The 144179-nt window shown below is 43.3% G+C and overlaps 1 protein-coding gene across 1 annotated transcript; it reads right to left on the bottom strand.

The window, feature by feature from the left end:
• Positions 1-25063: 25063 nt before the first annotated feature.
• Positions 25064-109694, bottom strand: LOC126412403 (endochitinase-like). Its single transcript, XM_050081987.1, has 11 exons — positions 109618-109694; positions 80369-80451; positions 74371-74540; positions 62756-62921; positions 58853-59075; positions 55404-55527; positions 47650-47847; positions 36943-37021; positions 33947-34158; positions 28564-28857; positions 25064-25298 (listed from the first exon to the last, which is right to left on the bottom strand). Exons 2-11 carry the CDS (start codon positions 80445-80447, stop codon positions 25161-25163), a joined length of 1683 nt encoding a protein of 560 aa, XP_049937944.1. The 5' UTR covers positions 80448-80451; positions 109618-109694; the 3' UTR covers positions 25064-25160.
• Between the last annotated feature and the right edge of the window lie 34485 nt (positions 109695-144179).

The raw sequence follows: 144179 nt of genomic DNA, 5'->3' as shown, positions 1-144179 counted from the left end.
ACGAGAGTGACCTGTCATTTTTTCAGAAATTTTCGTCTTCCAACATAAATAACCTGCTGCTAGAAGAGGAACAAATTCGTTACCAAACTCTGTACAGAATCGTATAGGTATCACATCATGTCTAGTAGCTTCTTCTTTATTGAGATTTTTTAGCGGATTTTCTATATAGCTGTCACTTTCATGTTTGTAAGAGTGTTGAGTGAAGAAATCGTAGTGCAATCTTTCTCATTGTATCAACCGCTGAAAACTTAATTTAGTATCGTGACCTTGTCACTCTCCTCTTCGGGACCAACAGGATCACTGAGTGATTGGATAAATGGTTTCATTGGTATACTAACAAAACGTAAACTACTTTATGCCAGATCAGTAGGTACAACTTTATTTTCAAATTCGTAGAACGCTTTACTCACAGCTCTTCTTATTCTCATTTTATCTTTGTTACATTTTCGATCCTCAACAAAGCTTTTCCTACGTTTTAATATGCAGTATACTTTTCGTTGCTTTCGGGGGACCTTTCTAACAGAGCTATTGAACCAGGGCGGGCCCTTCCCATCCTTCAGAACTTTATTTGACACATGCAAAAGTCCTGAATTTTATTAGTGATCTTCAGGTGTGCCTTAGAAGACTAAACGAGGCTTTCTATACTGCAATGTTTGTCAGTGTGCTGTACGCATTTTGGACATATCTCTCAAAATCGGCAGTAACGAGATTCTAACTCTATCCAGTAAGCGCCTTCGATGGTGAAACTGCGGAACTCAGCTGTCGGATGGGTTGCCGTTCGTAGTGTCTTTAGGCGCATTATGCCGGCCTCGCTGAGAGTGGAAATGACGGTATTCCAAGCGTTTTCTAACTGTTAGCCATTACCGCGGTTAACGAAGTTTTTCGCCGTACATACCATAACATATTCTATAATAATAGAACCCCACAAAGGTGTTGCTGTTGCTGTCTTATACCATTCTCTACTGAATGCCCCTTGGTGCTATATTTCTCGGCAATAGTTATTTTGGTGGTTGCATACAGTGACTGCGACAAAGTTATGGATTTTGCCGGCATACTTCTCTCCCCCTCCACCCCCCTCCCTTCCCCATTGGCTAGCTACTGACTTCCGCTGACAGTTGTCTGTTATTCTCTCGAGTAAAATATTGGTTTTCCCTGAACACAGATTTTAGGTGGACGAGATCCATGAGCAAACTATCCACTTATGCCTTTACTTCAGTTACAGACCACACAATTAAAGGGGCATTTTTTCGCTGTCAGTTATCTGTTACTCTCTCGAGTAAAATATTGGTTTTCCCTGAACACAGATTTTACGTGGAAGAGATCCATGAGCAAACTATCCACTTGTGCCTTTACTTCAGTTACAGACCACACAATTAAAGGGTCATATTTCGAAATGACGCAGTTGTCTCCCATTGCAATGCAGAAGTTTGAAATTTGGCTCGAAGTGCCTACAACCTTCCAGTGTGGCGCCCAGTTCGGCAAAGCCCTCTTTACCACCTACACGTCTTTGTTGGTCATTTTAAAAGTGTACATGTGCCCGCGCGACATGCATCCTTTCCGACACCCCTTAGATTTCGCATGCAGCCAACAGGCGCTAGTTCAGCGACTTGGGACCACTAAGACCAGGGGCATCGAAATGGTTGCCTGTCGCATCGGCGCCTAGGAATCAATAAAGTAATCATGTAACAGACGTACGGGTGGTAGCGAGGGTGTTGCCGAACTGGGGGATCGTAGAGGAACCCTTTGCCGTTTTAGTCACGCACCTGTCAATGTCACCATCATTGCTCCACTTACGCAGAACGTCAGGGTATGGCAAGCAACCATCGTTTCTTGTTACCAAAGCGAAATGGATATTCTTATCTACATCTACATCTACACGGATACTCTGAAAATCACACTTAAGTGCCTGACAGAGAGTTCATCGAACCACCCTCACAATAATTCTCTGTTATTGCACTCTCGAACAGCGCACGGACAAAACGAACACCTATATGTTCGCTTTCGAGCTCTGATTTCACTTATTTGATTATGATGATAGTTTCCCCATACGTAGGTCGGTGCCAACAAAATTTGGAGGAGAAAGTTGATGACTGAAATTTCGCAAGAAGATTCCGCCGCAACGAAAAACGCCGTTATTTTAGTGGTGTCCATCTCAAATTCTGTAACATGATATCATGTCAGTGACACTCTCTTCTCTATTTCGTGATAACACAAAACGTGCTGCTCTTCTTTGAACTTTCTCGTTGTACTTCGTCAAGGATCCCAGACCGCGCAGCCGTACTCCAAAAGAGGACGGACAAGCGTAGCGTAGGTAGTCTCTTTAGTAGATCTGTTACATTTTCCAAGTGTTCTGCCAATAAAACAATGTCTTTGGTTTACCTTCCACAGAACATTTTCTACGTGTTCCTTCCAATTTAAGTTGTTCGTAATTGTAATTCCTAGGTATGTAGTTGAATTTACGGCTTTTAGATTAGACTGATTCATCGTGTAACGGGATTTTAACGGGATCCTTTTACCACTCATGTGGATAACATCACACTTTTCATCATTTAGAGTCAATTGCCAATTTTCCCACCATTCAGATATATTTTCTAAATCGTTTTAAAATTTGTTCTGATGAGTTTACTAGACGATAAACGACAGCATCATCAGCAAACAACCTAAGACGGCTACTTAGATTGTCTCCTAACTCGTTGCCGGCAGCAGTGGCCGAGCGGTTCTAGGCGCTTCAGTCAGGAAATGCGCAACTGTTACGGTCGCAGGTTCGAATACTGCCTCGGGCATCGATGTGTGTGATGTTCTTAGGTTTGCTAGTTTAGGTAGTTCCAAGTTCTAGGGGACTGATGACCTCAGATGTTAAGTCCCATAGTGCTGAGAGCCAACCTAACTCGTTTATATAGATATGGAACAACGAGGGCCAATAAATACGTTGAGAAACGCCAGAAATCACTTCTGTTTTGCTCGATGACTTTCCGTCAATTACCATGAACTGCGACCTCTCTCGCAGACACATAAATGAGACGATATCCCATAAGTACGCAATTTCACTGCAAGCCGCTTGTGAGAGAGTGTCAAAAGCCTTTTGGAAATCTGGAAATACAGAATCAATTGGAGATCCCTTGTCAATAGCACTCAACACTTCGTTTGTGTAAAGAGCTAGTTGCCTTTGACAAAAACGACGTTTTCTAAATCCGTGTTGACTGTGTGTCAATAGACCGTTCTCTTCAAGGTAATTCAGGATGTTCAAACACAATCTACGTTCCAACATCCTACTGCATATCGACGTTTATGAAACGAGCCAGTAATTTATTGGTTTACTCCTACTACCTTTCTTAAATGCTGGCGTGACCTGTACAATTTTTGAGTCTTTGGGTACGGATATTTCGTCGAGCGAGCGGTTGTATATGATTGTTAAGTACGAATCTACTGCATCAGTATACTCTGAAATGAACCAAATTGCTATACAGTCTGGGCCAGAAGACTTGCTTTTGTTAAGTGATTTAAGTTGCTTCACTACACCGAGGTTATGAGTGAAGCTGAAATGTTGCTACAGTTATTTTAATTTATATTCACTGTGAGGCTACACATTCGAAGTATCGTCAATTTACCAAACAGTAGAGGACTTTTGGGTTGCTGTTTTTGAGGCTCTCTTCTCAAAGTCCTCCATTAAAATTGTTGACCGCCGACGTAGAAACAGGGTTTCATATGGCGACCGCTTCAGTCTGTTCGGAATATTTGTGGTTAAACAAAAGGAAAGTATAGGAAAGTCCATGTCAGAGTGCCAGTTGAGTTCACGCGAAATACCAAAAGGTAGGGTTTGGCAAGTACGAAGAGAAGCAGTAGAAACTCTCGTAGGGTGCAGGCGGGCATTATCTTGCTAAAATGTAAGCCTAGGATGGCTTGTCATGAAGGGCAACAAAACAGTGTGTATAAAATCGTCGACGAACCGTTCTGCTGTAAAGGTGCCACGAATTCCAACCAAATAGGTCCTGATACGAAAATAAACGGTGCCCCAGACCATTGCTCTTGGTACTCGGGCAGTATGCGCGGCGACAGTCAAGTTGGTATCCCACTGCTGTCTGGGGCTTCTCCAGACACGTCATCGCTGGTCATCGGGGTTCAGTTCCAAGCGGGACTCATCAGTGAAGACAATTCTAGTTAATTAGATTCCAGGCCGAATGTGCCCGACGTCATGCGGATCGGCTTAGTATAGACGTGAGTGACAGTCAGCATAAGGGGCGCCATGAGCTCAGCCCACTATCTGTAAGCCGCCTATAAATTATCCTTGTGGTCACTGAAACAGCACTTGCAAGTCACATCGATAACAGTGATGAACCAGGTCTCTTAGTGTCTGTCTGATGATTACTCGGTATTCACTTTCTGTTGTCTCTCTAGATCGACCACTTCCTTCTTGACGCAGTATTCTGTCATGGTTCACCCAACATCGTCGAATAATGGCATCGCATCTATTCAAATGTCGAGCGACTCGCTGATTACTGCAACCAGCTTATTTGAGCCCAACTACACGTCCACTCTCAAATGCTGACATTTGCGTAAATATATAGAAAAAACACCTCCTCATCTTACATGAAAACTACCACATTCAAAAAACCACAACAGAAAGGGAACAACTCATAAATGATCAGACCAACTTGGTAAAGCATACACTCTTTAAACTGATTGCCCACTTAATATCACATTAAATTTACACCTATAACCACATACCACCTCTTCCTCTCAGATTCTGCCCTACAATCACCTTCCAGGCCCATCCCCCCCCCCCCCCCCCTCCTAAAAAAACATTTGCAATTAAAGCCCCCTCCCCGTCTCCTCTCACAAATCTACCAAACATACAAGAAAATTTCACTAATTTACACTAACCCACACGCACACACACACAGAAAAGTAGTTTCACAGGTTGGCAACACTCATAACGTGAACGAAAACAACGAACAGAAATAAACACTGTTACTGTGCAGAGTTAGAAACACAGGTAACTTCAGCTTACACAAGTGAAGTGTAAATAGTGCAGCGCAAGAAAACCTGCCAAGTACATACGTGAATCGAAGTCTTTCGACGTCAACTGCTGCTAGCAAAGAGGCAAAAGGCAGAATACGTAAATAAACACTGTAAGTAATTTGCACACCAACTTCATAAACAAAACGCTGTTTTTAGCCTAAAACAACCAAAAATTAGCAACTTAAGTATCTAATTTGCAGAATAACGACGGACAATTAAGTTGCAGTAAGCTCAAGAGGAATAATCAATAGTATCTGATTCTAACAGCTGCTGCAGAAAATGCCCATGCAAATAAACGTATTAATAATTCGGGACTGCGCGTCTAAATGCGTGCAAGCTCTTGATAAGATCTTCAATGGGTACCTTTTCAGTTGAATAATGCTTTCTCGTGGGCCTTGCACAGAGCTGAGCGTTCGCGAAATGTGGCGGACAAGCCGACTAATGTGACGTCACAAGTTCTTTACGAAGCACGTGTTTCTCGTGGGGCCCGATTTTCGTAAAAAAACTGTGTGGTTTGCGACCCAGATAAAACCGACAACGACCGCTGGAGAGCGCTGAGAGTACAAATCGCATTAACCATCTCGTCCTGTGTGTCGACGGTGCTACACTATGTGATCAAAAGTATCTGGACACCCCCAAAAACATACGTTTTTGATATTAGGTGCATTTTGTTGCCATCTACTGCCAGGTACTCTACATCAGCGACCTCATTAGTCATTAGAAATCGTGAGAAAGCAAAATGGGGCGCTCTGTGCAGCTCACGGACTTCGAAAGTGCTCAGGTGATTGGGTGTCACTTGTGTCATACGTCTGTACGCGAGATTTAGACACTCCTAAACATACCTAGGTCCACTGTTTCCGATGTAATAGTGAAGTGGAAACGTGAAGGAACATGTACAGCACAAAAGCGTACAGGCCGACCTCGTCTGTTGACTGACAGAGACTGCCGACAGTTGAACAGGGTCGTAATGTGTAATAGGCAGACATCTATCCAGACCAGCACACAGGAATTCCACACTGCACCGGGATCCACTGCAAGTACTATGACAGTTAGGCAGAAGGTGACAAAACTTGGATTTCATGGTCGAGCGGCTGCTCATAAGCCATACATCACGTCGGTAAATGGCAAACGACGCCTCGATTGGTGTAAGGAGTGTAAACATTGGACGATTGAACAGTGGAAAAACGTTGTGTGGAGTGACAAATCACGGTACACAATGTGGCGATCCGATGGCAGGATGTGGGTGTGGCGAATGCCCGGTGAACGTCATCTGACAGCGTGTCTAGTGCCAACAGTAAAATTCGGAGGCGGTGGTGTTACGGTGTGGTCGTGTTTGTCATGGAGGGGGCTTGCACCCCTTGTTGTTTTGCGTGGCACAGCATAGGCCTATATTGATATTTTAAGCTTCTTCCTACCCACTGTCGAAGAGCATTTCGGGGCTGACATGTTTCAACACGATCGAGCACCTGTTTATAATGCACGGCCTATGGCGGAGTGGTTACACAATAACATTCCTGTAATGGACTAGCCTGCACAGAGTCCTGACCTGAATCCTATAGAAAACTTTTGGGGTGTTTGGAACGCTGACTTCGTGCCAGGCCTCACCGACCGACATCGATACCTCTCCTCAGTGCAGCACTCCGTGAAGAGTGGGTTACCATTCCCCAAGAAACCTTCCAGCACCTGATTGAACGTATGACTGCGAGAGTGGAAGCTGTCATCAAGGCTAAGGGTGGGCCTACTCCATACTGAATTCCAGCATTACCGATGGAGGGCGCCACGAACTTGTAAGTCATATTCAGCCTGGTGTCCGGATTCTTTTGACCACATAGTGTACCTCGTGAGATGTCGCATTTCCTTTCCGCGTAGATGTCGACGTTAGCTGCCTCGTCCAATGCGAGGACGGCTTAAAGGAAGAAACGAGACTGGGTCAATTGATGGCAGACTTTCAGCTCGTGCTGCGACGGGAGCAGGCTGGCAGGACGTGTTGCCGGGGCGCCGGCCGACCAGAGCGCGGAGGTTGGTGACCGCCGACCGTCGACCGCCGAATGCCCGCGACCGTCGCCAGGGTCAGTGCCGGACAACTAGTTCTGCGGGAGCAGGTCAGCGGCCTCGGCCCGCATACCGGCTACCGGTTTCTCTCGTGGCTGGCCGCGCGTCTTCTGCGCTGCAGCATCTGCATCTACTTGAAGTCCCCTCATTCCATCCTACACTGACTTAGCAAATGCCATGGGATAGTGGAGCACAGATGACGCAGGTGTTATTGCGTCGCACCACACTCCCCCTGTGCCAGCTGCAGTTGTATGGGAAATATTCTGAGAAGTGGCTGTGCAAGTGATTTGTGTAACATGAAAAGTCGTCGTGAGCTGAAGCCGTTCGAACGGGATATGTCGGTCGTTCCCCGACGGGTGGGAATTTCGGTTTCGGCAGTGGTGCAGGAATTTGGCTTCACACGTTCAGCAGTGTCCAGGGCGTATCGTGGATAGTTGAATGAGGGCGTCACAGTCCACAACAGACGAACTACCGGCCGTCCACCCATCCTCGATGACCGTGGCTGATGACATTTTAGATAGACCGTCAGTAGCATCAACGGCTTTCATTTGTCGCCAATAACCAGGAATGGACATTGGAACAATGACGTAACGTGATATGGTAGGACGAGCCACGATTTCAACTGCACCATTGCAATGGGAGGAACATGAATCGATGGATCCCGCCTGCCAAGAGGGTCAAGGCAGTGCTGTCTCTGCTACGGTCTGGGATGCATTTTCCTGGTACAGATTGGGCCCCCTAGATGTTCTGGAAGGGACTTTGAATAGTTCACGGCGGGACCATCTGTATCCTTTTTTGTCCTTGCAACATTCTGACTGTTCTGCCGAGATTCAAGATGATGACGCGACACCACACCGCTCCCACGCCGCCCGGGAATAGTTCCAGGAACATGCAAGGGAGGTACATAGACTGAAATGACCACCCCAGAGCCCAGATTTAAACAGACGATAATTGCCTACTACACTGCAAACGATTTGATGTCAGCTGCTTCCAGAGGAGTACCAGGGACTTGTAGACTCACTTCCATGGCGACTCACTGCAGTTTGCAGGACCAGATATTCCAAGCGATATTATGTCTATATCCCAGTGAGTGACGGAGGGTACATCGCACCAATATTTTCGATTGTCTTTCCTATTCCATTCGCGTACTGATCGACGGAAAAGTGAGCGTCTGAATACCTGTGTAGACACGTTAATGTCCCTTATTTTTCTCATAATCCCACACTGCCTGATAAAAGTATCCAGACACCTATAAGCCATTTCGCTGCTACATATGTGCTCTCTGCATTCGCCGGCCGCTGTGACCGAGCGGTTCTAGGCGCTTCAGTCCGGAAGCGCGCGGCTGGTACGGTCGCAGGTTCGAATCCTGCCTCGGGAATGGCTGTCTGTGATGTCCTTAGGTTAGTTAGGTTTAAGCAGTTCTAAGTCTAGGGCGCTGATGACCTCAGATGTTAAGTCCCATAGTGCTCAGAGCAATTTGAACCATTTTCTCTGCATTCCGTGCGGAGGGCGGCTTTTATTATGATTGTACTGCTCGCCAAATGCTGGTGCCTGTGTTGAGAGACGGGGCTCTGGCTGCTATGAAATACTTATGATCTGATTTTAAGAAAACAATTTGCTGAAAAAATTAGATTTCTCCACGTCTGACAGTCTCATATCTTCGCTCGATAACACACTGAATTTGTTTTCGTTATTCATCGTAGTTACTGTTCTGCATAAAATTAAGTAAATCATCGCACAAGAATTTTAAAAGACTTTGGAGAGATAAAAACGCGTTGCGTAAACATTGCAAATTTTGGAAATTGGTGGTAAGATCTTATGGGACCAAACTGCTGAGGTCATCGGTCCCTAAGCTTACACACTACCTAATCTAAACCTAAGTTACGCTAAGTACAACACACATACCCATGCACGAGGGAGGACTCGAACCACCGACGGAAGGAGCCGCGCGAATCGTGACGGGACCCCGCGCGGCTAAACTTTGCGTATGATTGATTTTATCTGATACATTGCAGTGAATAAAATGTAAATAAGATATCGAAATTTTATTCAAAATTAAGAGCAGGACATTATCTCATTTTTTTCTCGAGTTATTGGGTTATACATCCAACGGACGACCCAGTGCGACGTGCCCAGTTCCGTTCAAATGGTTCAAATGGCTCTGAGCACTATGGGACTTAACTTCTAAGATCATCACTCCCCTAGAACTTAGAACTACCTAAACCTAACTAACCTAAGGTCATCACACACATCCATGCCCGAGGCAGGATTAGAACCTGCACCGTAGCGGTCACGCGGTTCCAGACTGTAGCGCCTAGAACCGCTCGGCCACCCCAGCTCCGTCCATGCAGACTTACTAACTGCTATGAAATACTTATCATCCGATTTTAACAAAACTATTGGGCGAAAAAAATTTGAGTTTTACACATCTGACAGTCTGTTATATTTACAAGATAAAGAATTGAATTTCTTTTCGTTATCCATCATACTTTCTGCGCTGCATCAAATTAAGTAAGATACTGCATGACATTTTAAAGAGTTTACAGAGGTGAAAACGCATTGCGAAAACTTTGTGTGTATTTCATTTAACTTATACACTGCAGTGAATGAAATGTGGATCAGATGTCGGAATTTTATTTAAAATTTGCAGCAGAACGCTATCTCATTTCGTTCTCGAGTTATTGTGTTTTACTTCCGACAGACCGTCGCGAGCTACGTACCCATTCACACGCTTGCACATCGCGAATCATATGGTCAAAACAGTCGTCATATCTCATAAACGACTGAAGATTCGAAACGAGTTTTTTGAAAATGATAGCACGCAGTGAGGCACATATGTTGTATGAAAATTACTGGAAACATTTTTATTCATCGAGATATTGGAGTAACTAGTACGCAGCAGTGAGAAGTCGCCAGCTCACGATGCATACAGACGTCCAGAACAATGTAGGCAAACCCAGTGGCTCCCTCAGCACCCGGGGAACGGCATAAAAGGACGTGTATACACGTCCACAGCATCAAAGGGTTAAAATAGTTACTAGGCAGTAACACGGGGCGTAACAACCCTTCACCTTTATTACAGCTTGAACTCTGCTCGGGACACTTTCAGTAGTGTGTCTCAATTTTTGTGGAGGAACAGAAGCACATTCTTCAACCAGAACCGATACCAGAAAAGATAGTAATGTTGGACGGTAGAGTATGGAGCGAAGCTGATGTTCTATCTGATGTCAAAGGTCTTCCAGTGGCTTCTGGCCTGGGCTCTGTGTAGCCCAGCCCATTTCAGGAATGTCACTGTCCAGAAAGCATTGCCTCACAGATGCTGCTTTACTACAGAGATCATTGTCCTGCTGATACCATCACTGTCTCCGAACTATTCCTCTATTGTACGCAGTACAGAACGCTGAAAATGTGTTCATTTGGCGTTTTTATAAGCGCAGTAATGGGACCATGCCCTAGCCACTGAAGACACTCTCATACCACAACACCATCACATTTATGCTTCACTATTGGCACAGCACACAATGGCAGGTAACATTCACCAGGCTTTCGTCAGACTCAAACCCTTCCATCGGATAGCCGAATCAGTCATTTCCAGTCATTCACTATCTGGTGGCGTGGCTCTTTGTACCACGTCAAGCGCCGTTTAGCACAAGGATGTGTGGTTTACTGTTGCTGCTCGCCCATTGTACCCCTTCCTTTTAACTCCCTACACACTGTCATTGTGCTAGCTTGACTGCTGATAGCACTTTGGAACTCACTACTAATTTCTTCAGCTGGTTACACGCCACTTTCTACAACCACACTCCACAATGCTTGACGGGACATGTCCGTCATCACATGAGGTCTTCCTGATCTTGAAACCAAGATCAGGTTCCTTCACGTTTCCATTACACAACCAACCTACCAACAGTCGACTTTGGCAACTTTAGAAGGGCTGAAGGGTCGCTGATGTATTTGTCACTGAGGTGAAGTCTGATGACAAGTCCATGTTCGAAGTCACTTCTATCTCCTAACGGACCTGGTCTGCTATTACTGCTTCACTTCTGACAACACAATACTCCCCAGCTCATTTTATACTGGCGGATCTGCCTCTCGTGACATCTAGTGGTCAATTCCGCACTGAATGTGGGTGTCCGATACTTTTGGTTGCATAGTGTACTTGAATTATTCGCAAGCTGCTACACAGTGGACGGTGGAGAGTACATTGTAGATTTTCTGACTTATTCCGTTTGCATATGTAGCCAGACAAAAGTGAGTAGGTGTCCTAATCTCGTGAGCGCTACGCAATATGTAGGGTGTATTGTGTATTAAACTGGGGACCTAGAAACGATGGAGAGGCTTCGTCCCGCCGTAGCCCTCAGTGGTTCACAACCCCACAACAGGCCACAGCAGTCAACCCAGCACACCGAACCCAGGGTTATTGTGCAGTTCGGCACCCAGTGGACCTTCCCCCCCCCCTCCCTCCCCCCCCCCCCCCCCCACACACACACACTCCGGGAACGTCTCATAGCAGACGAATGCAACCCCAAATGTTTGCGTGGTGGAGTAATTATGTGTACATGTACGTGGAACCGGTGTTTGTGCAGAAATCGCCGACATAATGTAACTGAGGCGAAATAAGGGGAACCAGTCTGTATTCGCCGAGGTAGACGAAAAACCGCCTTAAAAACCATCCACAGGCTGGCCGGTACACCAGACCTCGACACTAATCCGCAGGGCGGAGTCGTGCCGGGGACCGGCAAGCCTTCCCGCTCGGGAAGTAGCGCGTTATGCTCGGTTTACACAAGCAAGTTATTGCAACAATTTACTTGCGCGGATGAACTTGCCGCACGATTTGCGAGTGTAAACATATCGCCAAATCGACTTGCGACCGTAGCAATTTATTGCGGAAGTGACTTGCTGCACGTTTTCCGCTTCCAGAGTGAACAACACGCAAGAAGTATCTCAAGTAACTTGCAGCTTTAAGGATTTATTTCTATTTCCTGCAAGTAGGAAGTGCAAGTTATAGTAAATATGTCGTCTGCATAACACTCATGTTGAACATTTTACTTAATGTGGTGACTTAATTTTATACAACCATCTTACTATTATATGCAAACAAATTTCAGAAATGGAGGAGAAACGGGAATGGATGAAGCAGGATACAGAACATTTTGTTGAAGCCGTGGAGAGTTACCCCGAAATATGGGACGTGCATAACCGGGACTTAAAGGATGGAGTGAAGAAGATGAGTGCATTAAGTGAAATCTCGTCGATATTCGACACATCTGTGAAAGAAGTACACAGAAAAAGTAACATAACTTGAAGACACAACCCCTTTGCCACCTGCATCCACTCGCTTGTAGTTTTAGGAGTCTAGAAAAAGAGGATGTGTAATTATTACGTGTTCTATTTAATTAGCTTGTCACTTTCTATTTTATGAGCATCAGAAAAAAAGACATTTTTATAAGCATATCGTTCTGTAAAATGCAGTTTATTTCAATAAAAATTTAATTTCATTGTCGTGTTTTCACATACCTTCAAATAATTTTCCCTTTTCAAGACGTCAGAAATGGCTCTACATACATGGGGTACGATCAGAGAAATCGTGCTGACGGTAATATGAAACAAGTACATTAGGGACTTGTATGAGTCTCCTACAAAGAAAAGATTACAGAATTCAAACGCCGGCCGAAGTGGCCGTGCGGTTAAAGGCGCTGCAGTCTGGAACCGCAAGACCGCTACGGTCGCAGGTTCGAATCCTGCCTCGGGCATGGATGTTTGTGATGTCCTTAGGTTAGTTAGGTTTAACAAGTTCTAAGTTCTAGGGGACTAATGACCTCAGCAGTTGAGTCCCATAGTGCTCAGAGCCATTTGAACCATTTTTTAGAATTCAAACTTTTTTTGGTTGTATGTTTCACATAAATAAATGAAATGCCTATTTTATTCGTAGCTCACCTGCAGCTATAAATCGTAGAGTGACTAGCAAACGTTCCTTTGCTGAAATAGCAGTACGGAAATTTGTGTCTCGTTTTGACATGACGGGCGCTATTAACGTCAACAAACACTCCAGATGATTTGAGAACATTCTGCAGAAGTTTTCAAAAGTATCCATGCTCTCGATACTAAGCTCTTGCAAAAGGTTATTGTAGGCATCATTCTGCGATCTTCTCATTATCCACTCTCTAACCCAAATACTTCTGTTTTTCTTTTTCACGTTTTTCATTACAATTACAAGAGCTGCAGCGTATCCCACCCGCCTACTTGTCATTTTATACTTCGGCTGACACTCGTAGTACTACTGAAAGCATATGTATTATGTAAACAGTATCAGCAAGTCGTTGACGCAAGTTTCTTACCAAAGAACTTGCGGAAGAATCTTGCCTAATTCTTGCGCTGCTGTGTAAACAAAGCTGCAAGCCGCTCGCAGTAACTTGCAGCAATAACTTCTGCAAGCGACTTGCTAGTGTAAACCCAGCTTTAGACCGCGCGGCTAGCCCGCCGGGCAAATGTGGGGTAGTGGCAGCAGAATGTAGTGCGCAATCTGGTGCGAACACAGGTCCTTTAAATAATGCAAAATGGTTTCTCAAGAACCACGTCGTCTTTGTTCCGAGCGTTCTGTATATGTTCTTCTAGAACTTCTATTACACTTATTTACGTCCTATACGATCCTGTCAGCGCATCTCTGACTTCGATGTTTCTTGGCAAGCATGTATGTAGCAAGAGTCTACATGGTAAGACTTCCAAACTCTGGAACAATGTTCTAGAACTGGTTCCACCTTTATCTTGTATACGATTTTTTAGAGGTGCGTCGTACTTTCGCAGAACCCTTCTCGCAATTCTTTGTCTTCCATGCGCCTTCTCTAGTACTGATTATATGTGATCATCCCATTTTATCCTCTCGCTGCTACAGATGTGCTCTCTGCATTATGTGCCGAGCGCGGCTTTGTCGTGGCAGTGAGTGAATTGCTCTGAGCACTATGGGACTTAACAGCTGAGGTCATCAGTCCCCTAGAACTTAGGACTACTTAAACCTAACTAACCTAAGGACATCACACACATCCATGCCCGAGGCAGGATTCGAACCTGCGACCGTAGCGGTCACGCGGTTCCAGACTGAAGCGCCTAGAACCGCTCGGCCACAACGGCCGGCTGTCGTGGCAGTATCGCTCTCCAAATTCTGATACCAGTGCTCAGGGAATACTTATCATACGATTTTAAAAGAACTATTCGCTGAAAAAAAATGATTTTTGCACATCCTCCAGTCTAATATCCTTGCACATTTTCGATCGATGAAGGACTCAATTTAGTTTCGTTATTCGTCATAGTTACTGCGCTGGGTTAAATTAAGTAAAACATTGCCCACTATTTTAAAGAGTTTGCACAGGTAAAAATATATTCCGTAAACTTTGCGTATGGCCGATTTTAGTTCATACATTGCAGTGTATGAAATGTAGATAAGATATAAATATTTTATTTAAAATTAAGAGCAGAACAATATCTCATTTCGTTCTCGAGTTATTTATTTTTATAAACAACTGACAGTGGCGTGCAGTGTGCCCAGTTCTGTCCATGAAGACTTGCTGGTTGCTATGAAATACTTAGCATTCGATTTCAAGAAAACTATTCCCTGAAAGATTTTGGTTTTTGCACATCTTACAGTCTAATATCTTTGCTCAATAAAGGACTGAATTTCTTATCGTTATACGTCATAATTACTGCACGGCATCAAATGAAGAAGAACACTGCACGACGCGCCGAATTCCGTCACTGCGAATCTGGGGAATTTTATGGTGATGATGATGTTGGTTTGTGGGGCGCTCAACATTGTGGTCATCAGCGCCCGTCTAAGTTCCAAATCTTTCCATTTCCAGTCTCGGCACTTCCCGAATGATGATGAGATAATGAGGACAACACAAACACCTACTCCCTAGGCAGAGAAAATCCCCGATCGGACCGGAATCGAATGCAGGACCCCGTGATCCAGAGACAGCAACGCTAGCTACTAGACCACGAGATGGACGGGCGGAATTGTATTGTCTTAACAATCGTCATATTTCATGAGCGGTTCAAGATATCAACACGAGTTCTTTTTTTTTCTTTCTTTTTTTCAAATGACAGACCGCAAAGAGGGCATATGTTGTTCGATAAATACTCGAAACTCTTTTATTCCCCGAGATAATGAAGTAACTCGTCCAGAGCAGTGAGAATTCGGCGGGCCAGGACGCATACAGACGTCATTAGGCACTGTAGGAAAACGCAAGAGCCTTACACTGTAGCTGTCATGCCTGAAACTTGTGTATCTATATTTTGTTTATTGACTTATTATGTTTTTATATCTTTTTCGTTATACAAACTTTTTCAGAACGTTGTATCCTCCACAATAACAAAGCAACTGAATGCAGCATGGATACCTCATATATATAGTTATTTAATGAATATTTTACTATTTTGCCAGTTGTTGTGGACTGACAAGACAGCCAGTCCACAGTGACGGGTAACCGAAAGGCACGCGTTTAACTCACGCAGGCTGGCGTGAGGTCTGAAACAGGATACGTAATGAATGCTACAAAGAAAAGTACGTAGCTGCTGGAATACTTAACTTTAATCCACAATTGGTGAACATTGGTCTTGTTACTGTACATGCTTCAATAGATACATAGCAAAGGATAACTGGCGCCTTGCTAGGTCGTAGCAATTGATTAGCTGAAGGCTATGCTACCTATCGTCTCGGCAAATGAGAGCGTAATTCTCAGTGAACCGTTCCTTGCAAAGTCGGCTGTACAACTGGGCGAGTGCTAGTAAGTCTCTCTAGACCTGCCGTGTGGCGGCGCTAGCTCTGCTATCACTGATAGTGGCGACACGCGGGTCCGACGTATACTAGCGGACCGCGGCCGATTTAAAAGCTACCACCTAGCAAGTGTGGTGTCTGGCGGTGACACCACACCAGTAACTTCATATATGATTACTATCGATATTAAAAAACTGTGGTAATTTAAGAAGTGGTCAGTTGCATGCATTAGCTGACACCACTATTGAAAAGAGTGCCAGAAGACGGTGCCATCAAGCAGACATAAATAGTTATTTAAATAATATGTAATATTTTATTCTCATTTAATCTGAGTGCACTTGTGCAAGAATGTTAAATTATTTATTAATGAACAGACATTTTTTTATATTTATTGTAAGTCGTCTGAGTGTGACCGAATGTTAATTTCTTTCTTTCAAAATGGTTCTGAGCACTTTGGGACTTAACTTCTAAGGTCATCAGTCCCTTAGAACTACTTAAACCTAACTAACCTAAGGACATCACACACATCCATGCCCGAGGCAGGATTCGAACCTGCGACCGTAGCGGTCGCGTGGTTCCAGACTGTAGCGCCTAGAACCGCTCGGCCACCCCGGCCGGCTATTTCTTTCTTTGAATATTGTTATAATATATTAGGTCAGTCCATAAAGGGAGAAAGCTGAGTCAAAATCATCTCTGTAGATCCTCTGAACGAAATGTTTTTGGTGCGGATGATGTTCAGCCAATGAGAATTAGACAGTGGCGGAACACTGCTGGAGACAAGTGGAGACAGGTACTTTTTGAATGGAGCACTCAGAGGAAAAATTCTGGACACTTTTACGTTTAATCTTGAAGAATGCAGACCCGTCTTTGGTAACGTGTGTTATTTGGTCGAAGGGCAATGAAGATCCGCTACAGTATTTTAACTCGTGAGATCCGAATGTACATTAGTGCAGAAGGTTTCTTTCCGCTTGCGTTACGCAACTAACAATAGACAGAGTATGAATTCTTGTTCGGTATCTCTCGTATGGTAACGTGTAAATTTGAATTATTTTGAGATGGCGAATATCTCGCGTATTGTGATCACGAAATTGACTTAGTTTTTCGTGCGTCTTGAATGACTGTTTAGCTTGGGGATTCTCCTACCATTCTCGTACTTTCACCGAGTCTTCTTTACTGCGCATGACGTGTCCGTACCATCTTAACCTGTTTTCTTGTAGTTTGTCTGAGATGGGTGCAACTGCAAGTCGCCGTCGAACGTCGATGTTTGTTGCATGGCCAAATCGGGTAAGCCCAAGGCACCATCGGAGCATATGCATTTCCATCACGTGGAGAGCCAGCTCATGCTTCGTTATCGTTGGCCAACACTGCGACCCATAAAGTGCGACTGGGCGTACCACAGTCCTGTAAAGGCACACGGCGATCACACAGGTCGGCGATCATCTGCCGCCATTTCATGCAGGCTGTGTTAATACGGCCACGGACATCCGGTAGAATTTCACATCACTGCATATGAATGAGCCAAGGTATTTGAATTGTCCCACTTCCTTCAGGTCTTCAACAGTGACTTTGGTGGTCCAATCAGTTTGAATACTACACTCTATGTATTCTGTCTTCTTGATATTCAGTCGGAGGCCAAATTTCCCAAGTCGTTGATTCCATTGCTGCATCTGTTCCTGGAGGTCTTCACGGCGTCCGCTTGCCTTTGAAACATCGTCAGCACATAGGAGTGACCAAGGGTGGGGTGACTGTAGTCGTACGTCACAGTGTCCATACAGGATAAGCAGTAGAGGTGGTAGTGCTAACCACGATGTACTCCGACATTGACAGTAAAAGGGGGCGATATTTTGACTGCACATTGTACATTGCTGGAGACATGTCGATACATTAGTTGGACCCATCGGAAGTAGGCTTCAGGGACACTCTGAGATCGGAATACATGCCAAATAACCTGATGTTGGACACGGTCGAAGGCCCTTTCCAGATCTATTCTTCTCTGGTGTCCTCTACATCAATTACTGACGTTAGAACAAAACGATTTTTATTAATTCTTCATTTCTCTTCTATTTAATATTTCTGTGTATTTTGTTAATTCGTAATGCTAGCCAATGCACACACTGTTTGACTGCAGGATCACAGTTACAGGTTATTATTTACAGCGAGGTAGCTGCCAGGCATGAAAGCAGATGTGTGCGGCACACCCTAAGACTTTATGAAACTATTATTTTAAACAGAGGCATGCATTTCCCAGTTACCTAAGATACGAATAACCAAAGGCAAAGTCACAACTGATTTGCTCGTATGGGGTGCTGGTTAAATAAGCTACTGCTCAGCAGAATATCCCTTAAGTAACGTCGCAATGTGACGATGAAAATGATCAATTAACTGGAGATACGGAGAGTTTAGCGTAAAGTGAAATAATTCCAAACCACTTCCATGCCTATTGCCTCATGGAAAGGTGGGCTATCTTACTGAAAGATATCATCCTTCTGACGGAAGACATTTATCATCTACGGTTACATACGACCTCCAAGGATAGATTTCTGGTCAAATCATCAAGAGCGCGTTACTAGTTTATAGATGGTTTTTGCAGAAACGTCTTCTCTTCACTTAAGGAGTGGACTTTATAGCCGTTTCTGTATTCAAAAAATCTACCTTTCCCTTGGGCTTCCTGTATCTCTCTTTCCTCTAGATCTATAGTCCGTTAAATGTCTGACTATCCTTTCTGCCCCCATTCTTTCAACGTGTTTCTTCCATTTTGTTATCCCGTATTCTATTCTTTCATTCATTGACAACGTATTTAATTTTTGATTGAAAACAGTCTCAATTGCAAAATTGTTTTTATTAATACCATTCACGGGTTTTGCCCTTGTGAGTCATCATCAGATTACGTAAAAATATTGTAGGATAAGCTTTATCCGTCAATTGCCGTTGAAGGGCATTAAATAAGAAAAAGAATAAGAAGCGTATGTATACAACACGCGGTCGTCAAATGTCTTATCAGACTCGTGAAAGAGCTTTACATGTACTAAAGCAGGTTCAGCAACCGCGTCGGTTTTCATTCAAAAATATTCATAAGCGGTTGCTGCATTAAGTAGCTAAAATGGGGTACAACCGATATGCATTTAATTCGTTCCTTATTTCTGAATCCTTTACTTGATCTCTCAGAGAACATTCCTTTACTTTTCTTAAAAATTTCATTTCAGCTGACCGCATCTTTTTTTTTTTTTTTGGTATTTCTTATTTACTGTCCAGTTCTCACTTAGGTATGTGAACATAAATATTTCCATTACTTTATAGAATTTTATCTCTGTTTCTTTTCTGATTTTATTGGCTAATGTTCTATGTATAATTTGAAACTTGTTTCGCTTGTTGGAGATGTCATTATCATATTGATCAAATGGATTCCAAGCCATCTAAAATACTAATAACTTATATAACATGTTAATCGCTGAGAGTGAGATAGCTGTTTAACTGATTTTGCACTCAGCATTATTTTAGAATGTACTGTATATTTTCCTCTAAAGGACATAACTTTCGTTTTATTTTCTGCTACTTTGGAGTTAAAAACTTTGCCTGTTAAGTCTGAGTGATGTGGAGCAAATTTAGATCATTCTCTTTCTTTTGTAAAATTGTTTGGTCATCAGCAAAGAGGAGTATTTACACGTGTGGTTCTTGGAATTAATTTTATTCCTGCCCGAACTTCTTGTTTCCAGTGTCTAACAATGTCATTAAATAAACTGCGTGAGGGACTGGACCCTTGTCACCCTCCTCTGTCAAATGCTATTGGTCCTGTTCTCTCTTTGACTGTATTAATCAAAATTTCGTAATACAAATACATATTTCTTATCAGTTGTATTAAATGTTTAGGATAACCCCGTCGTTCCATTACATTCCACAGCATATACTTTTTCACTCTATCGATGGCTTTCTCATGATTTGCAAATGCAATGTAAGTCTCCAGATTACGATCTCGTCGCTTTTCAGTTATCTGCCGCACTAGTGTAATATTGCGACAGCGTGATCATCCTATCTGAACCCACTTTGTTCCTTCAGTAAGAAAGCACCACCTATTCTTTTCAGTTTGTTATTGATTATTCTATAGAGTAGCACGAAAATATTAAGCCACGTTTACGCTAGTGAATGAACACTCACAGAATAATTCACTAGTGTTCAACACCATTTGCTTATACTTGCGTAGACTGGAGGAAACGGTAGACAATACGAGAGAATGAGCATCTCAGCACACTATGAAGGGTATATTAGATTTTTTTGGGGGGTGGGGGTGGGGGTGGGGGCGACTACAGTCGTCAGTCAGTGCAACACTAACCATAGTCGCGATGCACAACGGTGATATTCAAAAAGGACTTCTCTGCATGGTGAGCGCATTGTTGATAATGATGCCAGCAAATTAGCGTGTCCAAATTTTTACGCGACCGTGAAATTCGTGGTGGTTGTGAACATACCACTGAGTTGCCAGTCTACCCTTCCTTAACGTTGCTCCAAAACTTTACATCTGTTTCTATGGGCGATTTTTGGTGGCTGATCCCAGCAGTTGTGGTAAAATTTCTCTTTTTGACCCAACAAGCAGTTGTGACGTCCAGGTCCTTCCATTAGCAGCTTTCAGGCAGAAGACAGCCGAGCCATGCAATAGATTGAGGTACATCAATATTCACTTGTACACCAAACCAAGAAGAACGCATTCTGCAGGCTGTCAAAGCTATATCGGTGTAGTATATGATACGTCGTGCAGGACCACATGGGAAGTAATGCATAAGCTGATCCTGTAAGTATGTCACCAGCGCTTGGAATGCCTTTTGCCAGCAGTCACAATCACAGAAGAATTTTTACTCTATTTTATAAGCTGCAAATCCTTGTTTGTATATTCACTTCTGTTTACTCACAATGCACCATTTGGAGGACATGAAATAGCAAGTATTTGCAAACTGCGTGTCTAGAGCCATTAACATTTTCATTGCACAGTTTTGTATAACAGAAAATTATTCAGAATACTCTCGTGGATTTCTTACAATTTCTACCCCTGCAATTAAGAGAAGACGAATAGTTTATGCATGATACGATCGACGTTCGCCAGATCTCAATCATTTCGATCGCTGTCGTATGGATATGCTAATACAACTGGTTAATGCAGTGGATATTCTTAATGCAGAGTGCTTCGTCAACCTGACATGGGTATCTCCGAAGCTGTTTAACAACGTCGGTGGTTGTTTGAAAGTGTGTGGTAGTCCATACTCCGTCGACACCATGCGAAGTAGGAGACAAGTTTCCATTTTCACTGTAAGTCAATCGAAAATAGTGTGCACCAGTCGTCTAAGAAGTCTGCTGTGTCTATTCTTAACATTACACTAGATTCTGAGTTGTTTAAGTAGTGCAACATTTATCTAATTGTTTGTATACATTCTCCTAAAAACAAATTTGAATATATTAAGTAACTGATAGAGGTATATCAGAAGATATTTTCTGCCCTAAACAATTCTCAGACCATCATTTATCCACAACAAAATTATATTGACAGTTCATTAGTCATAATATAAAATACAGATAGAACTATATTATTGATGCTAATATTTGTGTAGATTTCAACAAATGCAGACTGCACTGAGGAATGACATCTATGAAGAATGATTCGTTACTGTAATAATGTTATTATACAGGGTGTTTCAGCTGCCCCTACCACAGGGTTTTATGCAACTCGCAACACTTCCAAATACCAGGTGCAATGTTGTCATATTCGTTCACTTGCTATATGCAAACTATTAGTCCTACAGAAAAAATGTACAGCACCTTTATCTAGGAAATTTAATGCAGTTAAATTTTGCACTGAGACATGTTTTTGGTAGAGGCCGTAGTTTTCCAATTATTCAAGGAAAACTCACAAAAATGACCTGCAAACTCGCTTTTGTACTCAAACTTTATTATTACGGTATGTTTTTTAATGTTTAAGTACCTCTACCTACATTTTCTTTCTTTTACAAGAGTTCACCAGCAGTTTTGTAGGTTTGTGGCTAGTAAAAGGGCAAAATGAAGTACATCTGCATTTATTTATCACATTTCCTTAAAATACTATCGTAAAAGGTGGATATATATTGTGATTTATGCCTTGCATATGTAAGATGCAACGACAGAAATGACGCAAATTTTTTGAAGATAGCACTCGAGTGTCAAATGTCTATGTGAGATGTTCTCGGGGATGGTACTCCATCGTGTGTGAAGCACATCTCCAGCCGTTGTTGGAATGGTACCTCCTCTAGCAGGACAGACATCTCGTTTGATAGGATCTGACAAATCCTTTCACCAGTCGACTTGTTTGGAAGCATGTAATCTTGTGTTAGTCTGTCGCCAATAATTCCTGCCCATACATTAACTGAAAATCGGCTCTGACGCCTTGATTCTTCATTGCCTGTGGTTTTGCATCAACCCACACTTTTTGGTCATGAGAAGTGACACTCCCATCTCGCTTGAAACCATGAAAAGTGACACTCCCACTAGCGTGAAACCAGCCTCGTCTATGAGTAGTATCCTCGTTGTGAAAAGTGGATCTTGACCACATCTTTGGAACAGCCATTGGCATAACTCTATTCCGGCATGCTGATATTGTGGCCCGCACGTTGTACATGAAATGGATGTAGCAACTGTTCAAGCACGATTTCCCATACTAGAGGATGAGTAACCTCGATAGACGCCGAAATTCTACGCACACAAGCTCCATAATCTTGTCTCACTCGTTTCAACACTCCTGCCTCTACAACAGGAGTACAGATGGTGCGAGGTCTGCCACGATCCGCCGCTGTTGGAGCTATGGAGCCGAGTCTGCTAGTCGCTAGAAAAGATGGCTGAATAATTATGCAGATAGTACCCTACATTCTGGGTATTTTTCAGCGTAAATAACACGGGCTCGACGGTTGCTTCCAATCGCCAGAACATCACAGAAGATTATCGCTGCCATTTCCCTCGTGGAATAATAGGTTTCCACTATCCTGGTAAGCGCAAAGATAAAACTACAACGTAAAAGCTTTTCAAAAACGTATCAAAACACAGACTGGTTCGATTATAGCTAATGTGCGCGCTGTACTTATCCAGAACTATGAATATGGGTTGCAGTAACAACACCAACAGATGTTTACTGCATGCTGTATCCACGGACAATAAAAGAACTACACTACTGGCCATTAAAATTGCTACACCACGAAGATGACGTGCTACAGACGCGAAATTTAACCGACAGGAAGAAGATGTTGTGATATGCAAATGATTAGCTTCTCAGAGCATTCACACAAGGTTGGCGCCGGTGGCGACACCTACAACGCGCTGACACGAGGAAAGCTTCCAACCGATTTCTCGTACACAAACAGCAGTTGACCGGCGTTGCCTGGTGAAACGTTGTTGTGATGCCTCGTGTAAGGAGGAGAAATGCGTACCATCACGTTTCCGACTTTGATAAAGATCGAATTGCACCCCATTGCGATTGCGGTTTATCGTATCGCGACATTGCTGCTCGCGATGGTCGAGATCCAATGACTGTTAGCAGAATGTGGAATCGGTGGGTTCGGGAGGGTAATTCGGAAAGCCGTTCTGGATCCGAACGGCCTCGTATCACTAGCAGTCGAGATGACAGGCATCTTATCCGCATGGCTGTAACGGATCGTGCAGCCACGTCTCGATCCCTGAGTCAAGAGATGGGGACGTTTGCAAGACAACAACCATCTGCACGAACAGTTCGACGACGTTTGCAGCAGCATAGCCTATCAGCTCGGAGACCATGGCTGCGGTTACGCTTGACGCTGCATCACAGACAGGAGCACCTGCGATGGTGTACTCAACGACGAACCTGGGTGCGCGAATGGCAAAACGTCATTTTTTCGTATGAATCCAGGTTCTGTTTACAGCATCATGATGGTCGCATCCGAGTTTGGCGACATCGCGGTGAACGCACATTGGAAGCGTGTATTCGTCATCGCCATACTGGCGTATCACCTGGCGTGATGTAATGGGGTGCCATTGGTTACACGTCTCGGTCACCTCTTGTTCGCATTGACGGCACCTTGAACAGTGGACGTTACAGTTCAGATTTGTTACGACCCGTGGCTCTACCCTTCATTCGATCCCTGCGAAACCCTACATTTCAGCAGGATAATGCACGACCGCATGTTGCAGGTCCTGTACGTGCCTTTCTGGATACAGAAAACGTTCGACTGCTGCCCTGGCCAGCACATTGTTCAGATCTCTCACCAATTGAAAACGTCTGGTCAATGGTGGCCGAACAACTGGCTCGTCTCAATACGCCAGTCACTACTCTTGATGAACTATGGTATCGTGTTGAAGCTGCATGGGCAGCTGTACCTGTACACGCTATCCAAGCTCCGTTTGACTCAATGCCCAGGCGTATCGAGGGCGTTATTACGGCCAGAGGTGGTTGTTCTGGGTACTGATTTCTCAGGATCTATGCACCCAAATTGCGTGAAAATGTAATCACATGTCAGTTCTAGTATAATATTTTGTGCAATGACTACCCGTTTATCATCTGCATTTCTTCTTGGTGTAGCAATTTTAATGGCCAGTAGTGTATTTGTCCTTATTTGTTTACTCCATTCTGTAAGTCTTTTGCAAACACCAAAGAGCTTGCAGTGGAAGAGATGTGTTTCACAGTAATAAAGTTGAACAAATGCTCATAGCTCTTACGGTATGGATTTTAGAGCCCACTTTTACTAGACTTCCTGTCTTGTTTCCGGTGTGTACTACCACTCCCCAAAATATAGAATCATTTATCTAACACTGAGTGTAAAGTGAACCAGAAGTAGTTGCCTATCATATTAATACTACTCATTATTTACTGTTAGTACACTTTACAAAGGAAGGCCACAGGGGCTACTTCCACACGTTAATCTATATCCTGATTCGTTACACACACATCAAGGCTCTCTTTCACGATGAGCTTTGTGGAATAGGATGTGGGACTCGACTGAATTAATGAGTAAGCGCTCACAAAAAAAGGAAGAAGAAAAAGAGTGCCAGCACATTGCCTAGCACGCAGAATTCAGCCTCCTTCCGTCCGCAACGTTCATCACGCCACTCTTAAATCCTGGCTACAGTGTCTTCTCTCAGTTCGCACCACATACCTCTGAAAGCGACACAGAAACCTCGGTGTTAGTTACCTTTCTTGCCTTTGAGATGGCTGTTCTGGATTAATAGAAAAAAAACAAGGCATTTGAAAAAGAAATGGTTTATTTGAGAGTGGTTTGGATGTGATACAGAAACTAGGGAGTAATAAGTTAGAGGTGAAGCTGTGACAGGTGCTTTTGAACTAGGAGTGCAGTTTGGCCATGGAGCAGTCTGTCCGGTGGACATCGTTGGGCCGGTCGCAGACGCGCAGCTGCGGGTTCCAGACGGTGCCCTCGTAGCAGCTGAACTCCACCGGCTTCCCGTACACGCACCGGTAGTACTGCAACACACACACACATACAGTGTCACACATACCAACGAAGTAAGCGGACAATTTACTAGCGTTCACGCAGAGTTCTCTGAGCGCTCAGAATTGAGGACCGAGGTACGAAAGAGAGTTTTTCCCATAAACAACCAAAAAATGAGCTTTTTTTATTGAACAGCTCATGCCGTTTACAGTTGTTAAAAATCTCTGTTAATTAATATCTCACACCTACCATCTTCGGCCATTATATTAAACCCCTAATGTTGAATTGCCGACACTCCAGTGCCAGATGAAGCCGTCCCACATCAAAAGATGGGTGGACTAGACACACTAGGCGATACATGGAAATGTGTCCTATCTCCATGTCACAATGAATCGATCTTCGCTGTCCAACACCATGCTCTCAGAATGAACATGTAAACTTCTACATGCCACATCGGAAGATGAGCCTGAAATGGCTCTATAACCAGTTCATGAAAAAGAAGTAACTCGTCGCAGCTAGCTATAGATAAATTTCATTTATTACACAGTCATCGCAATTTACAGAATCCATGATGGATAAGATTAATTAGATACAAAAATCAGAAGGAGAAGTTGAAAACTGCAATAATTCTTCGGCTTATGATCCATAGAAGGAAGCATAAGCGGCCAAAGCCTCTATTAGATAGGACATAACCACCTATGGCTAGCTAACGTACACCCACAAGCGACAACATCGACAAGCCCCTGCAAATCAACAATATTGACTGGATATACCAGCTGCTATTAAAGCCGATCAACAAGCTACAGCAGGGAAGTCTACAAGCTCGCACACTAACGCATAAACAAACCATCAACACTACCCTACACGGTGAATCCGATATATGACCTGTCGGACACAAGATGATGATGAACCTAAATTTTACAGGTATGCTGACGCCGACCGAGAAATCGACACCGGCACCCAGTATCAGCCGCTGAGCAACACCACCCCACAACATCAAGTGTATCAACCTGCATGATACCCACTACTAACTAAGCCTACTCTTGCATGACCTGTCGCAAGCAGTAAGAAAACCGCTTCTGCTCTTACGACCCGACCCAACTATCGAAGAGGTTTTTTTCCGTTGGCACTTTTTTTCCGTGTCCGTAACAGACTGGAAGCGTGTATTTCCGCTCCCGATGGTCATCTTGAACACAACCTGTGATGATCAGTTGTCTCGTCACTGGTCAGCAATCCACATAACTAGTGTATGTACTTATGTTTTTGTTGAATGTGCGCTACCACAAGTATTGTGCAAGTGTTGGTGTAGGAATTTTTCAAAAATGATATCTCGTAAACGTCTCGCACTAGCATCCTGCAAGAAACACCACTGATATTCTAATCAATCCTACGTTTAGTTTGTTAATGTCAATAGGCAATTTTCATTTAAACAGTGTATGTTTGCGCAAAAACACATTTTATAAGTGTTATTACAATCTGTTGATTGGCTAACAGTACGTGCCCCTGACTACCAGTCCGTTCTGTGAAAACCGCATTTTCCATTTCCGAAATGTTTGCGGGGCAAGTTTTAGGTGGTTCACCCTGTATAGGTTGAATTTGGTAAATGGGGACAAACTGCAGGAAACGTTCGCTGAAGGAATAAAAAGCAAAAAAGGTCATACGGACATCTGGCAGGAAATTCCTTCCAATGGAGATACACCCTCTTGTAGGTTCAGGTAAAGGATCTGTGACAGTGACTTCGATATCAGCACCTGACAGGTGACCCGTCAGATGACCGTGTGGAACATTCTTCGTGACAACTGCCACTATCCGCATCACAAAAAATTAGTCATTCCCTTAAAGGAGCACCGGCAATGACCGGTCGTGTTTGTTCGTGGCGCTGACCGCACCGTGAAATGAGTTTCGCAGTTTGTTCGGTGTATACGACATCTCTACAAGGAAAGGTGTCCACTCGCATGCACGTAACATGGCACAAGATCAGGGGTCGTATAAAGGTCCCAAATGAGAAGGGCCGAGCACAAGTGTCACGCTTTGCAATGGCAGTCGGTTTTAATTTCTGACATCGGTGAATGGAGGTCCATCTCAAACAGTTTCCGAGCAAACGTTGCAAAGAGAACTAAGTTAAATGTACATATGGAGTGCGGGTACCTCGCAAAGCGCCAGTTTTCACAGCCGCGCGTGTAGGTCTTAAACTTGACTCTACGGCGACGGCGTTGTCGCTGATTCGTCGCATAGGCCATGGGATTTCTGTCATCCATGGTGTTCACAGATGATGCTACATTCATGAGCGGCGGGACCGTCATCCTTCGCAGCACTCATCTGCGCCTGTGGAGAATCCCCATGGTACAGTGGCAGCGAACCATCAGCACCAGTTCAGCCTATTTATTGGGCGGGGATTATTGGCGACTTCCTCGTAGGGCCAGTCATCCGTCCACAGCGCATTACGGACGAGGCATAACTGCACTTCCTGCGGCTGATCCTGCCTCCCCTGATAGAAGGTGTATTCTTCCTGGTACGAAGAGTAATATGGCTAGTACTCGATAGTGCTCCAACTTATTGCTCTCTTGAGTGGGGGCTAAAACACTAACACATACGCAGCGCTCCCACTTGTATGGTGTGTTCTCACCGAAACCTATGCCGTCAAAGATCTTATCTACACCTTCAGGTGAGTGTAACTGCCTTGGAACACATTTCCAGCCATATGGCAATATGATCTTTTTCGCTCCCTGCCCTCTCAGGGATGGTTTCCTTCAGTTTGTACCCACTGAGCAAATTCACCCTGTAGGAAACTAGAGGCCAGTTGGCGTAGTACAGTTGATTCCGGCCATCTGGCCTTTCAAATTTAGCACATTTATCAGATGAACTTCCGAAAAGTTTCTACGCCAAAAATAACAAGCGTTATACCATGGCACTCACCTTAACAAGATCTTTTGAATGCCTTAACGAAGCTGTATCGTTCATTTAGAAAGCCATATTTGCTTCAATTACGCGTTGATGCGTGAGCTAAGAGGATTAAACATTCAACAAAATCTCATGCTCCCATACATACTATCGCTCGCCAAAGAGCGCGTTTCGATACCTTGAATCCATCATGAGGTAAAACTGTTATTCCATCTTATTTGACTCATTCTCCATACAACCACTGTCAGAGGACGTTGGGTGCAGGTTCTACTTTGAAATGAAGAGACTGGTACAGGAACAGAAATTTGGCTGGCTGCTCCGTGCCAGGCAGAACACCGATGACGGAAGCAAGTGTAAGAAGACAAGACAGCTGGTGGAGGGAATGGGATGACGCACCTTGCTGCAGTCGTGGTGCGGCACGAAGTCGCCGTCGCTGCAGTCGATGGCGGCCGGCGGCAGCTCATTGTCGTCGGGGGCAGCCGGAGGCGGCTGCGTGGACGGTCGGGAGGCGGTAGTGGTTCTCCTCGTCGTGGTCGTGCTGCTCGAGGAGGAGGGGGCGGCGGTGGTGGTCGGCGCGGGTCGGCGTGTGGTGCTCTGCGTGGAGGCGGCGGTCGGGCGGCGCGTCGTGGTGCTAGCGGGGGCGGCACCGGGCTTCTTGCCGTCGCAGGGGGGCGGCCGGTCCCAGTCGGGCTGCAAAAGGGGACTCGCTTAGAAGCGCGGAACGTGAGTTTCGCAACAACGGTCCGTCGGCAGACTACAAATTCATGTGTCTTCAGCTACCGCAACGATAACACAGCTCGACATGGGTTCTGTCGTTTGGAAAGTAAGTCGTGTTCTTCACTAACTTGCCAATCCTGAAAATGAAAATGATTTCAATTTTTTCCCCATCATCCTCAGTTGTCTCTGCACAGATACCCCTCCTTACAACTTACTACTGGCTTCGAACTCTACGTTATGCAGTGTAATTTAAATTCCAATCACATACTTGCAAGGTATAAGCGGCTCAGAGCTTTTAGCATTGATCCGCTACTGCTTCTCCAATATTACACAAAACTGAAGTCTTTAAATTCAACTAAATACTTAGGGATTACTATTACAATTAACCTACATTGGAACGGTCACATAGATAATGTTGTGGGTAGAGCAAACCAAAGACTGCGATTCATTGGCAGAACACTTAGAAGGTGCAACAGGTCTCCTAAAGAGACTGCTTACACCACTCTTGTCTGCCCTATTCTGGAGTATTGCTGTGCGTTGTGGGATCCGCATCAGGTGGAACTGACGGATGACATCGAAAAAGTTCAAAGAAGGGCGGCTCGTTTTGTATTATCGCGAAATAGGGGAGATAGTGCCACAGGCATGATACGCGAATTGGAATGGCAATCATTAAAACAAAGGAGTTTTTCTTTGCGACGGGATATTCTTATGAAATTTAAATCACCAGTTTTCTCCTCCGATTGCGGTAAAATTCTGTTGTTACCCAACTACATAGAGAGAAATGATCATCACGATAAAATAAGAGAAATCAAGGCTCGGAAAGAAAAATTTAAGTGCTCTTTTTTCCCGCGCGCCCTTTGAGAATGAAACGGTAGAGACACAGCATGAAGGTGGTTCATTGAATCCTCTGCCAGGCATAGTAGAGTAATCACGTAGATGTAGACGTAGATCTGGTTCCGCCTGAAGCCACACTAATTTTCATATAGCTTATCCTCAACTACTACTCGCACCCTACTTTCAGTAACACCTGGGAAGATTTTGTCCACAACTACAGAAATGTGGCAACATTGCGTTGTCTGTAGGTCAGTGAAATAGAGGGGGATAGTGAGATTCTAGGCTGACGTTCCGTTATCCCAGCAGAAATCGTCTAGTTAGTGCTACAGCTGGATTAAGGTGCTTACATGCATTGTTGTGAGTGGTTTTATTTCATTGAAGCCATGTTAAGAATATCAGGAAGGCAGCGTGTGAACAGCCTAGATACATTTCGTTGTATCTATGGAACCTACGTGATAAGTACAAGACGTCCACAAATAACACAGTTTGTGCAGAAATCATATTTTGCTTATTTCGGCATGGATCTCGGAGGTCAGAACAAGCCATTTGTTTGTCGATGATTTTTATTTCTTTATGACAAAACTGACGGGAAAACAAGAAGAAAAATGAACAAAATCTTGTATCCGAACTTAGATTCAGCTGTTAGACCTGTCTCTCATGGCCCAGGTCTGCCAATCTCTCTCCACCAACACCAACGATACTTTTGAATTCTCTGAACCAGTCAAGAAAGTAGTGAATATGATTATTCCGAGTGTGGCACCGATAGCAACCCAAAACCTCTTACTCAGACAGAGCTTAACAATTTGGTGAAAGACTTGGGACTCTCAAAAGAGGGACCTCAACCTCTCGGATCCCGTCTCAGTGAAAATAATTTACTTGCGCACGGTACACCACATTCAATGTACAGAAATGGTGATAAAGAGTTTAGGGAATTTTTTTGATGAAGGTGATTTAATGCTGTTTTCCAAAGACGTCGCCGGCTTAGTGACGAAAGTGGGATCTCAGAAGTATGAGAGTAAGCAATAGAGATTATTTATAGAGTCTTCAAAGCGAAGTCTGAAAGCAGTATTGTTACCTATTGGAGATGAGCTAGGATCCACTCCAATAGCGTACCACGAAAGTACTCCTTAAAAATGTAAAGTATGAAGAACCTCAATATCTTGTTGGGTCATTAGCATTGGAGTAGGAGAGAGTGTTTAGGCAAAACCTATCGCGCGATCAATGAACATTTGGTTGATCCAGAACACATTTTCCTGCCTCCACTGTACATCAAATGAGGACTGATGAAGCATCCTGTGAAAGCTCTGGACAGCACAGGAAGCTGTTAGCCTATTCCCAAATATTTCGGCTGCAAAATTGAGGGAAGGGATATTTATTGGACCAGGTGTACGTGAGCTGCTGTCTGATAAGCACTTTGAAAATAAGAGACAGAAACAAAATAACAAGCTTGGAGAAGTTTAAAAAATGTTGTGCGTCGTTTCCTTGACCAGAATAACAGCATGATTACAAGGAAATAGTGGAATATATGCTACAGTCATTTTAAACAGTTAGGATGCAAGGCTTCTCTAAAACTACATTTTCTAATGTCAGAACATTTGGCTGACACACCAGAGGAACATGGTGAACGTTTCCATCAGGAACTTAAAACTCTGGAACATCGCTATCAAGGTCATTGGAGAATAAAAATGATGTCTGGCTACGCTTGTGTATGATACGTGAAGATGAACTGACACACAAAAGGAAGGATATCGAGCGTTCATTCATGGGCAAACGTCCAACATAATGTATGCTTCTTCTAATTCATGTGCCTTTCAAGAGTATGTAATTGCATTCCAATTTCATTTGGTACAGACTTCGACGACGTTGATGATGGTGATGGTGCAAAGGCTGACGTGCTGTGGAGAAACTGGCTTTAGATTCATGATGAACGGGGTCGATTTAGTCAGAAGTTCATATTTTCGTGGAAACCACACACAATAAGTCAACACTTGTCGACCTAGGTAATTAACTGCGCTATAGTTGCGAAGTCTAGAGACTGCGTGAAATAATTTTGACAGACTGCTACCAGTTGCATTTACATTTATTTCGTGTTTAATTTAACATAACGTTAAAAGTTTATAGTATGATCTGCTCATCTTCAGACGTGTATACGTACATACACACGCGCGCGCACACACACACACACACACACACACACACACACACATACATACATAAGTTTCACTTCTCATTTTGTTTTTACATGAGGTTTACTACACTGTACTAGTACCTAACATCTCAATGTATATGTGATTCTTATAGAAGGTTTGTGCATGATACTCGCACAAAAATTATAAAGAGCTCGTTATCTTGTGTTTATATAGTGATGTTTGTAACCGGAATAATTTATCAATCACCGAAAGAAGAATACTTTCCAGATGCTCTAAGGTAATTTGAAGTAAAACTCTTCCCAATCACAACAATTGTGTTTGATAAATTGTTGCAATTCAGATTCAGAATTTCACACAGAAATACAATATGATCACAATAAAATTACAGATAATAGCACGGTATGCACTGTCACTAAATTTGTAGAAAATAACTAATTTAACTATGGACAGGTCCCCGAAGGACACGAGGGTTTTCTGTGATTGGACATAGCATTTCCTTCTGCTCTGTGATTGGAAAGATAGGAAATCAGAGGTAATGTATTTATGTATTTATGTAGCTCATACAAAAAAAGGGAGAGTGAGAAAGCAAAGGCCAGTGTAACATCAGATACAGGTAATTATTTCTTAGACTAAAGAATAATTTTGTAGCGAACCCCAATGTTGGCATTATTTTATGTAAATAATTTATCCCCAAAAATAAATTTGTACTCATCTTTGTTTTCAGATGCCACATCTGAAACCACACATGAAACAACAGAACAAATTATTTAAAGTATCAGACATATGCCACACAATGTAGAATGTTCGTCTGATTCAAACTGATTGAAATTAAACGCGACAAAGATTCAACTAACGCGGTATTCAAATAAATTAGAAATTACTTGTAAAAATTAGACTCTTCACGAAAGTAATTCTGTCAGACTTTTGGGATTACGTTTGGGAAGTAAATATCTATGATGGTCCACATACATTCACACTCCCTGGCAAATGAATCAGATAAGGTTGCATCTGCAGTGACAATACTGTATTTGGTTACTGACAGGGATACTTTCAGTGCACTACCACAGATATTTTGTATCTATTGTAGGGCATAGAATTATTGTTTGGAGGTAGCAGGCAGTCTAAATAGAATTCTGTCACTACAAAAAAGCTATGAAAAATATGTGTTGTGACCACTGTATATAAAGCTAAATATTTCGCATACTTGTATTCCATTATTAATTGTTTCTCTTCATAGAAAAAGCATATTTCGTTGCAGGAAACAATTTTCAATATTTGCAACATATTTACAAAGAGAGACTCTTGTCACTTCCACACAAACGGGTAGTCAGACTTCACATTACTTCCCCATGAAAATCTATAAAGAACTAAAAGGCAAAATATTTCGTAATATGAAATTAGTAGTTCCAAATGTCAAAGTTATTCTCAATCCTTTTGTAGAAATGTTATTATTCTGTGAAATGTTTTAGTTCTTCGTTGAAAAATGTAGAAAATTTTCGCTGGGGGCTGTAATCAATTAGTAATTTATGTTTTTAAGATTATACATAATTTGTTTCAGTTGTATTTCTGGTCTTTAAGGAAAATTTTGATGAGTCTCCTGTACATTAGTTCACTGATTTAAATTTGTGTGGAAATATGATAGTAAAACTGACTTTGGTGCTGAAGTCTCTGAAGTGTTTTACTCCTTCAGGTTTTTTTTTCTTTTTACTGTCCAGTCCTACTGCTGCTACGATATTATCACGCATAGCTGTAGAGAAAAATATAATTAATTTAAAATAAAATCTTCTGGGTAATCAAGCCTCTTCAAGCAACGTCTTGAAACAACCTCTTTAATATTAGACGTTTCCAACCCTCTGCTGGGATATTGTTCAGGAGCGTTTCGCTGTCCCCAGTTGATTCAACAAGCTGGGAACATCAGAAGACTCCTTACGAATATCCCAATAGTGGGATCAAGACGCCTAGTACTGAAGAAGAACTTTGACGCAGAAAATGACGCTTCGTGGTCACCCGCAAGATTCTACCTTCAATGACAACGCCTTGTAAGCCTGCAGTTACATGTAAAAATATGAACGACTTACCCTCTTGGTGGTGGAGTACTGAATGTCCGGCACGATGTAGTCCTTCATGTTGTTGTACATGACGGAGATGAGGGCGTCCTTTGGGCCACATACTCCACGGAAGTCGTCCATATCGATAGCCCACGTCATGGCGCCACCGTAGCCCTTCGCCTTGATGAAGTCCATCTTGATCTGTACACTCTTTGGATTCTCGAAGCCCACCCACTGAGTACCTGTGGCCAGGATATAGGTATAAAATCAGTGTCTCACAGTCCATCCAGATCGTTATAAACCTCTACTACCTATACAGTGGTGGATGCACCACTCACACATTTATTTGCTTATTCTCTTTCTCCCTCACATATACACACACGCGCGCACACACATGCACACACTAACACACACACACACACACACACACACACACACACACACACACACACACACAGTCACTTTAGAAGTGAATGAGCCGAGTGAGTAGCATTACAAAGTAACAATATACATAATTTGAATGAGTAAACTTGTAAGTTTTTTTTCTCATTGCAAGTGTGATGTGTTGTTCCACGAATGGTCGCTAGATGATATCATAATCAAGATGGAGCTGAGAAGGCTTTCTATGTGCTAGAATTTGTCAAAAGAAAGAGTGCAACGAATGTCCAACGAAAATTTGGGATGAAGTGCGGGAAAGCAGCACCAACCAGAAAGGCAATCTACAGTTGGCCTGTAATGTCGTTGAAACTGGTTTTTTCTGTGACAAGAAGAGAAGCAGTCGGCCAGATGTGAATTCAAATGACATTAAACGAGTGAGAGAAGCTTTCACAAGGAACCCGGCATAATCTCTACGTAGAGCTTCACGTGTGTTGGAAATGTCAACAACGACTGTGTGGTGTGTTACGCGTAAAAAATTAAACAGGAACCCATTTAGACTACAGCTAGTGCAGAAGTTATACCCTAAAGACAAGGACCAGAAATTCAAATTTTGCTGTAAATTGAAGGTTGAACACGATAGTTTTGTGACATCGATAATTTTTTCGGACGAGGCAACATTTCATACAAATGGGAAAGTAAACGGACACAATTGTAGGATTTGGGGATTAGAAAAACCGCATAACATTGTTGAGCACGAGTGGGATCCTCCGAATATCAATGTTTTTGCACCATGTCTCACAAGAAACTTTATGGGTCTTTCTTCTTTGAAGAATTGTTACTGGAGAGTGCTTCCTTCAGATGTTGCAGAACTGATTAACGCCATTGTTGCAAACAGAATCAGAGAACTTTGTCCTTCAGTTAGATGGTGCACCCGCATATTTTCACTGTGATGTTAGGGCGTATCTGAACACAGTGCTACCCAATCGTTGGCTTGCTCGTTGTGGGAACAACAGATGTATGCTAAAATGGCCTCCTACGTCCCGGATATTACCCCTTGTGATTTCTTTTTATTAGGTTATGTAAAGGACCTTGTTTATGTCACTCCTCTTCCAGATGATGTTGCGGAATTGAAATGGAGAACTGGACAAGCAACAGCCACAGTCTCAAAATACATATTGGCCCCGTGTGTGGCAAGAGTTAGATTATCGCATCGACGTTTGTAGGAGCATACATGGTTCCCACATGGAGTGCATGTGAAGCGAATGTTGTCAAAATCCGCCCGGAGTGGCCGAGCGCTTCTAGGCGCTTCAGTCCGGAACCGCGCAACCGCTACGGTCGCAGGTTCGAATCCTGCTTCGGGCATGGATGCGTGTGATGTCCTTAGGTTAGTTAGGTTTAAGTAGTTCTAAGTTCTAGGGGACTGATGACCTCAGAACTTAAGTCCCATAGTGCTCAGAGCCATTTTGTTGTTGTCAAAAACAATTTACAAGTTTACTCTTTCAAATTATGTGTAATATTACATTGTAATGCTATTCATTCGGATACAATAAAGTTTTTAAAATGTTCCTGGATTTTTGAAAAACACACACACACACACACAAAATCATACATTCACTTTTAGAAAAAAAAAAAGCAGTACGCCTTGAACAACTAGAGATAGCACGTTCATATTCACAGGGCATGTACGTTAATATGTTCTGCAGAAATGATCAGCATGTATCCTGTTGCCATAGACTCTGATAATTTGTTCCATGCGTCATGTTATCGACGCGAATAAGGCGCGAATGGCGAAGAGGACGCAGATCTGTCCTGCAATGCCATTCGCATGAGGTGTCGATCTTCTCAGGGGGTGTCTGCGACCTGACCCACCTCGTCGTGTTCTACGGCCTTCAGAGAACCATTCTGTACACACACCCCTTGCACTGCCGAAACACTTCGCCCCAGGCGTGCAACACACTTCCTGTGAATAAGAATGTCCTACTCTAGTCGTTCAAGATGTTCTGTTTCTTCTAAACATGAGCGTATTTTCATTACAGTAATAATAATTGGTAATAATTGTTTGTGTTCAACAGTAATTTTTGTCCTACACACAATTGCGACTGAATGCCATCAAATATTACTATAAAAACATAACAACCGCCTACCTTACGTGCATAATGGATAATATTAAATTTAATATTTTCTGGCCGAGCTGTTCTAGGCGCTACAGTCTGGAACCGCGCGACCGCTACGGTCGCAGGTTCGAATCCTCGCTCGGGCATGGATGTGTGTGATGTCCTTAGGGTAGTTAGGTTTAATTAGTGCTAAGTTCTAGGGGACCGATGACCTCAGAAGTTAAGTCCCATAGTGCTCAGAGCCATTTGAACAATTTTTTAATATTTTCATTAGTTTAAAGACATTAATTATGTTATGAATCGTGAGCACATTGCCTTCTCCCCTGCGTCAATTAATCAACTTGTGGTTTCCCAGGTGTAGGTAAACTATTCTGCGTGATTTCGAACCGGACATTTCGAAGCACCATTTTTAGGTGAACGCTGAAGTGATACTGAATTTTGACGCAAACATACAACTAGTAAACGCGTAATTCGTGATTAATGTTTGAATAAGACTTAAGCATTCCACTTGGTTGGTATGGAATCTATACTTACCTTTGTATGCGTATGGAACTTTCCCCGCTTCATCCCATTTCTCCGTCCATCCACCCACTTCTTGGATCTCGAGACATATCTGCAAGTCGCAAATCAGTAATTGAATTAACAACCGAGTTCCTCCCCTCCAGTAAAGTAAAAATTATTATTAAATGCATAAAACAAAAAATTTCCTTTTCTTTACTCTGAGGCCTTTAAGCCAGGATGTAGTTTTCCCAATTACATTGGTTATACTCCTACATAAACTAATCATTTTCAGATCCGTCATTTAGTATAGATCGTGAAGCTAGAATGTGTCATTAAATTTCATCCCGAGAAAGTTAAGCTGTTAGTTCATATGCAACTCTTCCTTCTGTCTGAATTTCCTCGGCACTCCCCACGCGCTTCAAGCGCCATGCCTGCTACTCTGCCGGTATCCTTAGTAGCGTCCTACTATACTCCATAGCACTACCGCTCTTTCTCTACTTATTGTTGTGTCCTCACTAACCATAATAGCATTCGCTATGAAAACATTCCCATTATTCTTAATATGTGGGAGGAATTTCGAAGGTAACACCGTCTTAAGAAACATTCGCTACTGCTAAAAATGGGTAACATCTTCTGGTCAGCTATGTGTAAATGGAGCAAAATAAATGTGAACAGCCATCTGAAGATGAACCAATAAGGGCTTTGTTTTCTAAAAAATGAAACAATTAACGTTGGCTGGTTGTTACCTTCACTTTTGGAAAGAAACGGCCTTTATTTAAATCGTTATTATTGCTACTACTGTGCTTATTGTAGCCAGTTTTTGGATTTAACAAAAAAAAATATTGGAGAAATTGCCTAAAAGCAGTGGAGATTGTTCTATTGCCCAACAAATATTCCGATGAGTCACAGCAAGGTAGCAAAATTATAAAGTAAGTGTTTAATTTTACATGGATACTATTTTTCTACAAGGTCCATGAGTAACATTTATTTCTTCAGTTCAGTTGGATAACAACGACAGTGACAATTCCAATCTAAATCTGTCTTCCTTCCAATCTAAATTTTACACTGCAACACCAGTTACGAGTTTCCTACAATAAGGTTAAAAGTGTCTAGTGCTAATAAAAGCAAATGAAAATACTCGTAGACGCATATAGAGGTTATTTTGTAACACATTCGGTCTAAGAAAAACTCCAAATGGCATAAGTAGAATCATTTATCTTTAATATCATTTACAGTATGTATTCGGATATGTGTTTTTTGTTATAAAAAGTTTATTCATTCTACTAGCACCTAAGATTACAAAACGTCCCTAATCGTTTTACTCTATTCTCCTCTACCTCTACGTAAATCTGCAGGAATATTCTTCTATGTCATTGACGGACATATCCCATGCGTTCAAATATTGTGGTGCCCCACTTTTTTATTCATCTGGTATGTGTTTTGGAAGTATTTCCTAACGAATGCTCTTAACATACCTATACCATTATATGGTCTTAAGAATGTTGAAAATCGTTTCTGTCGCGTATCGTTTCGATTCTTTTTTTTCTGATATTGATATTCTTGCCGAAAGTCTACATAAATCTATCTCCATTTTACGGTACAAACTCCCAAACCATTTGTGATAATGGTTCTAAAACTGTGTTAATTTTCTTTGTTTTAGTATTAATTCTTATGCGTTTATCAAAGACAAATCCCGTTGATAAATAAGTATTCTTCTTTCCAAAATTTACAATTTGATCTATTTTCTTGGTGTTACGTCCTATAATTTGCAATTTTCAGCTCTTTGATTACATAGCTTCAGTAGCTGCTACTGTTCCTATCCATCTTCCAAGGTATGTTCGCTTTTTGCACCAATTACCACATCATTATTTCGTTATTATCTTGTTTGCATTTACCTCAAAATTTTTATATTTCTGGAGCAAACATTTATCTTCAACGAATTGGTCAGTAGCGCACTGTAACGAATAAGTTACTGTATTACCATTTATTTTCAACTTTTACACTTTTACTATCCTATAGCGTTTTTTGTGAATCTTGCATATAGAGTGAAATGATTTAAATAAATTTGTAAATTAAGTTCAGATTTTGGTATACAGTTTTAATTTAGTGTTTGAATTACCATTATTAATGCTGGAATGATTTCCAGCGACTTTAAAGCTGCTCATAGCTTGCCTGAACGTGTACTTTAATCGGAATTTACCGTATATAAATACACACAGTGGTATATACAAAAAGTGGTATATTGTCTACAGTTATTTCTTATTGGCAAAAAGTGTGATGTATTGTTGATCCATCAACTCTAAGGCCTGCTGATATTTCAGCATGTGTATCTTGGTATTTTTGCGATAACGCATGTATAATAATTTCTTCCATAAAGTACAGGGGTGGACAAAAATATGAAAACATAAAAAACACGACACAATGTCATGCCTAATACGACTTAGGAAACCCGCTGGCAGTAACCCAGAGTAAACATGGGGACCATGAATACCACGATTTGGCTGCCGAAATCATCACGAAATCCGCACCATATTTCACTCTTGGGACGTAAGTTAGACCAGAAGTTGGAAACAGTATGAAACAGTCTGCTCCATAATCCAGGTTTTACGGCCTCAGCACCACGTTTTCCTGTTGTGGGCGTTTGTATCACTGATGAGTGGTTTTGGAATTCAGGTCGGCTCGCAGTTTTCAATTTATGGAGTCACTTCATGTTGTTTTGGTGCTGACAGAATTCGCGAGTGCGACATTCAGTTCTGCAGTGACTTCCGCAGCGGTAGCCCTCTTATATTTCGCCACATTCTCTTCAATAACTTTTTGCCACCATGACTCAATACGCACAATTGTCGGCGTTGATGGATGATATTTTTTGGCTTTCCTTGCATGTGCATAAACTTCCGAAATGGTACCATTAGAAGTATTTTGCGTACCTTGGTTATGGAAGTACCCACCATACGGCGTCAACAGTTTGCCTACGTTCAAGTATATTTAGCTTCCCCATAGTGCACTCACAGCTACACAGAATACTGTTATGACCACTTCTGCCACTTACAACGCATTTAAGACGTTTCACATATTTGCAACATGCAGACTTGGCTAGGACCTTCATTTATGTTCAAGCATTCATTTCTTGCGGTGTTTATATATTTTTATCCAACCCCTGTATGTTCACGGAGGTTACTGAGCTGTGTGCGTGGTTATATCGATTCCTGTGCTTGACAAAACTCGTTTCCTAGTGTTGCTTCGATAAGGCTCTCTTGATCCGAGCTTGGCCTGTCATGGATTTCAGCAAGCGCGCTGATCAGACGTGGTCCGCTGAGCTTTGGCGGTTCTAATAGAACGTCACGTGGTATCAAGGCTTGTACCTCGGATCCGCGTTTGTTCCTCATCGTGTCTGCACGGACGATGTTTACTTCGCGGGTGATCCTTCGCCTACTGGGGACTTGCTACTTCATCCTGGCTATGCGGTGACGGGTTGTGTTCTGGAGTTGGGCTTCGGGCGTATTACCGCTTCCTTGGTTGGCGGAAATGACCACATATACTGTCCATAATTTGCGTAGGGCCGGCTGCTGTGACCGAGCGGTTCTAGGCGCTTCAGTCCGGACCCGCACTGCTGCTACGGTCGCAGGTTCGAATCCTGCCTCGGGCATGGATATGTGTGATGTCCTCAGGTTAGTTAGGTTTACTTAGTTCTAAGTGTAGGGGGCTGATGACCTCAGATGTTAAGTCCCATAGTGCTCAGAGCCATTTGAACCATTTGCGTCGGCGTGATACAGGAACGATAGTTGCAACATTTTGTGACGTCGGTCAGGATTCGCGAAACCCCCTCCTTTTAAGGTCACCTCTGAGTGTCGTTTCTTTTTTTTTTCGGTAAGCGGATTCGGATCACTGTAATGGCCGTGTCTGGCCGATGCCTTTGTGTGGAGCAGTATTACGGAGATAACAATCTGTCTAAAACAAGTATTCATTTCACTGTAAGAGGGTAACAGTTTCAGGAGGTGTATGGATTTTCTAAATTTAAGTTTCAGTTTCTGTTGTGTCCTCTGTTTAAGTGCCTTTTTTATATTTATTTCCTTATCAGATAGTAGTGGGCCAAATGGACTCAGTTTTATACTCTCATGTTCCTGTTGTGATTGAGGTGCGGGGAAGGGGGGGGGGGGGGGGGGGGAGAGCTGCGTACCGACTGTCATTCGCTTGCTGTGTAAACTTACTTTTTACTGTGTGTGTATGTTTTCGAACTTGTCGAGCAACTGTCTGGGAGATCAGCCGCATTTCGAGCCGTTACTCTATTTGTCTAATTTATATGCTTGAGGCCGTAAGCTTGCTCGGCATTTCGTTCTCATAAAAGTGCTCGGTAAACCCCTCAGTCTGCTCCACAGGTGTGTACGTCATTCTCTGATTACGCACATTCTCGAAATAGGCTGTTTCACAGCCATGTACGTAGAGTTAAAAGTCAAAAGTCTGCGTCATAGACGCGTACATTGTTTTAAATTCATTGCCTCCCCTTGCTTGCTTCACAGCAACGAATGTAAAGTTACAAGAAATTTTGTCTGTATGATTGAAATTTGTTGAACCTTAAGTCTGCTTCTCAGACTTGAACATTTTTTTAAAATTCTGTATGTAGTTGATGTTTATTGACGCAAAAGAATTCTCCACAAACGTGTACATTATTCTAAATTTTCTGGTTTCTATGAACATGGAATTTCTTTTAGTTGCTTCACAGCAGTATGTGTAAAGCTTTAAAATTTTAATAATTTTCTCACCTTTTGGTATCCAGTGGTGCAAAAATCTGCTTCACAGACGTGTACATTGTTTCACATTCCTGCTTTCCCTGATTTCGCAAACTAGTGAGGTAACGATTGCTTCTGTTTGCTTTTCGGCTCTCTAAATACTTTTTTAAAAACTTTTTGGTATTTACTGATGCTACTGTGTGATCTGTACTCTGTCGGCATCACAGATGCAAATACGTAATTTTTTGAGTCAGCTGTTTGCCGTTGTGCAGTACAGTATCTGTTTGAAAATTTTTTAATAATTTTTTTTTATTTCTCAGAACCTAAAGATTTGTATTAAGCCTTCCCCTGAGTGGAGAACAATTATTACTTTCTTTAAAATTTAAATATCTCTCTCTGGGTTTGCCGCGGTGGCCGAGTGGTTGTAAGCGCTTCAGTCCGGAACCGCGCTACTGCTACGGTCGCAGGTTCGAATCCTGCTTCGGGCATGGATGTGTATGATGTCCTTAGGTTAGTTACGTTTAAGTAGTTCTAAGTTCTAAGGGAGTGATTACCCCAGATGTTAAGTCCCGTACTCAGATGGTTCAAATGGCTCTGAGCACTATGCGACTTAACTTCTGAGGTCATCAGTCGCCTAGAACTTAGAACCAATTAAACCTAACTAACCTAAGGACATCACGCACATCCATGCCCGAGGCAGGATTCGAACCTGCGACCGTAGCGGTCGCTCGGCTCCGGACTGTAGCGCCTAGAACCGCACGGACACTCCGGCCGGCAGTCCCTTACTGGTCATGGCCATTTGAACCATTTCTTTCTGAGACAAATCAATAAATAATTTTAGTTCGAAAGATTATTCTTTGCTTAGCACCTTACTAGACCCAGATTCTAGTTCACTTGCGGTTCAGTGGTTTTTAAATTAAAGGTCCGCGTTCTGCCCTAGACAGACTAATCACGCCTTACCGACCACCGTGTCGTCGTCTGCCAATAGCGTCATCAGATGTGGCTTAGAAAAGCATGTGGACAGCACAGTCCCGGACATTGTCGGATTTCTTGACGGTGGAACCGTTACTAATCGGTCGAGTGGCTCCTCTGTTGGCCTCACGAGGCTGAGTACGCCCCCTGTTAGTCCTCACACGAAAGAAAAACGACTGGCAGTACCAGGAATTGAAGCCGGGTGCCCCAGCATGGCAGTCGGCCACGCCGCCCACTCCGCTACGGAGGCAGCCTGTGCGCTACTCGACTGATTGTTACTCCCGGAGCCACTCTCTGCTACCGTTGAACTTGTGGGGAGTGATGATCTGCGAGTAGTAAGGTTCTGAGGGAAAATAAAATAAAATAAAATTGTTCATTGATTTGTCCCAGAGGGCGATTTTTAAATTTGAAAGCGAGTAATGAAATGAAATGTGGTGTCACGAGGGCCTCCCGTCGGGCAGACCGTTCGCCTGGTGCAAGTCTTTCGATTTGACGCCACTTCGGCGACTTGCGCGTCGATGGGGATGAAATGATGATGATTAAGACAACACAACACCCAGTCCCTGAGCGGAGACAATCTCCGACCCAGCCGGGAATCGAACCCGGGCCCTTAGGATTGACAGTTTGTCGCGCTGACCACTCAGCTATCGGGGGTGGACAAAGCGAGTAATATTTGCTCGCCGCATAGGCCAAGTTTTAAAACAAATCTTTAAGTTCTGAGAAATAGCTAAAAATTTATCACACATTTATTCAAAGCGATTCTGTAATACACATCAGCAAAATGCTGACATAAGAAATAATATATGTATGTCCGTGAAGCAGACAGAAGAGAGAACAGACCGTAGCACTAGTAAATACCAAGAATTTGAAAAAAAAATTAAATACGTAGCTGAAAAGGACGCAGAAGGAATTGTTATCTCACTAGTTTGTACAGAGAGGGAAAGCAGAAATGTGAAATAATGTACACGTCACTGAAGCAGATTTTCGCACCACTATATCTCACAAGATGAGTCAATTTCTACAGTTTTAAAGCGTTCCGTATGTGGCTGTGAAGCAGCTAAATAGAACTGTATATTCGCAGAAACCAGAATATTTAGAATAATGTATACGCCTGTGAAGCAGACCGAGGCGTTTAGCAAGCACTTTTATGAGTAACGAAATCCCAGGCGGTCTTAGCACCTCAAGCACGTAAATTAGGCGACTGCAGTAACGGCTGGAAGCGCGGCCGACGTTCCAGTCAGTTGCTTGACAAATTCTAAAACGTACACACAAAATACAAATTAAATTTAGACAACAAGTGCATGAAATCATTAAGCAGTCCCCCAATCACAACTGAAACAGGAGGGTATACAGCTGAGTCCATTTGATCCAGTAGTATCTGGTAAGAGAATAAATATAAAAGGTCATTTAAAGTGACGGGACAAGAAGACCGAAGCAACTGCGCAAATACCGATACTGCACACCAATAACTCTACATTCACGCCCAATACGTTTCCGCGAGAAAGTCAAATACCTCGGTGTCTGGCTGGACCGGAAATTACACTGGGGGGGGACCACATACAACACAGGACCAACCGAGCTAGCGCGAGGCTCAAACAGCTCTACCCTATGCTCAACAGGCGTAGCACACTGAACAGAAGGGTGTAGAGGTCCATGTACGTGACACTTATCCGACCCCTGATGTACGCAGCTCCTGTCTGGGGAAACGCTGCGCCTACACGCCTGCGCCGTCTGCAGTTCATACAAAACAAAGTAGTCAAAATCATAAGCAATGCTCCACGATGCACACGCATCGCGGACCTTCACCGGGAATACCGACTTGAGACTCTCACGGAGGTAATCCACAAACACACCACAAGACTATACAGAAACTCCAGACATTCGCAGAACCCGTTTATTCTGAATCTGGGGAACTACGACCACAACCATAGATGGAAAGATAAAAGACATACGTGTAAGGACCTAACATCTATGGCCAAGCACACGCAAACACAACGGCACAGGTGAGCCCCTGTTAATCAGACGCCATTACTGGATACCCAGCTGGAATACACTGCCGAATAACTGGCACCACGCAGGGAAGCCGTACCGTACACTGCATGCAGACAAGCTCCACACATCCCCCACACAGTGAGATGATCTATGGCCGATCTCCCACTACTATATAACGATCTTGATTGTTCCAGGAATGTAGCGGCTGCAGCAACTGGGGATACATCGCCATCGCTTGCCACGGTAATGATGCATGATACCTATACTAACAAATCCAACCTTGCATGAACTATCGCAGATAGTAAGCCACTACTGCTCTTACTACCCATCCCACTGTTGCAGAGGTTTTTTTTCCCACGGCACGAGCCTTGGCACTTTATTCCCTCTGCTCTTCAAATCGCTACCCTCACTCGCGTTTCGTCCATTATCTATCACCTGATGGACCGTGTTAACGCGTAGTCTTACCCAGACGCACGGATAACATCACAGCCCAGCATCCTGTGATCCACTTACTTGATAACTAACATGTTTGCGGTGGTGACAGCAGAACTTTTGGTTTGGTCACCACGTTGGTGCGGGCGTGGAGGGGCCCCATCTCTACACAACAGACAAAAAAGTTGAACTTAGGAAACACAAACGCTTTCGGAAACTGATACCCCCTTACAATCAAATAAGTACTTGTTTTAGAGCAATTCTTATCGACAGGCTGCTAATCCACAGAAAGGCATCGCCCATACACGGCCAGTACAACGGTCGGAATCTGTTTAATGTCAAAAAGCAAACGACTCTCAGAGATGACTGCACCGGGAGGGGCTATCGTCTCGTGAATCTTGCCCACAAAAATGTTTCTCACCTTCGTTTTTGTATCAGGCTGACGCAAATCATGGACAGCGTATGTGGCCACATCCTCCAGTCAAGGCAGCAGGAACATGCCTGAAGTCCAATTCCAGAATATGCATAATATTACCCATCAGAGCATAGCTGGGGTGAAGTTGCAACTACCCAGTAGGCGAACGCTCGGCCCGCGAAATAAATATCAACCGTACAGATACAATGAGCAATCACTACGGTTCCGAGGTACAAACCTCGATACCACGAGCCCTCTGTTCAAAACCAATCATCCTCTTTATTTATTTTATATATTTATTTTTTCATTTATCTACCAATTTCCGTAAAAAGTTACTACACGATTTTTTTAATCAATTTAGGGGGTACAAGTGCGACATATTAATTGTAAAATTACTACTGGGTTTCACAGTCATATATATACAGTGTGGTCAGAAAATGTCTGAAACGCTTGTAGGGATGTTGCACGGCAAGTTGTACTGAGATATGAATGTTACAAAAAAAAAGTCGATACGTTGCGCCGTTTCCGGGATATTTAGCATTGAAGTTAGCCAATCAGATCGTCGCGCGCGTAAATTCAAGTTTCAGCTAACGAGAGAAACCACTCGCTGGGCAACACCGCCCCTGGCAGGCCGCTTGAATGCGAGCGCGCGAAGCCCCGATTGGCTAAATTCTATGCTAAATAACTCGGAAACGGAGCAACGTATCGAATTTCTATCTTAACATTTATGTCTCAGTACAACCTGCCCTGTAACATCCCTACAAGCATTTCACACATTTTCTGACCACGTGTGTGTGGGGGGGGAGGGGGGGGGGTGTATGCGTAGTTGTGTGTATGGTATTTTCAAGGGTTACAGTGTTTTCCTTATACTTCATTATTATACATTTGTTATAGTCATTCTTATATTTTATTGCTTTTTTTTTCTTCTGGAAGATTTCGTGCTCTCCCTTGTATGATACCGTTCGTAGAAACATTCGAACCGGAGAAATTCCGAACACCACGAGCGTCTCCAGAAAGCAGGTTTGCCACAGTGACATTTCTTTGCATGAATCTCATTTGGCAAAGATACATCATTAACATTACTCAGGGTTTCATGCGCTAGCAATAATTTCGCGGCAAACCACGCATAACAGATCACTTTATCGAAAACTGGCGCTTACAAGTGATTATAAATCAAGATACACAAAAGAATTCCACCAAAAACGATTTGAAATAAATTCTCATTTATTTATTTATTTAAATTCATTCGTCAGTCATACTATTAGTAGACGATTAAGGACAGCGTTATTTCAATAAACACTAGAAAAACATTCGTGTAGTAATCTTCTACGGTCATTCCTAGAAAAATGAAAAATAATGACAGTAATCAGGTTTCGAAAAGAGGGGGCAAAATTATGGAGCCGTGACGCTAGCTACTGTACCACTGCTTCTGTTAAACCAATCGCTCGCTAAAAGGCAGATAAAATACCCCAAAAACTTTGAACGGTCGTTTTCCCAGAAATTGGTGAGTATAAATGGCTAAGCCGAGACACGCATTCGGTTATTTGGATTCTTCTTTCACCGACCGAAGTTTCTGGGAAGTCCTGTTATGGCACTTGCCCTTTTTTCCTCGTAAGCAACACTACGCAAAGAGTTTCCTCAAACACAGTAATCGATATAACCACGCGCATGACTCAGTTACTCATAGATTCGTATAATTTTTATAGTCTGCCACACTTTCTTATGAATTACCGTAATGTATTTCCCATAATAATCTTAGGGTTGAAGCTCTTTTCTTCCGTGTTTGCATTAACAATACGCATGTTTGTGGATAGGGTGCGCCTTTAGCAAATCACAAATTTGTTTTTTAAAAACAAATTTATGTTTTGCTAAAGGCGGACCCTACCCAAAAACATACGTATTCTATTTTCCCATCACTCGCTACATCCTCTTTGTTGAGGCAAGGGTCCGCAGCTCGTGGACGTGCGGTAGCGTTCTCGCTTCCCACGCCCGTGTTCCCGGGTTCGATTCCCGGCGGGGTCAGGGATTTTCTCTGCCTTGTGATGACTGGGTGTTGTGTGCTGTCCTTAGGTTAGTTAGGTTTAAGTAGTTCTAAGTTCTAGGGGACTGATGACCATAGATGTTAAGTCCCATAGTGCTCAGAGCCATTTGAACCCCATTTGAGACAAGGCGATGACCTGTGCGCCCATGTAGCATACGCACCTCGTAGTAGGCGAGGAAGCCCTTGGCCTGCGTGTAGTTGCCCGGCTTGCCGCCGCCGGCCTCCTTGTTGATGTACGTGCCGAGCTTGTAGTCCTTGTTGCCCGCGCTGAGCGTGAAGCTGCGACCGTAGAAGGGCACGCCCACCACCAACTTGTGTGCGGGGCAGCCCATGTCCTGCCACAGCTTCAGCCCGTCGTGCTGCAAAACACAAGCGGCGACGTCACGTCATTCCTGGACAGCTAACATAGTGTATTACAGACTAAGAAGGAAAGGCTGAAAGGTGGAAGGAATACACAGAGAGGCTATACGGAAGAGAGAAACTGGAAGACAACACTGTGTGAAGGAAAAGGAAGTTGACATATACCAAGGCGACACAAATCATGGGATATCTCCCAATATCGTGCCGATCGTCCTTTTGCCCAGCACAGTGAAGCAGCTGAACGTGGCATGGACTCAACAGGTCGCTGGAAGTCTCCTCCAGAAATATTGAGCGATGCTACATGTCATTGTTGTTGTGGTCTTCAGTCCAGAGACTGGTTTGCTGCAGCTCTCCATGCTACTCTATCCTGTGCAAGCTTCTTCATCTCCCAGTACCTACAGCAACCTACATCCTTCTGAATCTGTTTAGTGTATTCCTCTCTTGGTTCCCTCTACGATTTTTACCCTCCACGCTGAATTCCAAGACTAAATTGGTGATCCCTTGATGCCTCAGAATATGCCCTACCAACCGATCCCTTCTTCTAGTCAAGTTGTGCCACAAACTCCTCTTCTCCCCAGTTTTGTTCAATACCTCCTCATTAGTTATGTGATCTACCCATATAATCTTCAGCATTCTTCTGTAGCACCACATTTCGAAAGCTTCTATTCTCTTCTTGTCCAAACTATTTATCGTCCATGTTTCACTTCCATACATGGCTACACTCCATACAAATACTTTCAGAAACGACTTCCTCACACTTAAATCTATACTCGATGTCAACAAATTTCACTTCTTCAGAAACGCTTTCCTTGTCATTGCCGGTCTACATTTTATATCCTCTCTACTTCGACCATCATCAGTTATTTTTCTCCCCAAATAGCAAAACTCATTTACTTCTTTAAGCGTCTCAATTCCTAATCTAATTCCCACAACATCACCTGATTTAATTCGACTACATTCCAATATTCTCGTTTTGCTTTTGTTGATGTTCATTTTATATCCTCCTTTCAAGACACTATCCATTCCGTTCAACTACCCTTCCAAGTCCTTTGCTGTCTCTGACAGAATTACAATGTCATCGGCGAACCTCAAAGTTTTTATTTCTGCTACCTCTATAGTCGTCCATAATTGCGAAGGTGTTGCCGGTGCAAGATTTTGTGCACAAACTGACCTCTCAATTAACTCCGTTAAATGTTCGACAAGATTCATGTCTTGCGATCTGGGTGGCCTAATCATTCGCTCGAATTGTCGAGAATATTCTGACATGGTGCTGTGTCATCCATTAAAATTTCTTAGTTGTTTGGCAACATGATGTCCATGAATAGCTGCAAATTGTCTCCAAGTAGCCGAATATAACCATTTCTAGCCAGTGAGTAGTTCAGTTGGACCAGAGCACGCAGTCAGCCCACACCATTATGGAGCCATCACAAGCCTCCACAGTGCCTTGTTGACAGCCTGGGTCCATGGCATTGTGGGGTCTTTGCTACACTCGAACTCTATCATCAGCTCTTACCGACTGAAATTGGTACTCATCTGATCAGGTCCCGGTTTTCCAGTCGTCTAGGGTCCAATCGACATGGTCACGAGCCCAGGAAAGGCGCTGCAACTATATCGCGCTTTTAACGAAACCGCTCGCATCGGTCGTCTGCTGCCAGAGCTCATTAACCCATAATTTCGCCTCAGTGTCCTAACGGATACGTTCGTCGTACGTCCCGCATTGATTTCTGCTATTATTTCAAGCAGTGTTGCTTGTCTATTAGCACTGATAACTCTAAGGAAATGCCGCTGCTCTTGGTCATTAAGTGAAGTCCGTCGGCCACTTTGTTGTCTGTGGTGGAAGGTAATGTTGACATTTGGTATTCTCGGTACGCTCTTAACACTACTGATCTTGGAATACTGAACTCCTGATGATTTCCGAAATGGAATGTCCCATGTGTCTAGTTCCAACTACCATTCCGCGTTTGAAGTACATTAATTTCCGTCGTGCTGCCATAATCACGTCGCAAACTTTTTCACATGAGTCGGCTGAGTACAAATGACATCTCCGCCCTTTGATACCTTGTGTACGTGATACTACGGCCATCAGTTTTATATATGTTCGTGTCGCTATCCCATCACTCTTGTCACGTCAGTGAAAAGGACAGAAACAAAGATAACATTTTGAGAAGGAAGAGAAAGGTGATATAAATATGTTCTAAAATCTTATAATATATCACGAGCTCAAACGCAATGACGTATCTCGAACAGAATGACCTCCAAGCAGCGTGGATTTCAGAAACATTCGTCATGCCAACTCAATCCATGCTTTTCTCACGTGACAGCAATGAAGTCAGTTGGACTCAATGTGTTTTGATATTTGAAAAGTATTCGATTCTGTATCACACCTCAACTTATTATCGAAAGTACGATCCCATGGGGTATCGAGCGAAACTTATGACTCGATTGAGGATTCGTTAGTAGGGAGAACGGAGCATGTTATGTTGGACGAAGAATCATCGACAGAAGTAGAAGGCACTTCAGGCATGCTCCAGAAAAGTGTGTTGGGTCTCTTGCTGTTCATGTTCTTCGTTAATAATCCGCTAAATAACAGTCTGTTATTACGAATGTATTTTTTAAATAGTTTGTTTTTTAATAACAATAAAAATACTGTTTTATACCATTAAAATATATTTTTGTTCATTTCTACCTACTTTTGCCTAGTTTTCTACATAATTTCCGTATCTGTTCAATCATTTGTCATACTGCTCAACAAGTATTTGAATTATGACATCAAAGGAATCTGCCGGCTGTAAAGAAACCCAATCAATGACTGCAGTTTTCACTTCTTCGTCGTCTTTCAAACGCAGACCACCAACGAACTCCTTCAAGTCCCGAAACAAGTTCACGGTCTGGACTGTAAGTTGGATGATCTAATTGTTCCCACCTTATGCTTGTACAGAAATATGTGGCCTTGCATTGTCGTGAAGCAACATAAGACTGGAAGCCACTACACCATGCCGTCTGTTTTGTACGGTATGCTGGAGCTTTTTTCACTCGACAATCGAATTACAGATCGTATCTCACAATTGTCGGGTTACTTAGTTTTCTTAAACATTATAAGCTTCGACAACTCAGCACACAGACAGACAGTACAGCTGCAAATGGTGTCTAAACAGGCGCAAAGCATGCTGGGAGCCGTCGCGCGCACTGCACTCTTACTGTAATTCGCAAATGGGTCTTATCTAAGAAATACCCCTCGTAGTAACCCCACCATGTTTGCAATTATCTGTAATTAAATTCTCTCTGAAAAAATCTGCACAAATATTACCAGACATTGACAAGATTTCAGTGTGGTGCAAAGATCGGTTACTTGCTTTAAACGTTCAGAATTGTAGAGTTGTGTCCTCCAGTAATCGAAAACAGGTATCTTTTGACTACAACATCAATGAGCCACAGTTAGAATCAGGAAACTAATGCATATAACAGGGGTAACAATTTGTAGGTGTACGAAATGGAGAGATCACATAGTCGCAGTGCTAAGTAAAACAGGGGCCACACTTCGGTTCATACTAGGAAAACGCAATCTGTCTAGAAATGAGACTGCTTGCAGAACACTTCTGCGAACCACCCTAGAGGACTTAGCAAGTTTATGGCAACCATACCAGAAAGGACTATCAGGAGATACTCATCGTATACAAAGGGCAGCACAAATGGTAACAGATTTGTTTGACCTATGACAGAACGTCACACAGATGCAAAAAAAAACAAAAAAAAAAACAAAAAAAAAACAGAACAGACGAACACTTGAAGACTACCGCACCGAAAACCTTGAGAACTTAAAGGAAAAATTTGACAGATTACCGAAAGACTCCAGTCAAAACGAGGCACGTAGAGTAAATGACAGTCACTCGGAAATGTACTTGGGGCAACCAACCACGACAAAGCTGTTAGCAGGCATGCAGAATGTATGAGACATATGAAATACCCTCAGACTTCAAGCACAAAATATCCACAAAATAGTGAATATTTTATAGAGGATATTGGACATGTGGGTTTCGGAGGAAGGCTTTGCTTTGGGAAGGTGCACTCGTGGTGTGGTCTGCGAGTCATTTTGTCGACAGAAGGCAGTCAGTGAATCTCATTAGGAGAGGATACAGGGAGTTTTCGCAGAAGCGGGGCTGTGGTCGGATCAGTGCTCTTGTGAGCAGAGCCAGTGATAAGCCTGGCTGAGGGTAGGAGAAGCCATGCCATCACTGCCATCCTCAGCGAATAATTGAGTACAACATTTTTGGTTTTTCTGCGCGAAGATCGAACGTTGATATAATGTGGTAGCACACGGCCAGTAAGAGCAAGACTGTTAGTTTAGCTTCAAAATTTTGGTCATCCAATCAAATTGTGTGCCCCACCACGGTGCTTGGAGTGAAGCGGTCAAATAATCGAGGAGACACTGCTCTAGGGCAGTACCAGCCTCGTGCCTGTTAATGTGTGTTTTGTACACCAAGAGTGGGAAGTTTCTGCTGCATAACCCTGCTTTTTCATAAAATAAGCGCTATTTTCAGCTGTCACATTGGCAATAGCGCTGAGTCATCCTCTCTCACGAGCATTGCACTCACTTATCTACTTTGAGCATAAGCATTTTTATTGACTAAGGAGAGCTATGTCGATTTCCCTTAGATTACGTTTTGAATGTGTTATTTCATGGCTATTTTTCTAACGACCTTGCAGTATTCAGAGGTAACAAGCAACAACATTTTACACCATGTCACACCACGACACAGGTCCAAGGTCACTCCCCAAGTAAGCTAACTGTATTTTCATGGTGCTGTGACATGTCTTAGTAGACAGGTCGAAAAAAGGTTAATCTACATCTGTAACATGTTTAGATAAGATTTAGACTGCGTTGAAATTTTGGAGTTATCAGGAACAAAGTACAGGGAGTGTGAGGTTACCTTCATTGAGCAACAGCATTAAAGGATCACTTTTTCAAAGTCCCGTAGTTCCCACCCACTTCGGCGCTTAAGTTTGAAATTTGGCGCAGAGGTGCGTGCAGTATTTGGATCGACGACGCTTCAAACACCAACATGTCGAGACATGCGAAGGAAAGGACAAAGCTCAGAAATTCACGAAATTCATGTGAGTCGAAAGACGGGTTAATGATGTCACATTGGCACCAAATTTCATCATAGTTCTACCCAACACCAACGTGTCATACTATGAGAAGATCATCACAGACCCTCTTATCAACATTTCAACCCTTCTTTCGACGTCTCTGTGATGGAGATCAGAATCGTGACGTCCAGCATTGAAATTGCGTGTTGTTCTCATAGGTGGGCGAGGAAGATATTTCAGACACACCGCCGCTCAAAACTGACACGAAAAGGACCTCAATGAAACCACCCCTGCCACAGGAGCGTTGATTCCCCACATATTTCGTGCCTGGAAACGACAGTTCGCAGTGCGACGAGCAACAGGAAGATGTTATTGACTACCTTTGACACTGCGGACAGCCTCAGATGCTTCAACCCTTCTCTAAGGACATTGCGGGGCTGCGTCCACTTTGAAAGTGATCGCTCCCCTTTGGAGTGCAGCGCGACAGCATTTGATTCTCTCTTGTACACGCTGGAACACTAGAGACTGTTCCAAACCATTTGACGAAATTTGAACGAAGCAGAAAAGGGTACTTATGCTTTTTCAGCCCTCCTATTTTCCTCCTCTTGTGGCGGTTCAAAATGGTTCAAATGACTCTGAGCACTATGGGACTTAACTTCTAAGGTCATCAGTCCCCTAGAACTTAGAACTACTTAAACCTAACTAACCTAAGGACATCACACACATCCATGCCCGAGGCAGGAGTCGAACCTGCGACCCTAGCGGCCGCGCGGTTCCAGACTGTAGCGCCTCTAACCGCTTGGCCACCACGGCCGGCTCTTGTAGCGGGATCATACGGGAGTGCAACATTAAAATGTGCGTAAATAAATGGCAAAGGGTCCCTCTAAGACGCTTCCTCTATTCGGCAACACCGTCGCTGCCACCCATGCAACTTTTTTGAGCACATTACAAATGTACCTGTCAGAAACTTCGGCACTAAATCGGCCTGGCGGCTGCTCTATTGCCTGAAGGTAGGGAAACCCAACCAAAGGGGTAAGAAGGGGTTGCCTAACCATCAGGCACTAGAGCACCCGCCAGGCTGATTTAGTGCCGAAATTTCTGAAGATACATTTCTAATGTGCTCAGGAAAGCTGCGTGGATGACACCGACGGTGTTGCCGAATTGAGGGAGGGTTTAGAGGGACTCTTTGCCGTTTGATTCGCGCACAACGGTATGTGTCACAGTTCCAACCTCCATCGCAGAGGTGTCCAAACAGGGGTGAAATGTGGGTTAGAGGGGCTGCAACGACCTTCCCATTGTGTGACACGTACGCGGTAGCGTTGGGCAGATATTGTGGTGACGTTTAGTGCCAATGTGTCATCATTAACCCACCTCACGGCTCGCATGAACTTCTGACCTATGGCATTACCCTCGCATGTGTCGACGCCTTGCTGTTAGAAGCATCATCAAGATCGAGGTTGACGTCGGAGGGCGGCACGCTTTTGTACTATTGCGGAGGAAGGTTATACGCACCTTTGAATCAAATTTCAAACCTAAACGTCGCAACGGGTGTAAGCTACGAGGTTTCGAAAAAGTGATACTTTAATTCTGTTGCGCAGTGTATAAAGTTTACAGGCAGTAGCTGTGAGTGTCAAAGGAGATGAAAGAGGAGAAGTTTTCGAGAAGGAAATGTAAGAGGCTTGTAGCTTATCCCTGCGTTTTTCTAGTCTGTCCCTGCATCTGCTACCTAACTCCACAGTGTCTTTTCTGATATCCGCGGATGGACAGCATCTTCGGAAAGTTGCAAAGTTTATTTTCTGTGTGGAATCGAGCCATCTTTTAAGACGCGAAGAGGCTGAAAATGAGGGAAGACATGAGCTATAACATGATCGAGATCATGGTTTGCACTGAAAGTAGCTGCCAATTAAGAGATTAAGGGAAAGCGTCTTGAGTAGCCCAGTTTTATTTTCTACATGCACCGCAGCCAGACTACGTATGGCAAAATAGCCGTAACCATCAGTAGACGTGGAAGCATCAACCTAACAGCGATAATGTAATAATGTGGCCTTTGTTATGCTCAAACGGAATTTTATAAAATTCTCAAAAATTATTTTACACCGCATGCATATTTGTGAACGTGTATGGGTTGATATTCAAGACGACCAGAAAATGAATAAACAAATTATGGAGACGTACTGGAAGAGGAAAGGTTGGTTTGGAAAAGGTGGAATCTCCTTCAGGCTCAAGGCACCATTTCAGGCTGTACAGAACTTTTTCAACTACTCGTACGATAGGATATCGGCATACGGGAATGGAAACTCTGTTGAGATTGCTAATTCTCTGCTCTGAACCAATAATGTTTCTACAAATTGCTTAATATTAAAGGCGTTAATGTTGCTTTTACTGATGTTCGCTGCACGTATTTAAGGTTGACGTGAATTATGTTGAGTGAGAAAGGTGACGGGACAAAGTGTGATGTAATACTCACGACGTTGAGCTTCTCGTAGGCCCACTGGTCGTGGGGTCGCTTGTAGAGCGGCGAGTGGGTGTCGGCGAAGCCGGCCCAGTTGCCTCGCAGGTCGTACGACATCACGTGGATCGCGTCCACCAGCCTGCAACACAGGGGGGCCGTAGGGCCGCTCTACAGCTTCTGTGTCCTGAGACTAGGCCCCCCAGTTGTCCCACATTCCAGTCGACTTTCGTACGCCGTTTGGGAATATCCAAACTTTTCCACTGTGAGCGAAATTCGCTCAGCAAAGAGGCCAAATATTTTATTTCCGAATTATGGCATCGTCGACAATAAATAAGAATTAAAATGACAGTTGCAGTTATAGAGGATGCTGTTCCAAAATGTATTCTGGAAAAAATACGTGGCCTAACCTGAATATTTTAGTAGAGCCTACAAACATCCATGGAAAATTTAAATTATAGATTGCAGCCATCAGTCGTCGTCCTTAAATTTTTTATTGTGCAGATCTAGATTTCGGCTAGAAGCTAGCCACTCTCAATGCTAAGAATACAAGAAGTACATAGTTAGATGATATCGTAAAAAAGTTACAAGTAATGGCTTAACTCGTATGGTTTGTATATTACATACCACTATTATTTTCGCTCAATGCATGTAATTCCCTTTGGTCGGGCTTCATCCGCAGTTCGTTGAAGACTACTGTTTGCGGAAGGTAGGCTGTATGCAGGGCACATCTGTTGGTTATAATCTAATAGTGGTATGTAATAGACAAACCACACGAGTTAAGCCATTACTTGTAGCTTTTTATAACATCATCTAAGTACGTACCTTTTGTATTCTTAGCATTGAGAATGGCTAGCTTCTAGCCGAAATCTAGATCTGCACAATAAAATTTAAAAAGGACGTGTGATCACTGCAATCTATAATTTACAACTCAATATAACAGTCGTTGAGTGCAACAGCTTTGTGAATGGAAGGTAACCTGATCCATGGAACGTCTTGTCGCAAATGAACGATAAGCCACAACTGCCAGTGGCATCGTTAAAATACTGGTACCTTTGCTCGACTGCTCAATGTAATGCTGAAATGGAATCTTACAAACTGGTCAATGAGTGTTTTTCGGCACACTCGTATCTGTGAACGTACATGAGGTAAAAGGAAAGAATAACGATTATACATCTAAACAAATGAATACAGTGAGATAAAAAAAGCAGTAATAAAAAAGGCAGTCTGTTCGAAGTACACGTGTATGAACTAAATTCTACTGCTGGGTGACATTCCTGGTAGGTTAAAATTGTGTGCCGGGCCTTTCATTTAGGCATACACTTTGCTGCAGAATGAAAAATTCATTGAGGGATTCAGTTTCTGTTGCTCTTTCCCACCCTATGTAACAAGCCTTGTTATTCATCGGCAATGACGGCGAACCCCCTGAAGCCATCCAATGTGTGAAGCGGGTTCTCGCGACGAGACTGCAAGTTTTTATTGCTGGCCTGGACATTTGCTTAGAGGATCCTGTCCCGTTACTACACTACTGGCCATTAAAATTGTTACACCACGAAGATGACGTACGACAGAAGCGGAATTTAACATACAGGAAGAAGATGCTGTGATATGCAAATGATTAGTTTTACAGAGCATTCACACAAGGTTGGCGCCGGTGGCGACACCTACAACGTGCTCACATGAGGAAAGTTTCCAACCGATTTCTCATACACAAACAGCAGTTGACCGGCGTTGCCTGGTGAAACGTTGTTGTGATGCCTCGTGTGGGGAGGAGAAATGCGTACCATCACGTCTCCGACTTTGATAAAGGTCGGATTGTAGCCTATCGCGATTGCGGTTTATCGTTTCGCGAATTCCTTGCTCGCGTTGGTCGAGATCCAATGACTGTTAGCAGAATATGGAATCGGTGAGTTCAGGAGGGTAATGCGGAACGGCTCGCTGGATCCAACGTCCTCGTATCACTAGCAGTCGAGATGACAGGCATCTTATCCACATGGCTGTAACGCATCGCGCAGCCACGTCTCGATCCCCGAGTCAACAGATGGGGACGTTTGCAAAACAACAACCATCTGCACGAACAGTTCGACGACGGTTGCAGCAGCATAGCATATCAGTTCGGAGACCATGGCTGCGGTTACCCTTGACGCTGCATCACAGACAGGAGCGCCTGCGATGGTGTACTCAACGATGAAACTGGGTGCGCGAATGGCAAAACGTCATTTTCTCGGATGAATCCAGGTTCTGTTTACAGCATCATGGTGGTCGCATCCGTGTTTGGCGACATCGCGGTGAACGCACGTTGGAAGTGTGTATTCGTCATCGCCATACTGACGTATCACTTGGCGTGATGATATGGGGTGCCATTGGTTACACATCTCGGTCACCTCTTGTTCGCATTGACGGCACTTTGAACAATGGACGTTACATTTCAGATGCGTTACGAACCGTGGCTCTTTCCTTCATTCGATCCCTGCAGCCGGCCGCAGTGGTCTCGCGGTTCTAGGCGCTCAGTCCGGAACGGCGCGACTGCTACGGTCGCAGGTTCGAATCCTGCCTCGGGGATGGATGTGTGTGATATCTGTAGGTTAGTTAGGTTTAAGTAGTTCTAAGTTCAAGGGGACTGATGACCACAGATGTTAAGTCCCATAGTGCTCAGAGCCATTTTTTCGATCCCTGCGAAACCCTACATTTCAGCAGGACAATGCACCACCGCATATTGCAGGACCTGTACGGGCCTTTGTGGATACAGAAAATGTTCAACTGCTGCCCTGGCCATCACATTCTCTAAATCTATCAGCCTCGTCACAATACGCCAGTCACTACTCTTGATGAACCGTGGTATCGTGTTGAAGCTGCATGGGCAGCTGTACCTGTACACGCCATCCAAGCTCTGTTTGACTAAATGCCCAGGCGTATCAAGGCCGTTAATACGGCCGGAGGTGGTTGTTCTGGGTACTGATTTCTCAGGATCTATGCACCAAAATTGCGTGAAAATGTGATCACATGTCAGTTCTAGTATAATATATTTGACCAATGAATACCTGTTTATCATTTGCAATTCTTCTTGGTGTAGCAATTTTAATGGCCAGTAGTGCACAAAGACTAAAAATTACTCCAGATAGGTAGGAGATGTGTTCGAAATCGGTTCATAATACTTGCCAGCCATTCATTCTCTCACTTCACAAACGAATGAAACGTACAAATGTTCAAATGTGTATGAATTCCTAAGGGACCAAACTGCTGAGGTCATCGGTCGTTAGGCTTATTCACTGATCAAACTAATTTATGCTAAGAACAACACACATACTCATGCGCGAGGGAGGACTCGAACCTCCGGTGGGAGCCGGCGTGCAATCCGTGACACGGCGCCTCAAACCGCGCGGCAACTCCGCTCGGCTAAATGAAACGTAAGCAAACCCTGATAAGCGATGCAGTGGGAAGCGGAAGAATGCGGGCGCGCTACTCACTCGCAGAGCTCGGGCACGTGGTAGCCCTCCTGCAGGCGGAACTTGGCGAGCGGCACGGCCATGGTGATCTCCCAGCCCTTGCCCTCCGCGTCGAACGCCTCGCGCAGCTCCTGCACGAAGCACTTGAAGTGGTTCTTGTCCGAGAAGCTGCCGCCGCGGTCCGCCGCGCCGGGGTACTCCCAGTCCAGGTCGAAGCCGTCGAAGCCGTAGCGCTTCATGTACTCTGAGGGCAGCCGAGACGCAACTTAACGTCCTTCTCCAAAGCTACATGCTTCTGCAAGTGTGTGCAGAACAAAAATATTTTTGTTCTTCGTACTATTTTCACGAATTAGTCACTGTACGAGCAAGAATTAACAAATCTGGCTTTTTTTTTATCGGCACCAAAGATACGAGTGTTAATACATGTTATGCGAGAGTGTGCAACATGCAATATCTCTAGCTAAATTCATAGTGTGTTTGTATGTATGTAGTAAGTATGCCCACTGCGCATGTTCTCAGCTTGAATATTACATGTATTCGCCTTATTTCATAAACGTTTCTGCGCACGTTTGAGTTTTAGTAACAGTTATGGAGTAATACTGTCGTTGTTGCGGATGTAAAGAGAAGTATGTGAAAGGAGGCTCAGATACTTTTCATAGGTATGTACAACAAATGTACAACTGTAAACATCATATTGTTGTGAGGCACTGTATATACTGAAAAAAATCTGGAGACAGGTATTATAAACTCTTTTATTACAGAGATAATATTTACGAGACAAGTGCTAGATGAATTTGAAAGTCTGTTTGAGTAAGCTACCAGTTACTGTTTACATATTGGTGCTATGTTCATATGCAGATAAAATTTATACATGACGATTTGATTAATTTCCCCCAATTAATGGAAACACTTGTGTGTAACTACGCATTTCTGCGTAAGACAATTTCCTGTACAGTGTCTTGTAACATAATTGATTAGAACAAATTCAACAATATCAATCAGTACAACAGAATAACTAAAAAAAGATATTGTTGGCGCCACTTCTTTTATTACCCCGAAATACGAGCACTGAAATTGTATTTTTATTTTCTTGCGCGCACCGTATGATTTTGCTTTTCTGAAGAGATGTCGAGAAAATGTTAATATTTTACTTGTCTATTAAAAAGGAGAAAGGCAAATAAAGAAAAATTGAAAATAATAGTGTACAAGCAAGTGGTGCAAATCGCATACCTCATTTACTGTAACAATTTCATAGGTCCAAATGCATTTTTTTTTCTTTTTTTTTTCTTTGTGACACTTCTCCGCAGTCACTTGCACAGGGTGAAAATTATTGAACTATACGAAAAAAAATCGTCATAACTTTTGAACGGTTTGCGTTAGGACGTTCAAACTGCACGGTTAGCCGCGGGATATGACGGGAATTAGTATGCGCATTATGGTTTCGTTTAGCGACGAAGCCCACTTGCATTGGGATGGGTTCGTCAATAAGCGAAACTGGCTCATCTGGGGAACTGAGAATCCGCATTTCGCAATCGAGAAGTCTCTTCACCCTGAACACATGACTGTTTGGTGTGCAGTGTCCAGTCACGGAACAATCGGTGCGATATTTCCTGATGGTACGGTGGCTACCGAACGGTACGTGAAGGTTTTGAAAGGTGGTTTCATCTCCATAATCCAAAGTGACACTGATTTCGACAAGATGTGATTCATGCAAGACGCTCGACCCCATCGAAGCGTGGGAGCGTCTGATGTCCTGGAGGAGCACTTTGGGGACCGCAGTCTGGGTCTGAGTACCCAGAGCTCACTGACATGGGCCTCGATTGACCGCCATATTCTCCGGGTCTGAACACACGCGACTCTTTTCTGTGAGGCTATATTAAAGACTAAGTGTGTATAAATAACCCCAAAATCATTTCTGAGCTGAAAACAGCTATTCAGGAGGTAATCGATATCATCGATGTTCCGACACTTCAGCGGTCATGCATAATTTCGCTATTCGTCGGCGCCACATCATCGCCAATGATGGCAGGCACATCGAACATGTCATAACCTATATCAGAATATCTGCAGTGTCGTTTACATGTTCAAAATATAATGTATGCGTGCCGCAGTTTGTAACTAATTTACGTTTTTCGAATATGGTTCGGTAATTGTCACCCCGTACGTAATGATTAGAACAAAGATTCTGAAATAGAAATAAGTGAAAGAGGAAACGTAAAAAAATGGCTCTCATTTTTTACTCCGTTATCGAAAAAACGCGAATTAAGTGGAATCTGAGCTATGACATTGTGGCGAAAAAGCACACTACCATTGCTCGTCATATCTTTAACGAAAATTCACTTTCTGGTGCAAAGCTGTTAAGATGTCTGTAAAACACGTATACAAACTTTCACGGTACTTCTCAAGGTCATCTATTTGTAGCAGTGGAGTAATAAAACTCAAAATACGCTAAGCGCTATACAGGTAAGATGCCTAAATTGGATGCTGAAGTACAGCTGTCAGTGTGTGCCAGTCAAAGATCCTCGTATTTCGTTTCGTGCTTAACCAGTTTTCACGAAATACTACGAACTCTGCTTGCTAATGCTATAGCTAATACTGCTTTCCACTTTCTCTGTTGCATTTGCTTCTAAGTGTTCTGCCTCACGTGGGGTGAGGTTAATAATTACTCTTGTTTCAGTGCTCTTTATTAAAGATCAGATATATTGGTATAAATCTGATAGGTTTTGTTAGGCAATTTTTATTCCAAATTAAACGTCCAAGCTACCTTTAATCTCTGCAGGGAGCATGTTCCACGACATGGCGTCACAGTCCACTACTGGAGACACTGAAGGCAATCATTCTACAACGACAGACTACGAGGGTCAACTAAGACGTATTTGGCCCTACATGTTTTCAGTCGCGACCATACACATACACTGTAACCAAAGTATAATAAGTGTTCCAAGTAGGTTCGACTATTTTCCACATAATCCCCGATGCAGGTCAATCATTTGCCCATTCTAAGTTAGAAACTTTGGCTTTAACATGCTTGCCTTTGGCTTGAGGCGCGAAATCTGGTTCGGCACAAATTCTCACTGTCGTCATTCCATTTCACACCAGTATTTCATGAGAATACTGGTGGTAAACATTCCACAAGGCTAGTATTCGTGATTGATGAAAATGAGTTGGCATTCCTAAAATGACTGGAAACTCAATCCCTTTCGACAAGCAGCCTTTTAATCATTTGCAGCGACCGCTGTCAATATACCTACGAAAGTGTGAAATCTTGTGCGTAAGGGGCACAGCTATTCAAGACGCAAGGAGAGACATTAGCGATGTGTGCCTATAGCGCGCATGCCCCCCGCAACGCCTGCGTGGAATGTCTGGCTGTTACAGCCAGTGGTGACGGTGGGTGTGTGATTGTGAGGTGGTCACACAGACTGGGTGAGCGCTCTCGTTTGTCCTCCGTACTCGGTACTCGCTGTACTCGTTACTGGTTTCTAGATACTAAGTTCTCGGTACTAGGTACTCAATATTCGTTACTAGGTACTCGTTGTACTTGGTACTCGTTACTAGGTACTAGGTATTCGATGGCCTGTACATGGTACTTGGTACTCGTTGCTGGGTACTAAATCCTCGGTACTAGGCACTATGGTACTCGTTACTAGGTAGTAGGCATTCGATGGTCTGTACCTTGTAATTGGTACTCGTTGCTAGGTACTAGATCCTCGGTACTAGGTACTGTGGTACTCGTTACTAGGTAGTAGGTATTCGATGGTCTGTACCTGGTACTTGGTGCTCGTTGCTGGGTACTAGATCCTCAGTACTAGGTACTGTGGTACTCGTTACTAGGTACTAGGTATCTGATGGTCTGTACCTGGTACTTGGTACTCGTTGCTGGGTACTAGATCCTCGGTACTAGGTACTGTGGTACTCGGTACTCACCGACGACGCTGGCGATGAGGCTGCGCCTGCGGGCCGGCACGGCGGCCATGGCCGAGTACTTGCGCCCGCCCTCGGCCCAGCCGCCGATAGCCAGCTGCGTCTTCAGCCCTGGATACTTGCTCTTCAGCGCCGTGAAGTTGGCGAAGCCGTGGTTCTCCACGTCGTTCTGCCGAAAAGCGTCACACACATACGTATATGTCTATGAATTTACCATTAGAACAGTATCTGAAATAAGTGACAGTTCAACACGTAAAGTAGTCTCGTATTTTCTGAGGTAACTCTTCTGATTCAAAAAGGGTATTTTTGGCTCAAAAACGGGCTGTTCGAGCTATATGTCGTGTAAGTTCGAGAACCTCTTGTCGACCCCTATTCAATAGTCTGGGAATTCTGACATTGCCCTCACAGTATATATTTTCTTTAATGTCGTTTGTTGCTAGCAATATTAGCTTATTCCCAAGATTTAGCAGCTTTCACTCAGTTAATACTAGGCAGAAATCAAATCTGCATGTGGAATGCACTTCCTTGACTCCTGTGCAGAAAGGAGTGCACTATTCTGCTGCATCCATTTTCAATAAGCTACCACAAGAACTCAAAAATCTTAGCAGTAGCCAAAACGCTTTTAAGTCTAAACTGAAGAGTTTCCTCATGGCTCAGTCCTTCTATTCTGTCGTGGAGCTCCTGGAAGAGCTGAAAAATTAAGCAAATTCTATGTATTGACTCGTTCCATGACCATGGAGACTTCTCCTTAATTTGGTCCCACGGAACAATAAATAAAAAAGAAATCTTCTTTGGATTGTGCTCAGCGCTTCGATTTGTTGCGTGAAAGACATTTTTAATGCAACCCAAAACCGCTATAAATAATCGTATGAATGCGACAGCATGCGTCCCTAAAACGTTCCACAACGCGTGGCATAAAACGGGATTTTCCGGTGTTCATACCTCGAGTTTTGTTGGTGGTAAAAAGGTAGCGTCAAGTGTTTTGGATAGCCGTTGGGCTAGGTACGGACCGTTTGTGTACCAATGGAAGGGTCGTCTGAGTGTCACAACCTACAGTACACGTCACACACTTTCTCCTGCTTAGGCAAATGGAGCAAATCGGTCAGCCTGATGTGACTTATGGAGTCATCATCAGTTCATCGGCGGTTCCTCGAAAGACCCCTGAAATAGCGTATTTTTACTATATTTTCGCCTTCACCAGCGGACCAAAACTCAGTCGAGGATTCCAAGACGGCTATGCTCAGCAAATGGCTGAAATTTTTACGATGTATTCCTAAGATCCCGATCTCAAACAATCTTGAAAATTTTCACCATACCTTTACCTGTTTTTGAGCTACAGATGTTCATTCTTACCCTAACCAAGTACGTAAAATACGTACGTAAAATCCGGTGTGCGGCAAAAACGTAGATTATAAACTGACGTAGTAAGGAGAAATACACAGCAAAGTGTCTCCTTCATCACCTGGGAACCCCTTGTTGTAGCACTGAAACGCACGCAATTATTTCACTTAAAATGCGGTTTTGTGTTATTTCAATTTCACATAAGGAAATTATCTAAGTTTTACTGACCAATACACTTGTTTTCATATGGGTTACATGCCCTTCCGTAACAGGGACAAGGAGGAAACCAGCGGAAAAATGCTCCTATCGGAGCATAAAAAATGCGGATATGTTCCTGCTTATTTATAAGACTGAAAAGTGGGGTATAAGCTCCTGCACCCTACCTTCCTTAGTACCTTTTAATTTTGAAAAAAAAATGGATAGGAACATATTCGCGCTTTTTTATGCCGGAGGAGAAGGCAATGGCAGTGGTAAAGATGCGGAAAAGTAATAAATACTGGTAGATACTAGACAGTGGTTGTGTTATATAAAGAGCGAAGCACACAATGGCAGTGTGAGGGGAAAAGAGAGAGACACAATGTCAGTGGAACAAAGTTAACAGTGACAGAACGGTTCTAGCAAAAGAGTGGAGGAGACAGTGCTATAGGGGAGGGGGAGGGATAAAGAGAAAGAGAAAGGAAAAGTGAGAGCCAGTGATAAGGAGAGACAGAGTATATGATAACTGCAACGAGGAAGAGCGACAGCGACAGTGAGAAGAGAAAACAGCAGTAGCAAGGAAGGAATGAGATATTAGCAGTAAGGAAGAGCAAGAGGGAGACAGAACGAAGGGGACTCTGGCCGTGACACAGGAGACAATGACAGAGAGACACAAAGGGATAATGACAATGAGTTGCGATGAAAGAGTGATTGAAAATGGGCAACTGGGAGTGGATGGGTATAAGCGACTGGCAGTAATGGACTAGTGAGTATGAGTGACTTACTGTTTGGGGGGCTTGTGGGAGTATTCGGTGAGCTGCATGTTAAAGAGAGCGCGAATGTGTTGGAATGTCAAAATTTTTGGAAAATTTTTAAAGGTGTTGAGGAAGGTGGCATCTGGTACCCCACTTTTCACTCAGAGCATATACTTCCATGAGGTTTAGGGATTTAACCTAGATGACGTCCATATCTTGCCACGATATTCTGGCTGACAACGAGGAAGGTGTCCGACGTGATTATGGCAGTACGACGGGACTTAACAGACTTGAACGCTAAACGGTTGTTGGAGCTAGACGCAAAGAACATTCTGTTTCGCAAATCGTCAAGGAATTTAATATTTCGAGACCCACAGCATCAAGAGTATGCCGAGAATACCAAATTTCAGGCATTGTCTCTTACTATGGACTATGCAATGGCTGTCGCTATTCAATTAACAACCGAGAGAAGCGGCAGAGTTGTCAGTGCTAATAGACAGGCAACTCCGCGTGAAATAACTGCAGAAATCAACGTAGGACATGCGACCAACGTATAGTTAAGACAGTGCTGTGAAACTTTGCGTCAGTGGGCTATGGCAGCAGACGACCGACGCGCGTGCCTTTGTTACCAGCATGGTATCGCCTGCAGCCCATTCCCTGGGCTCGTGACCATATCGGTTGGACCCTAGACGAAAGGGTAGCCGTGGTCTGTTCAGATGAGTCCCGATTTTAGTTGGTAAGTGCTGATAATAGGGTTCGAGTGTGACTTATACTCCTCGACGCCATGGACCCTAGTTGTCAATAAGGCACTGCATAAGCTGGTGATGGCTACATAATGGTGTGGGCTGTGTTTACACGGAATAGACTTGATCCTCTGGATGTTTGGCTACTTGGAGACCATTGTCGATTGTATAGAATCAGCATAGTGAAATGAAATGATCGTAAGGCATTATTGGCCGGGAGTCCTTATCTGCTGCATAGTAAACTGCTTTTTATTTGACGTCAACTCGGCGACGTGCGCATCAATGATGATGAAATGACGAACAGGACATCACAACACGCAGCCCCGGACGGATAAAATCTCTGGCCCGGCTGGGAACTGAACTCGGGTCCTCCGCAAAGCACTCAGCCACACTGAAGGCCCACGAAGAGATCACGGTAAGTATCATAAAGCTGTTTCTCAGAAACTTTGTTCGGTAGAAGTTGGTTCAAAATAAGCGAACAGGTATCTTAGATTATCCGTAGATATCCGACGGTCTCTGAAAAAACAATGGTCAAAGTTACTTTATGGTCAAAGGTACTTTATGTGCCTTTTAGCGAGTTAGCATTTCAGTAAGAGTGGTTGTACAGTGGCTCGCGTCGCGGCTTTGCACTTTTGCGTCCCGTTTTCGAAACCCGAGTATTACTTTTGTTTCTATTTTTGACTCTCATTTATCCACCCATGTCCATAGAAGATTATTACACAAATGTTTTGCAGTGTGTGTTGAAATAACGTTGTCTTAATTCGTCTACTAATTGTATGTCTGGTGAATGCAGTTAGAAAAAAAAGGATAGAAAAATTATTTGAAATTGTTTTTGGTGAAATTCCAGTAGGGTATCTTGATTCATAGCCAAATTGCAAACGCTAGTTTTCGGAAAAGTGGTCCTTTATGTGTAGTTTGCCGACAAATTATTGCTAACGCGGAGAATCTTCAGCAATGTTCTTTTCTTTCCTGATTGAGATCCACACGAAGAAATCTCGCTGTGGCAAACCCGCCTTCACGCGATGCTCATGGCGTTGGAATTTTCTATGTTTCTAATGTTTCTAAGATCCGTATCATTCATGAGAATGCAACAGATCCTCCTGAAGAATAAACATATGAACAAAAAAGCAGAATAAATGTTCAAATGTGTGTGAAATCTTATGGGACTTAACTGCTACGGTCATCAGCCCCTAAGCTTACACACTACTTACCCTAAATTATCCTAAGGACAAACACACACACACACACACACACACACACACACACACACACACACATGCCCGAGGGAGGACTCGAACCTCCGCAGGAACCAACCGCACAGTTCATGACTGCAGCGTCCGAGACCGCTCGGCTAATCCCGCGCGGTTAGGAGAATTAAAAACTGATATAAGAATATGAGGATTTTAGAAGATTTTAACCCCTGAAAGTACCATACACACACACACACATAATAAACTTATAACACTTATTGTGAAACTTGGTTGTTATGTTGGATCCACTATTTAAACTTTCGTGTAATGAGCATGTACTGACATCTGTAGATAAACGAAAAAAAACAATGTAAATTAGATGAAAATAGTAATCGGGTTTCGAACACACACCTAAATTGCGTCGAAGACTTTGATGGTCATTTTCTCAGAAGCGGTCGAGTATCTACGGTTAAGCCGAGACTTGTGTTCTCTTATTTTGCCTCCTCTTCCACTGAGCGAAGAAAATTGGGTTATGGCACTTGCCGTGTTCTTCTCCTAAGAGGTGGATACCTGCGAAGTAAAATACGTAGACGTGGAGTCGTGACAGAAATGAGCCATTGCGTTTGGACGCGTCCATAACCACAGCATGAATGATGACCCTCATTTGCTCGTGTATCAACATGAACTGTCCAAGTTTCTACAAGAAATGGTGTACCACTGGCAGCCATGTTGTACCCCGAAAGAATAGTGGTCGTAGAAAGAACAGCGACCGGAGACGAGTGTCACATCTTGTCAGTTACAATCGCTTTCGAACCTGACAGAAATTTCTGCTGTTGGCGAATGCAGGTCTATCTCAACCAGTTTCAGAGCGAGCATTGCGATGGGTATTCCAACCATGGACACTTGGGTGTTTCGCAAAAGATCATTTCTCAAAGTGCCACATCAAGATGGCTGTCTTTAGTGGGCCAAACACAGAGACTGGACAACAGCTCACTTGAGGCGGCTCCGAAAAGTCGCCATTTTGTCTCTTTTCCAGTTATGCACAGCATCGAGTGCACTGACGGCTCACCAGGACTCGTAGCCCACACTGTGTGTACGTTTTATTTCAGGCCATAGATGGTTCTGTCATGTTTTGAAGTTCTTTTCCCAACATGAGTAGAACCCAACGATTCAAGTTCCGTGAACATAACCTGTATGTCTGTTTCAACATCCTCTGTGTACAGCTGTTGCCCAGTCTTCTACATTTTCATAGTGAGGAAGCTGCGGATACTCCCGTCTGCCACGATGACAACATCTATGTTCAAAGGCTTTGACGAACAGTCATGGACCCTATCCTATCTCGACTGGTGTGGTAAATCCACCGATTTGCAGCCAGTAGTAAATGTCTGAGACTCTTTGTTAGTTAGTTAGTTTCATGTTCATGTTCATGTTCCAGTGTCGTCCTAACCGCCGTCTGGTTCACGTCTGCTGTGCACACATCAAGGTGGCTGTCTTTAGTGGGCCAAACACAGAGACTGGACAACAGCTCACTTGAGGCGGCTCCGAAAAGTCGCCATTTTGTCTCTTTTCCAGTTATGCACAGCATCGAGTGCACTGACGGCTCACCAGGGCTCGTAGCCCACACTGTGCCTGTGAGTGGACATGTGGCTGCTCCTTCAGCAAGGTCCGAGCAGGCACACGGGGGGAGGGGTTTATTAGTTATTGGGAGCTCCAACGTTAGGCGGGTGATGGAGCCCCTTAGGGAAATAACGGAAAGGTCGGGGAAGAAGGCCAGTGTTCACTCTGTCTGCTTGCCGGGGGGTCTTATCCGAGATATGGAGGAGGCCCTACCGGCGGCGATAGAGAACACTGGGTGCACCCGACTGCAAATTGTTGCTCATGTCGGCACCAATGACTCTTGCCGTCTGGGTTCAGAGGTCATCGTCAGTTCGTACAGGCGGTTGGCGGAATTGGTGAAGGCGGAAAGCCTCGCTCGCGGGGTGGAATCAGAGCTAACTATTTGTACTATCGTTCTCAGAACCGATCGCGGTCCTCTGTGTGGTGTCACCGCCAGACACAACACTTGCTAGGTGGTAGCCTTTAAATCGGCCGCGGTCCGTTAGTATACGTCGGACCCGCGTGTCGCCACTGTCAGTGATTGCAGACCGAGCGCCGCCACACGGCAGGTCTAGAGAGACTTCCTAGCACTCGCCCCAGTTGTACAGCCGACTTTGCTAGCGATGGTTCACTGACAAGTTACGCTCTCATTTGCCGAGACGATAGTTAGCATAGCGTTCAGCTACGTCATTTGCTACGATCTAGCAAGGCGCCATTATCAATTGCTATTTATCCTGTGATGCATGTACCGTCAGACCGATGTTCACCAATTATGGATTAAAGTTAAGTATTCCAGAAGCTACGTACTATTTTTGGTACTATACAGACCTAGTCCTGTTCCAGACCTCACGCCATCCTGCGTGAGCTTAAACGCGTGCCTTTCGGCTTCACCTCATAGTGGCTTGGCTGTCTTGCCAAGTCACAACACTCTGGTTTGGAGCCGAGTGGAAGGCTTAAACCAGAGGCTCAGACGATTCTGCGGAGATCTGGGGTGCAAATTTCTCGACCTCCGCTATCGGGTGGAGAAATGTAGGGTCCCCCTGAATAGATCAGGCGTGCAGTACACGCCGGAAGCGACTTCAAGGGTAGCGGAGTACGTGTGGAGTGCATATGGGGGTTTTTTAGGTTAGAGAATTCCCTCCCTAGGCCCGACAAGACGCCTCCTGAGACGCGGCAAGGTAGGAGTAGGCAAAATGCAACAGGGAATAACAATATTAATGTGCTAATAGTAAACTGCAGGAGCGTCTATAGAAAGGTCCCAGAACTGCTCTCATTAATAAACGGTCACAACGCCCATATAGTACTAGGGGCAGAAAGTTGGCTGAAACCAGACGTAAACAGTAATGAAATCCTAAACTCAGATTGGAATGTATACCGCAGAGACAGGCTGGACAGTGAAGGGGGAGGCGTGTTTATAGCGATAAGAAGTGCAATAGTATCGAAGGAAATTGACGGTGATCCGAAATGTGAAATGATTTGGGTGAAGGTCACGGTTAAAGCAGGCTCAGACATGGTAATTGGATGTCTCTATAGGCCCCCTGGCTCAGCAGCTGTTGTGGCTGAGCACCTGAAGGATAATTTGGAAAATATTTCGAGTAGATTTCCCCATCATGTTATAGTTCTGGGTGGAGATTTTAATTTGCCGCATATAGACTGGGACACTCAAACGTTCATAACGGGTGGCAGGGACAAAGAATCCAGTGAAATTTTTTAAGTGCTTTAACTGAAAACTACCTTGAGCAGTTAAACAGAGAACCGACTCGTGGCGATAACATATTAGACCTTCTGGTGACAAACAGTCCGGAACTATTTGAAACAGTTAACGCAGAACAGGGAATCAGCCATCATAAAGTGGTTACGGCCTCGATGATTTCAGCCGTAAATAGAAATATTAAAAAGGGTAGGAAGATTCTTCTGTTTAGCAAAAGTGACAAAAAGCAGATTTCAGAGTACCTGATGGCTCAACACAAAAGTTTTGTCTCAAGTGCAGATATTGTTGAGGATCGGTGGACAAAGTTCAAAACCATCGAACAATATGCGTTAGATGAGTATGTGCCAAGCAAGATCGTAAGAGATGGAAAAGAGCCACCGTGGTTCAACAACCGAGTTAGAAAACTGCTACGGAAGCAAAGGGAACTTTACAGCAAACATAAACATAGCCAAAGCCTTGCAGACAAACAAAAATTACGCGAAGCGAAATGTAGTGTGAGGAGGGCTATGCGAGAGCCGTTCAATGAATTCGAAAGTAAAGTTCTATGTACTGACTTGGCAGAAAATCCTAAGAAATTTTGGTCTTATGTCAAAGCGGTAGGGCCGGCCGAAGTGGCCGTACGGTTAAAGGCGCTGCAGTCTGGAACCGCAAGACCGCTACGGTCGCAGGTTCGAATCCTGCCTCGGGCATGGATGTTTGTGATGTCCTTAGGTTAGTTAGGTTTAACTAGTTCTAAGTTCTAGGGGACTAATGACTTCAGCAGTTGAGTCCCATAGTGCTCAGAGCCATTTGAACCATTTTTTTCAAAGCGGTAGGTGGATCAAAACAAAATGTCCAGACACTATGTGACCAAAATGGTACTGAAACAGAGGATGACAGACTAAAGGCCGAGATACTAAACGTCTTTTTCCAAAGTTGTTTCACAGAGGAAGACTGCACTGTAGTTCCTTCTCTAGATTGACGCACAGATGACAAAATGGTAGATATCGAAATAGACGACAGAGGGATAGAGAAACAATGAAAATCGCTCAAAAGAGGAAAGGCCTCTGGACCTGATGGGATACCAGTTCTATTTTACACAGAGTACCCGAAGGAACTTGCCCCCTTTCTTGCAGCGGTGTACCGTAGGTCTCTAGAAGAGCGTAGCGTTCCAAAGGATTCGAAAAGGGCACAGATGATCCCCGTTTTCAAGAAGGGACGTCGAACAGATGTGCAGAACTATAGACCTATATCTCTAACGTCGATCAGTTGTAGAATTTTGGAACACGTATTATGTTCGAGTATAATGACTTTTCTGGAGACTAGAAATCTACTCTGTAGGAATCAGCATGGGTTTCGAAAAAGATGGTCATGTGAAACCCAGCTCGCGCTATTCGTCCACGAGACTCAGAGGGCCATAGACACGGGTACACGTAGATGCCGTGTTTCTTGACTTCCGCAAGGCGTTCGATACAGTTCCCCACAGTCCTTTAATGAACAAAGTAAGAGCATATGGACTATCAGACCAATTGTGTGATTGGATTGAGGAGTTCCTAGATAACAGAACGCAGCATGTCATTCTCAATGGAGAGAAGTCTTCCGAAATAAGAGTGATTTCAGGTGTGCCGCAGGGGAGTGTCATAGGACCGTTGTTATTCACAATATACATAAATGACCTTGTGGATGACATCGGAAGTTCACTGAGGCTTTTTGCAGGTGATTCTGTGGTGTATCGAGAGATTGTAACAATGGAAAATTGTACTGAAATGCAGGAGGATCTGCAGCGAATTGACGCATGGTGCAGGGAATGGCAATTGAATCTCAATGTAGACAAGTGTAATGTGCTGCGAATACATAGAAAGATAGATCCCTTATCATTTAGCTACAAAATAGCAGGTCAGCAACTGAAAGCAGTTAATTCCATAAATTATCTGGGAGTACGCATTAGGAGTGATTTATAATGGAATGATCATATAAAGTTGATCGTCGGTAAAGCAGATGCCATACTGAGATTCATTGGAAGAACCCTAAGGAAATGCAATCCGAAAACAAAGGAAGTAGGTTACAGTACGCTTGTTCGCCCACTGCTTGAATACTGCTCAGCAGTGTGGGATCCGTACCAGATAGGGTTGATAGAAGAGATAGAGAAGATCCAACGGAGAGCAGCGCGCTTCGTTACAGGATCATTCAGTAATCGCGAAAGCGTTACGGAGATGATAGATAAACTCCAGTGGAAGACTCTGCAGGAGAGACGCTCAGTAGCTCGGTACGGGCTTTTGTTAAAGTTTCGAGAACATACCTTCACCGAAGAGTCAAGCAGTATATTGCTCCCTCCTACGTATATCTCGCAAAGAGACCATGAGGATAAAATCAGAGAGATTAGAGCCCACACAGATGCATACCGACAATCCTTCTTTCCACGAACAATACGAGACTGGAATAGAAGGGAGAACCGATAGAGGTCCTCAAGGTACCCTCCGCCACACACCGTCAGGTGGCTTGCGGGGTATGGATGTAGATGTAGATGTAGATCTCTGCACCATAAGACGTAATAATGTGGAAAGAGTCATTTTACATACATATGACAACTTAATTTTTAAATATGGGATCACGCTGTAATTCCTACCCTATACCTTTCGAACATTACAGTTTTAATTTTGTTTTTAAATTTTACCTTGCTGTCTGTCAAACATTTTATATACTGGGTAAGTTATCAAAACTTTTTGCTGCAGCATTGTGCACCCCTTTCTGTAATAGAGACAACCTTAATGTGGAATAATGAATGTCATTTTTCCTTCTGGTATTGTGATTATACACGTCATTGTTCCTTTTGAACTGCAGTGATTATTTACAACAAACTTCATGATGGAATAAATATACTGTGAACCAATAATCAGAATGGCAAACTCTTTAAACAATGTCTACAAGATGATCGCGGATGTGCACCACATACTACACTTACAGCATTTTTTTGAGCAATGAAGACATTCTTTCATAAATACGAGTTACCACAGAACTTTGTCCCGCGTGACACAAAAATATGCAAAATATGTCAACATACTGAGTTGTCTTACCCCAAGATTTGGAGTTATAAGTGCAAATGTGGCTGAACTAAGTTGTTTTAGGAGTTCCAAAATGTGCTCTTTCCAGTTTAAATTCTCATCATAAGAAAACCAAATAACTTTGACGTTTCCACTGTATTTATTATTTCCCCACTTTGTGCTACACTTACCATTTGTGTAGTACCCCTCCCTAGTTGTGTATTTTAAATTTGAGAATGAGACCTTTCGTAGAAAACCAGTCAATGATAGTTTTCAAAACATCTTTACTATTTTTTCTGTTCCTTTATTTTTACTTGGATTCATTACCACACTAATGTCCTCTACAAAAAGAACTAATTCTGCTTGCTGTGTATTAGCAAGAAGACCGTTTACACATACAAAGACTTAAGATTATGCCTTGGGGAACCCTATGTCTGATTTCTCCCCCAGCCAAAATAATGTCTCCGGATTATATTGGTTTAGTTACGAAGTAAATCTTTCTGCGTTCTTTTGTTTTTGCTATGATATTATCCACCGGTTGGCTATACCATCAGTCCCATAAAACTTGAATTTTTCTACGAGAATATTGTGATTCACACTGTCAAATGCCTTAGACAGGTCGCAGAAAATACCAACCGACGCTATTTTATTATTTAATGCTTGTGAAATTCGGTGAGTGAATATATAAATGGTATTCCTCAGTAGAATAACAGTCGATCAAATATGTAAGTCAGCATCTCGCAATTTGGAGTTTTTCTTTAACTGGCTATGGCGTACCTGGAGAAACGTGTGGGCTAACTTGTTGGCCGAATTGAGGCCATAATGAAGTCTAGAGGCGGTGGTACACGATATTAGTGCGCTGTCTCTCTAGGGTGATCATTGTTTTGTTGCTTGTATTTAACTAAGGGTCAAGAATTACCATGTTATGTGGATGTTGTGTCGCTTATTGTGTCGAACGGACATACATTAGGTAGATCAACTCTCACTGGCAGTTAAATTTTAAGAAATTTGTAATGATACTCTGCCGAGTGGTCGCTGAGCAATGTGTAGCGCTGCGCTGCAGTTACCTCCGGGTCAATGACGAGCACGCCCCAGGTGACGTTGCTGACGCCGATGAAGGAGTAGACGAGGTGGGTGCACATGCTGGCCGGGACGTCGTCGATGCCGTAGCGGCCGATGCCGGGCCGGTAGATGGCCCAGTTGCTGAAGTAGCAGACCACCCGACCGCGGTCGCCCACTGCACAGGCACACACAGGTACTGTAGCCGTCACGCACAGTAGCTCACAACTACAGCTGTGTCTCTTACCTCTCATATGTGTCACAGAGGGAACAGAATAAAGTTTTCTTACAGAGGAAACTAAAGGTCGAAAAGCTGCAGCCAACAAGCAGACAGTTTAACTGCAGTAACATTCATTGCTGTCGTAGTCCTCAGTCCAAAGACCGGTTCGGCGCGTCTCTCCATGTACAAGTCTCTCCAGTCCTGTATAGCTGCCGGCCGCGGTGGGCGAGTGGTTCTAGGCGCTTCAGTCCGGAACCGCGCTGCTGCTGCGGTCGCAGGTTCGAATCCTGCCTCGGGCATGGATGTGTGTGATGTCCTTAGGTTAGTTAGGTTTAAGTAGTTCTATGTCTAGGGGACTGATAACCTCAGATATTAAGTCGCATAGTGCTTAGAGCCATTTCAACCATTTTTGAACCTGTATAGCTAATACTTCTGTTTGAAGTTGCTGAAGCCTTGGTGTCCAACTACATCTTTTCCCATTCCCCTTCACCCGCGTACTTACTCCCATTACCAAATTAACAACCCCTTAGTGCTTCAGGTTTTGCCGTCTCAGCCTGTTACTTCTTTTACTCGAGGAGCGGTATAAAGCTTTTTTCCCCAAACTCGCTTTTTTGGTACACAAGCGGCTGTGTACAAAACTGAAAAGACGACAGGGTCAAGTTGAGATTGTTGAGGTCTCTGTGGTTGGAGAAAGACCATAAAGACTTGGATGTGAGGCTAAGGAGGTGATAGGCGAATGAGACTCTGGGTCGACTTGCTGGTCTGCTTTTTACTGCTTCTTCACATCTTTCCAAGGAACAACTGGAAGAGCACAGATTCAAATGGTTCAAATGGCTCTGAGCACTATGGGACTTAACTACTGAGGTCATTAGTCCCCTAGAACTCAGAACTACTTAAACATAACTAACCTAAGTACATCACACACATCCATACCCGAGGCAGGTTTCGAACCTGCGGCCGTAGCGGTCGCGCGGTTCTAGACTGTAGCGCCTAGAACCGCTCGGCTACTCCGGCCGGCAAGAGCACAGACGCTAGTTTATAAGTTCAGCAAGCGTAAGACATAGATGAGGCTTTCAAACAATTACCATAAGAAATGGCCACCCCAGTCTATAACTTCGTTAAGATTTGGGTACATACATTAATATATGGTACTTCAGACCACGAAGCATGGAAGTACCACATTCTATTTCTCTAATTGAACACTTAAGTTCCAGTACTCGTCTCAATAAATGTAAATGTCGTGTGACTAGGGCTTCCCGTCGGATAGACCGTTCGCCGGGTGCAAGTCTTTCTATTGGACACCACTTCGGCGACTTGCGCGTCGATGGGGATGAAATGATGATGATTAGGACAATACAACACCCAGTACCTGAGCGGAGAAAATCTCCAATCCAGCCGGGACTCGAACCTCGGCGCTTAGGACTGACATTCTGTCGCGCTGACTACTCAACTACGAGAGGACACTCGTCTCAATGATACTGACATACAGACAAATGTATGGTGGAAACCAGTAAGCTTAGTCCAGAGGCACTCACAGGCGAGCTTTTTGCAAGTTCTTCTTAGTATACAACATTAATAGAGTTTTATGCTCACTCATATCCACTGCCGGAAAAATAATTAGTACACTCATTTAGAGGTTCCCAATTCACTCAACGTTTATTGCTGCAACAGTACATATGGAGTACACGAAATGATTACAAAAATGGCTCTGAGCACTATGGGACTTAACTTCTGAGGTCATCAGTCCCCTAGAACTTAGAGCTACTTAAACCTAACTAACCGAAGGACATCACACACATCCATGCCCGAGGCAGGATTCGAACCTGCGACCGCAGCGGTCGCGCGGCTCCAGACTGCAGCGCGTAGAACCGCTCGGCCACTCCGGCCGGCGAAATGATTACATTTACGTATCAACAGCACTAGTGATTCTGAGGCACCAGGTATCGAAACATGCTGAAACACCCACATTAGTACGTGGTGTAGCCTCAATGGGCAGCAGTGCAGGAGCTGACTCTGGCAGTCAGTCGATCGTGCGGAAAGCGATTACTGTCCTGGGGTACGTTATTCCTCGCCTGCTGGACCTGCTCACTTAGTTCTGTAAGAGTTGTTGGTTGACGACTTGGACGAGTCATTTCTCTGCCATCACATCCCACACATGCTCGATTGGAGACAAGTCGGAGATCTAGCTGGCCAGGGAAGTTGCTGCACGTCTTGCAGAACATGTTGAGTTTCACGGGCAGTGGGTGGGCGAGCATTATTCTGTTGGAACAACATATCACCTTTCTATTGCACAACGACAAAAGAACGGATCCAACAACATTCTGCACGTACCAAGCGCTGGTTACGTCCCCTCCAGAAGGTGAACGAGAGTTTTAGGTTGGGGCCAGTGTGTCTTGAACGAATGCACTCTACGGCACAGCGTTCACCAGGTCTACGTACCAACGACCATTGCTTACCTGCAGGCAGAATCACTTCTAAACGGAAACAAAATGACATTTCGCTGAATGGTGCCACACCACCTCTTCACCCTCAGCCAGTAAAGTCACGGCAATGGTCTTCTGGGACTGTAAAGGGGTATTTTGTTTGGTGTCCTCCCTCATCGTGCAGCAGTCAACACTGAAATATATTATGGTACCCTCAGGTAATTGAAGAAATGACTTCAACGTATTCATTGCCAGAAAAATACAAACGAACTTCTCGTTCTCCGTGACAAAGCAAGGCTTCACACAAGTATGTACACCCGAGAGGAGCTCAGAAAACTTCTTCGGATTGCTCTTTCTCATCCACTCTACAGCCTCGATCTCACACCTTCCTACATCCATCTGTTTGGCCCAATGAAGACACACTCCGCGGGAATCAGTACATAGATGATGGAGAGGTTTTTGATGCAGCAAGGTGTTGGGTCCGACGTCGAGCGGTAGAGTGGTACTACGCGGGCATACAGGCCTTTCCACCCAGGTGGCGCACGTCCGGTGCACTGAACAGAGATTACGTTGAAAAGTATGATGTTTTTAGCCAAAAGAGTGGGGAATAATATGTTACTGGAAACCTGAATAAAACCAACCTGCTTTCAGAAAAATGTGTTGCGTTATTTCTTGAACGCCCCTCGTACTTTATATTACGGTTTTTCTCTAAAAATAAAAAGTAAATAAATAAAGGTGTATGTTATGACTTCGCGTCACCTTTCAAGGACTTTTGCGTATGCCTGACCCCACAACACAACTATCAATCCAGTTGGTTGCTAACAGGATTTAATTAGCCGAATAAAGTATTATGATTCATGCCAGCCGGAAACTAGCGTTCTATGCTATTACGACATGTTACATGAAGCAAGCTCTCTTTTTGTCGCTTCTACGTACAGGTCTCCCTGTCGCTTTCGCTGCCAATGCTAATTCCATGCTTAAATGTTCAGATTTTGCACAAGGTTAATGAAATCATGTTATTATTTTGTTCATGATAGAAAAAGTACCTTCCCGTAGCTGAGTGGTAAGCGTGACAAAATGTCAATCCTAAGGGCCCGGGTTCGATTCCCGGCTGAGTCGGAGATTTTCTCCGCTCAGGGACTGGGTGTTGTGTTGTCCTAATCATCATCATTTCCTCCCCATCAACGCGCAAGTCGCCGAAGTGGCGTCAAATCGAAAGAACGGTCTACCCGACGGGAGGCCCTAGTCATACGACATTTATTTCATGATAGAAAAAAACCTTGAAAACCTGTGAAACCAGTTATAAAACTAAGCTTCACTGGTATTGTTTACGATGACAGCGAAGAATTCCTGTAAACATCAGGTACAATAAAAAGAAGAACTTTGGCTGTTTGCCGTACAATGTTAGCTGTGGCTCCCCGTAATCACGAGTAATTTTATTGTCAGATTTACGCTTCTCAACCTCCTGAAATAAAATGTTTATCCGTTTTCTGTACACGTTCGGTTGCGAGAAGAGAGGAAAACACACATACTACTGAACAGCTGTTGTTACTTTGACGAGTAACAACTGAATCTAAATCTGGTAGTTTCTCACAAGTACGCAGTTATCGACAATGTCAAAGCGCCCTTGAACTCCATGACATACAGCAGAAGTACGCAGTTTCGCAGTCTACCACAAACATGCCACGTGTTCAACAAGTATCTTCATTCTTTTTCCAGTCTTTAATTTCCGCACAGGCGTTTCATACAAGCAATTTCCTTAGAAGGTCGAAGCTAACGCAGCTAAGGAACAATTTCACAGCAGAACGAGCTGAGACACCAGGGTTGTCTCTCGGAAGTGGCTGTGCCTCGCATCCAGTACTGACTGACCTTCACAACACAACCTGCCTCGTAGTACGGTTACAACCTTCAGCATTTGGTCATCAAGCAAGAAGACAAGAGGCAACGATGTAAATCTGTTTCAGATTTGAAGATCACATTGGAAAAAGGGTACGTCGGCTTCTTGCGGAAGTCATTTTATGACCCAACCGGGTCGGTACAGTGCACAAATGCTTTACGGACGAAAGAGGTTGGTCAAAGAAATGTGGTTTTAATATAAAAATGCAGGAGAGAAAGGAGGCAAGTCCGCCTACTGCGAGGGAAAACGGGCACGTTCATAATCGTCGTACTTTGTTAGACTAACAGTAGAAATTTTTTACTAGTAATGTACGACAGAAGAATATAATAAGGGACTTGACATCATTTTTTAACACTAAGGTATGGGAAAATGTGTTCATTAAAAATGCGACCGACTTCACAGAAGCTTGTAAGGTGGGAGGTGAGGTACTGGAGGAAATAAAGTTGCCTGGACGAGTCGAGAGTCGCGCTTGGATAATCCAGTCGGTGGATCACTTGCCCGCAAAAATCCCGATCCGGCATTCAGTTTTAGTTTATTGGATACGTTTTCGCGAAAATACTCAGGGTACTTAGAACACATAAGATTACAGTGATCTTTCGTCCTCTATCAAAAATATCAACGCTTCTAGGGTCTGTTAAAGACGACACAGAGCTGCGAAAGGCCGGCATTTATCAGATTCTGCGTTTATCTTACACAGGGTAAAAGATACGTATTGTTCAGAAAGGTATATCGGAACATCAGCAGCATACTGGCATCCTCTCCTAAGTCAGCAAATTCCCTATTTCTACTGGTCATCCGATGATATACATTAAAACTGAAGTTGTGGGCCAGACTTCAAACTTTTGTTGGTACTAGATTATTGGATCTGCGACTGGGTTCCTAACTGTTGGGGATGGGACTTTACCATTAGATAACGGATAGAATACAGTCGTAGGAAAAACTTCGTGCTCTGCGCAGCGTCGTTCTGCGATTACAGTCTGTGTAGACGACCGATCTGATATCGATGAGGCGCTCACCGCAGCGTGCAGACCTGCAGCAGAAGCGCATGCACTCAAACAACGCATGCTCAGTGACGACTCAGTACACTGCGCATGCGCCGGCGGGGTTTTAAATACAAGAAATCAGTGTACTTTCGCCAGTATACACCTGAAGATGGCCAGAAGACTCTGCGCCGAAACATCGTGCTACCAAGCTACTACGTCTGGCAGTTCCCCCGAAATTTCATGGAACCTCTAAAGTACTTCCAAAGTCCAAGACTGTTATCTGGAACAGCAAACTATCGCGTCGTTAGCGCCTGAATAACGAAATGAGACGCTATGGTCGTTCAGAAGCTACCACCCAACTGAAAAGAACGAGTGATAAAGCAACTGCACATATATTTAAGGAGGCAATCACTTCTTCCCGTTTTCGTACAGTAGCATATTTTTGCGTGCTGATGTTAATGAGTGAAGTACAACAGTGCTCACCATTTCCCGAAACTAGAGACGGGCAGAAGACGACACACAGGCCGGCGACGGCCAGGAACCACACAGCCGAAGACCTCATTGTCCTGCAACAAAACCAAAACACAGTGACCAACAGCTAGACAAAGTTGTGTACGAAACATGCTGGCCATCACCCTTAATATGTACGTGGTACGTTTCATCTTTCTTTCTTGCATTTCTTACTGTATTGTATCTTTTGATGGTCTTTAGAGAGACTAAAAAGTTTAATCAAAGATCGGGATGGCCCACATTATTATAAATTGAGCTGTTAGTGTTAATTATAGCTATATTTACGTTGTTTTGGTTCCTAAATTTAAAAATTAACGCAAGAATGAAGATAAACGCCTGACATTTATCTGTCGTTACTTTCCTTGGCCATCACGCACCAAATCTTAAAAGATTTGGCAAATAAGACACAACATGCTCCTTTTGTCAGCAGATGACATTTTCCAGATTCCGTAGTAAAACAGTAAAACAACAGCTGGCAACTATCAAATTTATGAACATGCCGTTAGCTGGTTATAAAATCTGCTTTTATAAGACGCTTCGTGTTTAAATGTAATTCATAACAAACACCTCAGTGTAAATTGTTCGCTCTCCCACCCACATTCGTCTTGTAGACGTGTTTCGTCCATCTGCTTTCGTCATCCTTTTTATATGTCCCTACCATCTCAGTGTACCCAGCATACCTTTCTCAATATTTTCACCCCACAATGCTTACTAAAAATAGCTTAAGTTAAGATTGAAGTCTTATTTAAACTTTAGGTACGTTGAATAAAAATTGATAACATACGTATTAACGATATTATTTATTGGTGAAATGAAATTGCAGGGTCTTGTAGGCGTGTTTCGTCTATCTGCTTTCGTCATCCTTTTTATATTCCCTACCATCTCAGTATATCCAACATACCTTTCTCAATATTTTCACTCCAGAATGCCTCCTAAAAATAGCTTAACAAACCTTAAGTTAAGATTGAATTCTTATTTAAACTTTGGGCACGTTGAATAAAAATTGATAAGATACATATTAACGATATTATTTATTGGTGAAATGAAATTGCAGTGTACCCGTAAAATTAAATCATTACAATGACTGACAAAAACTAATGTGAACAATAGCTTTATATCCCCTTGGGAAGTTTGGGTGAGTTAGGTTTGTATGTAGTAGTTTTTAAATTCTCCCATTGGCACTCGACATTAAGACCTAGTTCGTATACCTGTTTTCGCTCATTCTCTTTATATCTCCGGGTTCGTGCGTTGTACTTTTTAATTTTTGGCATGATGTCGCATTCTCACGGATAAGAATTCTTAATTTACTCCTGATGTTTGAAAATCACTGTTCGAATGCATTATGTAGACCCACATAAGAAACGAATAACTCTAGTTTTTTCAGCTGATTATGAATCGGGAATGCTATTCCAGGTGTTAAAAATCAACACATTCTCGCTTCAGTGCACTCGCCTAAAGATGACACATACATATCAACTAAGTATGCAAAAATAAAAATAAGAAAACCAGTTTAACTACAAGTATTTTTATTTGTTATTACGCAGGATTATATTTCTTCGTCACTTTCATTATCTTTATCACTTATCCCAGACTCAGGGATACAATTAAATTGCATTCGAGACGATCATTATTCATTATTAACATAATTATCTAATTTTTCGCCAGATAGCATGCTTTTTTCCACACTTCACGAGAAACTTCCACGTTCTTCAACTGAAAAGATATTCGTTTCACTGCTTCATTTTGTATGAAGTTCAGCACGTTAAAAATTATCTCGGGCGCCCGACCGAGGCATTATCCAATACACACTTTCGAAGACATTGTCAAACGCAACAAAAGCGGGGCGGGTGGCTGCCATAGAACGTGGTCTGACTCCCGAGAGAGAATGTCAGTTTCACCTAAACGCCCGTCTAGCGCCACTTATTCCAAATAGGCCAAAAACCGACTCTGCGTGTGGGCGTCACAGTTCAGAGCGCCCGCATATGATATTTTGTGGAAGAGCCACACACATGGGGACATAGAGCTGCACGTGGTTCGCAAGCCGCGCTTTACGGACCACAGTCCTAGAGCCTTCGAACTAGATTCACACCGGATTCGACTCGTTCCTGTAGCCGAACTAACACAGCTTGTTGTTGTTGTTGTGGTCTTCAGTCCTGAGACTGGTTTGATGCAGCTCTCCATGCTACTCTATCCTGTGCAAGCTTTTTCATCTCCCAGTACCTACTGCAACCTACATCCTTCTGAATCTGCTTATTCATCTCTTGGTCTCCCTCTACGATTTTTACCCTCCACGCTGCCCTCCAATACTAAATTGGTGATCCCTTGATGCCTCAGAACATGTCCTACCAACCGATCCCTTCTTCTGGTCAAGTTGTGCCACAAACTTCTCTTCTCCCCAATCCTATTCAATACTTCCTCATTAGTTATGTGATCTACCCATCTAATCTTCAGCATTCTTCTGTAGCACCACATTTCGAAAGCTTCTATTCTCTTCTTGTCCAAACTATTTATCGTCCACGCTTCACTTCCATACATGGCTACACTCCACACAAATACTTTCAGAAACGACGTCCTGACACTTAAATCTATACTCGATGTTAACAAATTTCTCTTCTTCAGAAACGCTTTCCTTGCCATTGCCAGCCTACATTTGATATCCTCTCTACTTCGACCATCATCAGTTATTTTGCTCCCCAAATAGCAAAACTCCTTTACCACTTTAAGTGCCTCATTTCCTAATCTAATTCCTTCAGCATCACCCGACTTAATTAGACTACATTCCATTATCCTGGTTTTGCTTTTGTTGATGTTCATCTTATATCCTCCTTTCAAGACACTGTCCATTCCATTCAACTGCTCTTCCAAGTCCTTTGCTGTCTCTGACAGAATTACAATGTCATCGGCGAACCTCAAAGTTTTTATTTCTTCTCCATGAATTTTAATACCTACTCCGAATTTTTCTTTTGTTTCCTTTACTGCTTGCTCAATATACAGATTGAACAACATCGGGGAGAGGCTACAACCCTGTCTTACTCCCTTCCCAACCACTGCTTCCCTTTCTTGTCCCTCGACTCTTATAACTGCCATCTGGTTTCTGTACAAATTGTAAATAGCCTTTCGCTCCCTGTATTTTACCACTGCCAGCTTATGTTCTCTTTTATTAAGGAGCAAACACACGTCAGGCCGTGCCGCTACACCGCCACGCTCTGGATTGCTGAACACAATCGCCGTGCACTTGCAAGTTACCGTTGGTCAGTCGAGCAGCGGGTGGGCTGACACCCAGGCAGGCTCGTGATACAGTTACTCGCACGCCACGGCGGTAACTGTTCCTCTGCGGTCGACTCTGCTCCGGACTTCCTACTTGGAAGGCAACAGTGACCAACAGTGGGATTCCGTTACGCAACAAAGACGCTACGAGGTGAACATCGGACGCCGCTAAACAAAGCTGGCCTCGACAAATAGTATTCGCAGAGGGACATCGAGAAATGAATTTGTTAAGGTGAAGGTTAGCCTTGGCACCGGACGCGCTCGGCGAGCTAAGCACGCGGGCCTGGTTTTTTTTCGTATTTTCGCTGGTGGCTTACTGCAATATGGCAAGACTCGAGTGAAACCTGTTGCTAGCTCCACAGCGAGGTTCGGAGAGCTTCGAGCTCCAGTGCTAACGGATGTCGCACGTTTCAAGGTTTCTTAAACGTCACCTCCACTCTTGCTAAACTTAGAACTCAACACTGCCATAAATACTAAAAGATGTATAGTCACTCGAAGTATACTTGATCGTTGCCACGATGTTATACATGATCAGGTTTTCTTTGAAAAAAAATCCTTTTTTAAATACGCTGTCCTTCATATTTTCTGCAGATAGCGATCATTTCATCATCTGAGTGTTAACAGACGTTTTACAGTGAGGGGACAAACGCCATGGGATAGCGTTGTGAGCACTACTGGCCATTAAAATTGCTACACCAAGAAGAAATGCAGATGATAAACGGGTATTCATTGGACAAATATATTATACTAGAATTTATATGTGATTACATTTTCACGCAATTTGGGTGCATAGATCCTGAGAAATCAGTACCCAGAACAACCACTTCCGTTCGTAATAACGGCCTTGATACGCCTGGGCATTGAGTCAAACAAAGCTTGGATGACGTGTACAGGTACAGCTACCCATGCAGCTTCAACACGAAACCACAGTTCAAGAGTGGTGACTCGCGTATTGTGACGAGCCAGTTTCTCGGCCACCATTGACCAGACGTTTTCAATTGGTGAGAGATCTGGAGAATGTGCTGGCCAGGGCAGCAGTCGAACATTTTCTGTATCCAGAAAGGCCCGTACAGGACCTGCATCATGCGGTCGTGCATTATCCTGTTGAAACGTAGAGTTTCGCAGGGATCGAATGAAGGGTAGATCCACACATCTGAAATGCAACGTCCACTGTTCAAAGTGCCGTCAATGCGAACAAGAGGTGACCGAGACGTGTAACCAATGCCACCCCCTTACATCACGCCGGGTGATACGCCCGTATGGCGATGACGAATACACGCTTCCAATGTGCGTTCACCGCGATGTCGCCAAACACGGACTCGACCATCATGATGCTGTAAACAGAACCTGGATTCATCTGAAAAAATGACGTTTTGCCATTCGTGCACCCAGGTTCGTCGTTGAGTACACCATCGCAGGCGCTCCTGTCTGTGATGCAGCGTCAAGGGTAACCGCAGCCATTGTCTCCGAGCTGACAGTCCGTGCTGCTGCAACCGTCGTCGAACTGTTGGTGCAGATGGTTGTTGTCTAGCAAACGTCCCCATCTATTGACTCAGGGATCGAGACGTGGCTGCACGATCCGTTACAGCCATGTGGATAAGATGCCTGTTATCTCGACTGAACCCACCGATTCCATATCCTGCTAACAGTCATTGGATCTCGACTAACGCGAGCAGCAATGTCGTGATACGATAAACCGCAATCGCGATAGGTTACAATCCGACCTTTATCAAAGTCGCAAACGTGATAGTAAGCATTTCTCCTCCTTACACGAGGCATCACAACAACGTTTCACCAGGCAACGCCGGTCAACTGCTGTTTGTGTATGAGAAATCGGTTGGAAACTTTCCTCATGTCAGCACATTGTAGGTGTCGCCATCGGCGCCAACCTTGTGTGAATGCTCTGAAAAGCTAATCTTTGCAAATCACAGCATCTTCTGCCTGTCGGTTAAATTTCGTGTCTGTAGCACGTCTTCTTCGAGGTGTAGCAATTTTAATGGCCAGTAGTGTAAATATACAGACGGCGATAGTATCGCATTCACAAGGTGTAAAAGCAGTGCATTGGCGGAGCTTTCATTGTACTCGGGTGATTCCTGTGAAAAGGTTTCCGACATGATTATGGGCGCACGATGTGAACAGGCTTTGAACGCAGAATGGAAGTTGGAGCTAGAAGCATAGAACATTTCATTTCGGAAATCGTTAGGGAATTCAGTATTCCGAGATCCACTGTGTCAAGAGATTGCCGACAGTACCAAATGTCAGACATTACCTCTGACACGGACAACTTAGTGGACGACGGCCTTGACTTAACGACCGAGCGCAGTGACAAAATTGGTTCAAATGGCTCTGAGCACAATGGGACTTCTGAGGACATCAGTCCCCTAGAACATAGAACTACTTAAACCTAACTAACCTAAGGACATCACACACATCCATGCCCGTGGTAGGATTCGAACCTGCGACCGCAACGGTCGCGCGGTTCCAGACTGTAGCGCCTAGAACCGCTCGGCCACTCTGGCCGGCAGCGCAGTGACATTTGCGTACAGTCGTCAGTGCTAACAGACAAGCAACACTGTGTAAAACAACAGCAGAAATCAAAGTGGGACGTACGACGAACGTATCCGTTGGACAGTGCTGTGTGAAACTTGGTGTCAATGCGCTATGGCAGCAGACGACCGAGACGAGCGCCTTTGCTAACAACAAGACATCACTTGCAGCGCCCCTCCTGGGCTCCTTACCTTATCGGTTGGATCCTAGACGACTGGAAATTCGTGGTCTGGTCAGAGCGCCCTCCAATGTGTGGTGCTTGTGGCGTACAGATCACAGTACGCCACATTTTACTACAAACGGAATGTGTTTTATTTTCAGACCAAAGGGCGACAGATTTGCTCTCTGTTCTAATTGACAATCAAACTACTGTGATACGACTTTTATGGTTTTGTAAATTGTCCGACGTTTTCCCTAAAATTTTAGAGCGACGTTTATAAAATGGTATCGTGGGTTGGCTCATTCGTGATTTTTTGTAAGTGACCAGCAAGCCAAACATTCCCGTGAATCTATTTTCGTTTTCCTTTTGTCTTACTAAGATATACTTAAGTTTTAGAACATTTGGATATCTTTAACGCTGCTTTCCATGATATGAGCTAGTGTGATTGTGCGGCTGATCATGGATGAGATTGGGGGACAGTGAGAGAGATTTTATCTCAGACTGGTTTTTATCGATTTTCTCGACTTTTCTCCTCTTTATTCCCTAAAATTTTAGGACGACGTTTATAATGTGTTATCGGAGGTCTGACTCATCCAGTTTACCTTGGGTCCTGATAACCTCGTCGTTGAACGTCCCTAAAACCCCCCCACCCACAGACACACACACAAAAGACTGATTGCTTTCACGTCTCCACATTTTCTTTACTGTCCCTATGGCACAACCTGGGGGGTTATAGTACATTCATAGATTCCTTACTTAATACTAGTTCCCAAAACATTTTAAGAAGTCCTTTGAGGAATAATGGAGCATGTTTATCAGCATGTTTGTGCCTCTCACTTATGGTTTAAACAAATCTTTGACCATGCGGACAATTCTTCTTTGTGCACGTTCAGTATCCCCTGTCGGACCTACTTAAGAGGTATTCTAGAACGATCCTCGCGAGTGTTTAGTAAGCAATCTCATTTGTAGACTGTTGCGTTTTCCCTGTATCCTACCAATGAAACTAAGTCTGACGTAAGTTTTTCCCACGACTGAGGAAACGTGATCATTCCACTTCATGTTCCTACAAATTTCTCACCTAGGTATTTGTATGGGTTGACAGATTTCATCTATGACTCACTGACACTGTAGTCACACGATACAACATTTTTACTTTTTACGAAGTGTAGAGTTTTAAATTTCTGAACACTTATGGGGAGTTGTCGTTCTGTGTTCCACTTTTAAATCTAATCGAGATCATCCTGCACGTTTGTTCGGCCTTTCACAGACTATGATTCGTTTCAGATAAATATATCATCTGAAAAAATTCTGAATGTATTATTAGTTCATGCGTGTTCGAAGGAACAGGGAGTGTGGTACTACAGCCGTTATGGAATACATGAAATGTATTCATAGTTGCGAACATGGACAACCATCAGGTGCATAATGGAATGACGACGAAGAAACTCCTGCTGGGCTGGAACTCGAACCCGGCTTTCCCGCTTATCGCGAATGGTATGTAATTTATAATGGCTCTAGTCAGCTGCGCGGGGTAGCCGCGCGATCGAAGAGCGTCTAGCCATAGTTCATGCGACTCCCGCTGTCGGAGGTTCGAGTCCTTCCTCGGGCTTGCGTGTGTGAGTTGTCCTAAGCGTAAGTTAGTTTAAGTTAGATTAAGTAGTGTGTAAATCTAGGAACCGATGACCTCAGCAGTTTAGTCCCATGCAACTGAGAATGTGAAAACAATACTTTCTTAAAAAATGTAGTTACAATGTCCGTAATTAGGCACAATAGCTCGTAAACGATATCTGTATTCGCAGTTGCGTCCTCGGTTTGTTTTGGAAAGCGCGTCTGCCTTCCGCAAATGTCACGTGCCTGGGTGCGGGGCTATATTTTGCGCGGTGTTGACTCAACGCACCTGTCAAGGAGCGCGCTTCCCACGTCGAAGTCATAAAATGAATATTTCACCCCAGTTCTGCGCAAGGTTCTTGTAGGGACTGTGGGAATTTTCCCAAATGTACGTCGTAACATTACCTAACGTTTGTCTGGCTCGTTTTTGCTACACTCCTCGCTTTCGCAGTTCTGACGCCTCTGGACACGAATGTCACAATGTGTTTCTCCAATATTTGCCGTTTCCTGCATTAACACCGTGACTGTTGAACGACTGTAGCGGTTATGAGAGTTCTGTAACAATGGGCTTCGCGAATAAACGTTGCTGTTGTTACCGTCAGGCCTAAGACTTGTTTGGTGCTGCTCCCCACGCTACTATGTCCTGTGTAGTGCTCTCCGTCTTCGAATTACTGTTGCATCCTACATCAATATGAGTGCATTTACTGTATTCAAGCCTTTGTCTCCCTCTGCCATTTTTAACCTCCCAACACTTCCTTCCACAACCAACCTGACGATACTTGCGACCTCAAAAGTGTACTATCATCCGATCACTTCATTTAATCAAGTTGTGCCCTAAATTTCTTTTGTCCCTTACTCGATTCCGTATTTTTTCATTAGTTATCGGAACTATTCCAGTAATCGCCTTCATTATTCTTTAGCCCCACATTTCAAAAGCTAGGATTCCCTTTTCGTCTGCTTCTCGACGAGTTTTCACTTCCGCACAAGGCATAACCCCCAGAAAAGCAGCTTCCTAAAAGACTTCCTAAGATTTAAATGTACTGTATACTTGACGTAAAAAAATTTCCCTTTTTCAGAAACGCTTTCCTTGCTGCTCCCAGTCTGCGACTTACATCCTCTGTACTTGTTGCATCATTAGTTACTTTGCTGCCAAACAACATAACCCATATGCTATTTTTACAGTCTCGTTTCGTAAGATAATGCCGTTAACGAAAGATAGTTACAGTAATTATAACACTCTAACGTAACGTATTACACCTCAGGTTATTGCAGAGCATTTCATGTAAAATTTCCGTTTTTTTTTAATTTTCTGGGCACGTCCAGAGATTTGGAAGAATAATTCACAGGCTGTTACACTTGCGGCAAATAGAAAATGTACAATCTAGAAGCGCAATGGGCCAGGCCTCATCCAAGTGTTACAGAGGTTGAACAATATATATTATTATTATTATAAAGAATGTAGCAACAAGTCGCGGAAAAATAATTTATTTATTTTGTTGCAAATCGGTTTCGACTGATATCAGTCACCATCGGTGCATTTTTCTAATTGATACGTGCCATAAGTAGAAGTACTGTCCTTGGCAGATTTCTATCATGATAGAAATCTGCGTGGATTGATTGTTCAAAATGGTTCAAATGGCTCTGAGCACTATGGGACTTAACATATGTGGTCATCAGTCCCCTAGAACTTAGAACTACTTAAACCTAACCAACCTAAGGACATCACACACATCCATGCCCGAGACAGGATTCGAGCCTGCGACTGTAGCAGTCGCGCGGTTCCGGACTGAGCGCCTGAACCGCTAGACCACCGCGGCCGGCCGTGGATTGATAAATAAACATTTAAACAACTTTTTATAACTGTCCTGAATATATTTCCACACACAACTTATATGCAATACATTCACAAGGTTAATTATACTTGGCATGCATACAGTTTTCACATGTGCGTCTAGTCTCTTTTAGATCTCAACACAGACAGACAGACAGAAATCTACTAAATAATTAATGCAGTGTTCATTAATGATTACCTGTGGCCTTGGTATCTCCTATCATTGTCACAGATATTATCCCACGAGGGGGCTCACCACTCTTTGGTGAGTCTGTACTAGACTGCCACAGACCCCCAGCTGCTGTATGTCTATCCTCCTGCTGTTCTTTTTTTTCCCTCCCTTGGGGAACATGTCTGGGATATTATTTGGAACGTGTTCTTAATTTTCAGTAGCCTGACATCAGAACAGTCCCTCCACTGTTTTTCCTTTCTTTGTTTCCCTTTTCCTATCCTTCCTCCATTTCGGCATTTGAGGTTCCTGTTTTACTACTTCCTCCTCCTTGTGCTCCCCTGAAGGCTGGCCCATGTGTCTGACACGTAGCAGGTGACTGGGTACCGCATAATTCCCATCTCCGTGTCTACTCGTAAGGTTTGCATGTACTACCTGGCATAGGCCAGGCCCAGGGAGGGGTGGTTGCCTTCCCAAGTTGACATGTGGTCCCTCTGTCAGGTACTGAGGAGGTGTGACCTGAGATGTGAACAATCACTGAAGGGTGCCCCCAGTTGGAAGGAGCGAGCCATCGGAGACACTGGCAATCATGGGGGATTTTCTTGGAATGAGCCAAACATCTTCTTCTCAGTCTATGTCTACAAAACATAAACGGAATGAGCCTAAGGATTCAAAGAAGGCTCTCCCAGCTGCACATCGGTTCCTCATAGTTCTGCATACTGAAGGTGGCCGGTCCTTTGGTATATTTAATCTGTTTATTATTCACAAAGGTGTTGATGCAATTGCTGGTCTTGTGAAATCCTGCTCTCGTTTATGCAGTGGCACTTTGCTTTTGGAGACTACTTGTGATTCTTAAGCAGAAAAACTGTTTCTGGCTTTGTTGCTCCACGGCTATCCTGTTCGTGTTGAGGTCCATTGAACATCAGTTCTTTGTGTGGTGTTATTTACACTAGGCTGCTCAGTGGTCTGACTGAGGCAGAAATCCAAACTTACCTCTCTGATTAGGACGCCGTTGCAGTCCATTGTGTGATGAAAAATATATTCAGGACAGTTATAAAAAGTTGTTTCAATATTCATTTATCAGTCCACGCAGATTTCTATCATGATAGAAATCTTGCAAGGACAGTACTTCTACTTATGGCATGTATCGGTTAGCATAATGCGCCGATGATGACTGATATCAGTCGAAATCGATTTGCAACAAGATAAATAAATTATGTTTCCGCGACTGGTTGCTACATTCTGTATAATGTTATATCCACGGTCACTGCACAGAAAGGGAGCATTATGGAGCCCAACATTCACAATATATATTATGTTAACATAAAAGTTTTCTGAGTATTGTACCAACTCATAATGTAAAAACATTTGCTGGAGAAACCAACGTTTTGATCACCGCTACAGTGCCATGTATCTGGGTGTACTGGCATGTGACACACCAGTATACCCAGAAGAAGGCCACACACCAGTAGACCCAGACGCAGATCACTGCAACCCTGGGCCGAAACGTGGGTTTCTCCACTATATTCTTTTACATGATGACGCGGTACCATAATTAGAAGCCTTTGATGTCAACTAGCCGAGGAGGACTACCAAATTACAAAATATGTTATCATTATTACAGGATCAGGGTACTGATAGTCTTTAAGGAAGAGTGTATTGTCCCAGCCTGTGTTAGTATACTGAAGAATGTACAAGTCATTAAATTCAAGACAAGAGAATCCAAACCATGAAAACTATTCTCATAAGTCCTAGAGGTAGTTTACAGATCTTTAAACAGGGAAAACGGAGAAAGGAGTGTTCGTTAACGGTACATACACCGTGCAGTCACGTTAATACGGCCACCTATCAAAAGCCTGAATAACCATCTTTCACAGCGCGGACCGCAGTGAGATGTGCAGCAAGAGAGTCAGTGAGGTTCTTGAAGGTACCAGAGTGCTGTGGAGCCATGCCGATTCCAGTGCGGTGGCAGCTGCGCTAGGTTTCTCAGTTGAGAATCGAATCGCTGGTGTGACGAGCCTGATCGAGTTTGTGCCAGAGATTCTCCATTGGGTTTAAATCGGAGACACTGATGGCCATGGTAAAATCTTCCAAATCCCCTTCGAGCCCCACACGTACACTGTGAGCTGTATTATAGATTGCACTGTCTTACTGATAGATGCCATCGCGGCGAGGACAAACAAACTGCTTTTAGAGGTGGACATGGTCCCCAAGGATAGATGCATACTTGTGTTGATCCATTGTGCTTTCCAGAATGACGAGTTCATCCAGGGAATGCCATTAAAATATTGTGCAGATCCTCACGCGCGTAGGGTGTTTGCATTCACATGTCACATGCTGTACATACTAACGGCCATCTGTCCAACGGAGCATAGAACGTGATCCATCTGAAAAGGCCATCTGTCGCCACTGAGTTGACTTCCACTTGCGGTATTGGCGTGCAGATTCCAGCCATTGTCGTCAATGAACAGCAGTCAGCATGGGTGCATGAACCAGGTGCCTAATGCAGTGGCCCTTACACAGCAATGTTCGTTGAAAAGTCATTGAGGAGTCACTGTTGATAGCCTCTTGGTTCATCTGGGCAGTCAGAAACTCAACAGCTGTCCATCTATTCACCTGTACAAACCTCTGCAGCCGTCAGTCACCCCTGTCATCTATGGCCTCTGTGCCAGTTTTGGATAGTGCAATATTGTCATCCACCATAAATGAGGGCAAATCAGAAAGTCTTTGCAACGATTTTTAGCCAAAGTAAAGTACACATGTTGTTGTTGTTGATGTTGTTGTTGTTGTTGTGGTCTTCAGTCCCGAGACTGGTTTGATGCAGCTCTCCATGCTACTCTACCCTGTGCAAGCTTCTTCACCTCCCAGTACCTACTGCAACCTACATCCTCCTGAATCTGCTTAGTTTATTCATCTCTTGGTCTCCCTCTACGATTTTTACTCTCCACGCTGCCCTCCAATACTAAATTGGTGATCCCTTGATGCCTCAGAATGTGTCCTAGCAAGCGATCCCTTTTTCTAGTCAAGTTGTGCCGCAAATTTCTCTTCTCCCCAATTCTATTCAGTTCCTCCTCATTAGTTATCTGATCTACCCATCTGATCTTCAGCATTCTTCTGTAGCACCACATTTCGAAAACTTCTATTCTCCGCTTGTCCAAACTATTTATCGTGCACGTTTCACTTCCACACATGGCCACACTCCATACAAATACTTTCAGAAACGACTTCCTGACGATTAAATCTATTTTCGATGTTAACAAATTTCTCTTCTTCAGTAAGCTTTCCTTTGCCGTTGCCAGTCTACATTTTATATCCTCTCTACTTCGATCATCATCAGTTATTTTGCTCCCCAAACAGCAAAACTCCTTTACTACTTTAAACGTCTCATTTCCTAATCTAATACCCTCAGCATCACCCGATTTAATTCGACTACATAGGTAATGAAAAATATAAAATTACATCCTATTCTACATACCTTACACTATTTTCCACATAGTCCCCACACCAGTTCACTCATTTGTCCCATCACAGAACTAGATCTGAGATGCCCCTGCGGTGAAATTCGTCCAGCTGACTATGGAATCACCGTCGGACTGTTGTTTTGGGCCGGCCGGTGTGGCCGTGCGGTTAAAGGCGCTTCAGTCTGGAACCGCGTGACCGCTACGGTCGCAGGTTCGAATCCTGCCTCGGGCATGGGTGTGTGTGATGTCCTTAGGTTAGTTAGGTTTAATTAGTTCTAAGTTCTAGGCGACTGATGACCTCAGAAGTTGAGTCGCATAGTGCTCAGAGCCATTTTGTTGTTTTGGCCTCATCATTACTTGTAAATCGCTGTCCTGCGAGGAACTTCTTCAGTGGTCTAAAAACGAGGAAATCACTTGGGGCGATGTCTGGCCTGTATGGTAGGTGGTCCAGAATCTCCCAGTGAAATGCTCAGAGCTTTCGGTATTTCTGATTGCCACAAGTGGTCTTGCATTGTCGTGGAGTTCACATCGAGAATCCCTCAGTGCATTCGCCTGATGGCAGCCCTCAGATGTCACACTGTGGAACAATAACTTTCAGCATTGATAGTTTTACCTTGTGGCATGAAATCCAGCAGGAGCAGTCCACAGCTATCCCAGAAGGTCATTAACATCACGTTCCCAAGAGATGGCACTGTACGGAATTTTTTTTGTCAGAGACAAACCCGGATGTTTCCACACTATGCTCTGCTGCTTGGATTCCAGCGTGAAATGCAGTATCCACGTCTCATCGCAAGTAACAATGCGGTCCAGGAAAACTTCATCCTCCTTGGAGTACCGCTCCAGATGATTCAGTGAAGACATCATTCACTTGCCTTTCATCATGTCTTCCAACTGCTTAGGCACCCGCCAAAAAGAATCTTTCCGGTACACTAAGGTCCCATGAATGAAGTCATAAGCACTCCCATACGATATGCCAACCTCGCGGTTAATGGCTGTGATGTGCAGTCGCCGATCTGCTTTATAATGGCCGTGATGTGCACTCACCGATCTGCTTGCACCATTACATCAAGGCGGGAAATGTCATCAGTCGGCGACGAACGCGGCCTCTCCGACCGTTCATTGTCATGCAAGACTTCACGGCCTTTGTCGAACTCACAACACCACCACCTCACAATTATCAAAACGAAACAATTTTCTCCATATGTGGGCCACATTTCCCTGTAGCTCTCGATGAACGTTCGTCCCTTGCTCCACAGAAAACGAATCACACTTCGTTGCTCTAACATCGTGGAGTTGTGAAGCACAACCGCCATCTTTAACAACTGACAGCAGCGCAGTGCGCCGGAGCTACCACCAAATAAGGCCGCCACGAACCAAAAAAGGCCCAAAGCTGAGAATGGATAGTATGAGTTCGCATTTACAGCCATAATTCGGCTAAGAAAAAATAGAGACAAAAACTTCCTGATTTGTCGTCGTATTTTAGCCACGGCAGCACGCGAACCGGTTACAGACTCAGCCGTTTCGGAGATGTTTCCACCCTTGGACGCAGAGGTGTAGAGCATACACAATACTGTGCTTTCCGTATGTAATTATGAAGGTATTCTACAAAGCCTCCGTAGCTGAGTGGTCTACACGGCTCACTGCCATGCGCAGAACCCAGGCGCGATTCCCGGCACTGTCAGGGATTTTTCCATGGTGGGAGGCCTGGAATGGAGGTCTGTCGCGTGAGGCCGCTTGAGTAAATACCTGATTGAGAAGTGGCGGCCATGCATCTTGAATGTGTCTTTATTTCAACATTCTTGTTGTCCAAGAACGGTCGTTTCTTCTGGTCTTAATGCTAGAGTATGCTGTGGACACGCTCGTCTTCTAATATCACCACAGACATGTTCACATAGCTGCACACTTGCGTTCCTGGTTTGATGAAACACACGGGCAACATATCGTACTTCGACCGACCCACCAAATCACTCGATCTTTATCCCGTAGAAAATGTCTGTGGGTACGTGGATAAAGATCGGGTGATTTGGTGGGTCGGTCGAAGTGCGATATGTTGACCGTGTGTTTCGTCAAAGAAGGAACGCTACGACAACGTAGCTGTTGTAATATTATAAGACGAGCGTTCTAGATCCCTGTAATTTTGTGCCTCCTACCTCAACTAGATTTACTCGTTAAAGCGTGGCTTCAGCAAGATGTGGCATACTACAGATGGGAAAACCGACTGGTTAAAACCGTTGCCGGTATTTGAGTTCCAATAAGTGGTATTTTGCGGTATTTGTTTTGTCTCGGTCATAATATGGCTTCCTTTCATTTCTTATTAACAATCGGGTAAAAACGGGCATATCAGTTTGCCACAAAAGCAGTGTTAAATTTTTATTTTTTAAGCAAAATATTTTTTAATAACGAGCAATTATTATTCATAAAATTTTCATTGCTTTGAAATTGGCAAAAAATGGTTCAAATGGCTCTAAGCACTATGGGACTTAACATCAGAGGTCATCAGTCCGCTAGACTTAGAATTATTTAAACCTAACTAACCTAAGGACATCACACACATCCATGCCCGAGGCAGGATTCGAACCTGCGATCATAGCAGCAGCGCGGTTAGAAATTGGCAAGAGCGATCAGCACTATACAGGGTGTTTCACTAAATGTGTTTGCCTCATTGCGAAGTAATAGGCGACGGAAATATTTATTGCGGTAGGTCACCATAAGAAACGTTACACTGTCCGCGGAGCTATGAACATAGTTTATTGCATTATTATGCAAAGAGTTACCGCAAAAAGATACAATTTTTTTAATGGAACAATAGTTGTTTCTATCATGCAGTGGAATCAGTAACACCAGCTGTGTATACATCAATTTAAATTACATTCCCATCACTTTTAGTTTGGGAGCTACAACTCTTCAAAGTTTCAGGGGCAGATACCACACACGCTGCGAACTCAATGAGCCTTCTAAATGTTGAGCGGCCGATGCGCTTCTAAATGTTGAGCGGCCGATGCGCTGTTAGACTGTCGACTGTCGCCGCACACGGCCGTATACCCGACAGTTCGAGCCACACAGACAAACGGGGCTCAATATGCCACAGTTACTGACATCGGATGAAAATGGTAAACACGATCAACGATTGCGTTGACATGTTGCTGATACTTCGTAACTTACAGAGGCAAACACATTTAGTGAAACACCCCCGTATATTTATAACAGAATCGGTATCTCATTGCGGAGACAATAATGCACCTGTTGCCGTGTGGCGTAGCCTATTAGACGGTAGGTGCGTACGCACAGTGTGCAAGACTTTTATCACGCGTTCTGGGACGCCAGTGCCGTTCCCCGATAATTGCTAAGTGTTAATGCAAGGATATTGACAGGGACTAAGTTGTGTATGGCACAATCTCTAGGATTAAGTGGTTTTTAAGTAGAGTGTCCAAATGACGTGCAAAGTGCTCGTACACGCACGTCGGACACTATGGCCTGATTTCTAAGTTTTTAAAATTTTATTTCTTGACATTTTAAATTTAATTAATTTTAATTTAATTCTATTTCATTAATGGTATGTGGTTTTTGCATTAAGGTTACATATACTGAAGCGTCAAAGAAACTGTTATAGGCATGCGTATTCAGATACAGAGAAATAGGCTGAATACGAATATAAGACAACAAGTGTCTGACGCAGTTGTTACATCGGTTACTGCTTCTACAATAGCGGGTTATCAAGACTTAAGAGTGTTGTAACATGGTGTTATAGTCGGCGCACGAGCGATGGGACACGGTATCTCCGAGATAGCGATGAAGTGGGGATTTTCCCGTACGACAATTTCACGAGTGTACCGTGAATATCAGGAATCCGGTAAAGCATCAAATCTCCGACATCACTAAGGCCGGAAAAAGATCCTGCAAGAACGGGACCAACGACGACAGAAGAGAATAGTTCAACGTGACAGAAGTGCAATCCTTCCGCAAATTGCTGCCGATTTCAATGTTGGGCCATCAACAAGTGTCCGCGTGTGAACCATTCAACGAAAAATCATCGGTATGCCCTTTCAGAGCCGAAGGCCCACTCGTGTGCCCTTGATGACTGCACGACACTTTGCTTTACGCATCGCCTGGGCTTCTCAACACCGACATTGGACTGTTGATGACTGGAAACATTATGCCTGGTCGGGTGAGTCTCGTCTCAAATTGTATCGAGCGGATGGGCGTGTACAGATATGGAAAAAACCTCATGAATCCATGGACCATGCATGTTCAAGCTGGTGGAGGTTCTGTAAAGTGTGAGGTGTTTGCAGGTGGAGTGATATGGGGTCCCTGATACGTCTAGATATGACTCTGACATGTGACGCGTACGTAAGCATCCTGTATGATCACCTTCATCCATTCGTGTTCATTGTGCATTCCGACGGACTTGGGCAATTCCAGCAGGACAATGCGACACCGCACACGTCCAGAATTGCTACAGAATGGCTCCGGGAACACTGTTCTGAGTTTCAGTACTTCCGCCGGCCACCAAACTCCCCATATATGAACATTATTGAGCATATCTCGGATGCTTTGCAACGTGCTGTTCAGAAGAGATCTCCACTCGTTCGTACTCTTACGGATTTATGGACATCCCTGCAGCATTCATGGTGTCAATTCCCTTCAGCACTACTTCAGACATTAGTCAAGACCATCTCAAGTCGTGTTGCTGCACTTCTGCGTGTTCGCGGGGGTCCTACATGACATTAGGCAGGTGTACCAGTTTTTTGGGCTCTTCAGTGTATAGTGGCCCTTTCAATTTCAATTACTACATTAGGTGCCCGAAATAGGTATGATGTTCTCACAGCGAATAAATAGTATAGTACTGCGCACTGTATGATACGTAGCCCAATGTTTCACACGAGAGCGCTTTGTAGTGTATGTCACATCATTTGAGTGTAATCCAAAATTAGAGGTGCATATCAAGCCAGCAAACATGTTAAATCAGGATGTTTGAATTTGAAACAATGTTTCGTAGGAGAACGTTTCAAGTGCATCTGTAATTGGATTAGCTAGTCTGGTTAGAAGACTATGTCAGGTCATGGTGTGTATATCTGCAAGGTGGCGTAATCGTAGTGGCATTATATGAAACAGGCTCTTCATGCGGCATGCATGGCGAGTAACAGAAAATTGTTTGTAATTTTGTAAAATGCTTCAGCATGTGTATTTCAGTATTCGTCCTCTGTAATTCACAGCAGGACTCGCATCAACAGATACGCACTTTGAGTATTGGAGAAGGCGATTTCAAGGCGGTCGCGCATGACGTGATGTAGTAATGGTTCGCTTCTATGACGCGCTGTTTTAGTAGGACTACGTAACTGTTTTTTTACAGAACGTATTGGCGAAACAAACGATATGTATTGTATTTAAATGTTTTATGTATGCTAACTATATGTATGTAGGTATTTGAAAGACAACCATATATACGTACAATGCAAAATTTGTAATGGAGCAACAAATGTGATTTGTTCCATTGTACTTTGTATTCAGTGTCCCCTATTTTAATTCGATGTGTCCTTTGGCGGTGGACGCGCACTTGAACATGAAATCGTTGTCTTCTGTTCAAATATGTGACGGGTACACGTCACACTACATATGTTGCCATTCACTGCACTGATGTCAGGTTTAATAAAAGTGCTTAGACGCATCCCCATTTTAAAACGCGACACGACCATTGTCTGCGGACGTGCGCTTATAAGTGAGACGCGATGCTAGCGCCATCGAAAGTTTCCTGGTGTTGCTGGCTACATTAACCTCCAGTTTGATTTTGATTTGGTAATAGGCATGTTTGGATTGGGGCATTCATCCTGCAAACATTTATGGGGCATGTGTTGCCACTAAATGTTTATTAGCAAGATCGGGCACTGTCAGTGCAGGTATATTTGTATTCAAATAACTAATTCCAGTTTCCCGTTACATTTCAACTCTTTATAGTAATACTACTTTCGTATTCAGCGTTTACTGACAACTATGTGCTGTTTTTGTAGCCTCAGTAGACCAGGCCTGAACCGATAACGTTCGAAACTAGTTGCCCAATAAATACTACAACTGAAACTTCCTCTTAGAAAAATTAGTGAATTACTGTGCTGGTAAACCCCTTACGTTATTTGATTTTCAAACAGCTGAGCAAAACTGAACGTATTCAGACATTTCTCTCTTTACTTATTATGACCATCACTAAACTGACTCACAATATTTTTAGAACAACGCAATCTGACTTTTAATAATCCCTACAAAAGAATGGCCCTGACTAACAAGAACCTATACCTTTCATGAATCACTTACCTCACAAAAATCTTCATTACTCGAACTATTGCAATACAGCGAGCGCCAATACTGCCAGCTGAATAAAAGATTCTAGCTACTGAAGTCACTAACTACTGATAGGCATAGATAGAAAATGAAAGATTTTGATAAAGAACAAACAATGTATTTACCTTAATAGTGTTCAAAAGTCATAATATATATATATATATATCAGTTCATGACATCCAGTCTTACAAATTTACTATCTCTGATGGGCAAACGTCCAGATCATCCGCTCTCAAAACTACGCCATCTCTCTCCCCACATCCACCACTGCTGGCGGCTCACCTCCAACTGCGCAATGCTACGCGCTGTTAACAGCCAACTGCCCAACACTACAATGGCGATTATTCCAACAATGCAAACAACCCTCAGACTGCACACAGCACAGTCAGTGATTTTCATATAGAGCGCTACGTGGCGTTACCAATATAAAAACCTAAACAGCCTACTTACACAACTATTGATAGAACGATTAATAAACGCTTTAAGGAATTTAAATAAAACTGCTGTTCCCTGTCAACGAAATGATGAAAGTTAAGAATAAACTATAGATGATAAGAAATGGTGTAACCGAAAACCGGTAGTTTCAGAGATAATCGCCATTTCTATGGCGTATCTGATGAAAGCTGGGTACTCTCTTTCCCGCTGGGTTGGGGGCACTATCAAGGGCAGGGACGGTATTATCTGGCATCAGCGTGTTGTCTGCTGCGGATGACTCACTTTCTGGTGGGTGTGGTTACTGTGGCACGGTAATGCCCTGCATTTGTAGCTACTTCAGTATCTTCACATTGCACTCCTGTGGGGTGAGATGGGTAGCCAAGCCTGAATATCTTCCCACGATGGAGCCACCGCCAAAGCACCTCCCTTCTCAAAATGTTCGTTACGCAACGAGGCTTCGTCCCTGTGTCCCGGCCGGCCTCGACACCTTACTTTATGTTTAGTATTTGCTCCTTTTTCCCGTATTCGGGACGCCAGTGCCATCTGCATCGGAGCAGGAGCGTCTCCAAACAACTTTCACCGCCGTTGCCTCACAGTTCGGTGACAGAAGAAGGACGCGCGGGGCCACGTGTTGTCGCCGGTGGGTGTTAACGATCCTTTGTGTCGCTGTCTAAGGAGCAGACGACACCCGCACGAGGCCCTCTGGAGAAAGTCCTTCCTGTCGGCTGCAAATGAAGCTGACGTCCCAAGTACAGGTAACTTAGGTCTTAACGTCTTTTAAAGGCTCCCCCCCACGCACACACACAGCAGCAATATATCGCTGGTAACTTCGTCAGCAGTTATCTTCTGCAGTCGGTCGATTCCTTTGTGCCCATCACATACAAGCCACTCACAAACCAGTATTTCGAACATGAGAGTGTCGTAAATTTCTGTTATGGAAGAATTGCAATGTTTAGCAGCGGTGGTAGTCCTCCAACGTAAGCTGACTTATACTCTTAAAAATGGCGTTATATTTTATTAAACTTGGTTTTGAACGTTGTTTTGGGAGCAGTAGAGCTGTTCGGACAGAAATTATCTGGTACTTAAGCCTACCGAAAAGATTACTGAAAGTGCCTGCAATTATGGGTCTATTTTAGATCAGTTCATTCTTTATATTTAATGAATTTTTTTCAGTTTTATGATTCCTTGTGTTTGTTGCTTATCAATTCTTGAAAATGCAAATTTTTGCGCTCTGATAACTTTGCATATAATTTCACAATATAATTTGTAATGTCACTTAATGTTAACTAAAGTTTTCCATTAGATTGAATCATATTCTGATTCTTTTTGTAAACCTGGAGCGTAGGGGCATTTAATCTACTTACGCATGTTAATTTCTTAGAACAACTGCTTTCAGAACAGTTTATGTTACAGAATGTATAACATTTTCCGTTAAAACCGGTCTATATATCGGAAATATATCTTGAAGTGCTCGATACCTTTTTCATTTATCCACTTTGTAATTTTACTACGGCATTACTATATCGCTGTGTCTTTAACAATCTTACTATCAGCAGTGCTACTAGGTCCCATAACTCCTGTTGTAAATTGTGTGAGAGGATAATTATGTTATATAGAATAGACAGCGACTGAAGTATAGCCTAGAAATGGTATGTTATAAAACACTGAAATTAAAATCTTCACCTAGTATTACCCATCCTACTAAAATAGTTCAATAATGCATTCAGTTGTTTCACGAATAACTTAATATCATCACCAGAATCCTATGTGTTGTGACTGTTACTATTAACTTTTCATTAATTTCAAGTTCTACAGCACAAGCCTCAAAATTCTGATCACTGCAAAATCTAATAGCATGGATGAATTTTGTATTTTGTCCGTCCTTAAGGCACGTGACAATTTTCTGGCTTCACTTTTCAGTGTGGTTCGTGCTCCCTGAATAGCTCTACAAATTTTAACGCAAAGACCATAGCGTAACGAAGCAAAACTGCAAAATAAGGCTTAATAGCCAGACAAACTCGTCGCAGGCGGACAGCAGTACTGCGATACACAGGTGATTCGCTGCGAGCGATTCTGCGGATTGCTTGGGATCTAAGAGCGGCCTGTGACCTGTCGCTGCTACCTACTATTTGCGCATTCAGATGCGATCTGCAGACTGATCTAGCGATCTAGCGACAAATTACTGCGTTCCGTCGCTATTGATGGGTCCCTTAACGCATACTAAATCCAAACTTGGATTTCCCTCGCCTCTTGGCTATACATTAGGTGTGGTTATCCTTATCTGTTGTACCAAGCAAAGGCTTGAAAGCTTTACTTATGAAAATATTCGTTGCGCAAGAACTGAAGGATATTAATTACACAGGAACATGTGTATCGACTCCATAGTCTACACACTGTAATGCCGGTCGCATACCTTCCAGCATTACACCGTGTGCCTTATCCCAAAAGTTATCCCTCCTAACCAAGACATAGGAACAAGAAACGAACTGTAACATTTGCGGATGACACTGTATTTCTGAAACAGACGGCGAGGAACGTGCAAGACCAGTTGAACTGAATGGTTAGTTATAAATATATAAATGAAAAGCACAATATCGTGTATGTTCTACAGATAAATTTATGTAGTTAACCGGTTTTCGGCTCGCAAGGCCATGCTCAGACCTTAACTATCGTCAAGAAAGGCGTTACAACATTTGGAGACAACGCTGGAAAAGATGTTCCTCATCTAGACTGAGGCAAGAACACATGGTGAATGCCGTCTTTGGCAGTACAGTGTAATGCAACTAAAAGGTAAAAAGTTGAACAGTAAATGGATATCAAAAATGCAATCCGGGAAAAACATTAACCTAACTCCGCAGCCACGAAAAACACCCTCATACCGCAACACCACCCCTCCGTACTTCAGTGTTGGCACTGCACATGATATTGGGCAACGTTCTTGACATTTGACAAACGCAGAACTTCCCATCGAACTGCCACAGGGTATAACGTGATTGATCACTCCAAATCACTTGTTTCCTGTCACTCACTGTACAGTGGGATCATTCTCTGTGCCACCTCAAGCATCGCCTAGCAGATATTGTGGGTGCTAAGTGGACTGCTGGTAGAAGTTTTGAATTTACGAATGATCCTTCCGCTAATATCATGCGATTTTTTTACAACGATCCTCTGCAGTGCTCGACTGGCCGTGTCCGTCAGTACATGATGTCTGCATGCCCTTCGGTTACCCGTGCTTGTTATTTCGAGGTTACAGTTGACAATCACCAACAGTCGACTTGGGCAACTTTAGAAGGGTTGAAATTTCGCTGACGCATTTCTTACTCAGGGTACGTGAAATGCTGGCCGGGGAGGCCAAGTGGTTCTGGGCGCTACAGTCTAGAACCGCGCGATCGCTACGGTCGCAGGTTCGAATCCTGCCTCGGGCATGGATGTGTGTGATGTCCTTAGGTTGGTTAGGTTTAAGTAGTTCTAAGTTCTAGGGGACTGATGATCTCAGCAGTTAAGTCCCATAGTGCTCAGAGCCATTTGAAACATTTTTTTGACGTGAAATGACTAGTCCATTTCCGAGTTCACTGAACTCGCCTGACCGACAAATTCCGGTATTACTGCTTCTCTAATGACGACGCATTGCTCCCTGCCGTCTTTTGTACTGGAGGGGCTGCCCCTCGTGATGTCTAGCACCGGATTTCGCGTTACATAGAAATGTCCCGATAATTTTGATCAGATAATATATATCTGCCAGAAAGTTTCGAAATGTGGCTATAGTAAACTATTTATAAGGGGGATATAAGATGAACATCAACAAAAGCAAAACGAGGATAATGGAATGTAATCGAATTAAATCAGATGCTGTTGAGGAAATTAGATTAGGAAATGAGACAGTTAAAGTACTACATGAGTTTTGCTATCTAGGCAGCACCTGTACAATTCTCGTGTCCGAAGTTTCGATGCTGAAGCTGAGAGCTTGTGTTCTTCATTTCGAGCTGCTTCCTCTTTTTTGTTGGTAGACCAATTTCCATGAAACCTCTGTTTCCGAATACAGTTCTTCCGTCACCCATTATTCATAAATCTTGACTTCCACGTAAAGATTTGCGAATTCAACCTCCCAACCACAAATATGTCTTAGTATTGTCCAAACGTAAATAAGCCACACGAAAGAAAGTTTTCAGGCAATGATATAGATGTCAGCCAGATATACAGATGTCAGCCAAAGATATAAAAAGAAAATAGCCTTCACACTGACAAAAATTCCGCTGAAGCAAGCAGTTTCCTAAATTTCGGGAAATGTGGGAGTGGCCACCAGTGCAGAGTTAGTTTAACAGTTTAAATGCATTTCTAAAGCTGCTATCACGATAAAATCCACATACAACATGGATTAAACAGTGTAGATCAAGGAAATAATATTTCTGAAAATCGATTTTGCGGACCAAAGTGAATTATATCCCCCCTTAAAGTAGTAGATGAGTTTTGCTATTTGGGGAGCAAAATAACTGATTATGGTCGAAGTGGAGAGGATATAAAATATAGACTGGCTATGGGAAGGAAAGCGTTTTTGAAGAACAGATATTTGCTAACATCGAGTATAGATTTAAGTGTCAGGAAGTCTTTTCTGAAATATTTGCATGTAGTGTAGCCATGTATGGAAGTGAAACATGGACCATCAACAGTGTAGACAAGAAGAGAATAGAAGCTTTCGAAATGTGGTGAAGAATGCTGAAGATTAGATGGGTAGATCACGCAACTGATGTGGAGGTACTGAACAGAATTGGGGAGAAGAGTAATTTGTGGCACAACTTGACTAGAAGAAGGGATCGATTGGTAGGACGCGTTCGAGGCATCAAGGGATCACCAATTTAGTATTGGAGGGAAGCGTGGAGGATAAAAACCGTAGAGGGAGACGAAGAGATGAATACAATAAGCAGATTCAGAAGGATGTAGGTTGCAGTAGTTATTCGGAGATGAAGAGGCTTGCACAGGATAGAGTAGCATGGAGAGCTGCATGAAACCAGTCTCTGGACAACAGCAACAGTATATATTAAATTCAGACAGGAACTACTACCTGTGATCTCCTTGAATGAAACCCGAAATAGCATCCAATTTTGAATGAACGACGCTGCTCGGTAGTATCAATGGTTTACTACTCCCATATTTTGAAACTTTCTATCAGATTACAACTGCGTGTAGGTCTGAGACACAAGCTCGGAACCCAGCCTTTCGCGAGCACCATGGGGCATCAAGGAACAGGTTAATTTGGTAATAGAGTGATGTATGTGAGTGTGTGTTTGGGAGAGTGCCATTAAAAATTGTAGAGGGAGAGCAAGGAGTGACTACAGTAAGAAGGCTCAGATTGATGCAGTGTGCATTAGTCATGCATAGGTAAAGAAACTTTCACAGGATAAGCTAGTATGAAGAGGTGCATCAAACCAATCTTCAGACTGAAGACTATAACAGCAACAGTAACAACGAGATCAACAACAGGTTACGGTATAAGCTCGTGTAAGCCATTTGAGATCAACGTAAAATCAGGAATGGATTGAATTTTAACTCGCGTTCTGTAATACAATGTAACCTTGACGCACAGCAAATTATTAACCACAGGTTCCCTTTGCAAAAAAAAAAAAAAAAAAAAAAAAAATATATATATATATATATATATATATATATATATCTTTGTTCATTTGTTGTTGGTCGGAAACATTGTTAGTGTTAGTCTGTGTCAAAATGGAATACTGTTCCCGTGTTCCCGTACAGGCGACTATCAATCAAATAGTTCGCCACTCGTTTAGTAGCTAAACAAATGGATTATGTTACTTAAACAAGAGTACGGATAGCTCTGTCGGTAACAGCATCCGCTGTTAATCTTATTTGGTACGTGTCCTGCACACTTGATCAATATTATGGAAAGGATCGCACGAATGTTTTCTAAGTAATTTCCTTTGTAGAGTGTATTTTCCGAGTACCCTACCAATGAACAGAACCCTACGACCTACGTTTCATACGATTGAGGCTATGTGATTATTTCATATCCCCACGTACTGATACACCAAGATATTTGTAATAATCTTGTGTTCGTATTAATACCGTAGTCGTAAGATACGACGTTTTTGCGTTTGTATGATTTTACATTTCTGAACGTTGAAGGGAATGAAGCTCTCTGATGTTTTCATTAATGAATTAAGATGAATACTGGATGATTATTAATCTTTTTACTTTAATGAGAGTGTCGCTATCATTTCCCTGATTCCTATAGCATTCGTGATCTATTTTCTTAGAGACATGCTCTGATACATCCGCTCTTAGTATGAATTGTAATTACACCAAGTTGTTAAAATAACCAAACCAAGATAAATTCAAAGCTGTGAATAGGATGCTTTGGGATTCAAATTTTATTATTGTGTAGGTGTGTAGAAAGCCGCTAAGTGAACAGTAGAACGTTCTGAATCCTTGTTACCCAGATCTATGCAATAAGGCCACTCCAGAGTGACTTGATGGAAACGCACAAGATATCGACTTCTTTCAGTGGTTTCCTCTCATAGGTTTTGACAAATTAAGCGCCATCACTCACATCCGATCGTTCCCGCTTTCTTCGAAACACGATTTGTAATCCAGTGTCACTTTCATCTTCGCTTAGTAAAACAACATTTCTTCGTTTTTGGATGAAGTTAATGTGTTACATAACTGTACTTTTACACATACGTTTTCAACACACAGGCTCAATCGTAATGAAAGCAGGTGGCTGACCGTCCATTGGAAGGACACAAGAAAACGCAAGTCAGCTTACAAACCACTCCTGCCACCGATCCTAGAACACTGCTCAAGTGTGTGATGTTACCCTTAGCAAATAGGATTATAATTAACATAAACAGAAGTGGGACAGCAAGAATGGTCACAAGTTTATTTGTCTCACTAGAGAGATTTAGGGGAATGTTGGAATACCTTTACTTGCAGACTCTTGAAAATAGTTCTCAGCTACCCCATAAGAACTAGTATTAGTAGGTACTTTCGCGAGAAACCCAAAGAGGATTCGTGAAACGGACGGCACCCAAGTCTTGCTCGTGCCGTTCGTCAAACTTCCTAGCTCCCTTTACGCTTTCTTACCTCTCTCGGTAAGCACGTAGACTGCATGATGAAGGATTCCTGGTAGCATTTTGATCTATCTGTATTCGAAAATAGCGCCTCGTGTTTTGCTATTCTGAGTTGAGTGGATAAATCAGACCGAATGATTCCTTGTTATCCTTTCAAGACACCTCAGTTCAGACGTCGAGAGATTCTTTCTTCTCCAATTCCTGGACTGGGCAGAGTAGGTGAGAGACATTTTGCGAAAACATACCACCTTCTGAGAAAAAATCTCGCTCAAAAAGTCTACAAAGTGCGCACCTATGTCAGTAAGAGACAAAAGGAAAAAACCTGCGGAAAAGAAACGTTCTGATGATGTCCAAATGGTAATATAGCTATTTTAATGTCTGAGTGTTTCGAAATGTACCACACTCTGGCAAAATACGTGTACGAACAGAATGTACAAGGATTTTACATTTTTCAGTAAAACTGTTTGTATATCTGCCAATTTTACTATTTCATAATCCACTTTTTACGAATAGTCAAAGCAGGTTTCATCCTTTCGAATGAACATCACGCTAATTTATTGCGTTTGTAGTTAAACTGCAATGAGCGTCGGAATATATGTGAAAAGGAGGCGCCCAGTTGCCCCAAACACGGTGACCAAAGCGTTAAGGAGGGATTTTAGGCATATATAACAGCCCCCCTCCCCAAGTTTCGCTGCCGTACGTAACGTAAAGATAAGGTTGAAGTGTTAAAATCAGTTTGGGTGTACTGTCGTATTATCTACTAAAACACTTAAAATGGTACAATTACTAAAAATAACCGACGTTTCGGACGTGTTGCAGACGCTTTCCTCAGGGCGTATTCCTGCATGGTTAGTATTTTAAGTATCTTAAAAGGTGGCGAGGTGGTACAACCAGAAGCATTTGAATGAGATTGATTCTGGCCACAAAGGCCTACGTATTTATGTGAGTTTAGTGTAATTACAGAGACCAGCATTACAGCATTTAAGTAGTCACCCTTTTAGCGTTCCATACTTTCTACTATATGATACATTCACTTCATTGTGATGTGCTGAGAATTGATGTAAATGTATGTTTATTAAAAATATATTCCATTGCTGATATGCCATCGTCATACGTTGTAATGTTATCGATACGAGGGTGTTAGTTCAAATAGCTCTGAACACTATGGGACTTTTTAACTTCTGAGGTCATCAGTCCCCTAGAATTTAGAACTACTTTAACCAAACTAACCTAAGGACATCACACACATCCATCCACGCCCGAGGCAGGATTCGAACCTGCGACCGTAGCGGTCACGCGGTTCCAGACTGTAGCGCCTAGAATCGCTCGGCTACTGCGGCCGGCTAAGGGTGTTAGTACTCAGTATAATATTAGTTTGCATCATGCGATAGATTGCATGTGTGTGTGTGTGTGTGTGGGTGTGTGTGAGAGAGTGAGTGAATGAGAGAGAGAGAGAGAGAGAGAGAGGGAGGGAGACAGATAGCATTCGTAAGCTCTTTCTCCTGCTAAGGTATAAGTTATGGATATACCATTGACATGTATCACATTTTATTTCATAAACCGCTTTGAAATTAGTATAATGATAATTTATACTAATACGTGCTTATCGTCTGTTTCAGAATTGAATTTGCCATATGACAACTGATCTTCAACAAATTCAATCTTCAAGTTACAAGCCGGCCGGAGTGGCCGAGCGGTTCTAGGCGCTACAGTCAGGAACCGCGCGACCGCTACGGTCGCAGGTTCGAATCCTGCCTCGGGCATGGATGTGTGTGATGTCTTTAGGTTAGTTCGGTTTAAGTAGTTCTTAGTTCTAGGGGACTGATGACCTCAGAAGTTAAGTCCCATAGTGCTCAGAGCCATTTGAACCATTCAAGTTACAGATGTCGTAGTGGCTGGTAGAAGTAAAACGAATAAACAGATACAACTTGCAGCTATTAGTTACAATCTCCTTTGTACGAAATATGACAAAACCTCTCAAGATCTTCGCATCAAGTTATAATTATCGTCTTCTATCTCCTAACTTCTCGCTCTAAGACTGCTTTAATTATTTGATTTGGTCATTTCATGACTAAAATCAGATGAACATGGAAGTAAGTCCTTTGATGCATTCGCTTCACAACAGCAGCTTTCGATTGGCCCTTTTCAATTGGTGTCAGTAAATTTTAAGAAATATGCGCCTGACTTTACGAAATCGTGTCGTAACTGTCGCAGTAGGATGTGATACCCTGTACTGACGATGGGGCTCTTGTCCACCTAACACTAAAACCGTAACGTCGTGGAAGTGGCGTTTCGGACTCGGCGCGCGGTGCGTCTTCAGGACACTCACCTGCGTGTGCCGGTTGCGCGCTGGGCCGCGTCCGCTGTCCGCGCCGCGACTGCGCCGACCTGCGTCAACCCGCCGCTACTCACTGCCGCCGCCTCTGGTCACGTGACGACGCCGGGGGAGGGAGGCTCGGCGCACAGTGTGCTGGCCCAGTTTCAGCATTCAAATCCTCCCTACTTTCGGAGTACTAAGCGGGTACCATTCCCAAAACCAGTTTGTGTACTGCATTTTTGTGATAGGTGGCCTAGTGAAATTGTTCGCTATACAGGGTGTTACAAAAAGGTACGGCCAAACTTTCAGGAAACATTCCTCACACACAAATAAAGAAAATATGTTATGTGGACATGTGTCCGGAAACGCTTAATTTCCATGTTAGAGCTCATTCTAGTTTCGTCAGTACGTACTGTACTTCCTCTATTCACCGCCAGTTGGCCCAATAGAAGGAATGTAATGTTGACTTCGGTGCTTGTGTTGACACGCGACTCATTGCTCTACAGTACTAGCATCAAGCACATCAGTACGTAACATCAACAGGTTAGTGTTCATCACGAACGTGGTTTTGCAGTCAGTGGAATGTTTACAAATGCGGAGTTGGCAGATGCCCATATGATGTATGGATTAGCACGGGGCAATAGCCGTGGCGCGGTACGTTTGTATCGAGACAGATTTCCACAACGAAGGTGTCCCGACAGGAAGACGTTCGAAGCAATTGATCGGCGTCTTAGGGAGCACGGAACATTCCAGCCTATGACTCGCGACTGGGGAAGACCTAGAACGACGAGGACACCTGCAATGGAAGAGGCAATTCTTCGTGCAGTTGACGATAACCCTCATGTCAGCGTCAGAGAAGTTGCTGCTGTACAAAGTAACGTTGACCACGTCACTGTATGGGGAGTGCTACGGGAGAACCAGTTGTTTCCGTACCATGTACAGCGTGTGCAGGCACTATCAGCAGCTGATTGGCCTCCACGGGTACACTTCTGCGAATGGTTCATTCAACAATGTGTCAATCCTCATTTCAGTGCAAATGTTCTCTTTACGGATGAGCCTTCATTCCAACGTGATCAAATTGTAAATTTTCACAATCAACATGTGTGGGCTGACGAGAATCCGCACGCAATTGTGCAATCACGTCATCAACACAGATTTTCCGTGAACGTTTGGGCAGGCATTGTTGGTGATGTCTTGCTTGGGCCCCGCGTTCTTCCACCTACTCTCAATGGAGCACGTTATCATGATTTCATACGGGATACTCTACCTGTCCTGCTAGAACATGTACCTTCACACGTACGACACAACACGCGGTTCATGCACGATGGAGCTCCTGCACATTTCAGTCCAAGTGTTCGTACGCTTCTCGACAACAGATTCGGTGACCGATGGGTTGGTAGAGGCGGACCAATATCACGGCCTCCACGCTCTCCTGACCTCAACCCTCTTGACTTTCATTTATGGGGGCATTTGAAAGCTCTTGTCTACGCAACCCCGGTACCAAATGTAGAGACTCTTCGTGCTCGTATTGTGGACGGCTGTGACACAATACGCTATTCTCCAGGGCTGCATCAGCGCATCAGGGATTCCATGCGACGGAGGGAGGATGCATGTATCCTCGCTAACGGAGGACATTTTGAACATTTCCTGTAACAAAGTGTTTGAAGTCACGCTGGTACGTTCTGTTGCTGTGTGTTTCCATTCCATGATTAATGTGATTTGAAGAGAAGTAATAAACTTGAGCTCTAACATGGAAAGTAAGCGTTTCCGGACACATGTCCACATAACATATTTTCTTTCTTTGCGTGTGAGGAATGTTTCCTGAAAGTTTGACCGTACCTTTTTGTAACACCCTGTATAGTTTCTGAATGAGTGAAATAAACAGTCACAAACCCAAAATGATCGTTTATATTTTAATTTTGTGGCAAGAATTTCAATAACAATTTGCAAATCTCTATACACATTGTTGTCAAGAGTGTCAACAAATGCAAGTAAATTCCTTTCTGCGTCGAGGGTAGCCAAAGACTCGTGGTATTCGTCTTGGATCGATCCACAGTGGCAGTATGGTGATGGTATGACGTATTCCAGGTAGCAGTCGTGATAGAATTTCAATTTGTCAGTACCGATTCTTGTTCCCTTTGCCAGTGTAGTTACGTCATGTAACACTTTTGTTCTAATGTTGACGAAGATTGGTACAGAATTTAGATGTACCTGCAGTTTACTCTGAAACACTTAATTTATTCCAATTTATGCAAGAACTGGTAACGAAACGTATTTAGTACTTAAAGAATCGATGTTCTGGACGATTCTTGATCACAGTAATTCCATATTGAAATATTACACTTGGAAATGGTGATTTTCCTGTATAAATGTCGGCCACATTCAGTAATTCTTCTTTTAGTCATATTTTCGTGCACACACATCATTAAAAACAAACCTTTCCACCTCTGCTTGTTCAACTCCAACATTTTGCAATGCCTCGCCAACCTGGCCAGTCAGCAACAGCAATGAATACTGATTACATCTCTATCAAATAGTTCAAATGGCTCTAAGCACTATGGAAGTCAACATCTGAAGTCATCAGTCCCCTAGACTTAGAACTACTTGAACCTAACTAACCTAACGACATCACACACATGCCCGAGGCAGGATTTGAACCTGCGACCATAGCAGCAGTGCGGTTCCAGACTGAAGCGCTTAGAATATCTCATCAGTTTAGCATTTTAGTGACCCTTGTGCGTACACTTTAACAATTGTTATGAATTATTTTTATATTAGGCTTTTCCATGCGGTTTCGCTTGCATACATATTCGACACATATATTGCACACATCTCCCCTCGTCCCTCTCTGTGTCCACATCTTCTTCCCCTCATCTCTCTGCCCACCCCATCTTCTCACCTCCATCTGTCCATCTCCTCCTCCGACTATCTCTGTTTCACCTTCTCCTCTCCTACTCTCTCTGTCCATCTCATCTACATCATACTCCTTAAACCACTTAATGGTGTGTGGCGGAGGGTACTTTCGGTTCCACTATCTGATCCCCCCAACCTTGTTCCACTCGCGAATAGTGCGTGGGAAGAATCATTGTCGGTAAGCCTCTGTCTTGGCTCTAACTGCTTGAATTTTCTCCTTGTTGTCCATATGCGAGGTATATGTGGGGGAAGTAATATGTTTTCCGACTCCTCTTGAAAAGTGCTGTCCTGAAATTTCAATAGTAATTCTCTCTGTGATGCACAACGCCTTTCTTGTAACGTCTGCCACCTCCGTAACGCCCTTCGCCAGCTAAACGACCCCGTCACGAAACGCGCCGCTCTTGGTTGGATATTCTCTATCTCCTCTATCAGTCCTACCTGATAGGGATCTCAGATCGATGGACAATACTCAAGAATTGGGCGAATAAGCGTCTTATAAACCACTAATTTCGTGGATCACTTAAATTTCCTTAAGATTCTTCCGATAAATCTGAGTCTGGTATCTGTTTTATATGGTCATTCCACTTAAGGTCGCTCTGGATATTTACGCCTAGACATTTTGCGGCAGACGCTGTCCCCAGCTTTTTTTCATGAATAGTATAGCTGTGCAGTTGTGGATTTCTTTTCCTGTATATGCATAATAAGTTACATTTATTTACGTTCAGGGTCAACTGCCAGATCATCAACTACCAACTCTCTGCAGGTCGTTCTGCAGATTCTCACTATTTTCTGGCGTTGCTACTCTGGTATACACAACTGCCTCATCTGCGAATAGCCTTGAAGAGCATCCGACGTTTTCTACCAGATCATTTGTATATATTGTAAACAGTAACGGCTCTATCACACTTCCCTGTGGTACTCCGGATATTACCTTTACATCTGTCGATTTTGTTCCGTTAAGAGCGACATATTGAGTTCCGTCATTAAACGGCTTTGCGGGACGGTGTCAAATGCCTTACAGAAGTCAAGGAATACGGCATCAATCTGAGCGCCGTTGTCCACTGCACTGTGGACCTCATGAAGGAACACAGCGAGCTGAGTTTCGCAGGATCCCTGTTTGCGGAATCCATGTTGATTTTTATAGAGGAGATGTTCATTTTCCAAAAACGTCATAATTCTTGAGCATAAAACACGTTCCATAATTTTCCTCCTGCCACTCTCTTACTCTCCATTTTCGCCTGATCCAATCCCTCTTTTCATCTTCTCATGCTCCCTCTGACTATACATCTCCTCCTTCCCATCTTCCCTTATTCATAGTCTCCTGCCCCTCTCTCTCCATCCATTTCCTCCTTCACCATCTCTCTTGCCATCTCCTCATCTCCTTCTCTCCCTATCCATATCCTCCTTCCCATCTTTCCTTATTCATAGTCTCCTGCCCCTTCTCTCCATCCATTTCCTCCTTCACACATCTCTCTTGCCATCTCCTCATGTCCCTCTCTCCCTATCCATCTCCTCCTTCCCATCTTCCCTTATTCATAGTCTCCTGCCTCTCTCTCTCTCCATCCATTTCCTCCTTCACCATCTCTCTTGCCATCTCCTCATCTCCCTCTCTCCCTATCCACTTCCTCCTCCCCACATTCCCCTGTTCATATCGTCCTACCCCCATGTCCTTATATATTTCCTTATGCCCAAGGTAAAATGTCCATGAAGTCATAGTGACAAGCTCACCTAACATGGGAACTCAACGTAATCAAGCACCCCAATGGTGAGAGCCAAGGGGAATCATGGATATAAAACATTCTGTTGGGAACGGAAAACTATTATTTTCACATTGCTGTTCCTGGATCATAGTTTCAGAGCATAAACTGAAATAGATAATCTTGTAGACTAAGAAGAATCCCTTTACGTTGTTAGAATTTTAATTTATCTTGGTTTACAATGAGAAAGGAACGCTTATGAAGTATTAAGTAAGAAAACATATTCTATGTAAACAAATAACAAAGTTGTAATACATATGTTTTTTAAATACTGAACTTTCGCGCAATAAATTTTCTAAAATGTTTAATTTTCATAATTGTTTCTAAAATACCCAAATTTCAGTAATACAGGGAATTTCAGTATTCCTATTACAAGCTCCTAAGGGGTGTAGAACGAGCCTTAGTGGAATAAATTTTAAATAAGAGATCCACATCCGGAAATATACCATATGGATATAAAATAAGTTTGAAGTTTGGATCACTTTCAAATCTCCCACTTCGTGGTACAAACACATACTGAAAAGAGGCGCCGTTGTCAGTCTCTGACACAGTGCCTGCCCAGAAAGTGGTGTCTGATGGGCAGTGACGATTTTACATCTATAGGGCTGGGTGAGTTCACTCGTTTCTTTACAAGGGGAGCCCGATATGTTTGTCCGCTATTGGCTGGTTAGCGACACACTGCGGTGACAGACTCACCCTGCAGTCTTTTTCTAGCGATTTTATAGAAACAATTCGGTAAAAAAATTCATTTTTGCCTTACTCGTAGCTTTACATATCAGCTCCTTCATGACATGCCCATGATTTCGTTAATGATCATAGTTCTTGTGATATTTTCATTTATGTAAGACACTGCGTGAAATTCGAAAAAAGTTAGCAATGAAAAATAGGTGTCGCTATGATTTTGCGTTTGGTACATATTATATAATAATTCGCTGCTAATGAAGTTTAACTAAAATACTGAATTTTTCTTCAGGCTTAGGTGGAGGTCTCTGTCACCAATCTCGAGAAAATTTATGTACCACACTCATTTTCAGTAGAGAGCGTCAGCAATAAAGCCAGAATGAAGTATCTGCAACAACTCTGATATTGCATAAACGGTTTGAGATATCGAATTGTGATTTTGGCAAATTATAGCATGCAAAGACGAGAGTATTTTGCAATATGGCTATATGCAAAACTCCATTTCTGCCATGTTATTCCACTAACTACAGACTTTTTCGATGAAAGAATGTTATTATTAAGGGCCATTGATAGCTGCTGAAACGAGAAATGCAGTGGGTTTTGGAACAACATAAATGAAGACATTACACGTTTATTTTTGTAATGCGGATGTGGTTTTTCATAATCTATTGACCTTTCTTTTTCTCAATGCCTCACTTAATGAATTTAATAAGCCACTGCTTCAGAATTCTCTCGCAATTGCGTCTGCACACCTTTTACTGAGGTGACATTATGTAAACTCCACTGTTTTGGCAAAAGAACCAAATTTTAACATGGCAGCAAGACCAGTGTAGGTTTTACTCAAAATGCGCCTCTCATGACGCGTCTCTGAAAGCCATGCGAAAATAAATTGCTGCTTTTGTTACATTTGCAGCGGAATTCTTTTTAGATACTAACCAAAGTAGAGGTGACAGTAGATCTTTCTGAATGGTCACCAGTCACCACGCAAGTGTGGGGATGGAGGGGCTCCACTTACTATTTACAAAAAATGTAAGCCGGGACTGCAGTTTAGAACGGCACTTCCCCTCCAGCACTCGGCATTTACCCCACAATGACTGCCCACAACCATCACCATGCGTGCCCTGCCAATTACGCATCTACTGACCACGTTTTTCTGCCCACATTCTAATTTTGACATCAGGTATCATTTAGTCCGGTCTTGACAACTTCTGAGAGATACTCTTACGTCCACAGCTCAGAGGGGTGACTGTCGTGCTTCACAGATGCGCTGCACTCTCGACTTCGAAGAGGACATCCTTCGTCATTTAGAAGAGAATCCGACGACAAAGTCTCGAAAAATTGCTCATAGCGGTTCTAGGCGCTACAGTCTGGAACCGCGCGACTGCTACGGTCGCAGGTTCTAATCGTGCCTCGGGCATGGATGTGGGTGATGTCCTTAGGTTAGTTAAGTTTAAGCAGTTCTAAGTTCTAAGGGACTGATGACCTCAGATGTTAAGTCCCATGCTCAGAGCCATTTGAACCATTTTTTGAATTGCTCATACCGTGAGGTTCTGTACAGCAAGCAACTCTGAACCATTTGACTCTTCTGTGTGCGTAATGTGAAGTTGTAGATTTGAATGTGATCTGATATTCAAACTTATTTTGCATCCAGACGACACACTTTCAGAGAAGGATTCCCTATCAAACCTTTTCAAATGGCTCTGAGCATTATGGGACTTAACATCTGGGGTCATCAGTCCCCTAGCCTTAGAACTGCTTAAACCTAACTAACCTAAGGACATGACGCACATCCATGCCCGAGGCAGGATTCGAATCTGCGACCGTAGTGGTCGCGCGGTTCCAGACTGAAGCGCCTAGAACCGCTTGGCCACACCGGCCGGCAAACCTTTTCACTGAGGTGACACAAGTCGTGGGATACCTACTAATATCATGTAGGAGATTCGTTTGGTCGGTGTAGTGCAGCAGTTCGAATTGTCATGGACTCAATAAGCAGTTGTAAGTCCCCTGCACAAGTACTGAGCCATGCTGCCTCTATAGGCGTCCATAATAGCGAAAGTTTTGCCGGCGCAGGGTTTTGTGCACGAACTGACCTCTCGATTATGTCCCATAAATTTTCGATGGTATTCATGTCGGGAGATCTGATTGGCCAGATCATTTTCTTTAACTGTCTTGAAGCTAAATCCGAACAATTGTGGCCTGGTGACATGGAGCACTATCATCCATAAAAATTCCATGGTTGATTGGGAACATGAAGTCCATGAATGTCTGCAGATTGTCTCCAAGTAGCCAAACATAAGCGTTGCCGGTGAAGGATCCGTTCAGTTGGACCACAGGCCCAGTCCATTTCATGTAAACACAGTCCACACGATTGTGGAGCCACCACCAGCTTGCCCAATGCCTTATTGCTAACTTGGCTCTTACCAGCTGACCAGTCGCCTAGGGTCCAACCGATATGGTCACGAGCCCAGGAGAGGAGCTGCAGTTGATATCATGCTGTTAGCTAAGGCACCCGCGTTATTAGCCTGCTGCCATAACCCTCTGACGCCAAATTCCGCGGCTCCTAATGGAAACGTTCGTCGTACACCCCACATTGACATTTGCGGCTAATTCACACACTACTGCTTGTCTGTTAGCACTGACAATTCACACAAACGCTGCTGCTCTCAGTCGTTAAGTGAAGGTCGTCGGCCACTGCGTTGTTTGTGATGAGGGGTAATGCCTGAAATTGGCAAACTCTTGACACTGTGGATCTCGGAATACTGAATTTTCTATTTCAGAAATGGAATGTCCCACACACCTAGCTCCAAGTACCACTCCGCGTTCGAAGTCTGTTAGTCCCCGTCGTGCGGCCATAATCACGCCGTAAGCCTTTTCACATGAATCGCCTGGGTACGAATGACAGCCCTGTCAATGCACTGCCATTTATACCTTGTGTACACGACACTACCACCATCTGTATATGTGCATATCGCCCCATGACTTTCGTCGCCTCAGTGTATATGCCCTCTACACTCAGTAGAAGTCTTTAACACCAATTCGGAAACACGTTGTATAAATTATTATAGTTGTCTTTAATTGCGGAGCTTCCAATGCAAAACTTTATTATTGTTCACGAAGAACTGACTTTACAATGGGGCTGGAAGTTGTTAATGTTCTAAACGTTTACATTTTGAACATCTGACTAAGTCGTTTTATAATGTTTTCCAGAAACTTGCATTACACTGTTCTACATTTTTTATACAAAAATTTCATTACGTGAACAAATTTCTGTCTTCCAGGATTTAAAAGCTATGGAAACATGTATACAAGAAGTTTCAGTTTCTACAGAATCATAACGTTCCTTAGGAAATGAGATGCTGAACCATTATACTGCAAGTCATTAAATTACTTTAAATGATATTAAACATTGATTATGTAGACAGAAACGTTAAACTGCTGTATGAGAATCTAGGGCTATTACATTGCAGTTTCACATCCCACTTTTCAGCATACCGTATCACTGCGGCCTCGGTATAAGTGAGTGGACTCATTTGTACATTTCTCCCACTCCTTGTCCCATTCGCTTCTGACTATTTTTATGACTACAGCCATTTGATCCCAACTGGAATCCATTATATTCCATTCTTATCAACGGTTCTTGACACTTGGCCAGTATTTTAACTCCTCAGAATCCCGAATGGTTCTTAGTCAATACAAATCGCATATTTGTACCGTTTTCTTCATAGGTTGTATGCATTAGCAGCTATTTGAGATGACAAATTGCAAATCTATTTGCCCTTACCTATTTGCAACATAGCGAGCGAGTCCATTATTTATTACGGTATGGTCCTCTTGGATCGATACAAAACTAGTTCACTTTCAAACGCTAAAGTTTCCGCCGTGCAAACTCACGACTTTTTCGGCAGGTGGAATAGTGCACTCTTTTCATTTTTGATATCTACAGAGACCCAGCCAACGACGTCATCTTATTTGATCTCATTTTTATACAAGCGCACAGCACTAGTCCACTATTGGAGAAGGCTTTCTAAACTGCTTCAGTAGGCATGTTTCTGCTTTTTTATTCCTTACTCAGCCACGAGTCGGCCTATACGGAACTGCAAAAAATACGACGGGTAGCGGAAATTTGCTCCCTACGAAGTATTGCCGAAACTGAACGAAGTGATAGAAACTTCCCCAGATGTAAATACGGAGGACACTATGAGAAACATTGCATTTAAGTTGATTTGGCGGTGTAGCAAGTAGAAAAGGAATTAAGTATCATGGAGAAAAAATAAAATCTTTAAAGTTTGCCGATGACACGGTAAATCTGTCATAGACGGCAATGGACTTACAAAATCAGTTGAGCAGAGTGGACAACATGTTGCAAGCAAGCTACACTATGAGCTAAATAAAAATAAAACAAGGCTAATTGATCTCTCTTTCATAGTGTTTATCCCCAGATATGTGATCCGCTGTTTTCATGTTTTGGAAAATTTATTTTATTCTAAAAATGTAGTCGAACGTCCTTTCTGTCGCCACAGCCACAGGTTAATCTGAGGGAGGTGAGTCGTGGTTGTCGGCAGCCTGGGAATCGTAAACTTTGTTCTACATACATTGTCAGATCAAAAGTATCCGGAGAGCCCCAAGTAAAGCGAAACTGACCACCAGAAGACACGAGAGGCAGCAGTGAAGCAGTAACAGCTGGCTGGGGCGGCCAGGAGAGCTCAGTAGCTTCGAACGTACACTAGTCACTGAACGTCGCCTGAGTGACAAATCAATCACGGTTATTCCAACCCTTCTACGGAAAGCAGGTAACAAGACTGTGACAACTAAGGTCTTTGATACTACCGGTGTGTCTATTCGGTAACAGTCTGATGCAAGTAGTGCAAATGAAGCGTTCAAATTCAAAGCACGATATTTTACTCTTGCACTAATTTTTCAGGAAATACGAGAAACATTTTATTTGGAAACATTACACTTCTTGCTATCCACTCTTTTGTCACGTGATCTCAGTGTGATAAGCTGCTTAATTTTATATCAGGCGGGCAAGACAAACACATAATTTTCAAAATAAAAGAATTTATATTTTGGAAAGTCTGGGTTTTGTGTCGAAATGTTGCTCATGGCAGTATTCCAGTGATTAGACTTGACAAGCTGGTTAAATTGATTTACTGTATTTGAATGCCTGAACCAAAATACAGACGTGAAGGGTGTTTTAAATTATTGTATTTAAATAAACTGCACATGTAGTATAATTTTTATTAAATCACCAAAACGCATTTATGACAATTTTTGGACATTCGTGGAACATAAGTCACAACTTCTCTCAAAAGAATGTGCATTTTTCCTGCATAAACCTGTTTTGAAATACGCAGGTTCTCCTTCGATTCGCAGAGATGTTCTTCATCTTTCTCCCTGTACTGCAACTATCAAACAATAACACTCAACGACATTATTTCCACTCGGCACCGTAATAATTTTGTAAGAAATGTTTTAATGCCAGATATCTTTGTCTTCTTCAGATATATACTTAACAGCGGAACATAGGCTAGATAGAAAATACTTTATTTTCATTCCTAAATGCAAGCAAAGCCCCTTATCTTCATAGTTCTACCACTGTGCTGGAGGTTTCAGGTGCGTAGCCTGACTTCGCCAGCTGTAAACCGTGAAATCCTTCCAATTTTGTGCTGTCCCAAATGCTGCATAAATTTCTATGTATATAAACTGTTATGCGTCACAAACCTTTAACCTATATTTATTGGCACGACGCTTTTTGGCGGCATGCTGCCACTGTCAGGTGCTTTACAATAAATTGAACGTTAATTTTTAATTGTCGATTCCTTTGGAGAAGTTGAATTCTGTATTCTGCGTGCACAAACAAATAGACATCACCACTTTCCAAAGGAATCTATAACTAAAAATTAATGTAACTGTAACACGCCTGGTGATTGCAGCACGCTGCCGAAACGTGTCGTGCCAGTAAACAGTGGTAAAATGTGACTGAAGTAGAGAAAATGTCTCATAAATTTTTATACGATCGCTGATCTCAACAAGTTATTCCATTCGATGTGGATAAATTTTAGTTAATTTTCTATGTACTCACTGCGACTGATTATCATTCTTTTCCTTTTCTACGACTTTTTCAGTGTTGCCGAAACACGATCTCATGATAAATAACTATGGCATATAAAATTAATTCTAGTCTTTTAAAGTACTGGGGAGCTGGATAATTTAAAGCACATACAGTACACAACATAGAGATGTTTTTTTTTTTTTTTTCTCCACAGCCGTTTAAGATCGGTTCCACTGGAGGAGAATTAGTCGTTAGGCTCTTATGACACACTTTCTTAAATTTCTTAACTTGAAGTCAGCTCTTTTTGTGGCAGTTTCACCTCTATTTCTTTCTTTCCCTTACTGGAGCAGAAGAACGTGCTGCAATAACCAAGGAACCTCTTCCACGCAACAACAGACACGAATGTAAAGCAGCAGATTGTGGAGACCCAAACGGAATGCCTGAAAAAGAGCTGGCCCACATATGTGTCACGTGATCTAATTGGCTGGAGCTTATTGGATGACTTCATTTTATTCTTGCTTTCGGGTCCGTTAATTGATATTCCGACACCAAGTCTTCCTACCAATTACGTGGTATTCGCCCCCAGTAGCTGAGTGGTCAGCGCGACGGACTGCCAATCGTAAGGGCCCGGGTTCGATTCCCGGCTGGGTCGGAGATTTTTCTCCGCTCAGGGACTGGGTGTTGTGTTGTCCTAATCATCATCATTTCATCCCTATCGACGCGCAAGTCGCCGAAGTGGCGTCAAATCGAAAGACTTGCACCAGGCGAGCGGTCTACCCAACGGGAAGCCCTCGTCACACGACATTTCATTTTCTTTACGTGGTATTTGGAAATTTTTGGTAAGTTCCTATGGGACCAAACTGCTGAGATTATCGGTCCCTAGGCTTACACACTACTTAATCTAACTTAAACTGACTTACGCTAAGGACAACACACACCCATGCCTGAGGGAGGACTCGAACCTCCGAAGGGGGGAGCCGCGCGAACCGTGGCAAGGCGCCTGAGACCATGCGGCTGCCGCGCGCGGCTATAAATTACGTATATAATAAAGGTCAGACGTCCGTAGACAAGCCAGTGAAATAAGAATGTGTAAAGAGAATAAAATACTGGCTTTGCATTCAGTTTTTGATGGTGGGTTCACTTTTATCATACAAGGCGCCTAAACAATTTATGTATTTTAAGATTGTCTCGTTCATAGTCGAGGCCAAAGCTGCTGTATCTAACTTGGATCTAAAATATTGTAAATATTGACACTGTAATAAAGTAAATCCTTTGCTATGCAAGTTATTATTAAATGAAATGCTTTAAATTACTTTGTCGCTGCTGCTGTAGGAAAAGACATGAAATGTTTTGCAATATTTGAAATTGCCGCAGAATGGCGGCTAATTGTTGCCCACCAGCGCTGTTCTGTTACCTGGTCGCACAGCAGCTATAAATTGCTAGAAATTATTTAAATGTTCAAAACACTGACATGATGGGTCGGAAAGATACTTTCAAAAATAACGAGGCTAACATTTCCTAGATATATTAACTATTATAACACACACATCCTCAACGTAAATGACTCTTTCTCCAAGAACAGCGAAAACAAAAGTAAGACAAACAGAAGACGTAGCGGCTATTACGACCACTTTTTTACACAACAGAAAATATATTATTATCTGTAATAGCAGTTGTCAGAAATGGTAGCTATATTGTTCAGACTATGTCTCCGATGAAAAGTAATTACTGTACAATTCAAACATTTTAGTAATAGGTTACAAACATCACATAGTCTTTAATGTCCAAATCTGGAGACGTTATGGGCAGATGGAAGTGTCTGTGTTTGACTCTAACGGGCTGGAGGAATTGTCGGGGTTTGCATTGAACCTGTGATTTTCACAAAACAAAAGTACAAGAATTTTTCAACGTTGAATATTACGGTCTACAGAGGTATTTCAGTATAAAGAATTCAGAAAACTTAAAAATGGTTTTTCATGAAGATAGAAAATGACGCATTTGAGCACTTCCGACTTGTTACGAAAATAAGCTGAGATCAAATGCCGTGTCTACCTCTCAGACAGCGCGCCTGGAACAATCCGCTGCTGTCCGTAGACACGGCGGCCGACGTAAGCTGTTTCCCACGGAAGGAAGGAAGGCAGGACGAGTAGGGGGTTAACGTCCCGTCAACGACAGGGTCATTAGAGACGGAGCGTAAACTCGGCTAGAAGAAGGCCGGGAAGGGAAATCAGCCGACCGCTTTTCAATGAATCCATCCGTTTCATACACAGTCCAGCACGAAACCATTTTCGTTAGTAACATGTTCCGATGCTCCTGTTCACGACAAAGATAGCAATAAGACGCCTGGCGTTGTTGTTAGAATATACGGCTCCAATTACAAATACACGATTACCACTTTTTTATAAATTTCGAATATTATGTAGGATGATTTACTTTTAAAGATATTACTGCTGTGTATTAACTCCTAGTTTCCTTACACAGTTTATCGAAAAATATTAAGGTAAGATACACCACTCCTATAAGAGCCCAAATTTCAGTACAAGATAATGGCGAGTAAGTAGTGGGTGACAGTGTTAATGTCTAGAATATGTATGACTGGCAACGCAAATGTAATGTTAAATTTTTCTGTTGTGGAAATAAAATATTTGTTCATCATCATCATTTCATCATCATCATCAACATTTAAGACTGATTATGCCTTTCAGCGTTCAGTTTGGTGCATAGTCCCCCTTATAAAATTCCTCCAAGATCCCCTATTCAGTGCTAACATTGGTGCCTCTTCTGATGTTAAGTCTATTACTTCAAAATCATTCTTAACCGAATCCAGGTACCTTCTCCTTGGTCTACCTCGACTCCTCCTACCCTCTACTGCTGAACCCATGAGTCTCTTGGGTAACCTTGCTTCTCCCATGCGTGTAACATGACCCCACCATCTAACCCTGTTCGCCCTGACTGCTACATCTATAGAGTTCATTCCCAGTTTTTCTTTGATTTCCTCATTGTGGACACCCTCCTGCCATTGTTCCCATCTACTAGTACCTGCAATCATCCTAGCTACTTTCATATCCGTAACATCAACCTTATTGGTAAGGTAACCTGAATCGACCCAGCTTTCGCTTCCATACAACAAAGTGCACAGATAACTTAGTCTTGGTACTGACTTCCTTCTTGCAGAAGAGAGTAGATCGTAGCTGAGCGCTCACTGCATTAGCTTTGCTACACCTCGCTTCCAGTTCTTCCACTATGTTGCCATCCTGTGAGAATATGCATCCCAAGTACTTGAAACCGTCCACCTGTTCTAACTTTGTTCCTCCTATTTGGCACTCAATCCGTTTATATCTCTTTCCCACTGACATTACTTTCGTTTTGGAGATGCTAATCTTCATACCATAGTCCTTACATTTCTGATCTAGCTCTGAAATATTACTTTGCAAACTTTCAATCGAATCTGCCATCACAACTACGTCATCCGCATATGCGAGACTGCTTATTTTGTGTTCACATATCTTAATCTCACCCAACCATTCTACTGCTTCCAACATATGATCCATAAATGATATGAACAACAGTGGAGACAGGTTGCAGCCTTGTCTTACCCCTGAAACTATTTGTTAATACGCAAAAATAATTAGCTCAAAATACAGTCCCTTGCGGTATCGATAAATGAAAATGTGCAGTAAGATTTCTTCAGTGACATATTTATGTGCCACCAAAGTTGGTATTATGCTATTAGATTAAGTGTGGTCACCCACAATGCGCGGTTGATCACCAAATGTCGCCAGAGTCGCATTCGCCAACATAAAAGGAGGCGGGAAGTATTGCGTTGTCACCAGCTGTGTGCAGTAACAGCGGAATGCGTCGCTCAGCAGGGCTCATTGATTTCGAAAGTGGAATAATAATCGGATGATGCCGCGCGGGGTAGCCGCGCGGTCTCGGGCGCCTTGTCACGGTCGGTGCGGCTCTCCCCGTTGGAGGTTCGAGTCCTCCCTCGGGCTTGGGTGTGTTTGTTGTCCTTAGCGTAAGTTAGTTTAAGTTAGATTAAGTAGTGTGTAAGCTTAGGGACCGATGACCATAGCAGTTTGGTACCATAACACCTTGCCACAAATTTTTCAATAATCGGATGTTATCTGAGACACAGATCCATCAGGAACATTTTGACCCCGCTAACGCTGCACGAGTCGACTTTCGGTGATGTGACCGTCAAGTAAGAATGCGAAGGAGCAATCGCAACTAAACCGAGACCAGGCAGGACTCGTGTGTTGACGGACACGGAACGTCGTGCACTGCGGAGGGTAGTTGCAGAAAAACACGTGAAAACAGCGGAAGGAATCACTATTGAGCACTTGCCCGCGAAAGGCAAAGGTCCCGAGTTCGAGTCTCGGTCCGGCACACAGTTTTAATCTGCCAGGAAGTTTCAATCACTATTGAGTTTCAAAGCGCTACCAGAAAGCCAACTAGGACAACGACTGTCAGTAGGAAGTGAGAAAGAATGTGGTAAAATGGTCCAGCAGCTTCTCGTGAGTTACACGTTTCTGTGGTCAGTGCTAACAGATGGTTCGATGTGGCGTAAAGAGCAGCGCCATTGGACGCTGGATGTCTGGAATCGAGTGATTTGGCGACTCTGTGGATGGTTTTGGTTTGGCGAATGTCTGGAGAGCGTTATCTGCCATTATTCGTAGAGTACACAGTGAAGTACGGAGAACCGGCCCGAGTGGCCGAGCGCTTCTAGGCGCTATAGTCTGGAACCGCGCGACCGCTACGGTCGCAGGTTCGAATCCTACCTCGGGCATAGACGTGTGTGATGTCCTTAGGTTAGTTAGGTTTAAGTAGTTCTAAGTTCTAGGGGACTGATGACCTCAGATGTTAAGTCCCATAGTGCTCAGAGCCATTTGAACCATTTTTGGATAAAAATCCACCGAGGAGACCACAACTGTGGTGAAACATGTTTGGATGACAAAATAAAACAATAATTTGTGTACTTGCAAGAAGACCTACCCATCCTTAAATCAATATTATTTCTTGAAAATTATGTACCAAGAAGTAAATAATAAAATATGATTCTCAGCCATATGTAACACTCACCCATTCACACAGAAGACCACAAGACGTAAGTTTCAAGTCATTTTAGTGTTGAAATACAGACTGTAGCTGCACAACAGCAAAAAAGGGAACAGTGCTTGGTTGATGAGTGGGAAAATAATGGATGAACCAGTCACCCTGGAAACATGTTAAAATCTTCTTTATAAGAAACTATGTAGAAGATCAGACATTACACAGGATCTTAAAACACGAATCACATTCGATTCATCGTCTGGTAAAATAGAGGGCAGGTTATCTATAAGTCATTTGCGGCTCTCATATCTTGGTACAAAACGCATTCTGTTAAAATGTGGTGTACAGGTATCTGCGAACTACGTTCTGGTGAATCCTCCTGCCGGAGGAGGAATCCAAGCGTCAGTGGACAATGCCCTATCCGGACGAGCGTTAAGAGTGCTTCCTCTGCCGCAGCAGCTGGAACGAGGAACAGCACGCCCGTGTCGTTGTTTTCAAAGGCGGGGGTTTGTTGCTCCTCAACCCTAACCATTCCTCCCAGAGTGGCACGCTCCTGGACCTCAAACAGCGAGGTAAATGCATGTACGGGGCAGCACATTCGCTTAGCTAATGTCATGGAATAAAGGCCCACAGATGGCACAGGCGTGGTGTATGCGCATGTGTGAGTGTGATGTCCTTAGGTTAGTTGGGTTTAAGTAGTTCTAAGTTCTAGGGGACTGATGACCTCAGAAGTTGAGTCCCATAGTGCTCAGAGCCATTTGAACCATTTTTTTGAAGTACGGAGGAAGTGGTGTTACAGTGTACGGGGGGGGGGGGGGGGGGGGGAGTGTGCCTCGCGGTTACGTTGGGGAACCCTTATTGTATGTCTGTAAGTCTGCAGGCTTTCGTGGCAGTTGTGTCACTGAAGTTAAAATCTTCTGGGTTATTAGGCCGCGTCGTGTTTCTTCTAAAATGATCGACGTTTCGTTCCCTCTGCTGCGATCTTCCTCAGGATCTTCTGGTGTCCACTACTGCTAGAACACTGTCAGAGACGAGTGTCGTGTCCTCTTATAAAGGGGGAGTTTTCACGCGTTCGTGATGGAGAGGTGATAGTATTGGTTAAAATTCACATGGCTACCATTGGTGGGCCATAATCATAGGCTAATATTCCCGCTCTGATGCAGAAGAAGGGGCGTTGTTAGCTATTCTGCTGTGGATACCATTGGCGGCTCATGTTCATTGGATAGAAAGGCACTATTCCACACTTACGCTGGGGGAGGGTTATTGGTTGAAATTCCTGCTACAGCTTTTTGTTGGTCGTCATCATTGGCTAGATTCGAAACGGACAGAGCAAGAGAGGGGGAATGTTTACCCAAAATATTATTGTCCGCCGAGGTGACGTGCAGCGCGTTGTTTATGCCGCTCACACTCTGCGGCCGCTTACTTACTTCCTTGATGGCAGGGAGCCACGATGCTGGAAGCCTATAGTCGTCCTCTCTACTGAAATTAGATGCATTCTTAGAAATTTCAACCGCTTCTCGGACCTTTCTTCTATAAATGTTGCCGGCCGAAGTGGCCGTGCGGTTAAAGGCGCTGCAGTCTGGAACCGCAAGACCGCTACGGTCGCAGGTTCGAATCCTGCTTCGGGCATGGATGTTTGTGATGTCCTTAGGTTAGTTAGGTTTAACTAGTTCTAAGTTCTAGGGGACTAATGACCTCAGCAGTTGAGTCCCATAGTGCTCAGAGCCATTTGAACCATTTGAACTATAAATGTTTGTTTCCTTAGCCAGTACAGGTACGCTATTAAAATCGATGTCAGAGCCACATTTCTCGTGATGTTCCGCTACTGCCGATTTTGCAGTTTGTTTTAGCCGGATGTACCGTTCGTGTTCCTCAATGCGTTCTTTAACAGTTCTTCTCGTTTCGCCTATATACACTTCGCTGCAGCCACATGTTACTTGATAGACTCCTGCATTGTGGAAGCAATCAGGTGCATCCGCCTTCCGTCGGAAAAATCTTTTATTTTGTTTTGACTAAAGAAAGATTTCTGAATACCATTTTTCTTTAAAATTCTGCTTATGTGGTCAGTGACCCCAGAAACGAACGGTAACCTGACGGGGTGAGAAGGCGGTTCCTCGTCATTCTTATTAGCGATATAAATATTCAGCCTAAAACCCCTGTCGATTGAATAATTATCATACCCATTTGCCTTCAATGCCCTCTTTAAAAATTCTAAAGTTTGCAACGTAACAGAGAAGCGAAAAAGTCTCACGCTAAAACTTGCAGCTGGTGTGGTCCTTTTAGCGTTATCGTAAGATCTATACTGTTCTTCTGGAGGGCTCTATCTTTTAACATGGGCTGGCGGGTGGTCCTAACGTAACAGAGACGCGAGAAAGTCTCACGCTAAAAACTTGCGGGTGGTGTAGTCGTAGCGGTTGGCTGGCGACGTGGGTGTCCGTCCCATATCGTAGGGCCTTCTCGCTTAACACGGTTCTGCTCTCGGCTTCTGTTCTCGTTTCTCCCCTCGGAACTGCGTCTGTCTCACGCATTGACATGCATTTAGGCATTCTTGTGTTAGTCTGTGGTATTCCATTTGCTCACTCGTTACTCGTATTACTTTGGTTAATTTAATGTCACGATTTATTCGGAGCTATGTGACATACTACTGGATTTGCTTATCATGTCAGGGTTTTCATGGAAGGTGTTGGATTTGCCTGACACCTTACAAAATTCAACTCCGATTCCAAGTTGTCGTCATCGCTGATACGGAAGGCACGTGAAGACAGAGTGTTGAGTATTGCTTGATTTTGGGCTGGGTGGTGGTGCGAAGTGGCATCTAAATACCTGTTTGTGTTAGTCGGCTTTCTGTACACTCTGTGACCTAGAGTGTCATCAGATCTTCTGTATACCAACACATCTAGGAACGGGAGACCGACCTCACTCTAAGCCTCCAAGGTAAATTTGATTTTGGGGTGAATTCCATTTAAGAAATTGTGGAACACATGAACTTCTTTGCAGTGTGGCCATATAACCAATACGATCACTTCTCCAGCACGAACGCGTAAAAACTCCCCCATTATAAGAGGACGCGACACTCGTCTCTGACAATGTTTTAGCATTAGTGGACACCAGAAGATCCTGAGGAAGATCCCAGCAGAGGGGTCGAAACGTCGATCATTTTAGAAGAAACATGACGCGGCCTAATAACCCAAAAGATTTTAACTTCAACCCTCATTGTACTTAACAAATACTAAATGAGGAAGGATATGAACACAATTTATAGCACTGTGTATTGCATACAGTTGCAGAGAAACAGTTCGTAGTGGATGATTGCTTGTATCACCGTGTCACACATCCTGATATAAAACGGCAACTCTGAAGCAGTTATTTGTGGATGATAACATTCTTTAAATGGACTGGCCAAGCCAGACATGAACATTATTCGCTTCAGACCCCACCGTCCAACATCACCACTTTCCCTGGTTGTGAGTCCTGAGGAAGAACGAGCTGCCATTCCTCCAAAGACAGTCAGATATCTCACTGAAAGTGTGTCCAGAAGACTTTTCGCCGTCATTAAGGCGAAGGGTGGACATACACCATTTAAGGGGGGCAGGATGTTAAACGGGCCGACTTGGAGCAGGAGAAGCACCACAGGACATTTTAATTTCCACTGTCTATACTTTTACAAATAAATCCATAAAACTTTGTCAGCATGACCAGGAAGGATTCAGGATTCATACTCATAGCAGTGGAAATTCATAAACGTAACAAAATAAATTTTTTTAGATGTGAAATTTCGTCATTTTTTGACTTACTATTGGCTGCATTTGTTGCTATAGGTACACTTTTTTCATAAGTAAGAGAGATTCTTCGATGAATTTTACACTACATACAAACCATACTTACAGGTGTATGAAACTCTACAATTTATTTAATTTATGAAAAAATGAATGAGCTGTTACATTTTAAATTTATTGTTTAGAAAAAACTCAAATTTTATAGTTAATTATCTCAATTTTCACCACAATTTTTAATAAATTTGGAAAATTCTAGAGTTTTGCATTAAGGAGTTTGTGTTTAATAATCATACCAAGTTTGAAAGTAATAGGATGTTTATTTTGGATGTTACATGTACCTAACTACAGAAATTTGTGTTCCGCGGAAAATGCCGTTGAAGTTTCTGCTTATATTTGGCATTTTTTAGAACTGTTCAGCACCATAAGCAGGTTCTTTTTCATTTTATAAATTAGTTTTCTTTCCTTTCACGTTACTTCTTGATTTTATCAACTCCAAAAATGGTTTATCTGCTTTCACTTCACGTTCTCTGTTTATCACATACAAAGCTTTGATGCAGTTCAATCCGGGCTTAATTCCCATTTTCACTAAGACATATTTCCTGCTTTGCACACCATCATTACAACATGAAACTTCATCATAAACACCAACAGCAAGTACATTTATTTCCACAAAAATGATTTTTGGCAATCTTTCCCACACACATCAGTTAAAACTTTCATTTGGGTTTGGGGTGCCGCCACGAAGACATTTCTTCAATAAGTTTTCATTTGCAAGGTCCCTGAATATAGGTTTGATGGCTTCCATTACGGTGGTTGGTAGAAAATTCCTGTGGTGATATTCTTCACCACCAGCAATTGACCTCTGGTAGCCACACTATGATTCACTTCCTTTTGGGCACAAGTTGTGGATAGGGTTACTGTCAGTGGACATTTTCTGGGAGTATAACGCCCAAACTGCTTGCTTCATATTTTTCAAATCCCCTATATTCTTCTTATTGCCAAGCCATAATAAGTCTGTAGCTTGTGAATTTCTGCATCTGTCAGCCGCCCTCTCCCTTTTATTCCCTTCTCATCATATAATTTTTTTCCTGACAAATCTTGTCTCAGCCTTCTAATTCTATGCACATCGATAGCAGCAGGGAAAGTATGGATATCAATAGTCCTTTATTTCACGTACGACAGTCTCTGGCGCAAATATAAGCATTAGAATTCTACAGAGCGAAATACACATACGTATGACAGAAGAATGCTGTGAAAAGGGGTGTGCCGCTGCAGCTTGGTACACTTAAGACCAAATAACGTGCCTTATAATCTCTAATATATATGGTTTATGTATAAAACTATTCAGGAAGATGTGTGCTACAAAATAAGCATATTTTGAAAACTCAATTTTTTTTTAAATTTTAGACGTCCTACCCCCTTAATATCCAGTAATAGTTCTCCGGATTCTTTTGCTGAGATAGGGTATTTTAGGGTGACTCCAGTAAATGTAGGAAAGGTATTTGTATTTAGATTGCATACTCATCGACTGAACCTAATTGACAAAAGACGAAAATATACAACAAATGAAGCAGACAAAAAGGAATACAGACGTCTAAAAATGAATTGTCTGAAACTGCCAAATGTGAGACCAGGAGTGGTTAGACGAGAAATGCAAGGTTGTAGAAGGATGCACAATTAGAAAAAAAAGCAGATTATAGAAAAATTAAAGAGCTCTTTGAGGAAAAGAAAAGCAGCTGAACGACTATCAAGAACTCAGATGTCAAGGCAGTGCTAAGCAAAGAAGGGAAAGCTGAAAGGTGGGAGAAATATAACACATAGAAATAAAAATTTACAAGGGAAATGTACTTGAAGGCAATATTACGTACGGAAAGGCAAGAGAAAGTAGATGAAAATGATATTGGAGATCAGTAATGCGAGCATTATTTTACAGGACACTGAAAGATCTGAGTAGACGACATTTCCTCAGAATTAGTGAGATCCTTGGAAGAGACAAATATGACATAACGGTTCCACCTGACGTGGAATGTACATAAGACTGCTGAAATGCCCTCTGTAACAGTTCTAATTCCAAAGAAGGCAGGTGATGACACGTGTAAGCTACTGACACAAATTTGAAAAGCCCGCTAAACCTGCTGGGCAGAACAGGTAATTAGGATTGTGGAAAGGGGCAAATAAGGTTGGGGTCAGTTTCACCTTCTAATTGTAATTTATTGTAATTTAACGACACATTTACAACCAAAGCGGCACATAGCCGAACCTTTACCAAGTGCAACTCTTTCACGGCTGAAGGCCTCCAAACAAGAAATCTTAAAAATCAACAAGATAAAAATGCAGTTAAAATAGCAAATAAAATAATTTAAAAAACATATATCACAGCTAGGTGGAAAGCCGCGAGGCAAAGTAGATAGAAAAAACATATGCAAGGTGCAATACAAATGGCTGAAGGCCACAATAAGCTTCAAAATTTTAAAATATATTACTATAATCTTTTAAAGGCAGAAGGCCGCAATGTTTAAGCTTGAAAGATAATTTTATGAATAAGTTGCAAGGCTGAAAGCCCCCAATTAATTTACCAAAATTTTAAAAAATATAACCATAAACCTTAAATTTTAAGTAGCTGGAAACAGATAATTAAACACCGGTGGGAAAGACAATAAAGATAACGACACTCAGAAGCCTCCATGGAAGTCGGTCTGTCCTCGTTCACTTAGGTGAGACAGGCGGTGAGACCAACTACACTTGATCCGTCGGAACCCAACCAGGGTACATACAGCCATGCACCGACCGACACAACGACTTGCTTGCCATCAATCAGAACATGAGGGCTCAAACACAAAAGGCTGAGAACGTGATAATCCACAATGAAGTAGGTATTTTCTGTCAAAATTACACACCATGTTGGACAGCGACAACAGTTGAGGAAAGGGAGCAAACAGCGCTATAGTGGCCTGCAGCTTTTGGCAGTTGCATAAATATCCTGCTTTTATGTAGAGAAGCAAAACAGTGGCAAATTCCAAAAGGCTCGCAAGGTAATCCAAATTAATAATTTATCGTGTATGACTGACAAAATTATATATCAAAGTCTCACAAATTTTAGTATCCTTTGAAACCCCATGTTCAGTTTTATTCGCGACGAAATAGATAATTTTCTTTCTTTTTCTGAAACGATGTGGGAGAAAGGTACGTGCTACCTAATTTTTCCATGAGGTGTTCTTCAATACACGTACCTGTTTTTGTCAATAAATACGTCGAGATTTATCTTCCACATGTTTCCTTACGTTATGTGCTGGAGGGTCCTTTGTGTGTACTATTATTCCCTGCTTCTTTCAAGAATAGTATGCGGAAAGAGTGTTATTCTTTGTAAGCTTCCTAGTGACCTCGAATTTTTCTTATTTCATCGTCATGAATATTTCGTGAGATACACGTAGGAAGAATTAATATGTTGCCTGACGTTTGTTGGGAGGCAAGCTCTCGGAATTTCAGAAGTAAACCTTTCCTTAATGCATAATGTATCTCTCGTAGCGTCTTCCACCAGACTTGAATAAGCATTTCTGTGACGCAGCTCTTCTCTGAATCTTCTCTGTATCCTCTATAAATCACATTTGGAAAGGGACCCACACTGACGACCTATGTCGCATTTTTAGCCAACTTCAAAACCCATCTACTGAAAGAGTCTTCTTCTTCTTCTTCTTCTTCTTCTTTATCGTCGCCTTGTCCCATGTCACGTAGGGTCGGAGTTGCTCTTCTGGACCCTTCTCCTCCATATCACTCTATCCATTGCCTCTTCCTTCTTCCATCCTTTCTCCCTTAGGTCCCCGGAAAGAGTCTGCTGCACATTAACTATTAAGTAGGATTATATCCTTTCCTTTAATATAAATACTGCCATACTTTATACATGTCCTCCCTCTCTCATTTTAAGATTCTCTTGTTCTATGATGCAGTTACAGGTGGTGGATCGCTAAATTCGTTCCGCAGCAGTATTGTTCGTTTTGTAGAGGAAGAGACTCCACAAAATAGCTACATTTTTTTATGCAAAGCACATCTAGAAATTTGATGGTAACAAGAAAAGCGAGTACAGGGTAATGTTTTCCCCACTGAAACACTTCAGGGTCGTTGATATTCATAGGCAATATGAACCATCTGCCAAGCAAACTAAACAAGTCTCTCCTGTGTTCGACGATGAAGACGATGACATCCAGGGTTATGTGAAAAGTTCTCCACTTAATGTAGTGACTGCCAGAGTACGCTAAATCGAAGTAAATGCGAGACAATTCGTACAAAAGGTGTGCCAATGCAAAATGCCAATAAGACAGGCACAGGGATCGACTGGTTAGTTAGTTGGGTAGCTAGTTAATTACATACGCGGTAAACGCTGTTACGCGAAAGACGCAATTCCAGAAATAGTTACGTACATTTATTAAGTGTATGTCTTACGTGTCTATTACATACTAAACTAAGGTCCGTCGGAACCGACCACCGAGTCATCCTCAGCCGAGAGGCGTCACTGGATGCGGGTATTGTTGGGCAGGTGGTCAGCATACCGCTCTCATGGCCGCTGTCAGCTTTCGTAATCGGAGACGCTATTTCTCAGTCAAGTAGCTCCTCAGCTGGACTCACGAGGGCTGAGTGCACCCAGCTTGCCAACAGTGCCTGCAAGATCCGGACGGTCACCCATACAAGTACTAGCCACGCCCGACGGCGCAGAACTTCGGTGATCCGACGGGAACCGGTTACCACTGCAGCAAGGCCGTTGCCCTGTTTACATACACATGAGTAAAAAGTAAGCTGTTCTCAATATGCAGTGCTTTTCTTGGCGTGGTCTCATTAGAAGTGATGTTGCCTTACTTGCCTTCAAACTTCCAACTGACTTTGCCTACTAGTTACGAGTGTGGAGGGGCGGAACAGTTAAAGTGCATCAAACCGCAGTGAAATTTAGAATGTTCACAGCAACAAATTATTGTCAGAAGTGAAAGAAGCGATAAATGCCAGTCAAACTACTACGACTAACTGAGGACTGAACCGCAGACCTTTCTACTTGCAATCTAGCGTTTTTCCCAGTCACCTATCGACTTGCATATACAGACTGACTGCTTATTTTTATGCAAGAATTCATCAACATTTTTAGCTCTTCTAAACTAGTAAAAAAAAGACTAGTAGTCTTTGTGGGACATTTCATTTTTGTAGATAGTTTATTGAGAGTTTTAAAATTGTATTTTTCACTCACTATAATTAATTTCGCTGGAAGTTAGTGTAGATCATTGGACTTCTAATAGTATATTTGTAGAGAGCAATACTATTGCCAAATTTTATTGAAAGCTTAACAACAAAATTTCATCATTGAATAAATTTACTGGAAGGATTGCATTAATATTTACTTAATAAGAGTCTGCAATGTTGTGCATGTTATAGTAATTACTTTCTTTTGTGCTGTGAAGAATTTGTGACTAATTGAAAAATTGCTATAAAATTTTATCTAGACAACAGTGGTAGATACTAAATGTATCAGCCAACTGTTTTCTGTCACCGAAAATTATGGACAGGAAAAACTTGAAATTTACACATTTACATATACCCGGCGATCACAAGCCAAGGATCATTTGTGTGCGGATGCACACAAGCTCGAACTCATGAGGGAATAGGCCTTGCCATGACTTTTGAGATTAATGGGCAGGGAGCACTACTTTCGTAGTGTGTGGAGTAGTCTGAGAATGCGGGTTTTGTGGGGACGGGGCGTAGGGGGGGGGGGGGGCGTGCTTGGGGTCAGTACGCGCAGCCGCGCTAATTTCCGTGGCGTCGGTGGCTTAGGGGATAGAGCGGCTACCTAGTAAGCAGTAGATCTCAGTTTCAAATTCCGGTCGCGCACACATTTTCAGGTCTCCGTCGATGTCCGAAAGAGCAGACACCATACACATACAATAACTAACGCTTTTCTTATCTTAACAGACTGGTTTAGAAAATGCAGGGCTAAACTGTAGACTTCTAGAGGTATGAATGGGTTGTTTCTTATCGAAATCACTTCGTAAAACCCACGACATTAAGGCAAGAAAAGTTGAGGAGGTGTGATGCATTGCTTCTGCATACGCCTGGAAATAATTTTAACAAAATCACTCTTCAGTAACATTGAATAGTTCCATGAAGACGTGGAGTATGAATAAAAATGCCGGCCACACATTACCGAGAAATATGGTGCAATGCTTACAAACTGGGCTCTCATTCGCTGTGGAGGGGGGGGGGGGGGGGGGGGGGAGGGATGCAGGGGCGGAGAAGAGGACGGGGTGTGTGATTTTTCAAACCCCCGAGGAGCAACAAACAATTGAGTCACCCAAGATTTCTTCACATTGGTGGTGAATACCTCCATGGGACTTCCAAAAATTCCAACGCCAACTTCCATCTCCGTGCTTGTCCAACAAAGTTCAGTCTTCAATGACTCTGAAGTCGACAATTCTAGCGTCCTTTGCTTGTGTCCTAGCTCGGCTTTAGTAAAATCTAGACCTGACGACGTAGCTGGACGATACCGTGTAGCTGATCCAAAACAACTTGCTCCACTTCTAGCAGCAGCTGATCGTCCGTGTCGCTGGACCTTGGGTGGGTACAAAGAGACTGCAGAAAAAAAAGAAAAAGAAAAGCGCACGGCACTCCCTTTTACAAGAAAGGTCGTAGGATCGATGCTCTTAATTATTGCCCGTATAGCTGACACAAAACTGTTTTAGGACCCTGGAACATTTTAAGGCTCATGTATTACGACTGTTTTGCAGGACGAATATCTCCTGTATAGGAGGTACAACGGATTCCGTAAACAGAGATTTTGTGAAAGTCAAGCCGCTCTGTTTGCCTGTGAGAATCAGAGCGCCGTAGACAATGGTGCCCGAGTTGACGCCCTGTTTCTTGTCTTCCGGAAGGTTTTCGTTACAGTTCCGCACTGTCGCTCAGGGAACACAACACGAACTTATCGAGTAAGGAACTAACTGTCTGACGAGATTCAGGATTCGTAGAAGATGGGATTTACATTTATTATTTATCGTATGGCACACATCGCTATTCTTATACACTTTATATACAATTTAATTACAAATTGACGTAAAGACATTGAATACAATCGACGGCCTCCTCTGTCACAGCTAGGAAGTCCATGAAGGTTCCCTTGTAAGATCGAACTGGGCATTCTTCGACAATGTTTTTCCAATCTGGGGTTGGTATCTTTCCCCATTTGTAGAGGATGTCAGCACTTCTTAAATGCCCAGTGCGTATGAGGTTCAAAGTTGCCCACACGTTGCGTGACTGACTGAAGCTGGGCGGCTTCTCATTTATGATGAAGCTTTGGCATTTTGGTGGACAGTGTTCTCACCAACGTTGTTTCCAGAGACTGTATATGTCAAATTTAGAGGTGGTCATCTCTTTAGCATTGAGTAGTTGTGGTCTTCTCGTTTTAACTTTTCTGCGCTCCAGGTTAGTTGTATCATTGTGTATGGGCGGCTGAGGGTTATTAATTACGTTGTTGTATTCTCTGGGGAGAGCATTTTTTCGCAGTATCTCTCGTGGTGATATATCGCTCAGGGTTGGCAGCCATACGGTAGGGGTAGATTTTATTGTGCCGCTGATGTTGCTCATGGTGTCGTTTAATACCACATCAATTCTGTTTGTGTACGGGCTTTTGAGCCATACAGGAGCGCAGTATTCTGCCGCTGAGTAGACAAGCCCAGATGCTGATGTGTGGAGTGTGTCTCCTGCGGAGCTCCAAGAAGTGCCACACAATTTATGGATGATGTTGTTTCTTGTCCTCATTTTGCCTGTAGTCTTTGTCAGGCTTTCCTTGTAAGAGAGTGTCCTGTCCAGGGTAACTCCTAGATATTTGGGGTAGTTGTTATGGTTAAGGCGTTTCTCTTCAAGGATAACACCAACACTGAGCTCTCTTCTTGCTGAATGGTTGCAAACGTGGAAGCATGACACTGCGGTCTTGTTCGGGTTTCGCTGAAGTCTCCATATGTGAAAGTAGCCACTCAGTGACTTTAGATCGGAGCACAGGATGCCTTCAGTGGCCTAAAATGATCCGTGTTGAGCAGCTAGTGCCCAGTCGTCCTCGTAGCCAAACTTCCTAGATTGTGTGTTTGGAATGTCGGAAATGTACAGATTGAAGAACAATCGGGCAAGGACTGAGCCCTGTGGTAGCCCGTTGTTGAGCACCTTGGTGGAGGTCTTTCTTTCTCCAGTAAACACTTTAAAAGCTCTACCAGCAAGCTTGCAATCGATCAGTTTGATAGTATTGTGGCGTGGGATTATTTGAAACAGTTTGCACAACAGCCCTTGTCTCCAGACGGTGTCATAGGCTGCTGGCCTGTATTTTCCTCGGTCCTTTGGGTCGAAAACTAAGAACGTGTTGTCACTGTCTGCCCAGTTGATAAGAGTCACACCATTCCCATCATCTGTTCTTATTTCCTCGGGAGGTGGTGGCTATTAAAATCCTCCACACGTGTGGCTGGATGTGGTAGGTGGGGCAGGAATTCTTGAGGTCAGGTAGTGCTTGGTGGTCTGCACACATTACTCACTGACAGTTCTCCTGTCTTAACAACAACTTCATCTATGAACACAGGTGGGCATGTCCAATTGCAGATCGAACATACGTGGCCACGCCACATGCATGATGATACGTTGCACCAACTAGATCGTAACCTGGGATCTTGCCTTTCAATTTAAGTTGATCTTCATCTTCAGCGTGAGTTTCCTGAACTGAACCAGATTGATGTTGTCATCACATAAAATCTTGTTTAATACTTAGCATTAAGCCCAATTTATTCGTTCTATGTTAACTTGGCAAATCTTGATGATAGGTCCAAGGGGTGTTGTCGGTGGGCTCAGAGAAGGGGCTTTTCTATAGTCAGACGTGCTGGTGTGTCTCATATCAGTGATAGTCGATGTACAGTTAACCAGGAGATCAACGATCGTGATCGAGGATTGTTTGGCTGCCTCGGAGTGACAGTTCTTTAGCACCACCCAGGGAACACGTGTAGCTTAGGTATGCTGCGGACGTGAACAGTCGTTGTCCTCCGGGAATTTACAAATCGTTGTTAACGGAATGATATTGATAAATGTAAAACTAACTTCGAGATAACTTGGGACTATTATAGAGCCATTACTGATTACTACGTAGAGGATGTCCCTCCTAAGAGTCGCCAGGCGCACTTTCTCTGATGTTTCGGGTGATGTTTGCAATTTCGCTTTTGCAGTGTGTAGCTGGAGCCAGTCCAAACACATGCTGCTCATCACGTCTGCAGTCGCCGCCCTGTGCCAACGGAGACCGTTTGCCTCCTGTCACAAACAAAATAATTTTTAGACCGGAATTTTGCGTTCGCATTCTATAGAGGTGTCCCAAATTCGTCTAGTGCGATATTCTTTTGTCGATATCTACTAACAGCGATAGTAAAAAAAGAAGAGCAACCAGCAGTCAAGTAGCGACAGCAATGCCCTGGCCCGCACCAACTGCTACTAGTATTGGTTGTTCTTTGTGTTTTGCTATCCTTGTTAAGACAAATTGATAAAAAGAATATCGCACTAGACGAATTCGGGATAGCTCTGTCGAATGTCCACTCTAAAAATCATTTTATTTGCAACGGGAAAAGCGACGTTTTCAATCGACACTGGTCCTCACATGAAAGACCTGATGAACAGTACTTGTTTGAGCTGGTTCCAGCTACACAGTGCAAAAACGAAAATACAAATATGTGCCGACACACCAGAGGACATGTGCCTGACTACTCTTGGAAGGGGCAACAGATATGTATGATCTGGTAGATAAAGTCGGGAGCTTCGTGAGGATGTCGCGGACGATATTTTTGTATGCAGGTTGGTTGCAAGAACGCTGTAGGGACTGTTAGTTCAAAGCGGACATGAAAGAATGTAGCGCAGTGCCGTAACTTGGATGGAGAGCTGCATTACTGTTCGGTTATACTATTCATGAAAAATCACTGGTAACAGCAGAACCTAAGAACAACTTTACGGGCCGGCCACGGTGGCCGTGCGGTTCTAGGCGCTGCAGTCCGGAACCGCGGGACTGCTACGGTCGCAGGTTCGAATCCTGCCTCGGGCATGGATGTGTGTGATGTCCTTAGGTTAGTTAAGTTTAAGTAGTTCTAAGTTCTAGGGGACTGATGACCTAAGATGTTAAATCCCATAGTGCTCAGAGCCATTTTTTGAACAACTTTACGGAAGTATCGAAAGTGGAATGACCACATAAGACTAGTTGCAGGAAAAGCAGATGACTGATTGAGATTCATTGACAAAACCTATAGGAAACGTAATTCATCTACGGAAGAATGGCTTACAAAACGCTCGTTCGACAGAGTCTTGCGAATTGCTAGTGCATCTGTGGGCCTATAGCAGGTAGGATTAATAAAAGAGATAGAGAAGATTTACCAAGAATCGCCGCGTTTCGTCACATGTTTGTCTGATAGACTTGGGAGCCTTACAGAGGTAATTATGAGACTCCAGTGTCAGAGTTGTGCACCACCAAGAGTTTTACTACTGGAATTCCAAAAACGTCTGTCGCAAAAAGAGACAGGCAAGATTACGTCGGCCAACATACATCTCAAAAATGACAACTACGAGAAAAGTAGAGAAATCAGAGCTCATACGGATGCCTATCGGCTTTAGGTCTTCACATGCATCATTCGCGACTGGAGTAGGGAAGCGGAGCCAAAAGTACTCTCTGCCGCACATCGTAGCTTATGTATTAACGATATGTCGATGTGACTAGTATTTTGTTATGGCTATGATGCTACAGTATACAGAAGATAGTTAAATATGTAGCGAAGCACATAAATTATAGGCCGTGGAGGTCACGCATGTAAACTGTCATATGTTTTAGTTGACCGGTTGAATCACATTTAGCCGCAACACGACGTGGCATGGACTCGGGTAATGTCTGAAGTAGTGTTGGAGGAAACTGACACCATGAACCGTGCAGCGTTGTCCATAAGTCCGTAAGAGAACTACCGGGTGGAGATCTCTTGTGAACATCACGTTGCAAGGCGTCCCAGATATGCTCAATAATGTTCATGTCTGGGGTATTTGGTGGCTAGTGAAGTGTTTAAACTCAGAAGAGTGTTCCTGGAGTAACTCTGTAGCAATTCTGGACGTGTGGGATGACACATTGTCCTGCTGAATTTTCCAAGTCCGTCGGAATTTACAATGGATATGAATGGGTGCATGTGACCAGACAGGATGCTTACGTACGTGTACTTGTCAGGTTCATTTATAGACATATCAAGGGTACCATATCATTCTCACTGCACACGACCCACACCACTACAGAGCCTCCACCGGATTCAACAGTCCCCCGCTGACATGCAGGTTCATGGATTCATGAGGTTGTCTCCATACCCGTACATGTCCATCCGCTCGATACAATTTGAAACGAGACTCGTCCGGCCTGGCAATATGTTTCTAGTTAGCGTTGACGGGCCCAGGCAAGGCGTAAGGCTTTGTGTCGTGTAGTCATCAAGGGTACAAGAGTGGGCCTTCGGCTCCGAAAGCGCATATCGATGATGTTTCGTTGAATGGTTCGCACGCTGACACTTATTGACAGCTCGGCATTGAAATCTGCGGAAGCGGTTCATTTCTGTCACGTTGAACGATTCTCTTCAGTCGTCGCTGGTCCCGTTCTTGCAGAATCTTTTTCTAGTTGCAGCGATGTCGGAGATTTGATGTTTTACAGGATTCCTAATATTCAGGGTACACTCGTGAAATGGTCGTACGGGAAAATCCCCACTTCATCGCTACGTCGGAAATGCTGTGTCCCACCGCTCGTGCGCCGATTATAACACCACGTTCAGAATCACATAAATCTTGATAACCTTCCATTGTAGCAGCAGTAACCGATCTGACAACTGTGCCAGACACTTCTTGTCTTATGTAGGCGTTGCTGACCGCAGCGCCGTATTCTGCCTGTTTCCATATCTCTGTATTTGAATGCGCATGACTATATCAGATTCTTTGGCGCTTCAGTGTAAAATGGTCAATATGTTTTATTTCATTTACATTAATGCATTAATGTAACTAAAAGACTATCAGTTTTAGATCTACTCTCATGAACGACATTCTGATTTGTACCTTGAAGTTAAACAATTGCAAGTAACAATCGGAGTTTATGGTTCTCATTCTAGTGCAGTTCCAATATTTCGTCTCTCTAACCTTTAAAACTGCAACTTCATTAACACCATGTGAATAAATGCCAAACTGGCATGAAGTATGCTATGCGCCAAAGTTCATTTCGGGGCAACCGCATAATGCAGGTTGTGGTAACACCATCCACATTCTATATGTCAGGAAAGATGGTGCAGTGGGTTTTTCTTTCATGAATCTCATTGGAATGTTGATTACTTGTGAGAAGATAATGTTATGCCCTGAGTCAGAAGGAATTCGACAGTGAAAGGTTGTTTGCCTATGAAAACTGTGTTTTACCGTTCCGCGATACTGCAGCTCGCGTTGGTCGGTATTCTGGAGTATGGAATCATTGGCTTCAGAGAGGTCATGTTCAACGCCATGGAAGGTCTCATCGCCTCACTCGACTATCGCCAGAGAGGACAGATACAACATTCTCTCACGTGCTCTGAGCCAGGTAGTGGGACTGGTTATACACACGAACATCCAGACGAACAGTGTGGCGACAGACGGAGCATCACATGGTTACGACTTCCGCTCACGCTGCCGCAAGGAAAGGTGCGCCGGAAGTGTAGCCCGATGACGACGCTGGAGAGAGGAGGGTCAACACTTTGTGATCTCAGGGGAATGCCGATCGTGCATGCTGCGTCAAAAAAATGGCTCTGAGCACTATGGGACTTAACATCTGAGGTCATCAGTCCCCTAGGACTGAGAACTACTTAAACCTAACTAACCTAAGGACATCACACACATCCATACCCGAGGCAGGATTCGAACCTGCGGCCGTAGCAGTCGCGCGGTTCCGGAGTTAAGCGCCTAGAACCGCATGGCCACCGGGGCCGGCCCTGCTGCGTCAAGATGGACGTATCGGTGAATGGGGCTCTGACGAGAACGAACGTTGTTAGACTGCATTCGTCATTTTCATACGTCCTTATCAGCTGGGGTGACATCAGGCACACAACACAATAACGCAAGACCCCGTGTTGTCCTTACCATGCCGATCTATCTAGGTATACACAGTGTCTGATTATTTCCCTAGCCAACACGTTCTCCCGATCTCTCGGTCACTGAAAACAATCGGTCGTAGCTTTCTGAGAGACCAGCACACCATCACTACGATCTGTATCTACATCCATACTCCGCAAGCCACCTGACGGTGTGTGGCGGAGGGTTCAAAAAATGGCTCTGAGCACTATGCGACTTAAGTTCTGAGGTCATCAGTCGCATAGAACTTGGAACCAATTAAGCTAACTAACCCAAGGATATCACACACATCCATGCTCGAGGCAGGACTCGAACCTGCGACCGTAGCGGTCGCTCGGTTCCAGACTGTAGCGCCTAGAACCGCTCGGCCACTCCGGCCGGCGTGGCGGAGGGTACTTTGAGTACCTCTATCGGTTCTCCCTTTTATTCCAGTCTCCTATTGTTCGTGGAAATAAAGATTGTCGGTATGCCTCTGTGTGGGGTCTAATCTCTCTGATTTTATCCTCATGGTCACTTCGCAAGATATACGTAGGAGGGAGCAATATACTGCTTGACTACTCGGTGAAGGTATGTTCTCGAAACTTCAACAAAAGCCCGTACCGAGCTACTGAGCGTCTCTCCTGCAAAGTCTTCCACTGGAGTTTATCTGTCATCTCCGTAACGCTTTCGCGATTACTAAATGATCCTGTAACGAAGCGCGCTACTCTCCGTTGGATCTTCTCTATCTCTTTTATCAACCTCTATCTGGTACGGATCCCACACTGGTGAGCAGTATTCAAGCAGTGGACGAACAAGTGTACTGTAACCTACTTCCTTTGTTTTCAGATGCTTTTCCTTAGGATTCTTCCAATGAATCTGCTTTACCGAGGATCAATTTTATATGGTCATTCCATTTTAAATCACTCCTAATGCCTACTCCCAGATAATTTATGGAATTAACTGCTTCCAGTTGCTGACTTGCTATATTGTAGCTAAATGATAAAGAATTAACTCTGGCAAAGAGTTGAAACAGGATGGGATGTATTCGTAGCTATCATCAAAACTCAGTTCGGCTCATTGCTAAAGCCAGATTAGAGTGATTATTTCTGCCACATGTGGCAGCTGTATTTACTAAAATTTGCACCCTGTAGACCCACAAATCACCAACAAATTTAGTCATATATTCTTCGTACTACATTATATTTTCGAAAATATCCGGACACC

Source organism: Schistocerca serialis, chromosome 7 (genome assembly GCF_023864345.2).
Source record: "Schistocerca serialis cubense isolate TAMUIC-IGC-003099 chromosome 7, iqSchSeri2.2, whole genome shotgun sequence".
Classification (NCBI taxonomy): domain Eukaryota; kingdom Metazoa; phylum Arthropoda; class Insecta; order Orthoptera; family Acrididae; genus Schistocerca; species Schistocerca serialis.
Note: the sequence above shows the minus strand (reverse complement) of the source record. Positions and strands in the feature narration are given on the sequence as shown.

Excerpts from the sequence above, each read along its gene's own strand:
- LOC126412403 (XM_050081987.1), bottom strand. The coding sequence starts at position 80,447 with ATGAGGTCTTCGGCTGTGTGGTTCCTGGCCGTCGCCGGCCTGTGTGTC. Across the intron at positions 74,541-80,368 it reads GTCTCTAGTTTCGGGAAATG|TGGGCGACCGCGGTCGGGTG; the intron begins GTGAGCACTGTT and ends GTGCCTGTGCAG. Across the intron at positions 62,922-74,370 it reads TGCTCGTCATTGACCCGGAG|AACGACGTGGAGAACCACGG; the intron begins GTAACTGCAGCG and ends GCTTTTCGGCAG.